At 41.9% G+C, this 128,112-nt stretch overlaps 2 protein-coding genes across 10 annotated transcripts; both read left to right on the top strand.

Moving 5' to 3' along the window:
• The first annotated feature begins 19,617 nt into the window (after positions 1–19,617).
• On the top strand, positions 19,618–75,405 carry ACSL3 (acyl-CoA synthetase long chain family member 3). Of its 9 annotated transcripts, XM_082319286.1 has the most exons (17): positions 20,275–20,396; positions 22,134–22,237; positions 35,116–35,219; positions 39,930–40,351; positions 46,723–46,900; positions 53,151–53,260; positions 54,576–54,714; positions 56,580–56,730; positions 57,337–57,460; positions 57,730–57,801; positions 58,314–58,453; positions 59,179–59,351; positions 60,454–60,528; positions 62,244–62,435; positions 63,686–63,800; positions 69,151–69,308; positions 71,203–75,405. In XM_082319286.1, exons 4-17 carry the CDS (start codon positions 40,001–40,003, stop codon positions 71,364–71,366), a joined length of 2,142 nt encoding a protein of 713 aa, XP_082175412.1. In that variant the 5' UTR covers positions 20,275–20,396; positions 22,134–22,237; positions 35,116–35,219; positions 39,930–40,000; the 3' UTR covers positions 71,367–75,405. The 9 variants fall into 9 exon arrangements, 7 of the variants coding, with proteins under 7 accessions (XP_082175411.1, XP_082175417.1, XP_082175416.1 ...); XR_014228945.1 differs by lacking the exons at positions 20,275–20,396; positions 22,134–22,237; positions 71,203–75,405 and adding exons at positions 19,618–19,754; positions 68,757–68,950 and having other exon boundaries at positions 69,151–69,270; XR_014228946.1 differs by lacking the exons at positions 20,275–20,396; positions 22,134–22,237; positions 71,203–75,405 and adding exons at positions 19,618–19,754; positions 68,739–68,950 and having other exon boundaries at positions 69,151–69,270.
• A 28,377-nt stretch (positions 75,406–103,782) lies between these two features.
• On the top strand, positions 103,783–105,628 carry KCNE4 (potassium voltage-gated channel subfamily E regulatory subunit 4). The gene is made up of 2 exons (XM_082319628.1): positions 103,783–103,809; positions 104,236–105,628. The coding sequence occupies exon 2, from the start codon at positions 104,262–104,264 to the stop codon at positions 104,751–104,753; it is 492 nt and encodes a 163-aa protein (XP_082175754.1). The 5' UTR covers positions 103,783–103,809; positions 104,236–104,261; the 3' UTR covers positions 104,754–105,628.
• Positions 105,629–128,112: the final 22,484 nt, after the last annotated feature.

Here is a 128,112-nt window from a genome sequence, read left to right as displayed (position 1 = left end):
CAGCTGTGAACCAGCAAGAGAAAAGGCTGTAATTTGACCATAAAATCTGCTGAGGTGGAAAATATTTACTTAACTGTCATATAATGCATGGGTGGAGGAAATGGGCATTATTACCGTAGCTCGGTTACCAATGGTGTCATATGAAATGCTGTAGTCCTGGCTACCACTTACAAATCAAGATAACTGGTATTATTTACCCCTCCAGAACAGGAAAAGCATTGTTGGAAATCCTGAAATATTACATGCCGGTAATTACTGGAATTACCTATCATCTGAACACATTGTATTTGCACTCTTTCGGGGAATACGCAGTCCCTATGTAAACACATGTTGATGGCATTTTACCCGAGTAATGATTGTAAATTAATCCAATTAGATTGGACTCAAGTTGTGAGAAGCTGAAGTTCCCAGGAAGCCCTCCACCTTTCCACCTTCTCCTGCCCATAGGGATGGCTGGCTGTTCAAACTGGATGGCTTTCTTTGGCCTATCGGTATTCATTTTGACAGAAACATGTATTGGGATTTTTAGTTTGATATGAAAATAGTGGCTAGTGGCTAGACTTCTGGCTCATGTCTTGACGTTAAGGATGTCTTTTGTCGGGCTGTTCTCTGAAACTTAGAAGTTTTTAATCTGAACATGCAGAAGTGGGGCAAGGGGTCAAAGTTGACAATTTTCTCTTGAAATTAGGGGTGCGATACCTTCTTTAAACCTGCCTGTTTGACATATCTAGCTTTTGCGTCCACCTCCTGCGTCCTGACAGCAACTGGGGAACAGCAGGAGAGGTTTCTGCTCCAGGTGCTGGTCAGCATTTGCTCACTTGAAGCAACTCTGCCGCTCTTGAAGAGAGCGGTTCCCTGCTGACGGGCCAGCCTCTTACATCAACTGCTCTCTGAAGAGTAGCTGACAGCGCTAATCTGCATTACATGGGATTAAACAGGCACAGTAATTAACTAGCATAAGCGCTTTAGCAACTTTTGGCCTTTGAATTGCCGTGTGTCCTGTATATTGAGGTGCAGAGCTTCTGTAAGGTGGGAAGCTGGGGAGAAGTTGGGGAGAAGAAAATGAAGCTGAAATTTCAGCTGCAAGCAACAGTGAGAGGGAGAGAGAAAATGCACACAGCCAAGCCCAAATAACTGTTGTCATTTTTGAGGAGTCAAGGTATGCTGAATACCTTATAGGTGTGTTGAAAAGGCAGTATGGGCACTGGTATCCACAGCTCTCACTGAATCCAAACAACTATGGAAGAAATGGCTCCATTTCCAACCCTATGTTAAGTCTTATTCCTGGCTGAGAAGTGAAGTCGTACATGGGAATTTACTCCTTCAGTTTTATAATGTTTACTCATCACAAATCATACCTTTAACTAATTCTTACCATTGTGCTTGGGAGATTCAGTTCAAATGTGCATCCCTAAGCTGAACTAAAATGCTAATGTAGACATGTCAACTAATTCCCCCAGCCGCTGTCCTCAGGTTCTGGACTCTGCTTAGTGACCAAGCGTCTTGTAGCCTTTAAGGCATCCATCCAGAGAAGCACTACAGAAATAAGTCCAAAGCAATGTGTCTTTTCACTGGTGTATGGCAACTCTTAAATATATGTGATGCGGCTAATTCAGATCTGCTTTGAATCAGTCAAACAGCAGGGAAGGCTGAAATGCATTTGACTGTAGCATTTTATCTTTCTTTGCAAACATATGGTGCCAGGGGAAAGGTCTTGAAGTCAGCAGGAAAACCTGAGAAGATTTCACTCCCCCAGCAGATAGCGTGTTATCCTGGGTCTTACATGTGAAGCTTGTTTGTTTTACATGAGGCAAAAGTTAGAAGTCACCAGCAGGTCATCTGAAATTTGTAGGGCTCAAGGAAAAAGGGCTGATCCAGTCTGCCTCGTAGACCATGTGAGTTTCTTGTTTGTTTGACTTTCAGACTCAGGGTCCTCTTGCAAGCCTCGCAGGAATGTGTTCTCAAGACCTTTTTGCCATTCAGGAAGTGTTGTCTTCGGAGACTGGACGTTTCAGAGCAAAGCACTTGAAGTTTTCTCATCGCCCAGATAGTCCCATACCACTCCAGATGTCTTAGGAACTGTTGAGAAAATGCTGAAGTAAACAGAAGCCTTAGGTATGATGGACTTCAGCACTATGCCACAAACCCTATGGGAATGAAGCACTTCAGAGAGTCCTAATTCAGCCTTAGAAACTCGTAGTAACCTTGGGAGAAGTTACTTGTGCCAATGGATGATCAGCTCAAGAGGATTCCACTTATAGGTACTGATGATGCAACAACTTCCCTCATGAGTTTAAAACCAAATTCAAATGGGAAAACTGATCTTCTGCTGGCTTCTCAGTCCTTTTAACCAGGTACAAGTGGGAACGTGGTCCAGAACTCAGGACAGTGGGCTGGCAAACAGGGAAACAGGTTCACAAAGGGCTGACCATTTTGTAATAAACAAATCAGAGTTGATTAATGGATTGCCTTGGGATTCGGACCAGGCCCTTGTCCTCTGTGCCTCGGTTTACCTCTTTGGCCACAGCATCATTACTGCTTCCCAGGCATCTACTGCTGCAAACTGCTAAAAGTGTAGCTAGATACTAAAGCCTGCTGGCACTCAGTGGCGGGTACGGCTGTGTCACAGGCTGCTCCCTGGGACCCCCACTTCTAATAACCAATCTGTACAAACACGGGTGAAAAAAGTAGAAGAGAATAAGGTATTTTAGTAGCCTGATCCTAGCGAATGCTAAATTTCCTTGTCCCTCAAAATCCAGTGCTGAAAACCTGACCTTCACTGCAAGGTGAGCAGCCCCACCGAGAGTATCTTGAGAAGCTCATCTCACTCTGAAGAGAACCACTCATGGGTGTGAAAAGCTCTGATTCTTATCTCAGTCTGGGCATGCTGTCAGTGGAGGTAAAACTAGTAAGTGATATTGTCACCATCTTGGGTCTTCTTTTTTAAGCATTGAAGTTTACCTTCATAGAAGAGACAGTTCCTAGATTCCTCCTTTAGACAGTAATTTTTGTTTTCAAAGCTGGTATAAGCTCCATGATTCATCTTTTCTATAAGAGATGGGAAAATGAAATGGGCACATTATTTATAGTGAAACCATTAGTAAAAAAGAAAGTACGTAAGAAAATGATCCACACTTGAAAGAACAAAACCAAAAGTATGAACGTAACAACATATAATGACTTTGAAGTTCGACTAATTGTTTTATGAACTGGAATCCTAAACCCCATGTCTTGTTTCTACAAGAATCTCTTCACCTGATTTTATATGATGATAGCCTGGCACTCTAAACCTTTGGGAAAAAGGTTACTGGTTTGGATACCTGCATGGAAATCCCCAGTTTTAAAAATATTTATTACACCATTTGTCTACAGTCCTTCATGGCGGCAGCTGGATATTAATATTGACATGCTTAATATTTATATGGCATTACTACCAATTTTTCTAACTTTGTATGTGATGTATCCTTTTCAGTATTGGAAGGATATTCTTCTAATATTGCTTGACTATATTGCTATGTTTGCTGTGTAGGCTTTCACAGTGCAAGATGGTAAGAGCTAGAAAAAACAGAGAAGGGCATGAAACTGGCACTTTCCATGTAAAATGGCTAATCACATGCCATTGCACTTTTTACACAGTTGCATCAAAAAAATCTGATTCTGCTTCCAATGAAGGTTCATATTGCAGGGCCCTTGTGACACCTTCTGCTATAAATGCAACTTCTTTGCTTAACGCGAAGTGGTATTTGTAAAAGGGCATAATTTCAGCTGTGTGCTGAGATTTTAAATGCTCTCAAAGGTGAGGCTGTTGGGTATGATGTTTTCAGCTTCATTCACAATTCCTGTTCAGCTTGATGTCACTCCTGACCCCATCTACGCACAGGAGGGCTGCTCTGCCCCGTGGTGGTTGAGAAGCAGCCGGGCACAGCCTCCCCAGCTTGGCCTATCTACGAAAGCATCTAGATTGCACTTGCCATGGTGGTGTCCCACTGGAGTCACCTGCTGCTCACAGTCAATGGGTGGAGTGAGAATGGGGCTGAACCAGGCACTGACATCGCTGGGCAGTGGTCTCGGTGGGTTATGGAGACTCATTGGCTTTACTTAATCTGTGAGAAGGCAAAACCAGCTGTCATTGGGGAGTGCAGATGGATAGCTGTGTTTTTAACCACTTGCATTAAAAAAAATATGAAAATGAATTGGAGTGTAACGTACAACCGTCCCCAGTAATGGTTCCTGGGCTCCACCATGACCAACCACCTGCTGGCCTGTTCCCTCTCCAGCCCTGACTGCAGAGAGGGATTTGATTCCTTCTCTGTTTTAGGCTGTAGCCTCGATTGCACCTGGAAACTGCATCCTTGGCCACTGTCCAGAGTTGCAACCCGGTTGCCAGAACTTATCAGAAAACCACCAGCCGACTCTCTGTATTGTTTAATCTTTTCTCTGATCACAAATGGTACAGAGGTACATTTTTAATGCACCAGGACTGATGTTCAATGTAATGCCAGTGCTGCTATGGTTTTTCATTATTACTTGGGATAACTTTCAGTTAAATTTTCAACAGAAAAATAGCTTTCCATTGTGTGTTCACTGACAATACATTTGAATTTATCAGGTATTGAAATAAATGGTATTGTTAAAACAGCAGTCTGAGCTTAGGTAAAACATGATTTCTCTACAGCACAGTTAGCTAGATCTCCTATTTTAATAATTTATAAACACTTGAAATAAAGAGAATTAGAACATCATGTCCAGGTCCTGTTAATGTTTGAAAAGGGCTTTGTAGCCACCTCTAAGTTTTGGTTAGGGGCTTGCAGCAAAGGAGCTACAATGGATGGGAGATGTAAAAAGTTAATTCATGAGTAAATAAGCCGTTCCATATACATATACATCTATCTATACATGTGTGTGCACGTATGTAATAAAATGATAGAACTTTCTGTAGCTAATTCCTAATAGCTTTTAGAAATTTTGAATGATGGCTTTTCTTTTCATGAGCTTTCTTAGTTCGCATGTGAAGCACCTGAAGCGAGCTCACTGGTGCATAATGCAATCTGAGGGTTGCCACTGCTCTGCTATACCCCAGATCAAACTGAGTAATACTGAAAGGAAGGGTTTTATGTTTTAAATGTGAATTAGTTCTAACAGCACTCTCATCATCAGTCCTAGGCTTGTTCCACCTTTTTATATGAAGTGCATACCTGGATTCTCAAAAGTATTGTGCTTAGTACAGTAATATTGATGAAATTAAGAGAAATCTTTCAAAATGTGTATATACACAAAATTCACCTGGATTTCTGTTCTGGTTGGATTCTTCAAAAGTTTCTCGATTCATCATCAATTTCAGACAAATCTTTGCAACTACAGAAATAGGCACAAAGAACTAGAGAGGAGTCTGGATGGGAGTTTTCTGGTTTTAAGTTTGAAGACTGCAAATCTGGAACCTGCCTTCACGGCCAAAGCCCATGTGTAGTTGAATGCGGTGACCCAATGCTGTGATTCAGCTGCTTTCAGATCATTCGCCTCCAATAAAAGCAAGTGAATGAGGACTGAACAAATTAATTCAGCGAGGCTAAATCACAGCCTTAATTATACGCAATGTAAGGTAATGACAGTCTTAGGCTGTGACGGCAGGTTGCTGGTATTGTCGCTGCTCACTTGTTGCTCGTGCCTCTCCCCCAGGGAGGAAGCTCCATTTTGTTTGTTTCCTAAACTGAATCATTTCAGAAATCTGACCGAGAAGACGGACGTACCCAGAGTGAGCTGGAGGAGTGGAGGGGGTTAACCGGGGCTGAGGGCACAGCAGCTGAGCAGGGGTCCCGGGTGAGCACCCCTGGCCGGAGGAGATGCTTGGTGGAGCCGCAGCCTTAGATGTGGGCCGGTAAAGCTGCAAGGAAGCTGAGGAGCAATATCATGGATGTCAGTAAGATATGAGTGTCACCCCTGGATCTGCACCCACCTGAACTCCAGAGGTATTTGGATCTAGAGTAATGTCTTCACCCAACTGGTTTCAATAGAAATGCTCTGACTTGTGGGGAAAGGGGATTTACACATGCTTTTTTTAATTCAGTGGTGAGAAAAGGAGGGCCTAGCTTCAGTCTTTGGAGCTGGCCATCACCATCCAGTGGTATCAGGTTGGACAGGGCTCGGAGCAACCTGATCGAGTTGAAGATGTCCCTGCTCATTGCAGAGGGTTGGACTAGATGGCCTTTAAAGGTCCTTTCCAACCCAAACCATTCTATGGTTCTATGCTCTCCAGTATAAATGTCTGTTGGGGGCCCTGGGTGGTGCCTAGCCGTTCAGCCCAGCAAGAGGTTTCCTGAGCTGGGCCTGGTGAAAATAAAGATGTTGGGATTTGGTTGTTAGCAAATACAGTATGTCTTTTTGTTTTGGTACATAAGTCTTCTTATTTAATGGGCAATAATACTGTATAGGTGACCTAGTGATGGTTTAAAAAAAAGCAACATAAAATAGCTTCATAGGAAAAAAACATGGAGGTGTTAAGAGCATTTTTGTTTTGTTTTGTTTTCCTTATTGCAAGCCTCTTCATGTTTCTAAGACTTTGTCTGAAATGGGCTTTTAGCCTCTGCTTGGATTATAGCAGTGTACCTGATGCAAATGGCTGGTGCAGATATGCTGCCACTAAATACACCATGGCTGGAGCAGCAAATACCCACTGAAAACACAGGGTATGGACAGCAAGGAGGGAAATGAGCATGCATGGGGCAGGCTGTGAAGTGTAAAGAGTCCAGTGATAGTTTTTGTTGGCGTGTTTGTTTATGTGTAGCTCAGGGGATGAGCTAGAGAGGAGGCAAATAACTACCACCAGCAAGCAAGGTGGTGCCAGGCAGGTGGTACGAGAAATGGTGCGGAGTCACCTACCCTCCTGCAGGCAAGGATGTCAGTAATTAGCGCACAGAGCAGTGTCTGAAACGAGGCTGCTGTGCCTCCGTGGCTGGTGTCCAGCTATGCAAACAGGCACACAGGGCACGTCACCCCGCAGGTATTTACCCACATACCTACGGCTAGGCTGTGAATTCTTCAGTTCAGCAGGAGCCAACACCCACAGAAGCCAACAGGAGTCTGGCTCAAGCGAGAGGGATGTAATTTTGCTTTTTAGTTACCAAGTGTTGCATCTAATTGAACCTGCTGCAGGGGAGAAAGGCTGATCTTAAGCTGATAATTCCTTGTTTAGATGTGACTTAAAATAACTGGCTTTGGGGAGCAGCAGTGCCTCCACTGATCCCAGTGAGAATTGTCCTCCTGCCAACACTGGCTGCAGGACCACTGAGAATGACATCAAAGGCCCACTGTCCCGTCTTTTCCATCACCTGTTGAAGGACTGAATGAAAATCAACAGCAAGAGCTGCTCTGAGCCACCAAGAGCAGGAGAACCGGGCTCGGTTTTAACTCCCCTCCCTGTCTCATTTCGGCACAAGCGGTCAGCCGTGCCAAGGGGCAGGGAATGCAGCCATTGAGAGGTGATCATTAAGAAGAGGGGCTATTACCACAATTAGTGACGACGAGATGGGGTATGGACACACGAGCTTCCCATGGCTTTTTAAATATATCCAGCTTTCTGTGGATAACCACTTGTTTGTCAGTTCAGGACATCCATAACCAGCTCTTATTGTACATTTTGAAATTTTAGCTCATGATGGAAAAATAAAAGCATGTAGGGGGAGGTGTCACTAAAAGCAAGTGATGAATCCTGGCACTGTCAGCATTTCGGATGGCGTGAACACATCTCCATGCACTCAAGAGCTAGTAATCTGTATCCTTGTTACTCATCATCATGTGTCTAACCATAACTGTGGTTTTAGTTACATGGCAGCAGAAGTATGCATGTTGTTTTTCAAGTATGAAAAGGCCTTTTCCTTGTGGTTGGAGTCTCCTATGCTAATTTGCCAGCCTCTAAACTTTGATCCTAGTCTAGTGCAACTGCTGTAAGACCAAGGGCTATGCTCCACGTACCACAACAAGCGATGAAGACAAAGAAAAAGGGCAAAGGTGATGGAGAGCAGAGGTTACAGCAGCTGAGTTTGAGTTATGTCCTGGGAACAGCCTGCTCCAGATAATGTTGTTCATGAGGACTACAGTTCTTGCAGGAGAGGAAAAATCAGAATTTTCAGGGGACCTCAAAAGTTTAGTTAAACAGGAGGACTACCTGTGTGTTGGCCTCCCCTTCCTTGGCACCAGTTTGTTGTTTAAAAGAGCTATTGTTGAAATATAGCACCTTCTTCTTGGAATGGCAGTGGCAGTTCTCCTGCCTGCATTTCCAGAAGGGCACAGCTGGGCTGCTCCGCAGCTGGCACTTCATACATGACTTCTTTGGGACTTACATTAGCCAATTCGCATGATATCATAGCATATATATATTTACTAAATCAAGGACTGGGTTCTGTAGGCAATAAGTGTCTCTCAAAAGCCACGCTGTAAACCTAAATTTAAAAAAAAATCTCTACTTGCACCACAGAAGATCTAAAAAGTGTTAATAGCAAATCTAAGATTGCATCCTTTGCATTCTGGATTCGGAGCCTGTCAAGATTTCAGGCTTTGTTTATACAAGCACTGACGTCTTATTTGCTGGGGGTTTTTTAGATGAAGACTAGTTTTTCTTTTGTACTTGACTCTGGTAAATGAAACGTAGGAAAACCACAGGTTCCCCCAAGACTGAGCCCCTGTGAGGGCTAGAAGCACTTTGGGAGCAGTGCTTTTCAGCAGATTGGGAGATCACTTGGTGCCTTAGAATTAAGAGCGTAGCTATTTAGTATTCCTCCAGGCAAAAGATATTACTAAATATAATATCAAACTATTAAATAAGGGTGATGGGGTGTAATCTGTTCCACACTGCATGATTCTTTGTATATTTGCAGAATAGTACTAATCAACTTCTAAAATCAAACTGCAAGCTGGATTTTTTTCTTGCTTAAAAAATAACTGCTCTTTTCATGGCGTAATGACTATGATGTTGATCATTACCTTCAATGCTGCCTACTGAGGAGGAGATAGATGGAGTAATAAAAAAGTACAAAGGGCTTCATGAATTGGTGTTGCAAACTGTTAGAGATAGAAATAAAGATGGATGAGTTAAGCATCTTTTTTTCCAGAAGTTTTGTTCTTTGAGATAGTCAGAGGAAACTTAATATTGCTATAAAATCTGGTATTCCTTGCACAAGAAAAATAAGGAGGTAATAAGGAGAGTTTAAAACATTTTAAAATAAGTTTCTTAACAAATATTAGCTCTCAATGGTTTGTATCATGCTTTCTTTACCTCAGCAGGAACAAATCAAATGACACGTAATGACAGTTCTTCTAGCTGATCATATCCTAAAGGCATCCAGATTTCACATATTGATTAGATATTCCACAATATACTTTCAGTAACTACACTCATTCTTCACTATTACATTTACATCACTGTTAATTACAGTATCACCAGTCTAGTTGTCTATTACAGACTTAAAATTTTGAAAAAATAGTGCTCTAATTTATTCTAAGACTACTGTATGCTAAACAAGCCCTATAGTTTGCAGATATTTCTAACACATCAGCGTACTACAAAACTCATTGCTCTTATTGCTTTAACTTAAGAGATGAAATAGAACTTTAAGTGTATAGTGACTTAATATTTATCAGATGCATGATTTTACATCTGTGCATATTTTCAATAGATTAACGAGACTTTTATTTGGGCCTCCAGAAAACATTGTTCATTTCTACTTGTTTACATAAGAAGCAATTATTGCCAAACCCTCCCATGGTAAACAGCAATACCTTGCTACAAGCAAAAAAATGCTGTAGCCTGTGTTAACATCCTATTCTGGAAGAAAAGGGAGCTGACTCAGTACGTGCAAGAACTGTCTGCCGGGAGCAAAACAGGTTATGTGAGAACATGACCTTGGTGAGCTGTGCTAATGACTATCATTTAAAATTCCAGGCTTTTGTCTCAACTAGAGAAACAGATGAGACAAAGTGCCTTTAAAAACAACCCAAATAACACTGAACAAAATGCAGATACAGTTTAAAAATTTTACAGTGAGTAACTAGGTAATCACTAGCTAAAGTATGTCCATTTTTTTTTCCCAAACTGGCATAAGCATGAAAGCTCAATATATTAAAACCACACATTCTTTTGTTTATGGAGGGTCTCTGAATACCTGCACTATCGTGTTGTTGGCTGACAGCTGGCCCCAGGAACGCCATGGTCCTTGTCCACACTGAGTACTGAGCGCATTGTGTCCTTCCTGTGCTTAACTGGCTAGCATAGACAAGCCCAAAATGTATTTTGTGAGTTATTTGTAGTTTGAGAGGATAAATTAATGTTTGTTGTCTTCTTGCCAAAGGTAATGGATATTTGGACTGGGGTTTGAACTTCTTGGCATGGGTTGTCTCCAGAAAGGTCCAGCCTTCCTGTATTCACGAGGAAATACTGCTCATGTTTAAACTGGATCACCCTTTTAGGACTTAAGATTTCTTTGAGTTATGATGTTCTCCTGCAAATGTAATAGATTTTTGGTCTCCTGAGGGAAAGGTTTAAGGGAACAATCCCTAAAAAATATTCACTGCACATACAAAGTATTTGTTGTTTCTAATTTTTAGAGCCATTTGCATATATTCTACTTTCGTTTCTTAGAAATGCTCATGTCTTAGAAATATCAGAGGAGAGAAGAGGTATGGAATGCCGCACTTTGAAGAACACGCACATAATCCATTAGCTGCTGAAGCAAACATTTTGCAGGGATGCAGATCATGGTACACAGATGTCCTCTTTATATGTGGTGTTAGGCAAGCGTGGTTGTAGTCTTCCTCACGCATGAACTGTCTTCCTTAATCTTAATCCTTCTAATCCTTAGACCTTTCCTGTCTCAGGTGATGATGAACGCTCCATGTGCTCCCATATATTACCGGCCTATTTCCCCTAAACCCAAACCACCCTGTATCTGAACTCAGAGTGTTGTATCACTTTAATCACCAAAGAGATCACACTGTCTTCAGTTATTTATGCCTTCCTAGATTTACTTTGGAATAATGCCAAGACGTAGGAGGATTATAAAATCATACTTTCACTACTGCACCTTCAGCTATGAATTCTTGAATGAGACCTTTCTCTTAAATTCTCCTGTCTTTATTCTCTGCACATTTTCTTTTTATTCTCTGTATATTTTCTGATGTTACTTGTTACTGTGAGTGCTCAGGTCTATATGCTTTCTAATGCTTTCTATATGCTTTTTATGCTTTCTATTATGTTTTCTAATATGCTTTTATAATACAGAATAGAATGTTAGTGTGTATTTAAGTATATTAGTATTTGATTTAGAATTTATTTTGCTTTGTTTTTAAACCACTGATCCCCTTCTCTGGTACTGCAGTGAGACAGCCTTAAAATGTATTGAATTTTGCATTTACTCTTTATTAGGCATATAAAATCTAGCTGCTAGCAAAGTTCTACTTCATTGCCTGCTGTTTCTGATGCCAGATTTTTGATATCTAAGTAATTGCTATGCAGCAAAGGAGTATGTCCATCAGTCAAAACTTAAATAAACCTCCTCTTATCATTACTGTGGAGTAACTTGAAGAGCGAAGGTTCCCTTAAGCAGTCGGTTGTATGGACTGTCTGATGTAATCCGTAAGGAACAATGTAAATGTATAATTGAGCAGATCTGACATTCTGCTCAGCATTGCCCAGAAGAACCCAAGGACATATAAGCCCCTGAATAATCCCTGTTTTTACACATGCACAAATGTCATAAATGAGCCTTTAAGGAAGTAGTTAACTTTTTTTCCCCTCCCATCCACTACCAGCATGTCCCAGGTCTACTACTCCACTGCTGCATAGCTGCAGCGTCTCCGAAGTGCCCTACAGAAGTGGGATGGACAAACTGCACTAAATACAACAAACCATCGCCTGGCAGGTGTCAGGCAGCAGATAGCCTGGCAGTGATCAGCACGGCCTGCAAGACTGGACACCTCTGCTATACCCTTAACTTTTTGAAGGATTCCCTATTTGGGCTTAGTGAAATCGGTGGGATGGCTTCCTTTCCACGTCTCTGGCAGGGGGAAAGGAGTTGCTCCTTCCTACAGAAAACACACAGAAAGCCATTTTCCTGAAGCTGCACAATTTTATTGAAGCATTGCTGTACTTCACTACAAAGAAAATCCAAGTGTGTTCTAATTTTTGCAGACTAAATTTCATGGGTATTAAAATGATTGATTTGTTATGCCAGAATGAAATCAGATGCAGGTGTTAGGATTCAAACAACCCCGGATTCAAAATCAATTTCATGTATGAATGCATAATGCAGCTCGAATACTCAGGCTCTGAGTGTATTGATCGACAGCACCTTGGTGTCTGTGAGTCACAAAGCACTTGATTTTTACACACCAGGCCTGGGACTTACTGCAATAGCTTTCTTTTTCAAAATGTATACTATACCTTTGGTTCTTACACATCACAAGATAGACAGCATAAATTCCTGTTTGTATACAGAATTCACCTTTGTTTTTCTAGGAATAACTTCTCTATATTAGATGTTCATCCTCTGATGAACCTGCAGTGTATACATCCATTGCTTGAACGATTTCACAGCTTTCTTCATAGTTTAGGCAGGACTCTCAATCCTTTCACTCCTACCTTTATAATTCTGTATTAATTTCCAGTATAACCAAGTTCAGTATAAATTAATTCAGTACTGTTACACTTAGTCACAACTTTGTGTCTGAAATTTGGTCTGCTCTGAAGCATCTTTGTTGTTTATCTCCACCTAATATGCCAGAGAAAGAAAACACATTAATTCACCCTCTTTCTGCTTCTCATCTTGGAACTCTTCCTGCTGGATACGATTCTCAGATTTAAATGTTGGAAGTAATGATGTTAAACAAATGTGATGGGGTAGTAGTGACTTATTTCATTAAATTGTTAAACAGCCTTAGACTCTCTCAAGACAAAAAAGCGCCCTGCAAATGTGAGGGAGAAGCTCCCCCATGGATGCAGTTTGCACAGGAGACAAGGTAAATGGGGGACCTTTTCCCATAACACGTCTCGGGTACATTCAGGCACCTCATTAAGTCATGGGGTTTCTCAGACTGCCAAATACTTGGTAGTTTACCTCAATTTTCTCAAATAACCCCAAACATCTGACTTGCACAAAAGCCCAAATTTAAGCTTCTGTTTTGGAAACCCTTGGCCACATTTGTTTCCTGGTTGAAGTCTTAGACTGTAAAATGGTTTTGGTTTATGAAAACATTGCACAGTAGTTGACTAAACAAAACCCATTAAATAAAAGCAAACTATCAATCAATCAGAAGCCTTTGCAGGGTTCACCTGCTACAGCAGAAAAGCGCTCTTGGGTTGTTCTAGCCACTCACTGTCGCATTACAGGGTTTATAACTACCGGCTCTATCTATCTGTAACACTACTTCTTTACCGTGTTTATTTATTCAGAATTGCAGAAGAAAGCAAGTCTGTCCTGGGAAGTAGCTTTTTTCCTTCTTCTTCTCAAATATCAGGCGGACACAGCGTAATCCAGGCAAATCTGGTGAGTCTTACTATGGTGGTCTAAAAAGCGGAAGGGCTCTATGGCCGGTGCTGCTTTAATGAAGAAGCACTCTTAAGTCTGTGCTGTGCCCAGGAGAGCCAAGGCTGGAAGGGGTGTCGGTGGACTGGGCTGCAGCATGCCCAAAGCGTGGTGTACAAGCAGTGTGGAGGGCTCAGACGTGGACTCCGACCTGGGCTTGGATGTTTTTATGGCCTATTTGATGATTAAATTGTATTGTAAGACACTGGTCGCTCAGGATATTGCTGTCCTTGGAGCCCATAGGGATCACCTCGAGCCACTGTTCATTGTTTGATGCTTTTGATTCCTCTTGGCTGCCTTTGATGCTGTCAGCTCCACTGTAACGTTTCACTGGCCTAGAAAACGACAGGCGGCTTTTGAGCAAGAAAGTTCAAGAGCAGAAATAAATTCTATTTTTAATCCTGCCTCTGATTTTCCGTGGGCGACACAATTTCTCATAGCGTGGCGGTTCCAGGGTGCGGCAGTGTTGCAGAATGTGCCTTGCAGCTTGTTTTGCAGATCCTAACCCATTTACATGCTTTCCCCTAGTTGGAAATTTCAGGTTTGGGGGTTATCATACTGTTAATACCTGAATGGCACTCTGATTTATTGCAGTAGGTTGGCAATGTATCTGTGGTATGAGAAAATACAAGTGAGGAATTTAAAGTACTCAAGCATTAACAAAGCTGAACTGTATCAAGTGGTGATAAATTTTACACTACACCCTTGATCACCTTATTATTAATGTCATCAATCTCTCTCTGTGAAAAGTGGCTCTGGGCATGCCCAAATTACCAAATGTTCTACTAAATAATTAATCATTTGGGGCATGTTGCCAGAGTTTGCTGCTTTCCAATTTAATCCCAGCAACTTACTCATTCATTCCTTTCTTTGGAAACAAAAAGCTTCACGGATAAAAATGAGTCAAATGTACTGATACATACGTGGAGGCTATTTAGCATTGAAACCTCATGCTGCTTGCTCTAGAAATGTTTTTCCGTCTTTTAAAACAACACCCCAAAATTAACAGTTCTGGGAATGATGACTTCAGGAACACAAGCTGTTTCTGCTGCCAGCACCCGCATCCCAGCTGGCTCTCCCTGCCCCTTCCATATTAGCTCAGCCCCCTCTACATTTTAAGAGGGCATTCAAAATGCCACACTACCAGGATATCTTTAGAAATAGAATATTGCAATGCCAGTTTGATTGTTTAATTAAAAATGTGCAGGGATATGAGTGCCTTTGTTGAACTGGTTATTGTTTGTAGCTAAAGCAAAGTACGTTCTAAGCAAACAGTCTAAAAATGTTATCTTCTTTTTAGTTATAATTCATTTAATTTATAGTAATACTGTATTAATTTGTAGTGTTCAATTATTTAATGAGTCATGGAGAAAGTTTACTAATTATAGAGTCATTTATTTTTCACAAGTTTGAAGGCTACAGTGAAATATATTCTGTCCAGACCACGAGCTTTGTCCTACCCAAGCCCTTCTTTAATTGTCTCTGATATTTCACATAAGAAGTCAATTTGGTTTTAGTTTAACCATATGCACCTTCTTGAAGCACTTAATTTTGTTTGTGTCCCTCCAGGGATTTTTAGCTAAAAGCTCTCACATCTGTTGTATCTGCGACACTGTTGGTTTTTTTCCCCCTCTAGCTTCTTGCCGAGTATCAGTAGGCAGCAGCCTGCTCATCAAAGATTAATGCCAACGTTCCACACATATTTACCCATTCACAGACTCTCCTCTTTCAGTGTGGCTCGTGGTTTTGTTTTTATTAATTCCCCCTGGATATTAGTTAGAATTGGCCAAATATAACATTGGCTTTCTGTTCTCTTTCCTGATGAGTCAGCTGACTGTACTTCCAAATCAGTATTTTCATAAGATCACTTGCAATCTTCCCTGCTATTTACTACTTGCTATTCATTCTCTGTTGCTGATCAAAACATATGGCAGTGGTTTTTTTCCCCTTGACTGGATGCCTGAAACTTTTTAAAAGGGAAAGTGAGAATAGTTAATGAGCTGTTCCTTCTGGAAATTAAAAAAAAAAAAACAACGAAGCATTTGTGAATACATGAATGTGGTTAGTAGGAGCCATCAATGTTTTCATAGATACTCCTTCCCTGCCTGAATGCTCTAGGGTGATACAAGAACTACTTTCCTGCCTTTAATTGTGCTATTGTGCCTTTTTATTTAAACTATAAATCAGCTACTATTTTAACTTGTCATTTCCTATCATTGTGCATGGCTTGTATAGGAAAGGTCACTGTCTCCCACAGTCACTAGCGTATGTCTTGTGCCGTTTAAATTTCCAATTATAAACATAGGTTATCAATCATTTTATAGGTGACTATTGTGCCTACTATAAATCCCCCAATTCTTTGGTTTCCTTAAGGGATACTCAGCATAGACTCATACAAGAAAAGTGTTATGGTGTAAATGACACATTACACCAGTTATCTTCCAAAACTGTGCTCTGTAAAAAACTACATTTAAGCAAAAAGATGTGGTAAAATCCCTGATATCGTGAAAAGCTTTGCCTATGCTACATGTAAACGTCAGGAATCTATAAAAGAAGCTCAAGAAAATACTGAAGACATGTAGGAATCTGTTTAAATCAGTATGTTGTTGTTTGTGTGTGTATATATATATATATTTTAAACCTGAGGTGTCTCTAAATTTGAAGTTGCTTAATCAGCGTGGGCTGCAGATATCTTTCACCTCTGATGCTGTGCTGAATTAGGAGGCACGGGGATTGCCAGGGACCAGGCTATCCAGCCTGGGGTACCGTCTCCAGCAGCTGCCAGCACCAAACAGTACAGGGGCAAATTTAATAAATGTCATTGTAGACTAACGGATTGGACACAGTTTAGTCTTTTTAATTGTAACTCCTTAGAAATTGGGTTAAGCACTAATGAATAAAAGCTTCAAAACCTGTTAGGATTTACTAGTTAGTTCTCAGTATTTTTGTTCTTATTTGAATAGCTTACTCCTATGTAAATTACCTTCAGATATGGAATGCACTGGACAGCTTTTTGGGACATAACAAATGCTCTGTGATTAATGTCTCACTTGCGGTCCAGCACACAGGAAGATCCTGGCGGGCTTGGATGGTTGGTATCTGCAGGGCAATGAAGTACTTCTGCTGCTTTGGTGTCTGTAACAAGCTTGCAAGCTCCCCCGTGACAGGCATGGAGTACTAGATGGGGTAACGTAGCTGGTATCTCACTCCAGTAAGACTGGGGGACATCAACACCAAAGGCCTTACAATTTTTCAAAAACCATCTTGCTGGGGTGGTATGGCATCATGAACTCCTCATTTACCCTGCATACTATTAGGGATACAGCCAATAGCTGTGTCTATTGGGAATAAATACAGGTAGTTACACAGTTACCTTTTGAATTTCAAACAAATCAAAAGTTCAGGCAAACGTAAAACATGCACATTGATGCACCCTGTAATAAAGGTAAGGCTGAATCAAAGTTTACAACAAATCCATATTTGGAGTTAAAGTTTCTGTGGAATATCCTGCTCATAAAACTTGGTAGTATTCAGATCTAGCAGCTTAATAAGGGTCACATTTAATTTCAAGTTGTGGATTCTATACATATCTCAAAGTGAGGCTTTTGCCAAGGTATTTTACTGCTCAGTCGTTGGTGATTACCTGGGAGCAAACAAGAGAACAGGGAGTTCCAACATGAGATCCGATGCTGAGCAGATGAGCTCTGCGCTGTCCAGTGCTTTATCTCCCGTCTTCCTTTATGTAAAATCACTTTTGTAGTTTTATCCTGAACCTTCCTTGCCTTGAATGAAGTGTGAAAGACTGCATGGCACAAATCTAGGACTCCTTTCCTTGTGCTAATATTCACATTGTATTTATTAAGTTTACTCTGTCTCTACCAAGGCAAGTGAATCCTTTGGCAGAAAGCCACCTGAATTCCCTCCTGTTGCAGAAATGCCCACATTTTCCATCTTTGAAAAATGAGTTTCTTCTCCTTCCAAGTCTGCTTATCCTTTTTCACTTTTTCCAGTTGAGTGTGAAACTGTGTTAAATATAACCTCTCCATACTCCTACCCATATTTCAGTTAGCATCCCTTTTGCTTGGGTAGCTCATGACCTTTATGGCCCAGATAACACCCGTTTTCCTGCTTTTCATAACTGTCTGTGGCCATCTCTTCTGTTCCAGTTCTAAACACTTGGAAGCGTTTTTTCCAGTAACTGAGGAGACTGACTTAGTTGTTCTTTGGATTAGAAGTACGTACCCTGTTGGTTTGCTTTTAATAAGAGTCAGTATATTCCCTGCCACTCGAGGACTCTGCAGATCACCACAGATGTAAACAGCGTTTCTTCCTCTGAAGTGTCGTTACCTCTGAGGGGAAAGGAGGAAGGACTATTTGTGGGACGTACGCCATGTGCCGTGGTCAGCTGCGTAGTTTATAAATAGTACAAAGTACTCACTGCCTGATGAGCTGTAGGTAAGGTTGTGTTCAGACTTGCATTGCAATCCTATTCTCCCCTTCCGTGTGCCGTGCAGTTCAGATCGCTGGGCTTTTCGGCCCTAAGGGCCGTGCGAGAGGAGCACTTAACCTGAGCGTACGGAGGAAAACAGACCTGGCCCTTCTGGCAATGGTGGCTGCCACCACTGCAGATACAACCACACAACCCGCCGTAACTGAATCTTCCTTCTGAGCTTTGAAACCTTCTTCCCATATGTTGTTTTTATTTTACTTATCTTTGGCAGGTGCTCATTTATTTTGTCTTTCAGTATTGCGTTATGCTGCTTAAATTAAAACCTTTAATTCTGTAGGAACATTTGCAGGGTCTGGATGAGTCAATACTGATAAAAGAGGTCCTCAGTAATTATTAAATAGGAACCTAGCCTCAAGCAGCACTAACCAAAACTCGCTCCAAGTGACGCCAGCTTTGATGACAGTCGATGTGAAATGAGCGGTCTTTATTCAGTTCTGCCAGCATGGTATCAGTAAAGATTAACTTAGCTCATTTTACCCTAACAGCACTATGGCATTGTGCTGTCACAGAACAAAAAAACCCCGAAGTGAACGTAGTCTGCTTTGTTAATGGCCCGTGAAGGACTGCTTGGTGTTGCCAAATTTGAGATCAGGACCACCAACTCAAAAACCACCCACTCAGGAAACCCGCCGACCCCAAAGGCTGAGGAAGGTCCCAAGAATCATAGCGAGTAGGCGTAGTAGGAATTTTAACTAAACACTTAAATATGTTAAAATCTTGTGTGGAAGTAACTGTCAGTTTACACCAAGGGTGTGCTGGTTTGTACCTTGCACCCGTACCTGCTCATTGACGTAATAAAGGAAAATGCCTCGACTCTGTGTAAGCTGGGACCCAGGTTTTTGGGACAAGCAGCAGAGCTCCACGTCACAAACCTCTGCAGCAACGGCCACTAATGACACCTTCATTTAAAATCTCAAACTCAGTAAAATCTTAACGGCAGCCTCAAACCCTGAGGTTCTTGCAGCATGTCAGAACCGCGACCCCGGCAGCCGGCCCGGCGGGGGACCGCTCTCCCGCAGGCAGGGGCAGGGACCCGCACCCAAGGCCGAGTCAGCTTTTTACATAATCCAGAGGTTTCTGCAGCTACCCGTCACCGTGGGAGCCCCTGCCAACGCAATGAAATTAATGGCGGACAAGAGGTAATTAACAGGCGTTCCAACAGAGATGCAGGACACCGATTCAGCCGGGGGAGGCCGGGCAATCCGCAATGGCGGCGCCCCGGCCGCCGCTCGCCTCGGGGCGGCGGGAGCGCGGGGCAGCGGCCGCGCAGGCGCAGGGCGGCGGCCGCGCGGGAGGCCGCCGCGGATGACGCGGCCCGGCACGGGGGGCGGGCCCGGCCCCGCCCCTCCCCTCCCCTCCCCTCCCCAACGGTCGGCCCGCACCCTCGCCCCGCCCACCGCCGCGGGTGACCTGTAGTAACCCCGGTGCGGCCCGGCCCCCCCCCCCCCCCCCGCCCCTCACCATTCCTCGGCAGCCCGGCCCCGCGCGCCACCCCGCTCCGGCCAACCAGGAGGCGCCGTGGCGCATAGGGAATGAGGGCGCCCGGCGGCGGCGGGCTGCCGAGCCGCCGCTGAGCCCGGCCGGGGGCGCGCACTCGGGCCGCGGCGGCGGGAGCGGCCGCGCCGGGGCGGGCGGAGGCGGCCGGCAGCGGGCGTCCTCTGGGCCGGGGCCCGGTGAGTGCGGGGCTGCGGGGAGGGCGGCGCGGGGGTGGCTGCGTGGCTCTGCCCCCGCTCTGCTGCGGGGCCGCCGGAACGGGCGGGCTGCGCCCCGCCGGGCCGCGAGCCGGGACGGGGCGGCCTCCCGCCGCCTCCGCGGGGGCGAGTGCGGGGGCGGCGGCCATCCGGGCCGCGGTGGTGCTGAAGCGGCCCGGCGGGGCGGGGGGGCGCGGCGAGGGTCGCCCTCGGCCCGGCTTGCGGTGAGGGGCGGCCCGGCTGCGCGGCGGCCGGTCGGCCTCGCTGCCGCCGTGAGGCGATTGCCGCCCTCGCGGGGCGCCGGGGCGCACGGGAGCGCTTGCCGGCTAATGACTGAAATAACAGGCGCTTTTTCCTTCTGCTGTTCTTTGTGTTTCGGCTCTTAACGTGCGAGGAGGTGGATAAGGCGCGGCGTGAGTCACCGAGCCGGCCGGGGCCGGGGGCGAGGGCTGCCCGCCCGGCAGGTAGCGCCCGCCGGTGCGGGGCGGGGGCGGCGTGTCCCAGCCGGGCTCTCCCGGGCCCTGGGGCTCGGTGCCCACAGCGCGTTTGCGCGGAGTCTTCGGGCTCGACGTGCAGCTTCTGGTCGGGCAGTGCACGGAATGTGAGGCAGCGCAGCTGGAGGAGGTACGGGTCAGAATTTCCAGTCGTATTTTGCTGTTTGCATTCTGATTTCTAGGGGTTTGACGCTAGATTGGGTGCTGAGGCACGCTCCCGTCGTGGACTGGCTCGGGAGAGATAGCAGAGGAACATTCTTCACTCGCAGCGTGTGGGAGAGGAGCAAGCGTTAAAAGATTGTTTCAGATAGTTTCATAAACAGCATGAGGTTCGGTTTGTGGGACCCATACAAAATCTTTGGGAAGTAAGCAAACAGTAACCTTCAAAACGATTAAGACTGTGACTTGAATAAAAACAGTTGTAGTTTATGAGTACTGCTAGATTTTTTTTTTTTGACTTGCTGAAGAAATAACCCCCTCCAAACCATGTAATAATTATGTGCAACAACTGGTGTATAATTTTTTTAAATGAGGAGTACTGTATTTTATTTAGAAGCACTAGATTCTAGAACGTGGCTTTTTTTGGCCTATGAAATGGATTTCATAACACCAAATGCGAAATTCTTGTATTTAAATAGACTCTTAACTTTAAAAGTGCTGTTATCAGTACAGAATTTGTGAAAAGGAGCAAAACCAATGATAAATGGTTTTAAGTACTTTTAAAAGTCTATTAAGGGTAAGGGCACTCATTTTTACTCAAAATATTTTAGAATATTATAGAAGTCTTAAGGAATATTTGAGTTGACATGAAGTTTTTTTTATTATATTGTTTTAAGCATCATGTAAAGAAAAAGCACAGAATGAAACCAAAAAGACTGAATGGGATTTTTGTCTGGTTATGGTCTGCTGTAGAAATAGTCTTTCTGCAGAGTGGACTTAGCATCTCATTATGCAAAAATTCACTGTGGCATGTGTCTTTTTTTTTTTTTTTTTTTCTTCTTCTTCTCCTGGGGGTAAAAAGTAAAAGTCAGAAATGGTAGATGCATTATCAGGTCTTAATTATGTCCTAAGAGAAAGATAATCATCTGGGTGCACTTACAAGACTTTATACTCATAACCATCTGCACCACTGAGAGAGTAAGCACATCTCATTGCATTTGCCTGTCCTGTGTGCTTTGAAAAATTGAGGAAAGACATTGTTAAGCGTGGTGATTCCTCCTTGTCCTGTGGATTTGTGCTTCAGGAATGATTGAAGCTAAACATTGTGACTGAAAGACTTAATTTTCTTTATAGTCGTTCAGCATGTTTGTTATTGTTAGTCCCTAGAAACAGGAGGTGGGTCCAAATTTCATGCTTTGTATGTTCAGTATTGATGGCTGGCTGATAAACTCGAGTGAATCTGATGGATCTTCTGATCTGTGTGGTCAAGACTTCTGAAACACAGAACACATTCAGCCTGTGGTATGGATCCAGTCCCTATTGGCTGGTCAGGAAAGCAAGCTTCTTACTAATGGAAACAGAATCCCTGGTAGAGAAGCAAACCTACCAAATTTATTCTAAAATAGCCTGTTTGATCCTCAATAAGCTGTCACTTGGTTCTGAAAGTTGTGCCATCTCCAAGTGTCCCATTCCACTCAAAGTAATCGTGAAGAGAATAAACTTCAGCCTCAGTATTATTCTGTATATTTTACAGTTGTGTATCTGTTGGTGCACAGTGACATTTTGAGAGAGGTCTAGCTTACAGCTGTGGACAAGGGTAGTCTGTCCATACCTGTGCATCTGGAGTGCTTTGGGGCTTTGACAAAAGCACTGTTAATGTCCCAAGGTGTCAGGACTGTGGTGTGTTGAATCTGGTTCCTCTTTTCAGAAGTGTTGATGGGTAGTTCCCGTCTTCCCCACTCCATCTCTCTTGCTTGGAGGATCCTGATTACCTAAGACCACTGAGTAGAGCATGTTGGGCTGAGTACGCTGGTATGTGTAACTTTTAAATTTATGACACTGTTATAAAACCGTAATTAATGCCTATGAGAAATAATTTCTCAAGTCAAGAGGTCTGGTTCAGCCTAAAGCCTAAGAAAATCAGAATGGTATTTATTGGAAAACTTGAAGAACTAGAGGCGATGTCTTCATGCCTGACTTAAAGCATGGTGTGCTTTTGCTGAACTGGTGAGCATTTAAGCTGTTGTTTCCCCCAGCCCACATTTAGTGCCAATGTAGGGCTTTTATTCCTCCTTTTTGTAGACCAGTGAATGGTTTGAGCCACGATCATACGAGAGACCAAATTTTTATCAGTGAATCGTCAAGACATCTGGAACAAAGCAGCACACATGGCTCAGGACAAAATGCGAGAGAACTATGGATAAAGCATTTTTGTTCAAGTTGATCCAGCCATGGAGTAAGTTTCCAGAAGACAGCAGAAAGAACTGAATCCTGAATTGCTTAGAAGTCTACATTTTCTTTAAAAATACATGTTCCAGTGGAAGAGTAACTAAACTAAAACCCGTCCTGACAAGCAAGCTGCTGCTTACTGCCACAGTGACAAAACCAAAGGAATAATGCAGTCTGATGCTGCAACCTTACCAGACCCTAAAGACTAAGTTTAGGTGGCCTGAATTCTACTCACACCCCGTTCCTCAGTCAGTGGAGAAATCTAGGTGGTTTTGGAGAGCAATTCACAGAATTTACATAAGATGCTGAATGGGGAGCTGCCTGAAAGCCAGCTAATAAGAAATAGGAGGCAGAAGGATTTATGTGGAATTTAGGCCATCTGAATATGGCCCTAAGATGCGACTTAGTACTACTAAGTAAGGTGTATTAACACTAAGAAGACTTGGCTTCAATTTCTATCCATTTCATCTGCTGCTGATTACTAAGCAAATTTACCATTTAAACAGCTGTTTAAGGGTGGGGGCTTCCTGGCTTTGTCTTCTGGCAGGAGTAGCCCCTTGCACCAGCACAGCCTGGGGCCAGCCGGGCTGGGGAACAGCTCTGCTGAGAAGGCCCTGGGGGTCGTGGTGGACAGCAAGCTGAGCACGAGGCAGCCGTGTGCCCTGTATTAGCAGGAGCAGAGCCAGTAGGTCAAGTGAAGTGATTATCCCCTTCCACTTGGCACTCCTTAGACCATATCCAGACTACAGCATCCAGTTGTACTGCTCCCCAGAAATGTAGATAAACTGGGGTGAGTTCAGTGGAGAGCTACCAAGATTGTCTTGAGGTGTGAGCTTTTGCCTTGTGAGAAGAGGCAGAGGAACTGTGCCTGTTTTTGAGCTTGGAGAAGAGAAGGCTTGGGGGGCCCTTCCAGCACCTATGGGGAGGTTTTCAAGAGAGTGAAGCCAGGTGGTTCGTAGTGGTGCGTGGTGGGAGGAGAAGAGACAGCAGGAGTGAATTGAAGTCAGAGGGGTCTGCGTCTATAAGGCATTTTTCACCGTGAGGTCAGTCAAGCAGTGGGACTTGCTGCCCAGAGAGGTGCAGTCTTCTTCCATGGAGGTTTTCAAAATCCAACTGGATAAAGGCCTGAGAAAGCAGGTATGATCTCATGGGTGACTCTGCCTTGAGCTGGAGGTTGAACCAGAGGTCCCCTGAGGTCCCTTCCCACCTGAATTATCCCATGGCTCTATTTAGTTTCTGCCCACGCTGCAATGACAGTGGAAGTTTCTGAGCCAGCTTACTTGGGACTGCATGCGGTCTGGCAGTGCAGGTTTGCTCATCATACTTGGAGGAATATAGCAAGCACTCAAGCCAATTTCAAGCAGCTCTCAAATGGCAGGACTTTATTTGTTTAATTATGCAGTTAGAGTTGGAAGAACTGCTCTTCATCCTGAGACCCTGATCTATATCAGCGTTTGCCATGTAGTAAGGCCTGAAGGGCTCTTGAAGGTTTCAGTACTCTGCTTAAAGATACAGTTTGGGATCTAACGATTTTGAGGATGGTGAAGGAAATCACCTGGACAAGGCCATATCCTAATCACACCTCCTGGATGGCTATTACTAAATCCAGGACTATGGGGGGGGGAGAAAAGTGCAGCTCTCTGAAGGAAGTGCGAATCTTATTCTGTATTACCTTCTAAATCAATTAGAGAAAAGTTGTTCAAAATTCAAAATCGTTTTAGAATCAGCCTGTTTCAAAACTTGCAACTGGAATTACTGTCACATGTGTCCTCTCGTTCCTTAAGTGAGCCTGCAGCTCGTGGGAAGTCAAGGTGCTGACTTAGTGTCTGTAATCCTGTAGGAGGAGGTGGCAGTGGTGGGAGTTTGTCGATACCTGTGCATTGGGAAGTCATGTTTCCCTCAGTGTTCATGAGTCTTGTTAATTACAAAGATGTGCTAGTTAATTACAATATCTGCAATGGGACAAGCTGGCTTCTCAGTTCTGTGAGTTTCCTGAAAGGCAGGGAAGATCGGATTATCGCAAGTTACTGACTTACGGATTTTCACTGTTGATAGTGGAAAACAGCAATAACAAACTGCAAGCCTTTTCCCATTTCACTTAAAAGTTGGAAACCTAGTGCTTTGTTTGTTTAGATACTGTGTAAATATCATCCTTACGCTGAATGCTTGTATCTACTAGATGAAACCAGTATGAGACCTGGAAGGGGAAAATTGGTAATAAAGATTAGAAGTGACTTGCTGAAGATTAAGCAGCAGAATAGCAGTAGTACTGCACTGCCAGATCCAGTTCCCCATCTATTTGCTGTGTTACATTACTGTCCGTGTAGAATATTCTCTCCTCCTGTGATAAACTCATAAGGACACTGTGAACTGAAAACTATATAAAAACAGTTTTTCTGCATCTTTAGAGGAAAGACTTTTCTGCCTTTCCCTTACTGCTGTCTAGGACTGGGTATGGAACGTGCCTCATTTTGTTCAGGTTGACTACTGAGACATGGAAGAAACCTCGACCATCCGCGGGAAGGGTTTGCTTGGATTCTTTGCTTCTTGACCGGAAGACTTCAGAGCAGTTAGTGCAGTGTGTACATCAGTGTGCACGATGACATAAGGTTTATTGGATCAGACATGCAGTATGATTTCTACCAACCAAAGTTTTAAGACAGTATCAGAATGTAGTCTGTGAAACAGTGGAACATGGTCTCCAGTTGTTTCACCAAACCATTTTTAAAATCAAAGTTTATGGGCTCATTCTGTGAAAACCTATGAAAAATGTGGAAAGTGGAGCATCTGTGGTTAGTTTTTAAAAGTTAGATGTGTGTGTAATTTGTGTTGGGTAAAGAGGATGTCTGTAGTCTGTTGTAAGTACGTGGGTATGGAGAAAGGCAGAAGGGAATGGGAGAAGCAGGAGGTGACAGCTTTGCAGGAGGATTTAAGTGGTTATGTAGAAAGATGCATCTGCTTTATTTGTCTGCAGATTTTGTAAGGATTTATGTGTTTGATGAGTGCTGAAGAGGAGAGAGGTAAGGCAAGAGGCATAGGAGGGAGACAGTGGTCCCAGTAACGCTTGGGCAGGGAGCTTGATTGTCTATGTGGCAAAATGTGGTTTCAGTCTGTTCCACAGCAGTTAAGTCCACAAACTACTTGGAAAGTTCTATCACCAAGGCTCGTCAGTCATTTATACCTGCAGTTTAATTGTTCTGATGAAGTATTGCTGCGCTGTATTGTTCTAGGGAAGCTGTGAATAGAGAAATGATTTTCCTAATGGACAGCTTTGAGATGCCTAGAAAATGTTTTCCAGTTCTGCAGTGCTGATAACTGCATAGATTTTATTTTTTTTCCACCCTTGGGGAGGAAGATGCTTATGGAGATTTTTATCTAGTTCTTTCACAATCTGCACAAATAGCTTAACCTGATAACATCCAGTACTTTCAAGAACAAAGTACAAACCTGCTTCCCAATTAAGCGTAGCAGGGCTGTGAGCTAGTGTGTGAGTGCCCCAGCCACAAAGCCAAGGGTGTTAGTGGGTGTTGGAAGGTGGTGTGAGGATTTCTGATCACGAGCACTACCTAAAATAGACATTCATAAAGAAACTAGTGACAATTTTTGTTTTCAAAAATCTGTCATTTACCAATAAAATAAGTTTTATTTAAAAAAAAAAATTCTGTCCACATCCTGTGTTATGCATTCACGTATGCAGTTGTGGCCAGGTCCAGGGTGTGAAGGAATGAAGAGATCTGCTACCCTGGCTTTTTTTTCCTGTGCATCTGTAGATGTGTATGCATCTAAGATAACATAAGAGTACAGTGGTTGAAACTGCATATATTTTAATTACATCATAAACTTAATCTTTCACGATTCTTTCGGGGATTTTTTTTTAAATGCAAGACATTAATTCTTTTGGGTTTTGAAATGCTAGTGGCTCATGAAACAGATGAAATATTTTATTTATATTCTTCTTCTAGAGATATTTAATAGTTTATTTTGGACTTTCAACTTGTATTAATCTAATCTGATCATCTGTATAACACAGGCAAAATAATTTTGCCTGAGAATACTCACCAAATTCCTGCAAATACCATTGGTTCTATGGCACCTTTCTTTTTTAAAAAGGTCAATGTTCCTGTTTTAAAAACTTAGCAGTGAAGGCTCTACCCAGCCAGGTACTTTAATGATTTGGTCATGTTTACATAATCACAGTCTAAGGCTGTGTTTGTTTTCCCTGAATAGAAAAACAGGATTCCCTTCTGCCAAAAACTCCATCTACCTACATAGTATTTGTATACTGATTCTGAACTACTGACTTGAATTATGTCCTGTGAGGACTTAGTTACCTCCTTACCTTCATCCCCTCCAATCCATATCTGTGGGCACTGGATGTTGTCCTCTGATTTTCAACACCTGTGTTTGTAAGTTTTATTTTTAAGGGTGACACATAAGGACTCGGAGCTGAGGACCACGCTTCTTTAATGCTTCTTCACATAGAATAAAATGGCCTCTAATTTAATGAGTCCTTGTTTTGCATTTGTTTCATGTTATGCAATTGTTGGGCATGTTCATAACTGATCCTGCCGGGCTCTGCTTACAAAAAAGAGATAATAATAAAAAGAGAGAAAAGGATATTCATTCCAATGTGATAGAGGAGAGAGCTTGTCCTGATACTCTGTTACTTCTAAGGTTAGAAAAATAGGATGATAACTCAAATGAACAGGGTAGGTATCGTTATGCTGTACTTAAATTCCAGTGCTGGATTTTGAACAAAGGAGTCATTTCCCCAAGCAGTATAGATATAAAAGCTAGATAAAGTAGCTCTTTAGGAAAACACTGAATGTGAAATATTTTCTTTTTCCTTTGCTATTTCTTTCTTTTGTAATATTGTATTCCCCACTGTCCCTAGAATTTCAGAGCAGCCAAGAGAAATAAAAACCTTATAAAGTGGTTTGCAGTAAAACAGCATGCTAGTCTTTCTGTAACTTAAGCTTTTGTGTGACTCCCCGTCGGTAACCCCCTGCTTTTTGAGTGCAAAGGAGGAGTGCAGACTGCCCATAAATACATGGGGGAATGAGGCTGAAGCAGTAACAGCTGAAACATGCTTCTGTGGTAGCCTTCCCTGGACTTCATAAAGTGCTTAGTGCAGGAACCGTTTTGGCTGGCTTTGATGTTGCAGAGAACAGGACTGCATCGGTGACAAAGGCAGAAAAGTTCCTAAGTAAGTGGCTTGCAGGTGACATTCCTTTTGGCAACTTGGCATTTATGGTGTCATGCTTAGATCCGTAGGAAACATATGTTTAAGTCCTATTTCTACCGATTGACTGTGTGTGCAGCATTCCTATAGTCTTATAAATCACAGTTTGGTTTAGTTTGAGCCTTTTTGAAATCTGGAGTTAAATAAGCCAAGTACTTTTTCAGCATTAGGTTCTGAAAAATACTAGGAGAAAGGTAGTTTCTGTGCATTGCAGTACAATTGGGGTATATGTTAAAATATAACTAATGTTAAACAAAGTATTTCTGTTAAAACAACTTAAGAGTAATTATCTGTAAACCTGTGTGTTTAAGAGGTGGGATTTTACAGGTACTAAAGTAAGCAGTCTAAGAAACAGAAGACTATGTTTTTGAGAATAGATTTGTAACTTGTAGCAGAGGTAAGATTACTAAAAGTGTTCTTGAAAATTGCATATTCACAGAAGTTTGAATGAGCAAATTTCATTTCTTCCTTTCTACTTGTGCTCAGGAAAAGCTCCATAAATTATTTTCTGCATTTATATAGTTGCTGGAGTGAAGTACTGCTTTTGAGATGTCTTGCTTAGTTGTTGCGGAGAGGTTCACTTCATGAGGTATGAAACGCCCGGTGAGTCTTGTGCAAGTGTTGAGGCAGCGCTTCCTGGGTCTGTGATTTTTCTAAATTCCGTTCCTGTTGCTTTTCTGCTGTGGGGCTTAGGGGGGATCTCTTCATTATATTGAGAGTGAATGTTACAGAACACAATCTGAAGCATGCACGTGGGCTTGGGAGCAGTAGTCTTTCCCTGAAAAGGTAGTCATCCCCTCTTGTGACTTCCATCGCTGGCCAGAGGAGAAGGAGTGCTCCTGTTATGGAGATGCAGTCGCCACAGCAGAAAGTGGTGGGGGAGAAAAACAGATGTTCCTGTGGGAACTTTTAATGAAATTTTTTTTGTAGTGAATCCCTGTAGATAACTGGACACAAATGATGTTTAAAAAGCCAAGAACAAACACACCAAAACCCAAGCAATTGGAACCTGAAAATGTGTTTATCCTTCAAAAGAGAAAGTGTATTGAAAATGTCAACAGCTCAGCCTTTCAAATTAAGTGGTGAAACATCCCACTCCATCACTTTGATAGCTTTGATCATGCTGTGCATGTCTTTATTCCTCTGAAATGTATTGTAAAATTCCTCTTGAAAGTATCGTTCATCTGGCTGATGTGTTTCTTGTGAGGAACTTCTCTAAAGACTTGGAATAAATCCTTTACTTTTTCTACTGAAGCCTATATCATCATTTTGTTCTCTCAGATTTGCTTTGTTGCTTGAGCGTATTCATCTGCTGCTTGTTCTTTAAAGAGGTTCTGGCTTAAGGTTATCCCTAACAAAACCCCATCAAATAAAGAAGAAATGATACAGAAAGAAGTCAAAGACAATATAAATATGTGGGCTTACCAGATTTTGGAGCTGGCCACCTGGTGTTTTTTAAAAAACGAATATAGGATAATGGGTAATAATTTTTACTGTCACACTACGTGAACTCTAATTAATCTAAAAGTAAATGAGAACATTTTTATGCATGTATAGCTTCTATTAGAGAAAAAAAAACAGAAGCACCTTTGCTGCTAAAAATCTCTGGTATCATTATGTTAGATTTTTGTTCTGATCTGACAAATACGTGATTAGAATACAGCACACCACCAGACTGAATATACAGCAACAGAACATATATTTCTGTTTTGGTTTTTAAGAAACAAACCAACCAGACCTGTTCACTTCTCAGCAGTTTTTCAGATTTCCCAGAAGTTAGACAACTGATCTAAGGCTGTATTTTGTAGTAGAAAATGGCATATCAAACCATTCTGGTCGTTTCTTTCCATTCAAATGGAAAGCAGAGTCTGCCTCCCAGTGGAAGTACTTAGGAGGATTGTCTTAAACAATTGGAAAATGATTGTAGGAATTTGGACAGTGATAAACTGGCAGCGATAACTGGGCTGTTACTCCACTTCTCCAGTAGCCAAAGGCTGGAGCTGATGATGAAGCTTCCGGTTTATTTTTATGCAGACTTTTTTCATGCTGTGTGTGCAGTGGTATTGGTGTTCTTGTTGAAGTGCTCTTCCTCGTTTAATTTGTATCTGTGGTTTAAAAATCTAACAGTATACTTGGGAAATTGGTGGTTTTGTCTCTCTTTGACAGTTAATTTGCAGATGCCAAAGTTACTCTGAGGTCTTCTCTAGTAGTAAGGTACTTTATTTTTGTTTCTCTGACACAAATGTGAAAACATTTAATTAAGTTTGGCATTAAATACATCTCTTAAATTATCTAATAACTGCTTATGAGAAGGAATGGAAGCAATGTATTGACAATATCTGATAAATCAAAGTACCTGAAACGAGTAAGACACTTGTTTGCCATGAAGCAGTATTACGTAGTGGGAAGAAAAGGAGACAAACATGCAGCAGCACTGGATTGTGTTTCTGGCATAGCTGTTATTTGTTGAATGACTTTGAATAAATGTTTTTATCAGACCGTTTTCTGCTCTGTATTAGTAGTAACAGTGATGTTAACTTCTTGGGAAGTGCTTTCAGGTTTGCTGACAACAATTGTTACCTCAGAGCTGTGTTTTATTACTCTTGTTAATAGAAGATGTATTCATCAGTCCATTAAATATTTAATCTGTCTTGTAGAAGTTAAACTTATTTAAGGAAAACGAAGTTTTAAAATGTTTTGAATAGGAAAACTTCTAAGATGCAGAATTGCAGTGGGGTTTGTGTTTTCAGCTGGTTTTAGTATCTTGGAAGGGTATTTGTGTCATAGGTAACGGTAGCTTTAGGAGTGCCTGTTTAAGTGTTGCTCCTGAATTTAGTGCTGAACCCATTTTGATTTAGTTTTACTTTTCACCTGTAACAAAGGTTTAAACTTCAGTTTGTAGCCCGTGCCGTCAGACTGTGCATTGAAAGTCCCATAGGTTTTGGGGAAAAATAAAGCTATTTGCCTACTTTGTGATTGTCACTTTAGCTTTCAGGTCCTCATAAATATTACTGTCTTTGTTTCGTTAGAAAGCAGAGGATAGATTTATGAACTTGAGCCTCTCACTCTCCTGCAACATGCTTTGATATTTCATGTGGGGCATGGAAGTAAGGAGAAGAGGCTGATGGCAAATGAACGTTTTTAACACCCATGTACCATTACCTTTTTAGAAATAACTGGATATACCAAGGGTCCATTTTAGAGAAAGCCAGGTCTTTGCCCTCAAGAAATGTCAGCTGCTTCTATCTAATTTAGTTCTGTGCTGTCACATTTGTCTCCCTGTTGTCTGCCACGACTAGGTGTGATTTTTTTTTTTGTTTGGTGTAAATGGGCCTACTAAGAGGAAAAGAAAATGTTAATGTTTTGAAAACTTTTTTAGATAATAAAACTATTATTTCCTTTGTCTCAAGATTTAGCTAATGTAGTAGAAAGTCTCTCCTTAGGGTAAAGGACTTCGGTTCGTTTAATTCTTACCCTTACAGTATCTTGTTGTCTAACAAGTACATAATAATGTATTTATTCTAATAACATGCCTTCTGGCTGCCTCCTAAGGAAATAGGAGTATCATCTTCCAAACATAGCAGTGAGATGGGAAGGACATAAATTAAACCCCTTTGTATTTATAGGAATGTTTAATAGCCTACATCCAAAGTTTAAAGGTATTTAGGCTGTAGCACTTGAAGCCACCAAGGGTGAGCTTTGGAGCTCTTTCTTGGGAAAAGGTAAGTGGTGAGATCATTAGTAGTGAGAGCAGAAGGTTAATCCTCTAGACCACAGCTCTTCTCTGATCCCACAGCATACCAGTGACGACCAAGTCACAAGGCATTTTGCATATCGGTCTGTGCTGATCTTGGTTCTCCTAGAGCCGACTGGAAGTTTGATTTACAACATGACTGTCGGGCTCCTTCCCTCTCCTCCCCCAGCTGTGTGTTCCCTCTTTGCCATGGCATTAATGCCTGTCTATTCATGGTTACCCAGTTTAAGATAGCAGGAAAAGAACTTCTTTTGTAGTGCTAATTTTCTGTTGATTTAGGTGCCTGCAATGACTTGCCCTAGGCTCAAGTAAGTACCAAAGCTGATACAAAGGAAAATCCACCCTTCTGCCCTGAGCAGGAGAGGGTTTAAACTGGATGAGCAAACTAATCTGACTCATTCCCAGCCACACAGGCACTCGTGCATTGGTACAATGGAGGGAAAGAGCTGGATTACGTTTTGGAGATGAACAGTCTGTTTTTATTAGCAGCCCAGTGTTAAATCTGCTTGAGCCAAACTGAAACTATACCCTCAGGCCATGCACTTCATGCGCAACCTTGGCTGCCTCAGCGGCCTGTTAAACAATTACCTTGGAAACCAGTTTGTCCCAGGCCATGATGTGTCTTTCCTAATGGTCTGTGTGTGCCTTCGTGTACTTTTCAGAAACATACTGGTGCACAGAAGCACCTGAGTTGCTGTCAGGTCTGGAGTTCAGTTGTGGGTTTGTTTATGCTGAAGCCTCCCAGGGGGGCACATTGTGTGGGCAGGAGCGGGGGGTGCTTTGGGTGGCTCCGGGAATCTGCCTGTGCGTGTTTGTGATCCCCAGCAGAGCAGCTGGAAGCATTTAAAGAGCCCCAGTATTCACCCAGGGTTGTGCTAGAGGTGGATCACAGCTGGAGGCTCCAGGGCCATCTGAGCAAGGTAGTTCCAGATTACCCTAGATGTGCATACAGAGTGTAGTTGTTCTCCCCCCCATCCAGAAAATCTGCGTCCTTTTGAGAGAAAAGCAGTAATCGGTAGTAATTTTGGTCTCCCACTATACTTCTTTCTGTGCAAGCTAATAGCAGTTCACAACATGTGTAGCAGTGAGGAGGGCAAAGTCCAGGAGAGACAGATATCTCTTGTTCAGGACTTGGAGTGAGAAATCAAGGACTGGAGATGATGCGGGAATTAAGTTCATTCTGTGTCTGCCTGCTTGAAAAAGTTTCATGAAAACCTTTAGCCAAGTGTAAGTCAGACTTACAGCCATGCAATCCTGTTCCCCTAGATCTTTCTTCAGCAAAGGCTTTTTAATAACCATAACAAGGCCTGCATGGTCAGGTAGAGCTGTTGAGGAAGGTACCGCTGCTAGGTTTGCTTCCAGTGGGTGGTGATAAATGAAGCGTTGGTGCTCAGAGCATTTTTTTCCCTCCCTGTTGCAAGCAGATGTCCTTTGGACAAAGCTGTGGGTCTGTTCCCAACTTGACGCAATAGAGGTAGTCCATTTTGGAACAGGGTTTCAGGTCTGCGTGGTAAAGGGCTTTGTGGATGTTTGAGAGGCGCATGGAAGGTCTCTCTTGCTCTAGAAGTGATGCTGAAACCCAGGCATCTGGGAAAGGGTGGCATGGAGGGGTGGAGAGGCTGCAAAATAAGCAAGCAGGGGACAAGGACAGCATTTGCGCTTGCCTGGAAACCACTGGGCTTGTGGAGAGGGGACCGCCAGGATGGCTTGGAGGGAGCTGGGCCCCGGGGAGTGACGCAGGTCCCGCGAGCAGTCCTGGGGCAGCGGCTCTCTGGGGATGCGGGAGGCGGTGGGGAGCAGAGGCTTGCTGCGGAGAGCAGCAGGGAGGGGGAGTTGGGGAGCTGAGGTGGGTCCTTGCGCTCACGCTGCAGTCACTTCAAATTCGGGAAAATGTGCTGAGCACCAACTCTTCTCTGGGGACCAAAGCATCATTTCCACCGTTCTTTAGGGCTTGTTGGGATTTCCGTCCTCTCTGTTTCAAGAAATGAGTGAAAACACTTTTGCTGTAGCTGTCAGGAACATCTGTTTTCAAATGTAACTATGTCTTAAATCCATATTGCAAAACAGATCTTCTGCTTAAATGGCTATACATTCAGGATTTTCTCCTCAGCACTGTTCATTCCCTCAGGCTCTACCTCGCTTCATAGTGAAGGGAGTTTCCTTGTGAAGCATAGGCTGTTGCTTCGTGTACATTTGGTTTTCTTCTCTACTTTTATATAGATGAGTGCATGAGTATTTATAAATGGATAATAGTAATTTGGGTTTTTTAGATCTCTTTGTAAAAGAAAAGCTCACTTGCTGAATGCTAACGAAGAAACGTTTTCACTGGCAGCTCTAATAGCGAATTCCAGATGTAGTAAAAGAACTCCTTCCTTAGGGTTGTTAATATTGCCTTTTAAGTCTAGATGTAAACTAGTAGAGACTAATTTCTGATAGGGTTAAAATTCTGTATTATGGGCTTTGTTATATTGTCTTGAGTACTCAGATTGTTAGTTTTTAAAATTAAGATATCAGGCAATAGATGAAGATACTCAGTTATTTTGTCCAATAAAGCCCAACTCTGTAAATAACCTTTTTATCCTTTCTGTGAGTGTTAACAAATCAGTTTCTTTTTGCAAGATTCACTGATAAGAGAAATCCAGTGTGTTCACGTGACTAAAAATTGTTGATGGAAATGGTTTTTTGCAAGGGTATCTTGGAATCTCTGAGTTTGAGTCTGGTTTTGCTTAATTAGTATGTGTGAAATCATGGAAGTCAAGAAATGGGGCAGTGAGCACCCTTACCTCAAGCAGCAAATAGTCAATCCACTGAAACTGTTTTCTGGGAAAGATTATCTGCATAAGAACTGAATAGGTGTGTAAATAATAACGTTTGCAGACAGGTAATAGGTACGAAATGTTTACATTTGCTGCATGTTTTAAACATGAATTGCTGGCACAGGTTTTTAAGTAAGACTTCTTTCTGCAAAGAACAATAAATAAAACCTTAATGTATAGTAGAGCAAAGTCAATAAATATATGTCAATAATGATTACTATTTTATGTAGTCTTTTTATAAAGTGTACAGGAATATTTATTACTCAGGCTGAAATGCATTCTCTGCATAGATAGCTTTACAAAGATAGGTACATTTTTTCCACCCCAAATGGTAGAACCAGTGTTACACTGACAGATGCTGGGGAGTTGGGGTTTGTCAGGGAGGCAAGTAGCATGAGCTACTGAATTCAACTAATGCTCTTCCAGCCACCTTGATTATACTGGACTTGAATACGAACTATGCCTAACTATGTTGTGTGTTACAGTTGGCTTTATTTTAATTTAGATGTAGTGGGCCTAGACTCTCCGAGGTGATACAGTGCAGTATTAGATGAGCAAAAGGTTTTATTTATTTATTATAAAATACAAGTGAAAGAACAGAGGATGTGTTTTATAATTGCCATATTTAATGGGGATTTTCCATTTTTAGATTTCATGCAGTTGCCTGTGACAGCTCCTGTTGAGTAAACTGAGACGGGAACATCTTGTATTGGCTGTTGTACCTGTACCTGCCACGATGAGAAGTTGCATAAGGTTTCTTGTTAATTCATGCTTTTATTGTAGTGTAATTATTATAAGCAGGTCAATTAGTAAACACATTCCTTTAAGGATTTTTTTTTCTCATTTAACAAAAGTTTTCTTCTAAAACTAAAGGGTGTAACAGTATTAGTATAAGTAGTATATCAGACCAAATCACTGATTATGTATTAAGCAGGATCAGTCCTGAAAACTGCTAGTTTACTTAAGACTCATGAATGAGTGTGCTGGTTGCTTCTTCTCTTTGCTGTCGAAAAAAGTGTGTAACTTTTTATTTGTGATCTTACCCTTTCCCATTTGGTGACTACTTCATGAAACAGAATTACATATGAACTGAATAGCTATTATGTGTGTGCAGAAACATTCGCTTGCACAGTTTTTCTGTAAGTTGTATTCTTGCATAAATTAGCAGCTCTTTCCTCCAGGATTTAATCTGCCAACCTTTCCTGCATTGCTAGTCAGGGTTTGAACACTGATTCCTCAAAAACCCCAGCAGGATTATGTGAAACCAGAATGGATGCATGTTCTGTAAGAACCTGAGTGTTTACAGCTAATCTGCAGACTGAACCATTAAGTTAAAGATACTTTCACGTGTCATGTATTTTTCTTTGTCAGTGATTAAGCAGGAGTTACCTAAGAACAAAATTCCAGTATTATAAAGGCAGTGGACTTTCTCGCAGTGTCATAGTCTAACGAATGCTTACTAAAACTGCTTAGGGTCCTGTTGTCCTCTGTTTTCCATTCCCTGCCCCAAGATGTTGAGTTCACTTATGCTGTTTTTATGGTCAAAAGCAGTCATATACTTCCAAAATTAATGAGGTGACCACAAATTGTATTTCAATGAAATTTTAAAGCCCCAGTGTAGTATTCCACTAAGTCTTTCAGAGAGTTTTCGTTTGGGTTTTTTGGTGCCTTTTAAAGGCAGAATATTAAACAGCAAACAGTGCATCCATTTCAAGCCTTTCAAATCTTATGTAACCTTGAAAATTTCCCTAAAACATTTCATTTTCAGATTAGTTCTGCAAATTGATTATTAATTTTGTATTTTCATCTTGAGTTTTTAAAATACCATACATTAAAGGTTCAAAATAGGAATTGTTACAGGGAAAAATGAATGTACAAACATTGTATCTTAGTGAAAGCAACCTTTTTCTTTTACAATGTCTTTAAAACTGCATTTTTGGGGGGAGGTTAAATGACCTTTTATTAAAAAAACAAAACCCCTCAAAAAAACAACCAAACAAAAAAAAACCCTAAAACCGACAAAATTACTGTCACGTTCAGCTGCATTGGTTTTACTTGCAGTAAAAGAAAAAGATAATTGTCTTACTGCTAGCGCTCCAGTCTCAAGTTAGGGTTAAGTGTTGCTTCTACATTGTCATCAAAATGTTTTTGGTTTTGTTTTTTATATTGGATGCTTAGTGATCCATTTAGCTGACTTTGTTATACTGAGAATGGCAATGATAAATCTGTTGGATGAAGGTATTTTAAACTGAAACAGTGCATCTCCTTTGCTTCCTTGAATTTTTCTCTTCAGCAACATAGCAAACAAATATGCATCTTGTGTTCTTTGGTTATACGGGGAAAGAGGTGGAGCCTTTACATTGCCACCAAGAAACTTTGTGTCGTGGCTCAGCTCTCTTTAGAACCATCACCCTACAAAGATATTGGAACTTACCCTTCTAATGAGAATACTAGAATATATTCTTCTTGTTTGTTCAGAAAGGGACTGCACTTTTCCCACTCCCAGTTACAGTGGTAATTACAATTGTAATTATGATTACAATTAGTTACAAGCATAGGTGCTCTGTAAATATCACAGTCTGAAATCAATTGCCAGATTGTTAGAGACTGGCACAGGAGCACTCTCTCTTGCTAAAGTTTGTTATCTCCTAAGATTTTAAAGAAAGAAAAATGAAGTCTTATTTGGCCATTAAGGCAAGAAACTGCATTTGCAAAAGATACTTTTTTTTTATCCTTAAAAATTGCATTTTAAGTGAAAAAAATATTTTTATAAGTGTTAAGTTTAAAGGAAACTTTGAAATAGGTGACTTGTAACAGCCTCACTTTACTGAAGGAGAAACTGAAATAATTAGCAATTTACTCAGGGTAACAGATGTACATCAGAATAGAGTTCTAGAGCTGGATGCTTACTTTTCTGAACCGGGGTGACATTCTGAAATATTTCCCCTTAGTCTGTCCTGTTGCAGTGTTCCTTAGACCCTTTCTTGCAATGGAGCCTTTATGAAGTGGTGGGCATACCACAACTTATGATTTGCAATTCAAAGCAAACATTTCCAGGTTTGGGGGTTATGTGCAAGTCTTGAGATAAGCCAGAAGAGAGAGCTTGACATGAGACATGGTTATTTTAGAAATGGTGGAAAAGGTTCCTCTCCTTCTGAGGCAGGAATAAAGCTGTTGGGATAACTGCAAAGTCAAATGGGAAGCTGCTATTCTAGAAGGGCTCAGTGCCTCTCTAACCAGGGAAAGTCATGAAACCCAGAGGGAATATTTTTGGACAGGCTCAATTGTTTGTCAGACAGGGAATTTACTTGGAGAACAATTTTCCAAAAGGTATTAAATCAGTTGCCTTCATTTTTGCTTGTAACAGTGTTTGGTTAAATTCTGTTTTTTCTACTTTGTAGGCACAGAGAAGTTCTCCAGCTTTATAAGGAGGAAAAAAATGTGTCCTCCCCGCAGATTGGGCCAGACAAAGTTATAGTACAATGTATACCTTTTTGAAAAATGGGTAAACTTTTGCTGTGTGAGCTCTGGATTCAGCTTTAAAACATCATGTTCTATGCTGCTATCAACAACAGCATAATTTTTCTGGACTGCAGTAGCTTATTGGCTGGCACATGATTATTTCCATTAAGTATCCTTGAGTGACAGCCTAAGAACATAAGTCTCTTCAAACGATTACTGAATTTGCCCTTTAGTCTATTTAAGTTTTTTTTTTTTTAATTTGTCATTGCTTTTTGCCTTTGATTGGAAAATTAAAATATATACAGTTCAATTTTTTTTTTAGGTTTTAAATCCCTGTCGCCCTCTGCTGCTTGATTCATTAAGTGCCTATTGTAAGAACTCCTATGCTTTATTTGAATATGCGTCTCTGGGTGCTTTGCAGAATAGACCTTGAAGTTGCTTGATTTCTTCGAACTGCCTGTAACAATGCAGTGTTAATGATGAGGTTACAGCAGCTTGTTAAGGAAGAAGTTGATGGTGAAATAGTTTTGCTTCGAGTTTTGAGAAATTGTATGGTTTAGAGAAAGATGGCATTAATCTCCTCCTACAAATGAGGGATATTGGATTGATCTGTTCCCAAAAGGACCTACAAATCTAAGATTTCCTGAAGCAAGGTTTCTTTCCATTAATACTGAAGGATCTTACACAATTTAAACATTACTTTCACAACTAAAATTTCTTTTCATTAGGGTTTTCAAAGAGTCATTCAACGTAAGACATCAGCAAAGAATAATATCGTATTGGCACTGTATCTTAGGAATGATAATTCTTTCTAAATGAAGTAAATTTTCAAAGTTGTGCATCTTATGTACACATCATTATTAGTTGCTTGATTTATGGTGTTGCTTTTAATACAGTTGTACCAATACATTTGAAAAGTTAACTGAGTGAAGTGTATTTATAGGTCATTTTGCTTTTATGCGCAAAACACTGATTTTTATAACTGGTAGCTCATTCACCATTGCAGAAATTAATCTTCAGCCATTACCACAAATGTCCCTGTTTTCCATAACGACTTTAATTATTTTGTTGATTTTTTTTTTTTGAATCTTTTAGATAGATGGCATAATTTCTTGCCTCCACAGTAGAATGCATTAGAAAGTTGCACCATTGTGTTCTTTAGATATGATAAATGATGCTTTAAAAAAAGTCAGAGTGAATATCCTGGCATCATTACGGACTCTGGAAAAAGTTACACATCTCTTCATAGTGCTGTTGCTAGGATTTTGGGGATGTTTCTAAGCCATTTTCCAGTATTTATCAAATACTAGTTAACTTATTGTCATAGTTATATAACGAGTGTGCCCATTGTGTACTGGTACTGAGGCTGAATTGTAGGACTGATGGAAAGTCCCTAGGAATAAAAGAACCAGCAGTTCTGTTGCATACGGGGCCTTCACGGAGGAAGGGTGCAGTTTCCTTCTCTTACACAGGTGTCCCAGTCTGTATAACGTTTGGAAAGCATTTCAACAAATTCAGTGATTGGGGTTCCCACGTACAGAGCGGTGGCATTACTTGTGTTCTTAGGGCTTGTATGGAGGTTGATGATTTACAGTCAAAGATCATAAAGACTGCTAGTAAAGATATACGTCAGTATTCTAATGTGGTTGGAGAGGTTCTTTTAAATTGTATAATCACGTAACATTTTCAGATAAATACATGCCATTCACATGTCATTTAATTATAAACCGAGGTCCTGAATTCCTTAGGTTCTGTGTTAGTGTTGTGTAGCATCCAAAGAAATAAAAATATTAGTAAGTACTGCAGTCTGTTAAATGGGAGTGGAAGAGTTTTTTCTCATGTATCAGTGTCTTGTTTCATTTGTGTTAGGGGTTAAGACTTTTAGCCTGATTTCTGCATAAAAAGACCTACTTCGATATGGATTGCAATAATATGTTTGAAAATAACCCCCTTGCCAACAGCTATAGAGTTTACCGCTAATATTTTCTTTTCTCTTTTCAGGTCTTTTTGTATGCCTGTCTGATTGATCCATGTTTCCAAACTCTTCCTTGTAACCTTCTCAAGCAGCCAAAATGAAGTTGAAGCATAACATCAACCCTGTTCTTCTACAGTTTATAAACTTTATAATCTTGGTGTACTCCTTTGTAACCTACATTCCGTGGTACATATTTTCAGGATCAAGGCAGGCTATAGCAAAAGCCAAGCAGGTTAAAGCCAAACCTGTGAATAATAAGCCTGGGGGTGCGTACAGATCTGTTAACAGTCTACATTGCTTAGCTTCAGTTTTATATCCTGGGTGTGATACACTCGACAAAGTTTTTAAATATGCTAAAACTAAATTTAAGGACAAAAAACTCTTGGGAACACGTGAAATCCTAAAAGAGGAAGATGAAATCCAGCCATCAGGAAAAGTTTTTAAAAAGGTAAGTCTTTTTGCAGTCTGCCTTCAAGAATTTTTTCAAAATGTGTTTACTTTCTTTTGCAACACTTCTAGTCCAGTAACGCAAATCGAGGGGAAAAAGTAAGTTTCTCTACTTAGATTAAATAGTCATGAAAAGAGTTAAATTACCTAGTTCCCAGCCTTTCATTACTCAGCATTTAAAACAAATCTGAACAACCTTTTTGCATTCTTGAATAGATATCCTTTTTTATGGTTTCAGCCAAAGGAAAAATGCAAATGTTTTTAATAGTTAGCTGATAATGTAACTGGCTTTAGAGTTTTCCTTTTAGGTGAATTAAAAAAAAAACTCCCTTTGTGTTATTCTGAACTAGAATCAGATAAATATAGAAAAATTACTAGATACCTATACTCAGATGTGCCTTTCCAGTAAACTTAACTGTAACTTAAGAATTTACTGTTTTGCCCTGTGAATTCAGGGCTTAAATGAAATTTTTGTTTGGAAAAGGATTGCACAGACTTTAATTGGAAGAGTCTTCCCCCCCCCCCCCCCCCCCCCCAATCTCCTTTAAGGTGAACTACTTCTCATCTGTAATCATGGTCTGTGTGGGAAGTGTAATTTCAATATAACACTCTGTTGTTTCAAGGCACTGACTTTTTATAGTGTTTTTTTAAGTTCAGGCCTGTATTATCAGTTGCTGCTTTGTATTTGTTTAGAGGCATTTAAAAACGTAGTTTTGCCTGAAGAAGCAAGTAAAGGTACCATTAACAGATATGTGTATATGTGCGGATATGTGTTAAAGGTCTGCACTTCTGTATTAGAAGTTGTTAACTACACGCTATAAAGACAATTTTTAGTTAAGATTAGTTTTCCTGCAGAAGAAAAATTTCTCTCTACATATAATAAAGGGTTCCTTAAATACTGCTAGTTTTAATTCTGATCTAGGAGTATAATGTTTAAAGTGGAATTTGATTAATATCACAATACATGGCAAAGTTTAGTTCTGTTAAAGTCTTATAGAAGCTTTAATTGTTAGTGAAACTTCCAGCTATGGAGTTAATTTTTCAGTATGAAGGAAATGCTGGGAGAAAGGGGTACATATAATCTTTCTTGATGCACGTTTTGCTGCCTTATTGCCCTATAAAGAAACAGAAAGTTCATCTGGTACAAAGCGGGCTTCTGAGCACACGTCAGAATTTTGGCTGCCCATGATCTGTGCTCTGTTTTTTAAGCATAATTAGTAATGCAAGGCTTAAGAACTTACGAGTTTTAGCCTTTTCCATTATGTAAGCAAAGTGTTCTGAATATAGGAAAGCTGAAGAATGTTGGTGTTGACCTACTTAAATTACTTGTTTCTAAGTATTTAGACTTAGAAATTACCTAACTTAGGTAATTTTGTCTAAGCTTGACACAACAGTTCATTATGGTCAATTGCCATACTTGCCCTCGTGGTATTTTGTTCCAAGTTGTGGCATTATCACATAAGTCTACTTTTATTTTTTTTTTTCCATTAAGGAATACAGTGTTTCTTAATAGCTAATGACATATTTTGGCAAGTGAGGAAAATGGTGAAATTTCACAAGATACTTTGTTGATCCTAAATGTCAGGGTTCTTTTCCTTTCATTTTTGTCTTTCATAACATGCATCTTTTTATTGCCTGGTTCCCTTTAGTAAAGGCAACTTGTTGAGGTTTATTTGGTGCAACTTTTCGAAAAGGTACATGACAATTTTATTTCTTAGATATAATGCATATAATTTCTATGCCTTACAGGAGTTGCAAAGCTTGTTAATTATTTTTTCCCTTTCAGAAATTGAACGCAGTGGTGGGAATGATTGATGCATTTTTCTGAGGTCATCTGCAAGTCAGGGGCAGATCTGAATGTAGATCATGGGTCTGTGTGCTGAATTGCATTACCTATTAGAAGATGTCTCTCTGTGCAAATTGCAGTGGGCTAGATTAGCCTAATTAATGATTCATTAATGGGGTAAATACATATCTCAAAATAATTAAGCATCTGATTCTTAGGAGAACTAAGTGAACTCATACTTCTAGCTAAAATTATTTAAAGCTAGATATTTAGCATTTTTAAGATCAGATACTACATTAATTTATTCTGAGAACAATGATGTCCCAGATAATCTGTAATTTCTTGAATTTTTATGATATGACATTGTTCAAAAGATTTATTTATTCCTGTGTAGTTGCCAAAGTAGCAGAAATTAATGGATGTTAATAAAATACAAATACTTCCTTCTGCTCACTTTGTTGTATTTGGTAGTATTTCATATGTAGTTAGCTTTTCTGTTCCCTTCTGTAGTGTCCTTTAATACATGGATTGGAGAGCATACCTAATATTAATTTCATCAAATACATATTTAAGTCAGGATAAAATAATGTTGAAAATACTTCAGAGATTAAGATGTAATTAATTGGAAAAATTAATTAATTTAAGCAGAGCTTAAATTTTATGATGCCCAAAAGATGAACTTTATTCTGCTGGTTGACTATATTATGTTGTCTTAGTTATAGGTTATATTGTCATGTTCTTGCTTTTATATATGTTGGTATGCGGATTTTGCTTTGTTTGTGTGTGTTCTTTTGTTGGTTTTGGGCATGTGTGTGTGTTTGTTTTATTCTGTTTTAAAAAGGGTTTGTAGCCAAGATCAGAATTAATGGAAACATAATAAATAAGACATAGTGGGGAAAAGTAAACGTGATTTTGGTAGGGGAAAGTAATGTATCTAAAGCCTGTGAGACTTAGGTGAAACAATAAGCACATGGGCAAGCACTTGGGAATTCAGAATGTTACTCCTTACAGCTGATAGGAAACTTACTGTGAAGTTGCAGGAAGATTCTTGCCATGCCAAGTCATTGAGCAGTAAAAGAGTAGCTTATGATGTTGAAAAACGTGCGGGGCTATGTAAATAATATTTTAGGGTGGGGTTTTTCAGAAGTGTTCAGCTGCAATCCATGTTTTCATGTGAAAAAGGCCAAAAATGGACATTTCAAATAACCTTCTTTGTATTATTTTTAATATGCTTTCTATAAGGAAATGTATTTAATTCATGGTCAGTGTTTTGCAAATTGTAGTCAAGGTTCTTCAAGCCTTATAAGCTACTTTTAGGAAGACCTTGAAAGGTAACCGAGATCAGGTAGTTTAATGACTCTACGTGTGCCTGCAGCTTTTTTTGAGAACGTTTTATGGCACCTTCACCTAAAAATTTGAATGTGGTTGCCCTAAAATCCAGATTAAAGAAATGTTCACTGTGCAGCAAGTATTTCATCTTTATGCTTTTCTGGATTTCCAAATATTAATACAGTACTGATATTTAATAATATTTTCCAATGCAGTAAATAGATAAATATTTTTTTATAACTTGCAGTTTAAGTGTGTTTAAAAGCTGATGCACTAGAGGGCAGCATTTTTCCATTTAATGTAGTATGTCGACATAAACATTCAGAGGTGCTGTCTCTTCTGATTTAGTGTTTGGTTTTGTGCCTGTTTGATCAATTCTCAATAATCTTGACTTCTTGGGCACTTCTCTTGCAAACTCTTGGGCAGTTACTTTCTTGACGTATGTAAGTAGTTATCTAGCAGTAATAAGTTCTGAAAGTTGTAAAATTAAATGTGTGTGAACATTTAAAAGATCATGGCACTTAACATCAGTCTTAACAATTGTTTACGGTAGAAGCTGTACATTAGAAAATATTAGTGAAAGCTACTGAGGGAAAGGCCAAGAAGGGAGATGGATTTGGAGACTCAAACATAAGGAAGGATGAGAGAAACCATAACCTGCTCTGTGTCCTGCAAAAGAAGCATATAGGGAAATGCAGAAGAAAGGGACATATGGACAGAGGCAGTATATTAATATGTCATAGGGAGGGAAGAGAGAAGAAATGCTGGGCATGGGGAGGAAGGCGACAGGAATATAAATGTATGGAAGGAAGTAGGAACAGTAAAACTCAAAGTAGCTGCATTGAAAAACGTCTTCTCATCTGTTTTCACACATCAGTGTTCTTCGGAAATATATTTCTATATATAGAAAAATAACTATAACAGTGCTATACTTACTTTCTGTGGGTTTTCTAACCTCTTAAGAAAGGAAAGCACCAATAAGGCCTTCTTTCACTAATTTGTATCAAACTTGTTTAAACAATCAGGATAAATTATTTAAGAGAATAAAAAAGGGAAAAAAATCAGAATCACAAGTGTTATTCAGAAAGATCCATTTTTGACCCTTTAATGATTTATTATTTCAACTTAGTGAGTTACACAGTGAATGGTGGGAATTACCAAAACCTGTTCATTTACAGATTGGCAAACTTACCAGAAACAGTAACAAGAATCTGGTTGTATTTCTTGGTCTAATTATTTGAGAGCAGCATCCCTGAGGCCATGCTGTAGGTAGAGTGTCATGGTGGAAAGGGTGTCACCCAGTTAATTTCTGTGAATTGTTTTCAACTGATGAGCTTCTCAAGAATTTCCAAGTCTGCTAAAAATACTGTGTTTGGGGGAAAAATGTCCCAAATTGGAATTAAAATTCCAAATTACTGGAATTTGGAGGGACAGGAAGAGGTGCAATATTTTCTTTGGCAGCAGTAAAAGTTTTCCGCACTAGGAATATCTTGGTGTGTTGAAATGGAAAGGAACTCCCAGGTCCTCCTCTTTGTGGGGCCGTACCTCTGAGCGCGGGTAGCGTGTGAGCCCTCTGCCCCACGGTGCTGTGGATGTGGTCAGGCAGCAGTTCTGCTGTGATTCTCTCACCAGTTAGAGCAGGGAAATTCAATCTGATTTTTCTTCTCCAGTAAGGTTTTTCGGCTCCATTTGCCTATTTGCCAATGAAGCTGAGTTTCTGTAAATACAACGGGAAAACCTGAGCAGATATCTGTGTGAGAAATGTTTATTTTCTGGTGAAATTGCTAACTATTGCTATTGTTGGCAAGTAGTGTTTTTTCGGTTTTGTTGAATGATATTTTTCCATGAAAACATTTGTGAATTTTCCAAGCAGCTGCACATATACCTGTCCTGAGTTAAGAAAGGTTTGTCCTATTAAACAAGCAGGTTAATGAGTAATGTGCAGCAAGGCTGTAGTAGGTGCAGCTCAGTTACCCATTAGTAAACTTCAGCAGTTTGAAAAAGTGTATTGATAGAAGAAATCAATTAGATTTTATTTTTCTATTAGAGTTTGAGAGAGATTTTCAAATTCATTTTATTAAGGAAGTGGATGTGCAAATACAGACTCATTAGAAATGTACTTACATGCCAAAAAGTTGTTAGGTTTTACAGCCCACAAGTTTGAAATTTAGTTAAAGTTGATAAATGAAATCTGGAAAACAGAATGGAGGGAGGAGGGAGAAATTTGCTTTTCTAGCTTTTTTTTTTTTAAATAGTTTGCTTGCATTTATTACTAATGCTATGTAGTCAAAAGAAATGTCCGAAATACTTGGCTAATAAAAATTAGTTTTCAAAATTGTCAAGGTGCTTGTATAACTAGACAGGTAAGGTGTAATAATTTGAGTCTGTTTTTTTTCAGTGCAAAACATCTTCTTTGTAGTGTATCTGTATATGAAAATTTCTAGGATGTCATCAAAGAAATAACCCATCACTCAGTGAGAAAACAGTACTGTAAGGTGCAAGTGCACACATAGAAATCTGTAACAGTGAACTGTAAATTCAAATCCAATTTTACTGTCCACCAGCTTTCCCATATAGAAGAAAAGTGAGATTGCTTAACTTTTTCCACATGACTTTTCAGTACTGAGAGTTGCCAGTAATTTCCAGTCTAGTCTTCTGTCCCACTTTTGTTTAGCAGTAGACAAGGGCAAAAAGATTGCTCCTCTTCCCCCTGACATTTGTTTCAGAACAAAGGGAGGGGGATTTCACAACTTCTGACTGAAGACCTGTTGGTATACTGCTTTCTGGATTCCAGTTTCCCTGTTTTTTTTTTGTATTTTTATAAGAGTAAACACCTAGGTATCCTATTTATATAGGAGGATCATAGCCCAAATATCTAAGAAAGCAAATATAGAGTATGTATTGTACTAGCTAGTGTTCATCACCCTTTATTTAAAACAAACCTTTGTAAAAAAACTAAAGGCATATGGGTCAGATAACTACAGCTTTAGTTATCTGGTGGGGATCGTGTGCTCTCCTAATGTGAAAACAGAAACTGAGGTGATAACATGCATGGAGTTATTGCAGTATTTGTTCTGGAACTTCCACAGCCCCTGTAGTTATTGACAAGAATATTATTCGTTATCTCGAATACACTGCTTTTAGAATTTAAGCAACTTTTACTTCAAACATCTGTGGTTTCTCCACATGGATAAAGACATAGTAGGACATGTGTTAAGGATTTTTGTTTTCTAAGTTGAATTTATTTTTCTTATTAGGTCATCCTTGGCAAGTACACCTGGCTTTCATATGAAGATGTATACATTAAAGCTGTTAATTTTGGAAACGGCTTAGCAGTATTGGGTCAGCAACCAAAGACTAACATTGCTATCTTTTGTGAGACTAGAGCTGAGTGGATGATTGCAGCACAGGCCTGCTTTATGTGCAATTACCAGCGTAAGTATGCGTCTTTCCTAAAATATTTTTGTCTTTTGATCTTGTACCACAATCTGAGAACAAACCTTTTTCTTACTTCACTTTACACACTGAGAAAACTTTAAATAAAGTTCATACGGAGCATTTAAAACTACAAATAAAAAATACTGCATAAGGTAGAGACTGTGCACTTTGCAGTGTTTTGCCTTACTGAATGGAGAAATGTGTATCTGTTCGCAGCTGGAGTAAGGTTTCAGTAAGTATATCTTGCTCAATGAGTTTGTGAGAGGTTTATTTTCTTTTAATCTCAAATCAGTACAGATTTCCAAATTTCTAAAACCAAACAAAAATCACACATGAATTCATTGACTAGGTTTCAGGAGTTGACATCAAACTGTCATCTGTGCCTGTAAGTTTTGTTTTAACTGGGTATTTTGTCAACTCTTCAATTTTGGTTTTGGTTAGAGTCCATTGTATTGCTATATCTAAAAAATGAAAAGGAATGAGTAAGTCCTGAAGTTACTTTGCAGCTCTTTCAAATTAAAAAGCTGCTTAGTAACTCCTTTACCAAACTGTAAGTCATTCCTTAACTCAAACCTTAGGCTGATTCTGATACAATTTTTTATATTTTTATATTTTTCTTTCTTCTGTCTACCTCTTGACTTCATCATAGTCCATTGCACGTCATTTAATACATCTTAATTTAACCTGAATGCTGATTTTAGACTATGCTCAAGGACAAGCTTGAGTCCTAGTTATTACTTCAAAAAACGTAAGACTGTGTTTAGTTTTGGTGAGCTGTTTAAAGTCAGTCTCACTCTCATTCATAGTATCTGGTTTAGTCATACAGTAACTGGATCCTTAACCCTGGCAGTGGGTTGAGACTGGGTTCTCTGACCTGGACGATACTCCTCTTTCTCGCATGGTGTGACCGTAAGAGAAGTGTCTTTTGGGCTCTTCTGTCTGATGACAGCCTTAGTCCCATTCTGTAACTTCTAGTTACTTATCCTTTAGTCCTGTGCAGTTTTATTGTGGAGACCGCTAACTGTGTTGGGGTAGAGCTGGATCTGCTCAAGGAGGAGGAGGTGCTTCCTTGGCAGGATGTGTATGCCGGGCAGTTGTAGGCTGTGTTGGAGGTGCCTTTGAGGAGTGGCAGAATAGGACAGACTGGCTGGAGGTGTCCTTGCACAGCTTCACTGCACAGCTTCACTTCACAGCACAGGGCAGAGACAAATGCAAAGCCAAGTCTGCTCCCCTTTCACTCAAGTCATGTAGAGGACCACAACTGTGTTGAGGTACACCTCTGCCACGGTGGAAAGCCTGCTGTATACTGTAACCTAGTCTGAGTCTAGGTACAAGGATATGCATAGGAGCTCTCGGCCTATTTTTCTTGCTGAGAAACCTATCAAGTGCTGATCTCAACTTGGTATAGGAATTGTTTTCAAATGTCTATTTCATCATAACTCCTTAGTATGTCATTCTGTCTAACCTTAAGCCCAGCCTGGCTGAGTTCTGTGATGTTCTCAGGGGGGACATTTCTCATTTTCCCATAGGGCACTCTAGAAGCTGCTGTTCCTCACAGGTTTGGCCTCTTTTCTCCCATGCCACATTTACCCTCCTTCAGTAAGAGATGGGCTGTAAAAGCCAGATGTGCAGAAATTCCTACCTACCTACACTAAAGATGTATATCAATTAGACTTTTTTCAGATTTTGGCAGCAAGCCTAACAAGAAAATTGTATCTTAAATGGTCCCTATCTGCTCTAAGCATGAGTCTGTTTCAGTTTGAGAAGCTGTACATTCATGAGTATATAGCAGTTTTCATTTAAATGAGTCTTTACTGCGGGTCTGTGTGGTTATTTTGTGTATACCCTTACGCTGTATTATTCCCTAGTTTTAAGGGTGGAGTTGGTTAGAAGGTGTACTGCCCTAGCCCATACTGTTTTGAAATCAGCCTGCTTGCCTTGTGTGATGACTGGCTCTGCAGAGAAGGAGAGTGGATGTTGTATGCCGTGACTTTAGCAAGGCCTTTGACATGGTCTCCTGTCGTATCTGTACATCCAAACTATTTTGATAGAGACTGGGTAAGTAGCTGGTAAGATGGATGGAAAATTCATTGGTCCATTGGCTGAAAGGATTGTGATCAGCAGGACAAAGTTAGCTACCAGCCATTGGGGATTGATACAGAGTCCAATACTGTTTAGTGTCTTTATTGAACATCTGGATGATGGGACAGAGTGTAAACACAGCAGCTCACAGCCCGTAGCAAGTTGGTGGGAGCAGCCACTAATCTGGAGGTCAGGGCTGATGCTCAGAGGGGCGTGTCAGCTGAACGAGCGGGCGGTCGGGATCCTCATGGAGTTCAAGAAAGGCAGTTACAAATTCCTATATGTGTGCTGGAATAACGTCATGCACCAGTATAGGCTGGAGGACAACTGGATACAGAGCAGCTTTGCAGAAAAGGACCTGGGGGTCCTGGTTGATAGTGAGTCAACCATGAGTACACAGTGCCTTCTTGCAGTGAAGGCCAACAGCATCCTGGGTGGTAGTAGCACGAGTGTAGCAGGCAGGTCCAGGGAGGTGGTCTTTCTCCTGCATTTGGACGCTGGTGAGACCACGTCCACAGTACTGTGCCCAGTTTTGGGCTTCCCAGTAGAAAAAGACCTTGACGTACTAGAATGAGTCCAGTGGAGGGCTGCCAAGATGCTGAAGGGGTTGAAGAACGTGACATATGAGAAGAGGCTGATAGAGCGGGGTCTGTTCAGCGTTAAGATAAGTGAGTTGAGATCTTATTCCTGTCTAAAACTATCTAATGGGAGTGTACAGGGAGGATGAAGCCAGACTCTGCGCAAAGGTGTGTTTTGGTAAGACTGGAGGCAACAGGCACAAGTTGAAACACAGGAAAATTTGATTAGGTATTACGACAAACGTCTTCATTGTGAGGGTGGTTAAATACCAGAACAGGAGCCTACAATGGTTGCGAAATCTCCATCCTTGGAGATACTTAAAACCGGACTGGCCGTGGCCCTGACCACTTTGCTCTAATGACATATGAGAATGTGCAACTGATCTTCCCAGGTGCCTTGCAGCCTAAATTCAGTGATATTTTTGGTCCTTTCTTCAGTGAGTGACTGCTGCTAACTTGCCTGGCAGAGCAGAGATCTGCACAGGCTGTTCTCGGATGAGATGCCTGTGTTGCTTTTAAACTGTGTGTCTCATAATACGCTGTGTCAGTTCCCTTTTATCACATTTGGGATCTGTTAGATTCCTAGTGACTATCCGGGGAATAAAGGTCAAAGGCTTGTATCAATTTTCTTTGGAAGTGAAGTACACTTAGAAATCCTAGGAAGATTTTGTAATTGGGGGGGGGGGGGGGGGGCGCGGAAAATCTGCGATAGCGGATGCATGTCATGTGTAGAATAGTATGCATGTGGTTTTGGTTTTGTTGGATTAATGTTTTAAATTTCCTTATTGAGACGTGCTTCGGCACACTGTCTGACGTGGTATTTGGCATCTAAGCTGTATGTCATCTTATGTGAACTTGGCTGACTTGTGTGTTGGCAGATGATATTATTATGCAGTATTCACATAGTTGGTTTGCTGAATGAATTATAACATTCAGATGATGTTGAAGAAGTAGTGTGGCAAGATATTGCTAAATGACTTACATTAGCATTTTTCAGTTTACAAGTTTCACAACAGTTAACTGCTGTGGTAGTGTTGTGACATTCTTTCTGAATGTGAAGTGTATTAAATCTGATGGTACGTGCCCAGAACGGATGCCAAGAGAGCAGGTTCATCTGCTTCATACCTAGTGTTGGAGAGAATGCCTTTTGTCCTACAGAATTAAAATGGGGAAAGTAATTTTTGTTATGGATTACTTGCACAAACAAGTGGTTTTATGATTAGACATACTTGCTTGATTGTAAATTTTACATTGTTTGAACCTATCTAAGCCTTGTATTGGCAGTAGGTAGAGTGGGATTGCTAGTTCAAAAAATGGGGGGATGGGGAGAAGTACCAACATGAAAACAGATTTTCTTCCAAAGTATCTCCTCTTCATCTGTGTGAAGAGCTCTTCACCAGTGTGGGCAGATAAAACATCTGAGTGTATAACCAAATGATGAAATAAATAGGAAAGGTTATGTTTCATTTTTCAATCCTGCCTTCCTGAAGCTTGAGCAGAAGTGGCTGTGTCAGAATTGATTTGGCTGAAGCCTTTTAAGGTATACTTTGCTTTTTATTTTTTATGTATGATGGATGCTGAAAAACTCAGTTTAACATTTTAGTTACATTGAAATAAATGGCAAAAGTTCTATTTGTTTCTTTAGGGCAAGGCTTTGTTCTTGTATATTAGCTGGCAAATTTAGTGGTGTTGAGATCTTTCTTTTTGTCAGACTTTGAGAGCAGTATTCCTAGCAGAAGGCCAGATATCAAAGACTCACTTGTACTATTGCATGTGTAAAGATGAACACAAAAGGCAGTCTCTGCTAGGTATGTCTTCAAGAGAAAAAGGAGAGGAAAAACTACCTAAACTTTCAGATTTGCCTGAAAAAGTTTTAGGTGCCAATGTGGAGAAGTGAGAATTTCACAGATAGAGTAATTGCTCAGTGTTTTTTTTTTTTTTTTTCCTCCATGATGTCAGTACACCATCATATAAATGGTGTACATCTATTTCTCTTGGGGTCTGTCATATAGCTCTAAGTTGTCCTTGGTGTACTTCTTTGCAGATGAGTAATTAACTACATAAATCGTTATTTTGGAGATTATACTTCTCTTTCCAGGCTGTGTGTCATCTCGGTTGTGCCTGTTGGCTTGGGGAAACTGAATTTCTGCTAGATGTTTATATAACAGGGGTCACTGCAGTAAGTAGAGAGAGCTCGTGGGAACTAGTAGAGGCACTCTTCTGGACTTTGCTCCCACCAAATTAAAGAAAACACAGTGCATGTGCATTTGCCCTGCAACAGTTCTGAACTATGATGGACTGTTTTAACAAGGGAAAAATAAGTAGAGGTCAACTATTTACTTTTCTCTGTAACAAAACTGCTTTTGAGTTCCTTCTTAGTATGCTGCACTGGGTTAGTAGCACCCTGGATTTCAAATCTTAGAATACAATAGAGTTTGTTTTTATTTTATTTTTATTTTTTTCTGCAGTGAACATAGTATAGTTACAGCCCTAACATACAATGGGGTGTCTTGTTTTAATAGTTACGTTGTTTAAGTATTCATCTAAATCCAGACTAAAATACAAAAGAAATTCAGATACCTGATGTGACCAAAACTTCCAGCACTGATGTTGTAATTATCGATTGTGTTGATCTTACCACTTTTTTGGGATGCCCCTGTGTAGCATTCTGCTTGGAAAATAAGAAATTATTATTTTTTTTGAGAGCACTACCTCTCTACCTTTTTGAGCTGCCTTTTTCTTCGCCAGTCTCTTCCTGTCTTTTCCCATGCAGTTCCCGTAAAAATGGCAAGAAATTAAATAAGATTTAAAAATTGTTAATATGAAATGATTGTGGTTTAACACTATCACTAGTGAGGTGTCCTTAAATACAGGAAACAGTGTTTCTAATAGTCAATTTCCTAAATATTTTCTTTCCCTGCTGTTCTGTATTTTCATGATGTCAGTTCAATGTCTAATGATTGTGATGATTAAACCTTTAAGAAATGTTGTTTTAAATAGGTGGGAGAATATGATAGTCACAAATTTATTACCGAGTGTGAGACTTAATCTGTTGATGATGTGTTACAATGTTACAATAATTTATTAGCAGTCAATTGTAAAAGGCTAGTAACAGAGCATGTGAATTCTGAAAACAGAAGTCACGCAAATGAAAGCTGTTTCTTTCCTGTGTACAAGAGGACTGTTAAACAGTGTATTAAACTGAGAACAGATGCCTACTTCTAAAATGGTAGAAGCCATGAAGGTACAAGAGTAGATCTAGAAGAGAATTACATAGGGTAATGTGGTTTTGGTATCTCTAGTTAGACCTTGAAAAATGGTCTGAAAAATTTGAAAAATAGTAAACAGTCACATAGACGATGGTAGTTCTTTATTCCTTCTGGGAGTAACTGAAAATTATGCTGTATTTAAGTCCATGTAATATGTATTTTTTTAAAGCACAGAACTATACCACCTTTATATTCGTTGACAAATATTTTTACTCTTTTGCCTAACTTGGAATAGGCTAATCTCATCCCTTTATTGTAAGCTATACTTGAAAGTGTAAAATAGAGATTGACCATTCCCCCCCCCATTTTCTGTTTCAGTTGTTACTCTGTATGCTACTCTGGGAGGCCCAGCAATAGTACATGGGCTAAATGAAACGGAGGTGACCACCATCATTACTAGTAAAGAATTGATGCAAACAAAGTTGAAGGTCAGAAAACTGTTCTTTGTCTATCTCTTTCCAGTGTATCTATTCATTATTGTTAAAAGGCCTGGTTCCATTGTACAGAACAATGATGTATTGCCTTTCTATAGGGCAGACACTTTTTTTAGAATAAGATTTATGTATCTGTCTTCATGTACAGAAAAAAACATAGTTAGCCTTCAGTGGGATTTAGGCTCCTCAATGACTTTGGAGAACAGGATGAGCACTTTGCGCTATTGAAGAACTGCAGTGGTGCCTGGAACAACACCTTTACAAGAAACTGCTATGGTTTCTGGGTGGTTTTAGTGCCTATAAATTTAACAGTTGAAGCAAATGGGAAGAACAGAAAAACGTATGAACTGTGTATGAATAGCTAAATGTGATCATCCTCCTGATTTATCATTGGATGTTTTCCCAGCAGAGAATGGCTCTTAAATCTAAAGATGGGTGCTTGAAGAGTTAGAGCTGTTTTCCAGTGTGGGGGAAAGCTTATTAAACATTGAGAACAGTCAAAAAACTTTTTTGACTTGCTGACCCAGATGGAATACACAAGTGAAACAACGAATCTGCATGAGTTTCATCATGATGTGTTTTGGGGGAACTAGACTTTTCACATAAGGCAACTGTTTTAAATAAAAACTGTGCGCTATTGCTGAATTTTGAATGAGAATTTCCCAAACTTTTTTTTTTTTAACTAGACTGACAGTATATATATAATTCACACTTACTTCAGCTTGCACTAAGAGGATGAATTTCTTCTGCTAGGGATGATAACGATTTCTTCCTCTTCCACTGAAACACTGATAATTGTTTTAGAACTCACATTTTGTTTAAAATGCTTAACTAGTGCTTAACTAATAATTTTCTGTATTTTTGCTAGCTGTTGCTTATTTTAAATAGCATAGTAATCAAGGAGCAACCTAAGAATTATTGTGAGTTTGGTGTTGCCAGCTGCCCAGGACCTTTTTCTTCTCAGTGTTCTATGAGAGTGGAAGGTCAATTATCTCTACAAATCTTTGCAGTCTTTTTTGTGGACTTTTCTTGAAATAAGACCCAGATCAGTAAATGGTTGGAAAAGTTTTTGGACTATAAGTGAAAAGTTCAATTAGTCCTGCGAATCTAAATGTGGAAAGTTTCAAGCTTTGCAGCTGTTTAAGCTAGACAAGTTTATCCTCTGATATTTTAAATCCTCAGGTATTTTATGTCAATGCCTTTTTTTTTTTTTTTTTTAATGTATACAGTAGATAGATTTCTTTTTTTTTTCCCTTCTTGTTGGCACAAACCTCATGTTTGATTTCTGAACACATGTTCATTTCCACAGGAAATTGTTTCTCAAGTTCCACTGCTGCGACATATTATTACGGTGGATGGCAAACCAACAACATGGTCAGAGTTTCCCAAGGGTGTCATTGTTCACACTATGGCTTCTGTGCAAGCTATGGGGGCCAAGGCAGATACTGGTAGGTTATCTCTTCTTTCTGTTTGGGTCATCTCATTTGTTGTCCTTCTTTGACTCTGTTGAGTAAACTTGGGGAAATTGCAGAGCTCAAGAAAATATGCAGCGATTAACCTTTTATCATCTGCTTTTCTTTCAATACAATCTGTGCGTTTTTTTTTTTTTATTTGATTGTGGTTGGATTTTGGGGTGTGGGTTTTTTTTGTTTTGTTTTTCAGTAGAGTAAAATGCTTTTAATAAAAACTGTCTTCTCCACAACAAGTGTCGCATGTTGAAGAATAATTTTTAGGATAAGTATTTAGGCCAGGATAGAAACTTAGAAAGCATTCTTATGATCAGACATATTAAAACCAGGTTATTCAGAGCACACAGAGAAAACTATTGTGCATTTTATAGCAAAAGACATCAGTAATTTGCTACCATTAAGTTTTGTTAAATTCACAAATAACAGAATGTAAAATAGCCTTTTAAATCTGATAGAACCTGTCACTTTTATTCCATTTCTGAAAGTATCAATCTACTATGTAAATTTCTTGAAATCTATTTCCAATCTACGTAACACTTTTAGAATTAGAACTCAGAATTTCAGAAGGTGTTTTAACTATTATCATAACAAAATTTTATTCTTGGCTCTGAAGACCTGCTAAACGTAGTGTCTTAAGATTTCATTATATTCAGTAGTTGCTTTCTTCTGTTTTTATCCTTTGTGTTTTCAGAATCTTTTAACCACTGAAGGCACATGAATGTTGGATTTAATTTTTGTTTAGGAGTAGGTGGGTGGTTAATCCATTGATGTTCAAGGGAATGGCAGGTTTGCTCCCAACATCGTGACCTCTCAATTTCTTTAGAAGATGGTTTTCCCTTTTTGATGTACTAGTTCTATGTACTATTAAAACTGTTTCAGACAACACCAACAGAAAAAATCATGGCTATAATTCATTAGCTCTTTGAGATTTGTTAATCTATGTGCTACATAAAAAGGTGTCTAATCCTTCTTTCTTCAGTCTTTAAATATCACATACTATACACTGTAATAAAGGAACATTGTCAAGTTAACCATTCATAAATTGTGGAATACTACAATGAATTGTTTATGGTTGAGCATGTTCAATTAATATTATATTAAGTACATGAGCTGCTGCTTATGTTTTTTCCTCTGTTGCTCATCGTGCAGGATGGACAGGATTCAGTGAGTGGGAAATTATTAAATGTGCTTTCACTCTTCTCATTCAACATGTATGTTGTGCCGCATGTGTTGCACGTTATGCAGTTTTTCCTCTGAATAAACACAGTTGTTTTCATATTTTCTTGCTCTCTGTGCAAGTATTTAAAAAACACTTTAATCCTATTAAAGCTATTGAATTTACTTTAAATATTTATAGAAATTGGACCTCATGTGGCTCAGCAGTGCCTTGCTGCAGGTGTTGCAAATGAAGCACTGTGGTGTTCCACTGCCGGGGAGCGTATGAGAAAGTAGCTTTGCAAATGGGGATTGACCCTGCGGCAGCATGGAACTGGTGCAGCATACCTTCCCAAGGATGTGAAGATCTGTGGCGTTTTGGAGAAGCCAAAGCTCTGCCCATTTTTCTCTCCTCTGCAGGAATATGGGAAACATAATAGAAAAAGTGTTGCTGTGGTAGACTAGGACAATCACTCAAAGTATTGCTCAGCTAATACAAAGAAGTTCTTGCTCTTTGTGAAGGCACTTAATCTTGACCACAATATTTTTAATCGAAAGCAAAATGTAATAGCAATAGTCATGTAGTGTTATATTGGAATGACTGCCAAAATATCTTAGTATATCAGATCTCCCAGTCTGATAGGCTCTCCACACATTTTACGTTCTCTTTTTTTTAACACAAATTACAGGAAACAAACAGCAGGCCAGGCCTGTGCCCTCGGATATCGCGGTGATCATGTACACAAGTGGATCCACAGGAGTTCCCAAAGGAGTTATGATCTCCCACTGCAACATAATCGCTGGGATAACTGGAATGGCTGAGAGGATTCCAAATCTGGGGTAGGTACCAACAGTTACTTACCAGCAAATAAAGAAGTCATGTAGTTGTATATAACTTTAGATTAATTATTGTGTAAAATATTAACTGTTTTATATTGCTTTGTCTGTGACACATCATACTATGCACTGATGTCTGAGCATCTTCCAGTACTGCATTAAATGACATGACTACTTCATGTGCTGTTTGTTCTCTCGTCTTCTGTATGTGGGCAAGACCGGGACACAAAAGCCTGTGAGGCCGCCTTGCACTAGAGTGGTTGAAAACTTCCCTAAGCAGTACTTCCTTTGGTTAGTGTTAAATTCTGTGGTTTCTTTCTGTTTGATGCAGTTTTTAATCTTGTCCACAGAGTTGCCTTTGCAACAATAGTACACGGTTAATTGTCTTAGGATGAGTAAACATCACACTTTGTTCATGCCTTAAACCTACAGTATGTAGTATGCAACTTTTGAAACAAAACCCATATTATTTGAAATATGTACTCAAGCTCAAAGGCATTTTTCCACTTTCTCTAGTTCTGCAGTAAGCTCTGTGTAAATTTAGCTTAATGACTCATCTGAGGACTCTAATGGTACAACATAAACGTATCTTTCAAAAATTCTTTACAGGGAAAAAGACATTTATATTGGCTATTTGCCTCTTGCCCATGTTCTGGAGCTGAGTGCTGAGCTCGTGTGTCTGTCTCATGGATGCCGCATTGGTTACTCTTCACCCCAGACTTTAGCTGACCAGGTATGTTGTAGATGTAAGCCCTTATGGTAAAAAAAAAAAAAAAAAAAATCAGATCTTTGTAATATTTCTTAAAAAATATTACAACAAATATTCTTTTCTACAATTCGTGAAACAGGGTATTGGTGGTTATGACTGGTACTCTGGAGTAGTTTTAATTGTTAAAATATAATTTAAATTAAAACAATTGTTTGAAACATGTGCTATGTCATTTTGTTTCTCATGTTAAAAATCTTGAATGTGTCTGCTAGTAAACTTGTTCTTCGCTTTAGTCCTCTAAAATAAAGAAGGGAAGCAAAGGTGATGTTACTACACTTAAGCCAACCCTAATGGCAGCTGTCCCGGTAAGTAACTGAAGGATAAATAATTTTAAAATTATTTTAAAAATATAATGCATAATTCAAATTTTTAACAACAAAATGAATGCATTGATCATGTAAATAAAAAAGGTAGAACCTTTGATGTTAAGCTAGCTTAAAATAATATTTTTGGTATTTATTTATATGTTGGGGATAAGCATTCATCATAATGAGTGTCAACATTTTTCAAAGTTTAAATAGTTATGGGAATTAGATTGCCATTTTAATTAGTCATTTATTGTTCATCATAGTAAACGAATGGAATAAAGATAGTTGGGAGCAGGCAGCTTGGGGTTAACGAGTGCTCCTGCTCAGATGTTTGCCCTCCTTATTTCTGTGAACATCTTGCCATCTCTTAGCAATGGGTGAGGAAGCAACCTGGGAGTGGGTTGTCACCTGAAACGTACTAGAATTTCTAGGTCATGTTTCCTTTTTGTTGTACTGAATTTGGGATTTCTGTTTCTTTTGAGTTAAAGTTAATCTTTTTATGTAACTAGGAAATTATGGATCGGATCTACAAAAATGTCATGAATAAAGTGAATGAAATGACTACTTTCCAGCGCAATCTATTTATATTGGCTTACAACTACAAAATGGAACAGATTTCCAAAGGTTACACTACCCCACTCTGTGATAGGTAATTTTAATTTTATTTTTAATGGCATCAAAAAATGTTTATGAAAATCTTACCACATGAGCAGTATCTGATTTTTTTTGTGCTTTTCTTTGTTTTAATGTTGACACTTTGAACATGAACAAGTCTGTAATTAAGTGTAAATTGAAACAACAAATCAGTAGTTTGTGTGATGGCTTTAAATATTTACTGATATCATTTAAGTGAATGTTATTTAACTTGAAACTGATGGGAGATTTATATTAATTGCATTATTTTCATCAGGACTTTAACAATGGATTTACAGAATTCTTGGGTGAGATGGGAAGTCTATTCTAACTGTAGACTTCACATTTTCACAGAAGTGAATCACAGAATATCTCAAGTTGGACAGAACCCATAAGGATCATAGAGTCCAACTCCCAACTTTAGTGAGACTAAAGGATAATATAATTGCAAAATTTATACAGCTTATTTAAATTATTTTAGGAGAAAATCAGAGAACTTTACTGTCTTACTAAGTCTGTGTTCTCAAAACATTTAGCCCATCTTCAAATTAGAATGTGGAAACAAGCTTAGAAATCTGTGCCTGTGTTTTTGGAAACTTAAATGTGATCCTTCAGAATTTTCTTTGAATGCCATAAAAATTGATTCGAAGATGGTGGAAACTTTCAGGTCAGATACAGAATTAGGTAGTCTCTCATTTTGTTTTTAAGCAACAAATATATACTCTTATCTTTGCATTTTAGCCTTATTTTCCGGAAAGTACGAATGCTGCTAGGTGGAAAAATTCGCATCCTGCTTTGTGGAGGAGCTCCACTCTCTGCAGCAACTCAGCGGTTTATGAACATTTGTTTCTGTTGCCCTGTAGGACAGGGGTATGGACTAACTGAATCAGCTGGAGCTGGAACAATCACAGAAGGTTGGTGTTGGTGCATCCCACTGAGTGCTGTGATCTGTGCCGAGTGCTCTGCGTGTATCATCTTTGACAGTCTATTCATTTGGTGTATGCCACCAAACGTATTTGGGGAATCCTGGGAATTACTTGTAATCATAAATGTATAAAAGAGTAGGACTGCTAATTTTGACACATTGTGCTAAAGGTGGTGACCTACCTATAAAACGAATGTTCTCATTCGTGATAGAGGAACCTGTAATAGTGTGAATGGGATCTTGGCATTATTTCACTTACCAGTTGAACTGAATAAATTGTTTCTGGTTTTGGTGAGTATATTGAGAGGTTAGGAAAATAAAAATTGGAATGAAAAAGCCTGCATCAGATTTTAATTTCATATAATAGAACTTAAAGGTTTCAGTTGCCTTTTAGTCCTAAAATTTCAGTCATATTCAATGGTGGCAGAAACAGTCAGAACTGCTATTTTTTGTCAATAGTGTGATCTACCTAGGAATCATATGAGGAGTATCTAAGGTTCATTGCTAGATTACGCTGGATTGTAGAACGTGTGTTATGTTCCTTGGTGATCCACCAGCTGCTGTGACATGTTTTTTATTCCAAGAGGTCTTTGGAAATGGCTTCTTCAGTAGCTTGGAAAAACAAATAGTGGAACTGTAATACAAGTGATGTAGTCTCCGGTGATGCACTTTTGGGAAGGTGCCCAGAAGCAGAAGTGTTGGGGATTGAGACTTCAGGAAAGTGAATCAAAATATAGAATCCCTGAATTGTTACGAAATATTGCTACTTATTTCAGAGTCCAGCAAACACTATTTAAAGTTGTTGTGCTGCTTCTGAAGTGTGATCCCACATGGACAGCTTGCTATCAAAGCTGTGTTGATATGACTGGAGATATCTGTAAATACAGCCGTCTATTCTCTTTGCAGGATAAGGATTTTATCTGCATGACTTTGACAGATCCATTGGTTTTCTTGGAAGTTCTGTTCTATGAATTAAAGTTCAGGAAAAAATAGAAGTTAATTTTCACTAAATAAGATGCATGACAACAAAGATTTTTCTAATCAGTTTTGATATTTTTTTTTCTGAAAAATGCTCTTTTTTTAAATTCTAGTTTGGGACTACACTACAGGGAGAGTGGGAGCACCTTTGGTCTGTTGTGAAATCAAGTTAATGAACTGGGAAGAAGGTGAGAATTCCTGTATGTGATTAAATTATAGTGTGTTTGTAAGAACTTTATTTTTATTTTTTATTATTTTATTATTTATATTTTATATTTATTTATATTTTTTCTATTGGGATTTGCTCAGTAGTAGTAATTAGAAGACTATTTCTTGGCTTTTTAAATTTTAAATGCTACTTTTTCCTATAAAAGTTTGATCTTGGGGGGAGAAAAAAGGTAAAATAAATTCCTCGGTTTTTAAACTTAAAAATATCTAGAGAGGAGCTATCAATGCAAGTGGCATTTTGACTAGGTTGTATTATGACTCTCTTTGGCTATACTGTTTCTTTCATTCCAGTCACTCTAATTGTATATGCATTTTGTGTAAATGTATACAGCATTGTACGTCTTTCTGATTTAGATCAGTATTCTTGCAGGACAGGGTGCAGGTCTTGTATGTTGTGTCTTAGAGGTGCTGGATTCGGGAGACTTCAACTGAAGTGCATGCATGATACCTTCTGTTGCCATTAAGAAATTATTTGAAAAGAGTCTTCATAATATTATTATTAATAAAATCATTAAAAAATTGGCATATGGAATAGAATCACAGAATGCTTTGGGATGGAAGGGACCTTTAAAGGTCATCTAGTCCAATCCCCCTGCAATAAGCAGGGACATCTTCAACTAGATCAGGTTGCTCCGAGCCCCATCCAGCCTGGCCTTGAACATTTCCAAGGATGGGGCACCTACCACCTCTCTGGGCAACCCGTTCCAGTGTTTCACCACTTAATCGTGAAAAACTTTTTCCTTGTCTTTAGTCTAAATCTACCCTCCTTTAGTTTAAAACCATTACCCCTTGTCCTATCGCAGCAGGCCTTGCTAAAAAGTCTGTCCCCATCTTTCTTGTAGGCCCCCTTGAAGTATTGAAAGGCTGCTATAAGGTCTCCCCGCAGCCTTCTCTTCTCCAGGCTGAACAACCCCAGCTCTTTCAGCCTTTCCTCATAGCAGAGGTGCTCCATCCCTCTGATCATTTTTGTGGCCCTCCTCTGGACCTGCTGCAACAGGTCCATGTCCTTCCTGTGTTGAAGGCTCTAGAGCTGGACACAGTACTGCAGGTGGGGTCTCACAAGAGCGGAGCAGAGGGGCAGAATCGCCTCCCTTGACCTGCTGGCCACGCTGCTTTTGATGTAGCCCAGGATACGGTTGGCCTTCTGGGCTGCGAGAGCACATTGCCAGCTCATGTCCAGCTTTTCATCTACCAGTACCTGCAAGTCCTAAATATATTTAATGACATTTGGAATGTATTTAGGTGATTTCCTTTCATTGTAGGTTTTTATGTATTGTAGAGTAGAACTATGTAATACTTAAGGGTGTTTTGGGCTAATGTGAAACCTTATAGTTTTTTTCTTTCCTAAAATATGAGGTGAATTTTTTTTTTTTTTTTTATTCGAGCCTGTGTGAAACGAATAGAGCATGCTAGTCCTGGCAGAAGGATAGCATAGAGGTGGCATTTGCCCTCTGCCTCTGTGTGAATTTCACTGTTTGTGAACACGCATGTTAAATAGCTGTTTATATGCTAAAAAGAATTGGAACCATCTCTTACTGACCCGTTTAGGCAAGTGGTAACTTTGGCTAAGGACACTAAAGTGTTTAGTTCTATATTTAAATAGTAAAAATAATAGGAATTCTTGCTTTGGAATATATCTTAATTCTTGTTAACTTAATAAAAACCATACTTTTAGGTGGATATTACAACACTGATAAACCATATCCTAGAGGTGAGGTTCTTATTGGAGGGCAAAATGTGACTGTGGGCTACTACAAAAATGAAGTACGAACCAAAAAAGATTTCAGTGTTGATGAGAATGGGCAGAGGTGGCTCCATACTGGAGATATTGGAGAGTTTCATCAAGATGGATGTCTAAAAATTATTGGTAAGTTGTTAAATTCAGGTGAACATGTATATACATTTTTCAGGGCTGCTAAATACTGTAATTAACAACAAAAAAAAAAATCTCCATATCTTGGCATGCAGGCTAAAGCCCTACTGCGTATCCCAGGGAAATTCTGGTATGTTAACATAAACTGGATTGTGTGTTTTAAAAGCTGATTTTTAAAACAATTATTTCCTTTTAAAACAGTCTTAACATTGACTCCACTCTGTTAGTGAGACTGGGTAGTAATTATAGAGTTAAATATAGGATAATTGAGCTAGATGCCTCTGATTTTGTAAGTGAGGAATCTGATTCAGTGAAAGGACTCTTTTAGTAATATGTTCTCAGGAATTAAATAAGCCTGTTTCTAATCTTGCCATTCTTTATAATGAGAATATACCTTTATCATAAAGGAACTAGGGGAAAAATAGACTAAGGTAAAGGTGTTCTACATAAGCCTGTGATAGGCTCGTAATTCGTTGACACCTGTAGGCACAAAAATAGGTGCCCTATAAACTACCAGCTGTCTCTCTTGAAGTCAGTGAGTGATTCAGGGTGCTCTTTAATCCTGAAAACTAAGCTTATTTGGTTTATTATGAGAAAAATCTTAGGTCCCATTGTGGCTGCCTTGCACTGGTCAAACAGGTCAGATAGCTACAAAACTACCTTGCCTGGTTGCACAAAGCAGCATGAAGGTATATGGCAAAGGAGAGCTCCTGGCTGCCATCACAGCTAGGTGGGCAAGGCCCTGTAGTCACCTTTGCCTTCTTGGGGCTACGTACAATAAGCTCAAGTAATTTGGGCTTAATTTTTCGTTCCTATTGTGTTTTGAATAACAGGTGGTCTTTAAATATGGATTTAGCCTGGGAATAAATAACAAAATGTCACCAAATGGTGCATCTCCTGCCTTAAGCGTCTGGACCAGACAGCACAAAATGTGTACTTCTAGCCAAACACTGGCTTTTGCATAATGCTAGTTGTCTTCCATTCACATGACAGTGCTGTCATATAGGAAGTGCTGTTCTAAAGGCAGAAAATGCATGGAATTGAAATGTGTCTCATTTTTATGTGAGGGACAGATTGATAAAACACAAAGTCTGGAAACCTGATATTAAATGTTACTGGTATGTTCACCAAACATGAGTCGGCTTACCTTTTAGCATTTATGCATGCATTTCAGAAAAGTATAAAATCAATGTCCGAAGTTTTGTGTTCTGAAATTAACATTTAATTCCTTTTTTCCTCAATAGATCGTAAAAAAGATCTTGTAAAACTCCAGGCAGGAGAATATGTTTCTCTTGGCAAAGTAGAAGCAGCTCTAAAGAATCTTCCGCTGGTAGATAATATTTGTGTATATGCAAGCAGGTAAGAGGCAGCTGATAACTTTGTTATTGCTGTATTCTGTGTCTGTCCTACTGAAGCCATAAGCAAAATTTTTTGCCACTCAATGTGTGGAATTTTTAAAACCAGTTGAAAAAGGATTTTACTTTTAATACAATGGAATAACTTTTCTCTATCAAAACTAAAACATCTGAAATGTATGTTTTAATTTTTTTTTTGCCATTTCTTTCATCTTTTGTTGGAAAATGCCAAGAATGAGTCTTTCATTACCTTTTCCCCACTCAGAAAAGCAGCTAAGCTCTTACTGCATTCATACCAGACACCACTCAAGCACTTTAGAGATTATTACCTATAGAAGCCCTAGGACACCTTGTTCCTTGCTGTATTTAGCTGTGATCTGTTCTTCAGAGGAAGTACTGTTGTACTTCAGAGGAAGGCAGGGGAAAAAAACACCAACAGCCCAGAAGCTGGCTTGCGCATTAAAAATACTCTTCTTTAACCCCTGCAGTACACCACCAGAAGCCTTGAAGCTTCAGAAAAAACGCTCTGTAAATACTATGCAAACACACAATTAATAAATGATGATCAAATGTCCTTTCTATTTGCTTTCTACATGTACTACTGAATTAGGCATATAAGGGCTTAAACATGTCTTAGGTTTCTATTTCTGGAATTTCCTACCTGTGCGTAATATAGACTTACACGTATAAATATACTTCAGGTGGTCTTTGTTTCCTGTTGTCATTTTGATGTTTGGAAAGTAATTTTGGAGCTTCTGAACGATCAGAAATACTCTGATTTCCAGTATGGCCAAAAAAGCACCACTTGATAACTTTGATTGAAAGAGGCCAGGACAAGCATACTAGAGAATTGCTCAGTGGTAATAGAAAATTAACTTTTGGTTTGTTCACCTGGTTCTCTGTGGTACTTTTTTTTTTTTTTATGTTAACTGATGGTAGTCATCCTGTAACTTCAGTTTTGACAGTTCTGGATCAATAGGCTAACGTGCATTGAGCACGCCATTGCTGAGAAAACTTCCATTATATTAAGCTTTATTTGTGGTTTTGACCTATTGGGTGAGTCTCATGTTTGCTTGCTTTGACTGCCTGAGGTTATGTGCCTGTTCTGAATACCCTCTGTAGTCTATGCAGAAAGAGGTTCCTACAGATGGTGATTTCTGCTGTTCCAGGATTGAAGTACACTGTTGGAATTGTACTATGAAATTTTGTGTTAATTTTGCCAGGTCAACATAACATTGGAGGCAAAAATGCACTTGTCAGACAGGCACTTGATTCTGATAGTCTGCGTCTTGTCTATTAATTAAAAATAGGAAAACCTATGAGCAATTTTTAAAAGTAACTTACAAACAGAGTCCAAGTACATTCCAGATTGTTTTTTCTGCTGCTGCTGTATTTCTTTTTAATACTTTCATGTGTGTAATTTGGCATAAGTAGCCATGTAATACAGATTCTCTGAATGATTGTCCATATGCACATTTCATTGTGGGTATAGACTCACCTCAGCAGTGTGAGCTCAGAGACTTTTTGTTAGCAGTGCCTATGACCTCTCTTATGTCCTGTCTCTCCTTATACTTTGCCTAGGTGATTTAGTATGCAAGAGGAGTCCTTCATTTGTAGCTGTTCTTTCTCCCACATGCAAAAGGACAAGGAGGGCAGACTCTTACAAATGGGTTAAATCTGTGATTTGACCTTCAGTCTTGGGGTGCAAAGCTCCTCTGAACATGGTAGTAGGGAATCAAAAGTGTTTGCACGATATCGCTGCTTCAAAAGCTATACTAATTCACCACTTCAGACAAAATACTCTGAGATAAGGAATAAAATATTTTCTGAAAGGAATCATGATTACAACTCCTTCAGAGGATACTCCTACTGCTTTATCAGCACCTCACCCATCCAAGATGCATTCACTGGGTCTCAAGCATCATGTCAGGAAAATGAGTAGTTCAGTGACCTGAGGAATGAGCAAACACGGCAAAAACCCCAAGGGAGTTCTCGGCAGGAAGCTCAAGGAGAGCTGTTAAGGACCAGACTTTACAGAATAGAAATGGTGGTATCGACATGTAGTGCCACTGTGTATGTCTCTTACCATAGGTCTGAGGGCTCTACTCAGGTAGGATCACAGCAAGGGAATGAGGATACGTAGTATAGGAGAAATGTTTTGGCAAAATCTCTTAGCATGGAGATGATGACTAAGGAGGTCCTGAGGACCAAATTCTGAAAATTTCTTCATTCATGCTGTTGCTATGACGTCCAAGACTGAAGAAGCTAGCAAATTCAAAAGATCTGCAGAAGGAACAGTAGTGGAGAGGGAAGTAGCTGCTCCACAGAGATGATGTAGTCTTCAGGATACTTCTGAAGATAAACAATGCTTTAGCATTTGAACTGCAACAAGTGAAGATTTAACTTAGTGGTGCAGAATGAAAAGCTACGCGTTCCAGGAGCTGTGAGCTCTGAGGTGCTCTTTCCAGGAAAAAGCATAGTTGGATGAGCCTGTTTGTCCAGAGGAAGTATGCTTCTACCCAAGAGGCTGAATTTTAGGTGAACCGAAAGTTTGAGGCTTACCCAGCCAACTGATTACTTCTATATGCTGTTTATCCCTGGAGACACTGGTGCTATTGGTGGACATGACCTTAAGCATGTCAAAAGACTACAGGAACCGGGATGAAAGTGCCAGAGTCCTTTGTGTTCTGGATGCCTTCATACATAATAGGGAAGCCTGCCATATGAGGATAGGCTGAGAGAACTGGGCTTGTTCAGCCTTGAGAAAAGAAGGCTTAGAGGTGATCTCATCACCATGTACCAGTACTTAAAGGGGAGCTACAAAGAAGATGGAGACTCCCTTTTTACAAGGAGTCGCATGGTGAGGACAAGGGGTAATGGGTACAAGTTACTCCCAGGGAGATTCCGATTGGACACGAGAGGTAAATTTTTCACAATGAGAACAGTCAACCATTGGAATAATCTCCCCAGGGAAGGGTTGACTCCACTACGCTGAACACGTTTAAGACTCAGCTGGACAGGGTGCTGGGCCATCTCGTCTAGGCTGTGCTCTTGCCTAGAAAGGTTGGACCAGATGATCCTTGAGGTCCCTTCCAACCTGGTGTTCTATGATAATATGTATACATTACATACAAAATTGCAATGTACAGTAACCAAAAGGGTATTTAGAGTTAGTATGTTAAAATTATGTTGGAGACCTTAAAAGATAAGCTAAAGTAATCTCCATACCGGGGTTAAGGTTCTGTATTTTGCATTAATGATCTGTCTGGTGAAAGAGACAGTTTAAAAGATTTAATAGATCTGTAGGTGGTTAAGGTGGGACAGGACCAAAGGTACAGTGGAGGACAGGATTAGAATTCAGAGCAAGCTTGACTAGATGGAGATTTGCTTGAAAACAGCAGTCAGTTTAAAGAGGGGAAATGTAAATTATACTGACACCTACATAAACTGCAAAAATACAGGATGAGGACCACCAGCTGGTAGCAGTTCTATAGGAGCTGACGTGAGTCAACAAGTGCCATGCTGTTATAAGAAGGTAAATAATATGGCTGTTGTGGTTTAACCCTGCAGGCAGCTAAACACCACACAGCTGTTTGCTCACTCCCCTCCTCCCCAGTGGGATGGGGGAGAGAATCAGAGGGGGGGAAGTAAAATTTGTGGGTTGAGATAAAGACAGTTTAATAGGACAGAGAAGGAAGGGAAAATAATAATAATAATAATGATAAAAGCATATACAAAATAAGTGATGCACAAAGTAATTGCTCACCACCTGCTGACTGATGCCCAGTCAGTTCCTGAGCAGTGGTTTCCCCCCAGCCAGCTCCCCTGGTTTATATACTGAGCATGACATCATGTGGTGTGGAATATCCCTTTTGGCCAGTCTGGGTCAGCTGTCCTGGCTGTGTCCCCTCCCAGTTTCTCACTGGCAGGGCATGAGAAGCTGAAAAGTCCTTGACTAGTGTAAGCACTACTTAGCAACAACTAAAACATCAGTGTGTTATCAACATTATTCTCATACTAAATCCAAAACACAGTACTATACCAGCTACTAGAAGGAGAAAAAAAGAAAAATTAACTCTATCCCAGCCGAAACCAGGACAATGGCATAATCAGATGTATAGCCTGCAAAGACGCACAAGGATCTTTTTGCTCTACCAAGCATTAAAGGGTCTGAGTTCCACATGCAACGCTTCAGAAAAGGTGGACCTCTTGAAGAGCCCAGGAGAAAAATGGGAATGTCTGGGCAGATCTGTGATGCATGACTTAAGAGGAAAGGGCATTGCTTAAATTCCTAAAGAGACTTAAGAAAGGAAGGAAGACTAGAAAGGTGAGAAGGAAAAAAAAAAATACTAACAGTCTGGGAACAAATAAATGGCTTCTGTGAAAAGGAGAGGAACATCTGACTATTGGCTGTATGAAAATAGAACTGATGTAAACTGCAGAGAGGAAGAGTCAGGAATAGCCATCAGGAGCAGCTTAGCAATGCTAAGAATAACAAAGCATTGCCTGATGTTTAAGAATGGGTTGGACAAACATCTGTTAGATGTAGCTGACCTTGCTTCAAGGCAGGTGAATGAATTAGATGATCTTCTGAGGTCCCTTTCAGCACTCTGATTCAGTGATCTGCTTTGTTAGAATGTGTAGAGTTGCTATGTGAGGTTCTGGTCACATTTTCCCCTAAACTTCACACCATTTGAAAAATCTTGAATACCTGTTTCAAGGTGAGCTGTGCTTCAGTGTTTTCCAAAGACTTTGAGATCACAGCTTCATATGTTCTAGGCATATCAGGAGCAGACAAAGATTGCCAACAGTAGAGTGAGCGTATGGACAATCTCTTGAAGGAGAAAGAGAAGTCACTTCCCTTACAGAAGCAGGTGTTCTTTGAGATGTGTTGTGCATATGCTCATTCCACAACCTGCTCTCCAACCCCTCTTCACTGCAGTCCTCTACTCCTCTACAGTAACTGGATTCTGCAGTTGAGAGGAAACTGAGGTAGGGAAGCCGCACACCAGTCTTCATACCGGGATGCAAAACATGAGGAGAGGCAGGGCGCATTGACATCGTATGGGTACTGCTTCCCCAAAGCTTTGAGCATGAGACACAGTGGAATATGCATATGGACAGCACACCTTGAAGCAAACCAGTTGCTGTAAGGTAAGTAGCTTCTCTTTCTACTTATTTTTAAGCAGGCAAAGGCAATTTGTGTACTATTTCAGAAGGATTATCAGGTGAACAAAAGCCAACTGTTAAGAGCAATATCTCTGTATGAAGTGCAAACCCCCCAACTTGAAATGTTATTTTTGAAGACTTGTTAACTTTACGGAATTCATACTAAAGTACATTATACTTCTCAGTTTCCATTCTTATGTCATTGGATTTGTTGTGCCAAATCAAAAGGAGCTCGCAGAACTAGCTCGAAAGAAAGGATTTAAAGGAACCTGGGAAGAGATCTGTAACAGTCCTGAGATGGAAAAAGAGGTACTAAAGGTGCTAGCTGAGGCTGCCATGGCAGGTGAGTAGCTGGGTAGATAGTATTAACCTTGTGGACTGTAATGTCTGTGAACCAGATAAGCATAGGCCCTAAAAATATTTCCTTGAGTGTGTGTATGTCATAGAACTTATATGAAGTGAAATTTTCATACAAAAAAACACAACGACAAAACATGGGTTGGGTCAGTCCTTTTGATTCATGTAACTTTTTTTTTTTTTTTACCATGGCCAATAGCTGAGGAAAGAATATAAAAACAGGGGAAACTTAACAAGCTCAGTTCAATTCCAGAGAGAGAACGGGAGAGAGGTGTCTGGCGCTTTTTAAGATGTCCTGTAGTATCTTTTTGGCCTTAGCTGCTGGTCCAAAAGAATGTGGGTCACCTGTAGATCCATCATGTGTGTGCTGAGTATCATGCAGTCTCACGTGTTACGTACCTATGCAAAGTTGAAATAAGCCCATGGTGAGAGGGGCTCTCCTATCTTCCAGTGACTTGCATCTGAGGGATTTCCTAAACTGAAAGCAGTCTCTGTAGTTAGTAATTTTCAGTAGACTTTTCTTCCACTAACTCTTCTAGTTGTGTTTTAAAGTTACATAAGTATTCTGTATCGGTATCCGTACAATATTGTGGCGGAGTTGCACAGCTCAGCTATGTTCATGTGAAGAAATGCCTCTTGTTTGTTGTAACCCTGCCATCTGCGAGTTCAACTTGGTTCTGCCGAGCTCTTGTATGGGAAGAGGCAGTGAACAGTCACAATGGCAGTCGTGATTTTTTTCAGTGTCTATTATACTTCCCCCTCAGCTGTATCTTTTTCATGCTAATTGGCTGTAGTTTATTTAGCTATTCTGGTGCAGAATTAAAAAGTGGCACAGTGATATCTTGTTTTTTCTTTCATCATAATTTCTGCCTTGTTTCTGCTTTTGACCATTACTAAGCACTGAGCTTTTTTTCATAAAGCTGTCTGTTATGACCACAGAATGTTTTTAAAATGGTCATTGTGGGTGTTAAATTTGTTTTTCAAATGCATTCCTTTTACACTTTTCTGCAATGAATGTTTTCTGCTGTCTGTTTGCAGTCACTCAGTATCATGATGTCCTTCTGCGCCTCTTTGCAATTTGTCCTCATTTTTTCTACCCTGGATAGCTATGCTTCCAACAATTTTTGCCTTGTTAATCTTCGTCTCTTCTCCATATTACTTGTGAATATATTAAACTCTATGATTAGTATATTTGCAGCCTTCTGTTACAGGACCATACTCTTACGATGAGTGCAGTCTCAGTACGGCAGCAGACATTTTTTTTCCTTGCCCCATGTCTCTAGTCCATTTTTCTGCACTGCGTGGAGCATATGGGCAAAGTCATTCTAAGAAGCTCCTGCAATGGAGAGCACGTACAAAGTCGATTTCCTTTTCTTTTTTGTGCAGCACTAACTATTCTGAAGAGAATTAAATATGTTAAAATTGATGAAACCGAATATTTGATTTCATCCTGAGGCATTTTTACACATTTTCATGTTATTTTATATTTGTTCTTGTTTTTCGCTTTGGTATCATAGGCTTTACTTTTAAAATAATATTATGATTTTTAGTGCTAAATTGCAAAAAAAACCCCAAATGCAGTGATTTAATGTCAAGGGGAGCAAAAGGTGCAAGAAAATCTAAAAATGGCAGGTTGCACAGGATAATTATACGTTTTGGATTTTTTTTTTTATTTAAGCCGAAAATAGATATTTTTTTTAATATTGCCCATCTGTTGATTACTTTTCTTAGTTATTTGGTTTTCTAACCATGGGGGGTTTGAGGAGCACTTCATTTATGTCATGTGCTTTTCTGTGTGAGAATACGGTTCTGCCTTTTGTGCTTACTTGTAAAAAAATGGTTACATTTACATTTTGTATTAAAAATGTTTATTTTTACAGCTAATCTGGAGAAGTTTGAAATACCAGTAAAAATTCGTTTGAGCCCTGACCCTTGGACCCCTGAGACTGGTCTAGTGACAGATGCGTTCAAACTAAAACGCAAAGAGCTTACGGCATACTATCAAATGGACATTGATCGAATGTATGGAAAAAATGTAAAATAATTCTTTTCTGCACCACTTTGCTACAATGAGCTTGGATCAAATAGGAAATACTTGAATTGCCTGTCTCAACACTTGAGATCAACACACAAACCCACCATTCCTCATTTGTAGCTTAAACTGTTATTTCTGATAACATCACCATGATGACTGGCAAGTTTAGTAAAATGTTATGGCAGCAAACTTGTGTCTGTCTCCTTTTTTCCAGTTTTCTCTGCTACCTTGTCAGTCTGTGGATTTTCCCGAGTCTTTTTGGGAAACCGTGATTCTGAAGCCTCAAGTTTTTAAACATTTATAAATCCTGTATAATGTTTTATTTGTATCTTTAAAATTTGGATGTATATAGCGAGAACTTGGCTATATAAGAGATGGTTATACTGGGGGCCTTTTTTTTACCTAATTATTTAAAGATAAGAAGGTATTGATGTTGTGACATTATGTACATTGAAAATGCTTGTAACAAGATCATTGTTGAACAGAGGACCAGGTTATTTGCTGCTGTGCTATTTTTCTGTGTAAATCTGAGGGAGAAAATGTTTGACATTCCAGCTCGTGTAATACACCTTCGATATGTGCCTAATGGTTACTTTTATTTTTATCTGAAAATGAAAACATGGTCATGGCACAGCTCTGCATAAGGGCAGGTACTCTTGCAGGTGTTAGTTAAAGCTTGTTTAATACAAAAGATGCTATTAACACAGCAGAAGTTAAACCTACGAATAATCTCTCAAATACAGAAACTCCTTTTTTAAATAGCTCATGACCATTTCATCCAGTAGTTGCATTGTGTAAAGCTAATAAGAACGCTCAGCATTAATTTCACTTAACACTTCGTCAGTTTGATAGTGTCCTTTTAACAGAGGGACTGTAACAAGTTTTTGTCTTTTCTTGTTAGCTTTGGACATTATGCTGGGTTTGCTCTTTCGTTGTTTGTGAAAGTCTGGCAAGACCCCTGTTCTGCCCTAGCTGCAACCCAAATCTTACTGGGGGGATTTTTAAAGTCATAATGACAGTTATGTTCTTAGCTCACACAGTGCCTAGCTGCCCTTTGTGCCATTAAAAATCTCCCGTTGATTCTTTGTTCTTTTGTTTAGCATTTTTTGCTTTAAAAATGGATATTTGAAGTATTTGTCAGCCAGAGTTATTTATGTTGCTTGGTTTGTTACACCCAATTCTTACTTCGGGAAGGAGTCTCAATTTCTGTTTAGATATGTGAATATTGTTTGAAGACCTATGGGGGATCTTTTCTTCTTCAGTGAGAGCGTTTAGATTTGTTTCAGATGTGAATTTTATTTTCAAAATATTTCTAGAAAGAATATTTTAATCATGGTTACATGAGAATGTGAAAAGGCATACATCAGTCAACTTTGTGATGGAGCAAATATTAAAATGGCTTTAATTTGGAGATTATTCTCTCGTGTGTCATTTACTTGTAGTACTAAAATTCAAGGCCTTGATGCTCACTTAGTACCGTACTATGGTAGCATATAGCAATTCTGAATGGCAGAAGCTTTGTTTGGGGGAGGGAGTTCCCTCTGTGGTAGCATTTGTGACATGGGAGTTTTGGGAGGTGTTTGATATACAAATTCTCATTAAAAAAAAAATCTAAAATATTATTTAAATTAACACTGTCCATTGATTATAGAAAGCAGTTTCATAGGAGTCAAAAGTTATCAAGTAGGTTCCCTGTACTTTAGTTTTGATGAAACGATGAGAAGGTTTGTGCGGTATTTTATGTTACATTACCATTTCTCCCGCTATTCGTGGATTTCCCCTGCTGCTGTCTATGAAAAACTGTTACAATTTGGTGAATTTTGGTGTAACTAGTCAAATGGAAATACAAGCAACAGAAAAAAATCAGAACCACATTTATGTGATTAATGCCTTCAGATATCTAGATCATAAATTAAAACCTTTTGGCAAATAGAGATAAGACTAATGTTGGAAAATGGCTGAAGAATCTGAATGTGGAAATTGCCAAGTCTGTAGGGAAGTGTTACACCATATATTAGACGTTACCAATACTTAAGTACGTATCTGTGCTCCATCAACAGGTTGTTAAATAGTTTGCACTCAGCACAGGATCTACATTGTTCAAATATTTTTTTGTGATTTTTAGTGAAAATTTAATAAATTGCTGAAGTACTATGTGTATCACTTGATTCATTGTGCAGCAGATTTAAGAAAATAAATCTGCTTTTGGTTAATACAGAAGAAATCTGAAGTTAGTATTTTATTCTGCTAAGGGTTTAAATCCACTTTTGGATAAATTGCGTAAGTGAAACTTCTAAAATGGTTTGGAAATAGTAGTTTTAGTTTTTCTTATAATCCAGTCACAAGATTGGGTTGCAGTCTAACTGTGCGTTTGATTTTACAGGTCAGGTTTTTTATATTTAAAATGGATGTCGATATAGAGTTCCTCCTTCTTAGACATCAGATTCATTGTGGACATTTATTTCTTCTACAGAATGTGAAAATAAAGCAGTTCATTAATTTTAGCCTCAGCATTGAAGATAGACTTCTAAAATATTTGTATGGGCTTAAAATATTTGTGATGAGTATGTTTTTTCTCTCGATTTATAACAAAAGACAGACTTTAATACTGCTAGATTCTGAGTACTCCCATGTCCCGCTGAGGCCACCTGCCCCGTGGGTGCCCACACTTCTCATTAATGGACCAGGGCTGTAATGGGACGGTAAGTCGCGGTTGCTGGTCAGATGCAGGGCTTCCTTGCTCCGGCAGTCTTGGTCCTGTAGACTGCAACGCCTGTCAGGTACTTTTGGCTGCCACCATGTTCTCACCCTGTGCTCTTGCATTGCTGAGCAGAAAGACGACTTTAGGGGAGTTTGTTGAAACCCTGCATAGGTGCACGGCATGCCAGCCAGGAATTTACCTGGTCTCTCTACTTTTTTGTTGTTGTTGTTTGTTTGTTTGTTTGTTTGTTTGTTTGTTTGGGGTTTTTTGTCTGCCCATGCCCAGCGTAACAAGAACAACAGACATACCTGCTGGAATGTATTGCACGTGTCCCAAAGGCTGCGGACAGCTGTAGAGTAAATTAGGAACAGTGCATGTTGGAAGTAATGGTCTCTGTCACGTGGGGAATTTTGTAGAATGGAAAGAGCCGTAACTTTGGGACAGCCTTTCTGAGTTCAAACTAAGAACAAGGGGCATATACCCCACCTAAGGGGCCCCAAAAAGGGGGGGATTTTTAACAAAGCTTTTGTAAATATAAACTTTTCAGGACTCTGAGTCATTGGCAATTGTAACTACTTCTTCTGTTGTGAAAATTTACATATTTCCTTATAAAAAATGACTGAGCAAGAAATTCCAAGGATGCTGTAAATCTCCTTTAAATTCCTACAACTATTTAAAAACATTTCAGGACTTTAGGATAAACTCAATCTAGATGTCATAAGTGTTCTTTGCAGAGAATAGTGTTTCTGGAGTAGATTAGGAAATTAAAAAATTACATGTCGGAAAAGACCTTGCGAGTTTACTGATGCTGCTGCGACTGCAGTTTACACACAAGCAGGACCATACCTCAGTGGGAAGCTGCATCTTAGCAGTAAAACATCTTGCCGAAATGAAAGTGAAAAACAATGTGCAACTGAAACTAAGCACATAATGCATACCTACATCCTACCGGTTTTATAGGTAGGATGCAGAGAAGGGTATGGAATTGAAACCATACATTAAAAACATCCTGTAAAGCTTGTAAGTTTATGCAAAAATTGCTATAGGACATAAGACTCCTTTGCAATAACCTTTATCCTGCTAAAATTCACAAGCTTTTATTCTGTACTAAAACTACATTTAGGTGATGCAGCATTTTTAATTTTTGTTAATGTGATGTATTAACTACTTTGGACTCGGTATAAAATTGTGTACATCTGTTTCTTTACTGGCAAGAGGAACAATCTTCAACTTGCATACACCTTGGACCAGGCTGAAACGTTAATTGAATGACCAGTTGTATATTATTGTAATTGGTTATTTAATGTAAACTCATTTTCAATGTGATCTTGGTTGTTACTATGAACTGCCTGAACATTGTATATCCTAATTGAGTTCTATTGTATGAATTATTTATTTGTAATTGGATATCATGTTTCAAAAATAAAATTAATTTCACAAATCAGGCCCCACATGTCCAGTTTTTTAAGTGGCATTTCATTTTTATCTGTCTGAGCCTAGATAATTTACAGTTGTAAATTAGCGAATTTAAATCACGTTAGTCGAGTCCGTGGCTGTTTAAGAAGCGTAGTGGGTTAGGATAGTTCAAGATGTTGCATTGCCAGGAAAACCTGTTTGCTGGTGGGCCCGTCCTTTTGCTGCCTGCCTCGCGTTGCTGGTAGCCTTCTGCCGAGGGCTCCGTCCCTGCGGGGTGTGTGTTTGGTATCTTGGCGGGTTTCTACAGTAATAGCCATGTGCCTGTGCTTTGCAGGTAGCGAATACTCTGCTTGACTTATCGGCCGTTTGTGCTATACCGGTATTGCTGATGTATTTTTCTGTATGTTAATATTGTTGGTAGTGAGTTCATGTGCCTGGACTGGGTAGTAATCACCCTTCTGTGCAAGGCTTGCTAATTCAGGAGCAGAAATGATACCTGATAAAGTGGGAATTTAGCCAACTTATGTCTTTTGAAACTATAATTACAAATCTTGTCAAATATTCAAAACAAATGTGGCGGTTTCAAGCTTAATGCAGGAACACTAGTTATCAGGTTAACCTGGTTTTCCACTACAGGAAAGTTACCATTCTCCTTTGTTGATTTTATGTGCATATGATCTGCCATTTACCCTTTTGTAAGAGCACCCGCCATGGTAATACCTTATGTAAAGCTGTAAGCTTCTGACTTTTATTTTACTCTCCAGGTATACTAGGACTTACATTTGGTGTTTAATTTTTCCTTCAGTTTGTGGGCTGAAGGGTCAGATCCCAAAGAGATGTTAAATGCTTGGAGTTGGACTTCTTAAGAGATCTTGAGCACTTAAATGGAAGGTTTTGATGACCAGCTCACGGACAGTTGCTGGGTAACCATCGAACCTGCAGGCATCTCAGCTTAACAGATGCTGCTTTTTCTTTTCCTTTCTTTCTTTATTTGCATCTTTATTTACAGGTTCCCCAGATGCCTAGGGTCGTAGTGCTGGCTAAATGTCAAGCCTTCCCTGCTGCATAGCTGATCTTTATTCCTTTAATCAACCATGAGAAGGCTCCAGCTTCCTTCTGATTTCCAGTTATATTCAAAGCAGTCGTTTGTTTTCTTTTCTTCAAAAATCCTGGTTTGTGTTTTTTTTAAGAATGAAAACTTTTTATTTCAAATTCATTTAGGAGAATATGACACACTTTAATTGATTATCCTCCACCTCCCCACCCCCTGGCATCCACAGCTGCTAAAATGCCTTTAGAGGGCTCTTTAATAAAATAAAGAGAAGTAAACAAGTTCTGAACTATTGTAGTAGGTAATTTATTATAGCAATAATTTCAGAAAGGATAAACATGTAACCATTTTAGGAGCCTTAGTTCTCAGAAAATACTATGTTAAGTAAGCCATTAGAGAGGCATAACATCCAAAATAATAGTTACAATAAAATTACAAATGAAAACACTTAAGTCCTGAGTTTCTATTGTTTATATCAGAAAAATGCAGGGGAGACAGCAAGGAAAGGGAGTACCCAAATAGTTGAAAGTGAGTGATTTGTAAAAAAAAAATAATAGGATTTTAATACTTAGGAATAATATTTTTTAAAATCTTTTAATATTTCCGTGTATATACAATTCCTGTCTTGGCAGTAGACATTAAGCGAAGGACAGTGCCTGTGCTGCCCTTCCACAGCTGTAGCTGTTCGTAGGTGCCACCACATGGTCACAGGTCAGGAGTGGCCTTGCTCCTTGCGGAGCCGGGGGCTGCAGCTGGGCCGGGCCAGCTGTGACCAGGTGGAGGGAGCCTGCCTGCCCTCCGGTTATAAAAGTTGTCTTGCAGGTGAGACCCGATGAAAGGTGAATGGTGTGGATAATTGCCACTGCTTTTCCCTAGAAACCATACGAATAAAGTGGATTTGTCTGCACTTGGCAGGCTAGGGGAACAGATGATAAATACGCCTTTTCTTTGTGCTGGGGGAGCTGGTGGTAGAAATATTTCTTTTTCGGGATGAAAGAGTTGAGTAGTTTTCACCTGCCTTCTGAGGTGCCAGTGAAAACCAGGAAAGTACTAAATGTTCCCAGGAGGGATAGCTTTTGCACATGGGTAACTGAAGCTGGACTTGGGGGCCAGAGCTGGTGTCGGTGGGCGTGTGTGTGCCCGTGCCTGTCCGGGTGGGATCCAGCTGCTGTGGCTGGAGGGGACAGCGGGTGCAGGTAGCTCAGATTTTAGAGAAAATTTCTAAATGTTTTCTCTGCTGAAGCTACTAAGTATTAAAACAGCCACCTGTAACTTTCAGCAAGTAGCTGTCTAAGATTTCAATCACGAAATTTCATTATACCTTTGTTTAAACCAAGGAAGTCAGGCAGAAATGCCAGGAGACCTGCAAGGATGAACAGGGAGCTCCTGGACAAACTCAGGCTCAAAAAGGAAGGCTGCAGAGGGCGGAAGCAAGGACAGGTAGCCTGGGAGGAATACAGAGAAATTGTCCTGGCAGCCAGGGATCAGGTTAGGAAAGCTAAAGCCCTGATAGAATTAAATCTGGCCAGGGATGTCAAGGGCAACAAGCAAAGCTTCTATAGGTATGTTGGTGATAAAAGGAAGACTGGGGAAAATGTGGGTCCTCTCCGGAAGGGAACGGGAGACCCGGTTACCTGGGATATGGAGAAGGCTGAGGTACTCAATGACTTTTTTGCCTCAGTCTTCACCAGCAAGTGCTCTAGCCACACCTCCCAAGTCGCAGAATGTAAAGGCAGGGACTGGGAGAATGAAGAACCGCCCGCTATAGGAGATGATCAGGTTCGAGACCATCTAAGGAGCCTGAAGGTACACAAGTCCATGGGACCTGATGAGATGCATCCGCAGGTCCTGAGGGAACCGATGGATAAAGTTGCTAAGCCACTATCCATCATATTTGAGAAGTTGTGGCAGTCTGGTGAAGTTCCCGCTGACTGGAAAAGGTGAAACAAACCCCCCATTTTTAAAAAGGGAAAAAAGGAGGACATGGGGAACTACAGGCCCATCAGCCTCATCTCTGTGCCCAGCAAGATCATGGAGCAGATCCTCCTGGAAACTATACTAAGGCACATGGAAAATAAGGAGGTGATTGGTGACAGCCAGCATGGCTTCACTAAGGGCAAATCATGCCTGACAAATTTGGTGGCCTTCTATGACGGGGTTACAGCATTGGTGGATAACGGAAGAGGAACAGATGTCATCTACCTGGACTTGTGCAAAGCATTTGACACACTCTCTCAAGACATCCTTGTCTCTAAATTGGAGAGACGTGGATTTGATGGATGGACCACTCAGTGGATAAGGAATTGGCTGGCTGGTTGCACTCAAAGAGTTGTGGCTCAATGTCCAAGTGGAGATCAGTGACGAGTGGTGCTCCTCAGGGGTCGGTATTGGGACCGGTGTTGTTTAACATCTTTGTTGGTGACATGGACAGTGGGATTGAGTGCACCCTCAGCAAGTTTGCCGATGACACTAAGCTGTGTGGTGTGGTTGATGTGCTGGAGTGAGGGGATGCCATGGAGGAGAGGCTGACAGAGTTGGGGTTGTTTAGCCTAGACAAGGCTCCAGGGAGACCTTATAGCCCCTTGAAGGGGGGCTACAAGAAAGCTGGAGATGGACTTTTTACAAGGGTACATAGTGATAGGACAAGGGGTAATGGCTTTAAACTGAAAGAGGATAGATTTAGATTAGATATAAAGAAGAAATTCTTCACTATGAGGGTGGTGAGACACTGGCACAGGTTGCCCAGAGAAGCTGTGGCTGCCCCATCCCTGGCAGTGTTCAAGGCCAGGTTGGATGGGGCTTTGAGCAACCTGGTGTAGTGGAAGGTGTCCCTGCCCATGGCAGGGGGGTTGCAACCAGATGATCCTTAAGGTCCCTTCCAACCCAAACCATTCTATGATTCTATGATTTCAGCATTTCATTCCTGCTTTATGCAGAAAACACTGCTTAGCTTTAACTGCCCATCTCCCTAACGTAAAGACCTTGCAGCCTTTGCACGTGGCTGAGCGTTGGACTACTTGCATCTGCATGTGGTCCCAGATGGGCATCCCCAAACTGCTGCCTGGTCCCCCGTATGAGATGGCAAAAGCAAACATGGTTTTCCTGTCAGGTTAGGTGAGTTATGTTGGCTGTGAACACACCGATGTGAAAGACTGGCACAGCTGTCTATAATGGAATATTCCATGCACATGATGTCAAAAAGATGCTGTATTGCAGACTTCAGGGTTATGCAGCACTGCCAAATGCAAGAGCAGGAAAAAGTCACATTTTAGTCCCTAGCCCCTGAATATCCATGTATTCTGATACATCCTTTCCCATCTTATTACAAGTGTGTGTGTAGTTGTGGTCTTTTGTTTTTTGTTGTTTTGTGTTTTGGTTTTTTTTTTTTTCCTCTAAAACTGTAATGCTTTCTATTAGTGGCAGGGTTGATTTTTTTTTTTTTTTAATTATTTCCAGGTAATTGAGAGACAACTTTATAATGTAAATGGTTTTAATGGAAAAGTTCATGTGGCTTTCCATTGATATGCAATCACAGTAACTGTGTTTGGCAACAGGCCTGGTGGATAATGTCCTTTAATCCCTCTGAAATGGCAAGATCTTGATATAGATCCTTACGTTTCCATATAGTTTCTGCTACTTAAGGCTCCTAGAGAGGGTGAGGGAGAAAGTAGCATCATTCTGAAATATGAAAATATTAATAGCAAAGGAGAGTGTCTATTGTATCAAATGCCCGTAAAATTCACTGTATCCCAACCTGGCTGAATGGTTAGCTAATTAATACAGACTTTGATTTAGAGATTTACCTTAATGACCCTGATCAGATGCAGTTCAGTTTTTTTCTAAATAAGATTTACACCAAAGATCTTGCTGCAAACTTGCTACTTTTGATACTATTCCTAGTACCATATGTATCTATAGTTGCTTTTAAAGCTTAAGTGTATAATTTATAAGATTTAAGAATGACTCGGAAAGCATAGTTTCCATTATTTGATGTAGTTGGAAGGTAGGTTGTGGATGCTTAACAAGCTGTAAGGAAACTAGTTGCTAAAATTCATTAAGAATTTTATGTCTCATCAGTTTGTTTCTCTGCATATGACGCGTGTTTACTGGGTATTAGTGCCACGCTTCTTGGAAATGAAAGTTTTGCTTAATTTTGTTGCAATTCATGACTCGGTCTGTTCCAGCTAAAGTAGTGTAACAAAAGTATCGGGAAAACTGAGAATGCCAATGAGCAATCTGGCCTATTCAGCATCGCATCCTCTTTCCTCCCCCTTCTTGCCAAAGTTGCATAAATAACAAGGGGGGGGGGGCGGGGGAAGTCGATTTTCAAGAATAGTTTCTGTATCAAAATGGGCTGATAAATTTGTGATTTTAGTGCGACTCCACTAGGATATTTGCACGTGTGTATGCACTCACGCTTGCTGATATGCCCAAGCAAATGCTGTGTGGGTGACTTGGAGCAGGGCAGGAAGGTAGAACAGAGCCCGGATTTGGGGCCAGTGTTTCTGAGAGGCAGGCTGTGGTCAGCCTGGCCGCTCGGACAGCGGTGGTTTCTGCCTAGCTGCCTTACGTCTCACCAAGGACGTTATGACCAAAATGTACTAATGCTTCTTTCAGAAACCTGTTTTTATTTGTTTGAAGTCTTGACAAACTCGAAAAATATTTCTTTGAAAACACCTCCCATGTAGTTATTCCACCATGTGTCTAATAATGGGTTATGGGATGTTTTCCCGGAATGGCGGGTGATGGGTCTCTTGTGTTGCCAATGGGCTGTGCTTCCCCAGGGCTGCCTGCCTTTAGATCGTAAACCCAAGGAGCCGCTGTGGACTCTGGAGAGCCTAACTTTAGTTTGCTCAAATGTAGTTGTCCTTCCAGTTGCAATTATGGTGTTTCCACTGAGCATGCAGAAAAGTTTCTGTGCCCTTACATGCTCCCCAGTACCAGTATCTGCTGATTTTGTATTTCCTTCTGTTTATATTCATTGATGGGCCATTGATAATGTGTTTTGCAGTAATTTTCCTAATGTTTTCATAAATAAACGAGATGCGGGAATCTCTCCAGAATTTTTCCCAGTGGTACGAAGGGATGCTTGCTTTTAAATAATTTTTCCATTTACTTCTATCAGCTTTATTTTCTGCCAGTAACTTTTCATTATACCACACACTGACTGGATCTTTCTGGCATGGTCTCTTCCATAACTGATGTTTTATCCTTGTTAATAATTTTACAAAACTTGGATTATTTTAGATGTAGATACACTGGGTTGGTTGCAAAGGACGCATGATGCTCTAAATCTTGACTGGCCAAGATTTCTGGGTAAGTTTTGCTAAACTCCTGGCACGGTGAGCCTGTGGCCGGGGCCTGGAGCAGACCGTGCTCCGGGCGGCGTGCAGGTGGGTACCCCGGCCTGCCTTTGCTGGCCCTTGTGGAAGGGTGGGCCCGCCGCTCATTTCGGTGGAGAGAAAGGACCCCGCTTGAGAAGTGCCTGCAGTGGAAGCAAAGGCGCAGTGTCCCCAGCCTCTGCTTGGGGGAGCCGGGAATGGCCAGTGCTGCTGGGCTGCAGCAGCCCCCGGGGCACTGGGAAATGGAAAGCCTGATTTTAAAAAAAAAAAAAAAAAAAAAAAAAATTATCCTGGCACCTTTCTTTTTGCATTAGTCTAAATATTCCATAGTTAAATTAAACAAGGGAATGAATGAGATGTCTTAGGGTTTAGCTGGCCAGAAGGCGCGCTCCTGGTGCAAGAAGCCGCCCCCTTCCCTGGTACCCCTTGTGCTGCCTGGGGCACCGCTTGCCCCTCTCCTCTGCTGGCGGCAGCAGCAGCAGCAGCCTTCACAGGTTGGATAAGCCACTGCGCTTGCCCATTGCCCTTCCATACAACGGTAAACACTCGGTTAACCACCTCCAGAACCGCTCAGGAGCTGTTCGCTGCCGGGGCGCACGGGGATGGTGCAGCCGGGGCCCCGCCGGCTTTGCCGGCTCATGGCCTTCTCCTGCCCTGTACTTCCCCCCCCCCCGCCCTTCCCTAGAGACCGTCCCTGCTCCCAGCGCTGCCGCAGGTCTTTGCCTCCTCCTGCCCGGCCGGGCCGGGCGCCCTCGGCCCGCCCTGCCCCGCGCTCCGCCGCCGCCGCTCCCCCGCCGGGCCGGGGCGCTCGGCGGCGGCGGGCGGCAGCCGGGGGGGCCGGGGCTGCGCGGAGCGGGGCCGCGCCGGGCGCTGGGGGAAAGCCCCGTCGCCTCCCGCACGGCGGCGGGCAGCGAGGAGGGCTGGGGCGTCCCGCTGTGAGCGGCCGGGCCGCTCCCCGTGAGGATCTGCTTGCCTTCCTCTGGCGGGAAGCGGTGCCCGGGGCAGCTGCCGTGCTCTGAACCGCCGGGCCCGCCGCCACGGGCGGTGCAGTTCATTGAAATGGCTACAACGCGACGGGCTCTCGCCCAGGAGCGGTGTGGGCAAAGTGGAAAATGTCAGGTAGGCAAAAAATGTGAAATTACTGAGTTGTAATAAGGAGCCAGGATGTGGTGGTAAACCAGACACACACACACACACACACACCCCCACCCACCCCGCTGCAATCCTTCAGAGCTTCCCTGTGTTTTCCACAATGGAAAATATGCCTAAATAAACCTTTCAATATTTATAATTAGATCAGCTACAGATTTTTTTTCTTTTTTTTTTTTTTTTTTTTTTTTAAAGAAAGTGGAGAGTGAGCAGAAGATACAGTTATCCAGTCTTAAGCAGCTTGGAAATTACCCACCCTGACAGAACTCTAGGAAGGGTTGGCCAAGTGCAAGAAAAAAGGTATTTTACATCAACTCTCTTTTCCTTAGGGAAGAAGAAGCTGAGATACTTGGAATAGTAGGGAAATCTGTCTAATCCCGCCTGCCGGGCATGGGCTTTGGGACCCCCGCTGCGCCCCTGCCCCGGCCCAGGGACTTGTGCGGCGGCTGGGCCGCGGCCTGGGGCAGGGCTGCCCGCAGCAGCGCGGGGATGCCCCGGGGGGATGCTGAGCCCGGCCGAGCTTCGCGGGGGGCTCATGGACACCGCAGGGCTCCCCAAAGCTCCGGCCGCGGGGAGCTGCGGGGCTGGTGGCACTGGCCGGCTCCTGGGGGGCTGAGGTCCCGGAGCAGAAGAGCTGTGGTCATTTGGTGCTGCCTACGGGTTTTTATCATGAAACAAAAAACCCCGCCCCAACACTGATCACCAGCAAGCCCTTAGCTGTCAGGCATGTGTCCAATTTTCTCTGTTTTTAAGAGTCACTTGCCACCTGACAACAGCTGTGACTTTGTGGAAATGCCACGCAAAACTGCTCGTGTCTCAGGTGGCTTCTGGAACTGGTGTCATTAGCGACCGCAGCAACAGCGATGGGCACCCTGGAGGTAACTGGTTTGGGTGAGAAATCTGCAATGCAGGGGTTTTTTTTCGTGCATATGGGAAGAAGTTTCATGGTGTTTTTTTTTTTTTTTTTTTTTAACTTTTATTATTAGCTGTTTATTTTTAATTTTTATTTTTTTAAGTAAGAATTCCCTATTTGATGCAGCTGAAGAAAATGTAGGTAGAGAACTTCTCGGTCCTGCTCCAGGGGTGACCAGCAGGCAGCGGGAGGAGATGGGCTTTGGGCTGCCCCCAGCCAGGGGGCATTTGCCAGAAGTTCTCCTGCGGTACCCGGCGCAGCCGCCCGAGTTTGGCTCACCCCCATGAGCGTCCCACTCCGTGGTCTCGGCCCTCCTGTGAGGCGGGGGGTGCCGGGGGTCCCGGGCTGCGCCACACGGACTCACGGCACGGAGCGCTCCTCTGCAGCCCGTGGGTGCCGGCATCGGTGCCCGTGCAGAAGCCCCACCTGCATGCCTGGTGGGTCTTGCTGCTGGTACCAGCTGTGGGCCAGAGGCCCCGCTGGCACTTGAGAGCCCAGGAGCCTCCCACTTGCTCATGGCAGGAGGGAATTTTTTTCCCCCTTTTGTAGCTTTAGCTGTTTGGATGGTGTTTTATGGCCCAGGCCAATCTGGGATAATTGAAAGCTGCACTCCAACAATCTCAAGCATTCGGATTATAATAATTTCCATCTGTCTGTCTGTGTTTATTTACTTTTTCAAGAAAGCTCCAGTAGTACTTAGAACAGCTTTATTGTGCTAGAAATTTCTAGCCCACTGCAATTTGCAGATTCCTGTGCTGATTCAGTGCAGCAAAGCCTTAGAAAGTCTATTTGAGACCACAGGCTGACACCATTTGACGTTTCCTTTCCCACTTTGGGCTGAGACTACAGTGTATTCCCCTGCCTCTTTCAATGTTTGTTTAATTAAGACTTATTTTTAAAAGTGTTTGGTTGTTTCTCTTCCATGCTCTTATTTTTCTCTTTGCATCTGGCTGTACCTCCAGGTTTCCTATGGTATTCCCCTTGCCTTCCAGGTCGACCGGAGCCAGCCGTTGTTGGCAACGTCACGGGGAACGCTGGCAGTGGATGGACTCCCGATCCTCTCTTTTCAAGGAGTCTGCCCATGCGTTTGCCCTCCATCGCCGCCGAGAGCAGCTGCGTGTGGTGACGCCGGCTTTCTGGCAGGGAGAGCGGAGCCGTGGCGTGCTTTCCCATCCAAAGCGCCGCGGTCTGTGTCACCACGTGCAGCCAGCTGCTGAGTCAGGACTTGCGCCAAAGCCCAGCAAGGCAAAGGGAGCTTTTCCTCCTGACATCAGGAGCCTTTGGATTAAGGGCTCCTGACTCATAAACAGTGACTTTATACAGTGAAGGACACTGGTGTGGTAACCTTTAGCAGAGGCCTCAGAAAATTATACCCAGCTTCCACTGTTAAATAGTCCAGCTTTGGTTTTCATCCCAGCTCCACTTAAGAAACCCATTAGTATCTTGGTTGACCTATTTTTTTCTTACTAAGATTTTTTTATTTTGTTGCCAAGACCTTTCGCATAGTTTTTGGAGACAAATAGCTTTAAAGATTGATACATCTCAAACACTTGTAGCATCTCCACATCTAGTATCTTACCCATAATTTATAAATCTTTTGAAATTAGGAAGGATGTGTGGACTGCAGCAAAAGACTTTGTGTTAACCGAGTAGACAGAACTCTTGGCAATGTTTTTTCATAAGTATAGCGAAACTTTAATTCTCTTCATTACCCCCTTTCTTCATCTGCTGGCCCGTTTTATTCTGGAGCTGATACCTCAAACTGTCTCTGGGACTTTGGTGACATGATGGGGCATCACTGCAGGAGGTGTGGGCTGGAGCCTTACTCGTCAGGGTCCCCAACCAGCGTGTGATGCTGGAGAGATCAGCAAATAAGTGTCACGGAGCCCCTTGTCGCTGCAGCTCCTCCGGGAGTGGATGATCCTGTGGCACCGGAGGGAATCAATGACTCAGCCCATCTGAGGTTGGGATAATTAACTTGATTTTTTTTTTTTTTTTTTAAATTATTATTATTTTATTTCCCAAGCTAATAAACTGAAGTGTTGGTAGTTTCAAAGCAAAAATCTCTACTGATTTTTCTCTGCTGGTCCGTGTGATGATCTTAAATGAATATCTTGGGGCACAATCTGAGTATGTTCATACCCTCATGGCTGACAATAGGTATGAAGGATGGCAATAGATATTTATACTATTTAAGTACAATTTAAGTGATATTAAAATGTTACTTGGGAAGTAATTTTCAGGCTGCTTTCTTCACAGCTTTGTCTTGATTTTAGCCTCGGCTGTGTGAGTGGAGGTGTGCGTGCAGTGGGCTGTAGCAGTGTCCCCGTGCTGGGGGCTGGCAGCCCCGGGGAGCCGCTCGCTGCGGCGCCTGGAAAGCAGTGACTGGCTTCGCCCCGCTCCCACGCATAGCATAACGCTCAGTGTTTATCTCCCACTTTGTTTGTTCTGGTTTGTTTTACAGCTGAGGATGGTGTCTGTCCTGCCTTCACCTCGCAGTGCTGCCCGGCTGCGGGGCCGTCCCGGGGAGCGTGGCGGCTGCGCGGCAGAGCAGGGTCCGTGCCCTGGCCCCAGCCTGTGCCGCAGCCGCAGCCCTGCTGCAGGCCCTGCCACCCCCCGGACCCTTGCGGGCAGGAGCCCTGCCGCGTCCCACCCGCCTCTGTGGAGCCCTGCTGCTGAGCACAAAGATTCCGACTTTCGTTGTTGCCCTATTCAAACAATATTTGCTTTTCTTCTGGGTAAGATCTCAGTTTCTTTGCTAATGCCACTTTGGGGTAGGATCTTTGTAAATTACCTATTTATTTATTAATATGTCGACACACACACACAGTTTAGCATCCTAAACAACTTACTCTGTGTTTCAAGGTTGAGGGGGGCTTATGCATACATAAATAAGAATAAGCTGTCTTTGTATTCAACTGTAGCTTAAAACGCCTGTAAACTAAGTACTCCAGTAGTTGCAAGTTGCCCATGAGACAGAGCCCTCAGGACTCGGCGGTCATCCCCGGGGCACCTCCGGGCAGACCTGGGTGTGGAGCATAACCAGCACTTCTGCAGGTGAGACTTCTGCCGGAGGAAGGGAGCCTGGGTGGCACGGGCTTTGAGAAGGGCACGTTTGCCTGGGGGCAAAGGCAAACGCTTGCGTTGGCCACAGCGAGTGCTCAAGGAACTGGCTACTGGGGTTGTATAAATTGGGATGTGGAGTTATTTCTAACCAGCGATGCCCGAGAGTGCAGGAGAATCCATGTGGGAGGATGAATCATAACCGTGATGGGGAAGGGAAAGGGTGGGCAAGGCTGGTGAGCTGATGATCCCCAGGCCTAAAAAACACTCCCAAGTGCCTAACCCCTTCAAACCCGCCATCTTCCCGCAGTCCCACTAAGTGTGCTCTTGGGAGTGGAGGAATGTATCTAAATACTAAATGTACATCAACATCCAAAACCAATAAAATATCTTGACAAGTTCTGGATGATTCTGAGTCTCACAGAGAGATGGCTGCTAACTACGCAGGAAACAACTTAATCGCTTCTAGAAAAATCAGCTTTAAGAATTGCCATCAAAGCAAGCAGAATGTATCAAGGGAGAAAGGAGATTTGCATCCGCGGAGTGTGATTCTCTCTCCGCCGCTGGTGGAAGCAGGCGGTGAGGCTGTCCCAGCACTGGGAGCCTGTCATAAGAAAGGGGAGACTCGAGCACGACCAGCATGGATCTTCTCATTTAGACCTGGCAGGTCCCGCTTACGTGGGTCTGCTTGGGAGAGCAGCCGAATGAGTGACTTTCCTGCAGAGGAAGGATGCTTTATCCTGCTGCAGCCCCATCTGTAAAGCCTAATCCTTGCCTTAGGTGAGCAGAGAGACGTAAAGCAAACTCCGCTGGCTGCGCGGATGGATGCAGGCAGCTCCGTTCTCTCTCCAGCCAAATTTGCGTGCTGCATCGCCGGTGCGAAGCTGCACCCAGTCAGTGCCCGCAGCCCGACCGGCAAAGGGATCATGGTCCTCGGCGCCTGCCTTTGCAGAGCCGTAGACCTGCTTTCTCAGGACAAATAAGAAAACCCCACAAAGGCCTAAGTCTCATCCCATTCACTAGTGTTTGAAGGGTAGATTTTTGTGCCAGAGCTGACTCTGTTATTTTCTTTTCAGCCACTAGAGAAAAAAGCCAAACTTTACAGGACTAATACATTGTGGCAAATGTTTGTAATTTGTCAATGACTCAGTTATAATCACACTTGTGTGCAACAAATGACTTGGCGAACAGCAGTGACACTCATTTTCCTGTGAATTTGAGAAGCTCATAGAAGAGCAAAGACCCGTGGGTCTGACCCGATTCCCTTGCACTTTGGATCTAGAAAAAAGCGATACCTCTAAGTACTGTAAAGAATTATCTCCCCAGTCCTACTTTATTTATTTTGAAAATATTTTCAATGTCTTCACAATAGCAAAACAAAGTAAAAAAATCTTTCTCTCTTTTTAATCCGTCCTTTGTAGTTTTCCTGCTGTAGAAAGGAACTCCTGACCTCCCTGGAGGCCATCTCCCTCCCGGGCCGTGGCCAAGTCGCGCTCTGCCTCTCAGTCCTGGAGCGAGTGACTTGCCCAGCGACAGAACGAAGGGCGCAAATCAGAAATCTCCACTTCTCAAACCCAGGTATCTTCACGCCAACTTCAGAACAAAATGTCTTGGCTTGGGGTTCTCATACCTCTTTCATTTGTCTGCAATTGTTTTCACAGAGGTAAGGATTTTTTTTTAAACTGTTTTGAAGGCTAATATCAAGTTAAGCTGAAAGAAGATCTGAAACAAATCTCTACCTGAAGGTAAGGATAGTCTTGTTGCTACAGTAGAGGTTGGGCAGTTGGACATTTATTGCATCTTTGGCTTCCTGCTAGCCTTGCTGTTAATCTCTCTCTGCCACCATTACCTTCCTTGCTGAGTGGTAAACACACGTATCGAGTGTTACACCAATGCAAAGCCTAGAATATACAGCCCTATAAACATCGTGATTACTAAATGCGTTTAGCTTTTGCTCAGGCTCTGAGATCTATGGGACTGATTTCCCCACTGTGGATTTACTGTTGCAGATGCAGTAGCCTTTCAGAAGTGCTTTGATTGCATCCTCGAAGGAGAGCAGGGTCAAAGACAACAGCGACTCTCTTTCAGGCAAAGCAAGATAATGGGATGAGATCAGGCTGGCTGGGATTTTTCAGCATCTCTGACCTTGTACATGCCAACTCCGCCATCTGCGCACGGCAGCGGCACCGGCTGGCCTCTGCAGCAGGGCTTCCCCCAGCCCTGGCACTGGGATGCGGCTCCCCGAAGCTTTGCCCAAGGTCAGCAATTTCTGCGCCCTTGTCTGAACCTCTGCTTAAATCATCTATGTTTTGAACAACATGGGAAAGCGGCTGGGAAATGTAAGGGCTGTGTTGTGGGCTTCCAGGGAAGCAGGAGGGGCCCAGCTGTGGGTGTAAGCAGAGAGAAAGCTTGCTTAACACTTGAGGGAGAAGAGGGTGGAAACAGGGGAACTTGTGGTCATGTCTGCTTTTTTAAAAAGTTTTACTGCTCTTGCTAACTCCAAGCAAGTTATTATTCAAAAATCACAACTCAGATCTCTGAATGATTAGACTTAAGAAAGTAACAGATTTGGGGTTTTATTTTCTGGTTTCCTGGTTATCTGAGGCATGCAAAAGCTATGGGCTATACTTCTTTTGTGTGCAAGAACAAGCAGCTTTTCTCTCTTGCCTTGTTCTTTTCTCATAGCAGCCTTGAATCCTTCTGGAACTCTTTGAAAACCAGCCAGCAGAAGATTATTAGCTGATGCTAATGGGGAATCAGAAGTGTGAACGGTGTCTTGGCAACAACTGAATAGCATGAGATGAGTATCCCAGTACCGCAGGGCACCTAGTAAAACGGAGGGAGTTGATAACATGGGTCCTGCTTAAGGGTGCTTGTGGATCACACGGGCTGAGTCCTGTACGCCCCCAGTCACAGACAAGTTTCTAGTATTAAAAATCCTGGTACAGAGGGGTTTGCTTCTTGCTTGGTTTCTCTTGCACTGTAATTGACTCCTGGGAAGCCTTTACATCTTTAGAAAGGCAGTAATATATAGTTAATATAGATGTAAGGGATCCTCATTTGGGTTTTACTTATGTTTAGTGCATATTAATTGCTTCTAATTTATTGTTCTAACAATAGAAATCCAATATATTTTGTCTATAATGTGTTTTGTTAAGATCTTGCATTTTTGCCATTTGTTTTTAAAGCGAGATTAAAACCTAAGTTTAATTCAACAGAAACGCTACTGAAGTTCTGCATTACCTGCCTCTTAAGTGGCTACATTATATTCCTTTACTAATTAAACTGATGACATCCAGTATTCGGAGTGTGTAACCTGCCCAGCGTAGCCTCCCGCTTGCCTTGGTGTCATGGCAATATCTCATCTCCCTGGCAGCATTGGTTTCTGAGCATCTCCTGGTAGCCATGGCAATGTGGGGTGCCAGGGAAGTCCGAGCTGGCCCACATTAGGGATGTGGCAGCTCACTCCTGCTGTAGTTATTATTTTTAAGGGTGCTAGTGCAGTCTATGCCACTAGTCTAGCGCATGGGTTTTTCCATGTGATAATGAACTCACTTGGTTGCAACTTGACTGGTTCTGAAATGAAGGGTTGAGGAAAACAAGAGAAATGAAATGAAACTGCTAATAAATCAGGGGGCAAAGCCTAGGCTCACTTTACTCATAAGACTTCTAAAATCTTTAATTTAGGAAATTGGCTGCTTTCCTGAGCTAAATTACAGAGAGGAGCTGGGCAATTTATTTGAAGTGTCTGAGCACTGGATACCTCAATCAATGTCTGGATCTTTTATTCCTTTTTGAGATTTATCAGATCCTGAAACCAGTCATGAGGGGGAAGGGGAAAAAAAAAACAAACACCAAAAAACCTAAAAGGAGAACTCAGTATTTTGGTGATGACCTAGGCTTCCCCCCACTGAGCTTTCCAATGATGCCATAGGACCTTTTACAACTTTCCTCTGTACAAAGCATTGAAGGCTGTTGTGGTTTGCTGGGTACCAAAGAGTGGGTCCGGATGCGTTGTGTTTGAGAGGGAGGTGATGGCAGGGTTGTACCGGAGACCGGCAAACGCTAAACTGTGAGACCTGGAGGTGCTACAGCGACATCTGCAAAGGAGACAGATTTGTAGTAACGCAAATATGGTGTTTTGGGGCACTATGAAGAGGTGACCACCCCTCATTACTATTGACGTCGATAGGATACGAGGTTATGAGGCTGGCAACTTCCAGAGCTGAGTTAGTGGGAATCTTATCTAGAAAAGGATTTAGATATTAAGCCAAAGGGCAGAATGTGATTCACCTTCTAGAAAAACAAACAAAACCAGCAACTTCAGTGAGAAACGACCCCTGTGAGGATTTGCTGTGTCTAACAGAAACGAGCAGTTCACAGGCCGAGCCTAACTGTTGACTGGCTCTAACAGAACAGATATTTTCTTTCCTTGAAATCAAGCGTAGTGGGAGTCTGTGAGAGAGCACAGGGACTGTCGGCTTCCTTCCAGGAGCTTTCAGGATCCAGTAAGGGCCCTCAGCCCGGCCCTGCCTCCAGAGAGAGCCGCGGGAGCTGGCGCGGGCTGCAGCAGGGGCAGGGCAGGGCCCCGCCAGTGCCGGAGGTAATCGGCCTCTGCACTGACCATTAAATCCGCCGCTTCTCTAGCGACTGAGCTCCTGACTGAGTAGCGTGCTCTTCAAGTTCAACGGACAGCAACAACAAAAGCCTGACTCCTGCAGAACTTCTAGAAACCGTGATTCAAAAAAAGTGGTGTAGCATCCTCAGGGGTTTCCGATCTATGCCCTGTTCTGAATGATTTTGCAGCCGCTTTTTATCCTTCTCATAACTGGCAGAGATTAATTTTGTTTTATTCGCTCCCACATCACACAGGAGACCAGAACAAGGTGGTTCTGCCCTCACTGCCTCAAACTTGCAGCCTGGCACAGCTCATCACCCAGTTTCATGGTGATTTTGTGCTGCCTACTCTTTAGTTATCTTCTGCTGTAGTCTTCAGAGTCAGCTTGATATTTAAAAAAAAGCTTTATAATAGACCAAAACATTGATGGGAATTTGTTTTGGTTTATCTCGTTAGTTCTTGGGTTTAGGAAAAAAATAATGACGTATTTTAGACGTGTTGGTTGGTTCAGCAGCAAATCATGAAGCTTAATCGTCAAGACTCCTTAATCCCAGATAACTGTTTTTGGGGTTTTGGTTTTTTGTTTTGCTTATGCTGCGAGCTAATCCTAATGCGGAGATTATTATACCCACAGAAATTAAATCTTCATGCAGTTTTTCATTTTAATATGTTATTTGCAAACACAAGTGATTTCGGATGAACATTTTCTAGGTCTGGGCTCTAATCCAAGTAAGATATACCAGGCAACGAGGACTTGGGCAGGGAACCTTCCAGAATAGATGCACTCGTCTCTGCTCAGGAATGAGCAACTATTTAAAAAAAAACAAACCAAAACAAAAAACCAACCCCTTAAGTCTGGCTAAACCATGGCTGAACGTTTAGGAAAAGGAGGGGAGTTAGAAGCACAGGGCGCGCTGGCTGGAAGCATTCCTGGAACGCGCGTCGCACCAGCCCCAGCGCCTCCGGCGGCGGGGGGCAAGGGAGCTGCACCCCCAGGGAGATGCGGCAAAGAGAGTTTATCTTTTGGGAGAAGGAAGGAACTGTTTCTGGCAGCTTTTTCTTGGAGGGAGATATTGGGAAACCACTCGGAGCTTTGCAGAGCTGTCCCAGCTGAGCGTGCTTCACAAATGTATGGGGTGTGATTGCTATTTCAGGGCTCAGAAAAATGCGAGATATCTCGCTAAAGACACAGTCCTGCCCCAGCAAAAACACAGCAATGTGGTTTGATATGACATGGTAAGTATGTTTATAAACAGAAATGTCAGAAAAAAGCTATAGGGGACATGGACAAGTAATATGGATGTGTGGTGCTGAGTAACATGTGCATGTGGGTATTTTTCATTGTCTTTTAGACTTTCCTTGAAATCTCTTTCCTATCTCCGTTCCCCCCACCCCTATATCCAAGCAGGTGGATTTTAGAGGCATTTGAAGGGGATGCTGTGGCAACCTGGTTTGTGAAGGACATCGTTGGTGAAAATGAGATAACATAGGAGAAATCAAAGGAGAGGAGTAAGAGTCACGGTTGGAGAAGATGGCAGGAGCTTTACCTCAGGAGGAGGTAAACGCTGAAATGTAGGTAAGGACTACAGGAGTTCCAGCTTTCAAGCAACAGCTTCCAGTTTGCGTTTTCAGTTCACCGTTGAAAGTCTATATGAGAGTAGCCTGTGTCCTCTTGCCTGTGTGATACACAGAGCATGGAGCTGAGCCCGTGGGGCAGAGGGAGCCAGCAAAATTATGTGGAGGTAGCAAAGCTCTCCTGGATTTTGGCTGAGCTGGACTCAAACGGCTTGGCGGGGTGGAGGTCAAGACCATGCGGAGGAAGAGTCAGAGGGATGGGGATGTGTCTGGATCACATGGAAGAGAAGCGTGGCAGGGAAAGGGAGCAGGCAGTTGGAAAACAGGCTGAGCAAATCGTTTGTGTGCGTCCCCTGCCATGGCAGGTGTAGGCAGGGTGCGCCGGGGTCGAGTGAGCAAGTGATGGTTAAGACAACCAACACAAACTTGCCACCCGCTGCGTTCATCTGAAAATGGGTAGCAGTGTGTTAAACAGTCATTGTTCTTCAGGGTCCTTGCCTGCAGTGCAACAGCAAGGGGAACACAGACCCTGCTGTGCTGAGCCCTTTCATCTGCCGGAGCACTACTTCTCTTCCCTAAGTGGATGATTGTGAGCAACCGCCGCACACCATGACCTGTATTTACAAATAATACAGCAGTTGCGTTGCTTTCAGGAACTCCTTTAACACTTCAGTCTAAGAATTGATTAGTAGTCCATTGACGCATGAACATTCAAATGCTCGTGAGAGAGTCGGGCAAATTTTGTGAATATGTCTACATCAAAATTCTTTAGTTATGTGACTTGAAGGAGTATTAATTCATCCTATGTGTCCAGATGTATTTTTTTTTTTTTTTTGTATTTCCCATCTGGAACAGCAATATTTCTTCCCCGAACACGCTGCATTTCCAGAGCTTGTTAGGAAAGCACCGGATCTCCTGTATCTGCGCAGAATTCCCCACTTCCTGTCGCTTCCTAGATTCGAGTGAAATACCAGCCTCGCATGAAGAGCAAAAAGACCACACAAGACCACATGTTGTTTACTTTGGGCTGATTATTCATATGTTATGAGCAGCCAAGAGAGGAGACTGTTTTCCCCTAAGTTCTAAAAGCATCATTCCATCAAACCCATGGTTGTCCTTGCTTTAACAAAATACGTTCAAGAAGGGATGATGTCTCCCCACTGAGACATAAATGCCTGCGCTTGAAAAATACACCCCCCTGCTTTCATTTATCATTTGCAAGTAAGCTGCCCCTGCTTAAAGTAGGCATTTATGTGTTACTAAGTTTCTTTTCTTTGGTATCACTTTTTAAAAAATTAATTTGGGAAGTTAGTTTTGATCCTTTGATCAGCCTTGTTGTTGCGCTGTTGGAGCGTGCTCTCTCCCCTCTTTCTGTTCAGCACACAGCACAGGGAGAGTTTTCCGTGGGACGGCCTGGCTGCGCACCCCGCGGGGAACACGGCAGCGGATCCCAGAGGGCTGCACGCTTTCTGTCTGTTCAGTTTGATGCCATGTGCACCCACGGGGTGCAAGTAATCTGCAGGGTGCGAACTCGCTGCGCTGATAAGGGAAATGTCAGGAAGGCTTCTCCCATCGGGCTTCTCCCTGGGCTTTTCCAGGTGTCTCTGAGCTCTTCTGAAATTTCTTTCATGCGGGCAGTATGGGAGGGTGTGGGGGGCTGTTACATCAACCAGTAATGGAAGATTACATCATTTGAGCTCCACCAGTTGTCCACACAAGGCTGGATTACGAGTGCCTGTGTTGTTAACTGAAAGAAATGAAGCTTTTCTATCAGTTGAGAAGGAAGAAATCCTGTTCTGTTAAAGCTGGCATGACCCTACATTGTGTACAACCCATTCTCTGAATTATGCATTTAGGGACTCATCCTCTGCATACTCACATCTGTGGCTCCATGGACTAATACCGAAACACAGAAATACAGGAACAGATCTCAGCTCCTTTTTAGGAATCATCTTAACTTCTTGTATCCAGGCATTAAAGGGGAAATCCGGACCTTACAGGAACCAAAGGCAAACTGCAGATGGGTTCATCGTTTGAGACTGGTTGTTCGGCCTCGGGTCTCAGAAATCACAGCTTCATGCTTTCCCTCCTTTGCCATGCAGAATCCTTCCCTTTAGAGACGGTGCATGTGCTGTTGCTGCCTCTTTTGTATACTTTCTGTCCTCTTTGCTGTACACCTGGGGTTCATCCAATTGATGCTATTTACACCTCAGATTGCTATTTTGTGCCTTGTGTTGTGTTTTGTGAAGCAGGCTTTTGGAATAAGAATGCAAATAGCTGTTCTGGGTGTTTTATGCTCTAAAAGTGAGTACAGTCAACAGATGCCAAGATGTAATAAATCAAACCTGTGTGTTTGATTTAAGTGCTGTCTTAGTTGCTTCAGCTTGAAAGGGGACTGCTGTAGAAAAAGGCAGTGATGAAATCTAAACTGCATTTGCAATCCTGTGAAGATTCAGGTCAACAGGGTTGAGAGCAGAAATTAATGGAGTGTGATGTTTGCTGCAACAGCTACAGTAAATGTGGAGGTTTCACAACAAAAACTCGAAGGGTATTACAAACACACATGATGCTGAGTCCCTCATGTTGTACAAAAGCCGGAGGGCCCTGAACATCAGAGGGAGAGAGGGCTCAACATCTGGTATCCATGTGAAAGTGAAAAATCCCGTATGCGCTGAAGGTCACAGTGACCCGGGATGCTACACTGACATGGCTGTGAAACAGCATGGGCTGCTTTTTACTTTGCAAAAAAATTTTCCAGGATTGGAAAAAATAATAACGAAGAGAAACGTGGCTTGTTCCTCTAAGGCCTTGCAAGTGCTTTCACTTCAGCTGGACTGGATGTGTGCCACTGAGAAAGCACTATCCATCCCTTTCATCTCTGCTGTACACCGATTTCTGGGAGAGGAGGGTGAACTTACCTCTGCATGTCTCTTCTCTCCTTGGGAGAGATGGAAGATCACTGTGACGCTTGTGTTGTATTCTTTATTGTATGCTGTCGCGAGTTCCTAAAGGGGTAGAATTGCTTTTGTAGTAAATGTCATGATGGTCTCCCTCCCTTTTTTCAATCTCTTTTGAACACTCTGTATTCAATCATGTCCTCAAGAGCAGTGTTAGTAGAAGTTAATATGAAATGCCCATTATATACTGGCAGGTACTTTAATCTCAAGGCAGAAAACTCGACACAGTCCATGCAGGCAGCCAGACTGGTACCTTGCTCTGTATTAGTGGTTATATTCTTCACACTCACCAAAAATCCCTCTGGATTCAGTGGGAGTTCTGGGCACGCATCTGAGGCAGAACTCACCTAAATGTTGGGGTCTTTACCATTTCTTGATGTATGAAAATTAAAACTGCGATGCTGCAGTTTATTAAGACTAAGCAACAGCTGCCTCCTTGACTTCAGAGTCTGTGGTTTCCCAGTGGTTAAGTTTTTGTCTGTTTTTGTTCTGAAATTCTTCCAAGCGTGGTGGACTTTGAGAACTCTTACACCTCTGTGCCAGCGCAGGGGGAGTCAGTGGGTGTGTGAACCCTGCCCTGTTCATTTCATGGGACAGCATCCTGCTCCCCTGTTCTTCTTGGTTTCCAAATATTATTTTCAAAAAAGGCCAAAGCAAAATGATGGAACTGTGCTGGGCTTCCACATAGCCAGCAGAACTGAGAAACAAAAAGAGAGTAACCAGAGCGTGAACTTGAACTTGCGTGAGTGACAGCAGGTAGTGGGTAGCTGCTCCTTGTGAAGAAGGCAGCAGGGTCCGAACGAAAGTGAGTGCAACCTAACAAAATGTTTCCTGGTGGGAGGGAACGAATGCATGCTTTCGTGTTTGAACTTCAGTTACGTTTAACTGGATAGCCAGACATTTATCAATGTCTCTATAAGCCTTCTGCCTTAACGTTGTGCAAGCATTTCTTAACTTTTCCCAAAGATCTTTAATTTCTGGTCTGTGGTCAGGTGAGGGTTCAAGTCAAGCACTTGAATGTTTTCAGTGGTTTTGTCGCCTCTGTTTCTTACGCTTCTCAATTACTGGCATATGCTGAATTTCTCAGATCATGAAAAAATCTTAAAATGAACAAAAAAGAAAACTGAGATCTTCATGCTGTGTGCAGAAGAATTTTTCAAAACCGCTCTAAATATTCATTCATATCCCTTCACCTACAATTTGTTTGTTAGAAGCCTTCTCTAATGTAATCTGAATCTGAATTCTCTCCGTGCCAGGAGGCACACAAGGCGCGAACATCGTTCTTCCACTTCAGTCGGTCTGCGGCTGCGTGCTCTGGAGTCCCAAGGGCCACAGCGTAGTCTTCTGTTGGTTTTTTCCTCAAGACGTGACCGATCCAGTTCCATCTCCTCCTCCTCACTTCATTACTGATTTTCTCCATCTCCGAGTTGATGCTCGTCATTTCTGCAACTTTTTTATTTTTTTCCCCGGGAGGAGGTAGTTGGCCTCCTGCCCAACCCCCATGACTTGGAGGGCCAGTGGTTTTTCTGTCAGGGTGGCCTTCCCTTAGGCTGCGTTGGTTCGCGGCACCTTCTTCAATTTTATCCCGTGCACCCTCCAGAGAGGGATCCCCTATCCACCACCCAGGGGACACCCCTTCTAGCCGTGCAGCCCCAGCCAAAGGTCTCTAACGTAAACCAAAGTGCTAATTCTGAGCTGATTAGAGTCAGAATCAGTTCAGAAAGAAGATTAATGGTCCTTCATAAGGCACCTTTCCAAAGTTGGAACAGTAAGCACTGTCTGTTTACTGAAGAAACAGAAATGTGTGTTTGGATTTGTCAGTGAATTTCCTCTAAATACTGCTAATCACATTTAAAGAGTTTTGATTTATTTTTTAATGGCATCCAAAATTTGGTATGTGGCTAACTTTTAAATCCCAAAGAGAAATAAATACATCTGACACTGTTGATCACATACAGTGCAACTGAATCTAGCATTTGACACTAAAAGCAAAGAAAGCTTTTAATTTATTTTGTTTTTAAAGGTAATGCATCCAACAGATAATTCTGTTTGGAACAAAAAAAAAAGGGGAAAAAAAGAGAAAAATCATTTTCAAATCAAATATACCTACGTCCTCCATGCTGCATCAAAGAAAAAAGGTAAGGTAATATGAAGCATAAGTTTCATTTTATTGTATAGAAATATATATTAATAAAATAACTTTGTAACATGTCTCAGCTACAGGAAAGAGAATTGAGGATGTGATGACTTTGCACTCAGATTCTCATATCAGCCACTGAAAAATCTTTATTTTTTAAATGTTATTTCTTGGTATTGCTATCATGAGAGTTACCTGTTTCCACTCTATTTGTTTCCAGTCACTCATAGCTTTATGAAATTCAGTTTAGGGGTTAAAAGAAATGCCTATCCCAAAACTCCAAGACTCCCACAACACATGCCTTACAGTAAATGCTAAATTTAGGGTAAACTGTTATTACAGATATCATTGAGATTTTCTGTTGCTTGTCTTCTCTCAGGATCAGAAACCAATTTGCCTTACAGATCTTTATTTTGTGCTTGGAAGGCAATTGCAATACTCCGGACGTGACTTCTGGAAAATCTCTTGCCACTGCTAGAGCTGAGAGCGCTAGGGCACCACGGCTGTGAGGTGCTTCTGAACCCCGTATTTGCTACTATTGATAAAGATAGAGAGTTTTTGCTGCTCTGGGTGCAGGGAACACCTGAGAAACTTGAAGTTTCATGATATGGGGATCTGCTACGAAGGTTAAATAAAATTTGCATTAAAGCAAATTAAATACTGACATTGGAAAGAAGGCTGATGCATGCATCTTCTAGACTTATCTTTGCATGTTTTCACTAGTGAAGATTGTAAGGCAGAGCTGAGCATTTTAGTAAGTTTTTCACAATTAATAACTAGGCAGAGTGTTACTTCCATTTGGTATCCAGATGGTAACATGGTGTATTGTGGATGACACTGAGAAAATTGCCACCTTCCTCTAGAAATTGCTTGCGTGAAGTATATTAAAAATGTCATCTATTTCTGCAGTATGAAAAATAAGGAAGAGTGATTGGAAAATGACACCGAACCTAGAGCTGTTTGAGAATTGCTCAGATGCCAGCCCAGGCATGTGTAATGCTGTTGCGCTTACGAACACAACAGTTATTACCTTTTCAGGTAGTGATCTGCAAGTGCATTACCATGCTGTACCCCTACAGCATGTGTAAATTGTAGGTATTATTAGATTCATTTTACAAGTGAGTGAACTGAGGCATAGAGGCATTAAGAGCGTATAGTAAAGCTCATAAATTTCATACTGTAAGTAGGCTTGTTACCGAGGAGGCATGTGGCTTGTGTCGGGCTGCTACTCATTCCCTACTTTGGGAATGAGTGCATGACTTGCTTGCTGCCTTTGAGCTAGCTCTTGTATTCCAACGCACTCGCAAGCTTCACTGAAAATTGACTCTGAGTTGCACAGAACTTGAAAGGAGCTGGTGCCGTTCCTGGTCTGACGCTCGCTTTAGGTGAGGCACTGCCATTAACTTTAAGGGGCTTTGACTTCAAGGAGCTTTGGATCAGGTCCTCTGTGAGGCTTGTGTTTTGCAGCGGGACCAAAAGTCAGTACGTACATCTCAGCGTGGCAGGTGTTTAAACGCAAGACCAAATCAAGGGCACAAATTTCCCTTTTCATTGTGTCTTCCTTTATGATGTCAAACGCAGCTCTTGATCTCTAATTTTACTTCAGTTGAAATCATATATGTGAGTGAAAAATATTGATCACCTTTGCTGTCCTTTCCCAGCTGCAGTGCCTGGAAGATCTAAGTCATCACTAAGTCAATATGTGCACAGCAAAGCTCTCCCCCCTTTTCTCCCTAGTGGTAAATTCCCAACCGTTACTTCCATTAAAGGTCCACATGCAGGAAGAAAAAAAACCCAACCCCTCTGTCCTTCCCATTTCTCTTTTCTTTCATTTTTTTTCAGATTTTCAGATGATTACTTCCAAAAATGCACATGCTCAGATACTCTTCAAAGTCATGCTGTCAGCATACACTTACCAAACAGGCTCCGCTTCCTGTAGGAGCTACCCCTTTAACAGTTGTATCTTTTGTCTTTAGTCTTATTAATTCATGAAGTGGAAAAAGAAAGATAAATGCAGCATCAGACCATAGATTATGCCCGTAATGAAGGGTTAGGCATATATTTTTCATGGCAGGCTGCGGAGACTCATCTGAGTCTCTAAGGACGTTTCATGTTGTCTTCATAATGGATTGTGTCTTTGTTCAGTTTTCTGACTGTCCTCAAATTTTTGTTTGGAGAAAGGGTTCACATTATACTATCCCTTAAGCCATGTTGTGAAGAATTCCTGCCCCATGGGATGCCTCAAGCCTCAACTTTTGCGTCCTTTGGTGACGGAGGTTGCTGCCACAAAAGGCTCTCTAGGAGACAGGGACCTTGAGAAAAGAAATCTGGCATCAGCAGCTATGTTGTGGCCTTTTCATCGTTGGAGTGCCTGGCTGTTGCTCTGCTTTATTAATCTGAATGTTTTCCAAAGGGGGAATCTAGAAGGATGGGAGCAACAGCATGAGGATTATTCTTAAATGTTACAGCCGAGGTTGGGAGTGATGCAAAGGCGAAGAGGAACAGGTGAGAGGCAATTGCTGAAAGCGTAAAAGACCTGTGAGTGAATTTTCAGGGGAAATTTTGTGAAGTCTGGGGAAAAAAAGAATTGATCTGAAAGAAAGACAGAAACCTCAAACAAGATATAGCTAGTGACCTTAACTCCAAAAAATAAATTACTTCAAATTAAGCAAGTGTTTTTGCCATGATTTTGCCAATGGTTTTACATTATGCAATGCGTAATATAATTTGAAACAAAAGTAATTTTGAAACACAAAATTAAAAGGCTCCAATTTTCAATTTTCTAGGTTTTGTTTTTAGACAAAAATACAGATTCTACAGGGTACAGCTTGAGAAAGCTGACTTATGGCACCAGTACACAAGTGGCATATGTTTTTCAGGTGGCTATTCCCCAGTGTCTTCCTATCCCTCCTCTCATGTTTATAGAAGGCTCAGGGATTCCTTCCAGGCCTTTTTAAAACTAAACTGTTTTTCAGAATCATGGGCTAACAGATGGAGAAGAGTTGTCATCAGCTAGCCAAAGTAAATATAGTTGCAAAGAGTTTCTAGCAATAACTACGCATAAGTATGCAATTCAGTCATCTTTCAGTTGAACTTTGGGGGATTGCATAAATCTATGGATGTACCTGACCAGTTTTCCTGTGCTCTTGTTGGGTGCTGCAGTTCCTCTTGGTAACTTTGTAGAGAGCTTCACCTACATGGAAAATATGAGGCTTTGGAGCAAATAAGAGACCCTATCGTCTCCTGTGGGCACCTGCAGAAGAGCCAGTCTGCCTCTGCTCTGCTGGCTCACTGGTGGGACCTGTGGGGAGTTGCTGCCTCTGGATGCCTGAAAGTGCTCTTTGTGTTGAGGTGGGTGATGACCTGCATATAGCACTGACAACAGGAGGCAGCAGGACAGGCTTTAGGTCGTCTTGTTCCCAGGATCAAGCAGCTTCAGAGCTGGTTTCCTAGGGTGTCATGGGCACAGAGAAAGGATTTCTCCTTGTACTGAACCAGTTTTCATTGACCCAACAATGCTGGGTATTTCCTCACCATTCTGTGAGAGTCCTGCATAAAAGGGCGTTGGTAAAACCTGACACCCTGTCTTTAATTTTTCAAATTCCAAATTTCTGGAGCTGAATGGGGGAGAAAATATCACATGGAGCTGAGAAAGATGTGAAATGAAAATTCCCCAAAGTTAGCTAGAAAATCCAGAGGCTTGCTCTGGGTTATGCTTTAGCCTACCAGTTAATATGTTCTTGCTGCCTGCTCAGTAATTTGTCAGGAACAGGGAAGAAGAATCCAGACTTGGCAAGCTGGTGCTGCAGACAGATTTGGTCAGACGAAATCCCAGTAGACGTTAGTCCAACATCAACAGCTCCTGAGCTATCACATGGGAATGCGCAAGGAGATAAAACGAACGTCCTAAAGGGTGGATCCTCTGTTTTAAGGGGCAGAGAAGGGAATCTGGCTAATGTAATATTTTTTTTTTTCCTTTTCTTTGTGGAGTCGTTCAGAGAAATGATGGAAAATGCTGGTTCCAAACACAGATACAATTCTGTCTTTTCTTGAATTCTTCACTTCATTTAAAGTTGCTTAACTCCTCTCTCTTGCTTTTTCCTACATGTGAAGAGAGGTTAATCCTATCTGCCTTTACCTCAGAGGGATTATGAGGGCAGAGTTTGGAAAAGAATTTGCCATCTATGCAAAGAATCCACAAGTGACTGCAGGGGAAAAAAACCCCAGACCTACCGTTGGGAAACTCCAGCACCAATCGACTACTTTCTGGAAGTGGACTGTCCTGTTACATAAACATCCTTGAAGCTTTGCAGAAGGGGAGGCATTCACATCACATATGTGGGGCCTGACTAATTGGGCTTTGTGTGTGAAGAACAGGGATGGAGAGGATAAGGAAGTGAAATCCCCAAGGTGCAGGCTGGGCCTCCTTCTTCCCATGGCCTGTACTGTTGCTTACGTGTTGAAAAGTGGTCTCAGAGTCTCCTGTACCAGTGAGCTGATGACTGGGAACTCTGCGGGCCCCGCAGCCCAGCCTGCCTCCTAACTCTGCCCTCCCCAGCAGTCTGGGCGGCGTCCTGCTCAGCCCAGCAGCCAGCTGCAACAGCCTCCAGCAGTCGCTCAGAGAGCATCCCTCTGCCCAGAAGTTGTTAACGTCCCTTCATACTAAAATCTGCATTAACTCAGTGGTCCTGGTCTATGTATAAACAGCATGCAGACCATGTAACTCTTGGCTGCTTCTACAAACAGTGGCAGAGGGGGCTGCTAACTTCAGGAGCTCCAAGTTGCCCCGTGGAGGAGTTTGTACCTTTCCACCGATCATGTGGGGAACCAAAATCCCACAGTTGCTGTTTTGATGGCCGAAGTTAGGTGGCACCAGCACCCCTCCATCCAAAACTCACTTGAGACCCAGAGCCCGGTTCTCCACAGCCCCACACCTTGTGGCAAAGTGGAGCTGCAGCATGAGTTGAAAGTCACCACTTTGTTTGGCACACACTTTGTAAAGCTTTGTCACTAGTCCCCGGCAAAGAAAACAACTTGTTTCTTCCCCCATCTCTTCAGGGAAAACCATGTATAGCAGGCATGTAAATAACTTGATAGTGTCTACTATAAAATTTGCATGTATGCTTTCCCATATTTTACGACAGACAGAGAATAATGGTTGCAGGGTTTCCATCCTGTACGGCAGCTCTCAGGGTAACAGGTCAGATTTAGCAATTGGGGTGGCAGTGAAAGGAACAGATTCACAAGCTGAGAGAGCCAGTGCTGAACTGGTTAGGAAAGAGTAAAATCTGAATTCCCAACTCTCTTTCTTTTCACAGCTGTTAAGAGTTCAGTGGGTTGAACTGCAATCCTTCAAGTTCATCTGTTGACTCCAACACAAAACTATTATAAACTGTGCCTCTAAAACACGTGATGAAACATTTCTTGAGAGCTATTTATTCCAACTGCAGCAGAGGAAAGTTTACAGAACACCCGGCATTTGGTAGAGGAAAGGTCTCTTGAGCTTTGCAAAAGGAGGAATTATACCAACGTAAGTTGCTTTTCGATTTTTTTTTCCCCTGCACCATTGAATAAAATAATACTGCTAACTTTTTTTACCCTCTATGGAAACATGATCAAGTAGCACAAAACTATGTTTAAGTGCCTAGCAGAGTATTTCTATATAGTTTTCTTTCTTTAATCGTGTGGATTGGGGTTTTATAATTCAGCATAGAACTCAACCTGATTTAATATATGTATTTCTTTCCTCTAATGTTTTCTGTATCTGAATAACAGTTCATTCAGTTACAATATTAATGCAGAAGTATGATAGACTGCAAGCTTCAATCAAGTGTGTCCTGCAAGCTTACAGATTACAAGTAGCAAGGAATAGTTTGGGGGTATTTTTTTTCAGATGTTTCTTTTACATCTTTGAGCTGAAGTTTGATCTTACGTATACATACACATTCTCCTCCAGGCTTTAGCTGTGGTAAAACACTTTCTATGCTGAAAATGGACCATGCAAACATGACCCAAGCCATGCTTGATGCTGAAACCCGCAACACGGAGAAGAACAACAGCAACGAGTATTTTTACATTCTGATCGTCATGTCTTTCTATGGGATCTTCCTGATAGGGATAATGCTGGGCTACATGAAATCCAAAAGAAAAGAGAAGAAGTCAAATTTGCTTCTGCTCTACAAAGATGAGGAGAGAGAATGGGGGGAAGCTGTGAAGCCTCTACCAACCATATCGGGGCTGAAATCTGTCCAGATCCCCATGATGCTGAACATGCTGCAGGAGAGCATGGTGCCGTCCCTGTCCTGTGCCATCTGCTCGATGGAAGGCAGCAGCGTAAGCTCCGAATCCTCCTCCCCAGACGTGCACTTCACCATCCAGGAGGAAGTGCTGGATGCTGAACTGGTGGAAGTGTCAGAAACGCTCCTCAACGAGAGCAGCGAGGGATCTGCGGAAAACATCCACAAGAATTCCTAGCACTTGCAGGGCTCCCTTGATCAGCTGCCAAAGTGTGAGTGGAGCTCCCGCTAAGAACTTGTGGTTCTACTTTCCTGCTCTCCAATGAACTCTCAACAGGTATCTGTGCCCCTGGGCCTGAGGTGTTCCTGAGAGCTGGGAGGACAAGGAAGCAGTGGTACCCAGCACCAAAGTGTAACTTGCACATAATTGGGATGCTTAATTTTAATTTTTTCATTATTATTTCTTACCATAAGAGCTAAGAACAAGGATAATATATATATATATTTTTAACGAGGTAACTATTACTGGCATGTCTCTGCATATTTCAGAATTCTGCAAATATCTGGGAAATGTTTAGGGAAGTTACCCTAACGCAAGTGCCTGGTTGTTAAAGACAATGGGTAATGCTCATTCACACAAAACTGTGATAGACTAGAAGTACTTTTACTGTGTTTCTCTTATGACAAACCACAGCCAACAGCAGATTTGCTCAATGAGGCCTCAAAAGCTGAAAATTTGTCGATGCTGTAGTTGAAGGGAGATTGCAGCATGGCCGGAGACTGACTTTACACACAGAAAGAATGAAAGAAAAAGAAATTCAGGGACACTTTTCTTTTCTAGGAGGTTTGCAAAGCCTAGTTTCAGATCCATGCCACTATATCTGTCTTTAAGTTGTACCTGTACTGGCTGGGTCAGGTTCACCAACTTCTGCTGCAATCCAGCCTTTGACTGAGTTACTAGTAGGAAAAGTGGTTTTGTTTTTTGCTTTTGTATTTTTTAAAGACATGTACATTTGATCACTAAAGGCAAAGATCTGTAAGTTAAAAAAAGACATTAAAAGATCTTTGTTACAAGGTGTAAGACGTAGAAAGGCTTGAACAAATGCTGCTCTGTTACGCCCCCTTGAAAAATAGGTGGAATTCAGAATAGAATTTAACCTAGCAAGGGTGACATCCTGGCCCCCCTGAAGTCATCAGCTGAGTTCTCCTGACTTCAGGGGACGTGCACAAGATTTTGTGCTTCTCTATTGGAGTTGAATTCTCCATTTGAGGTCAGTAAAACTGTACTCATTTACATCATTAAAGAATACGGCCTTTCTGCTCTATTTAAGCCAGTGTAGATAAACATTTCATTACATCCTTTTTTTTTTTTTTTTTATCAGCTTGCATGTGACACATGCATTTCTATAAAGTCATTTGTAACTAGTTTTTAAAACCAGCACAAACTTCCCCTCCTAATTTAATGGTACTGTGATTTTTTTTTTTTTCAAACGCTCATGAAATTAGTTACTAAATTATTGCACTGTTAAAAGAAGTAATGTTAATATTGTAGCAATGTATGATTATTTCAATCATACCTGATATTTTATAATAACTTATTACAATGTTTGGGTTAGTTCTGAACCATGAGGGCTAAAGAGCCTGAGTCTAAAGCATTGCACAGCAAAATGTTTGCAAAATGTCTCCACATATTTCCTGCGCTAAAATAGCTCTGTGATTTATCCACTGGCATTAGAGCTTGAGAGACAGCTTGAAAAATATGAATGCTGAACAGCAGAAATGAACTGAGGCAAGAGTCTGTTGTACTTCTGTCCTTTAGAAGGGAGCACTCTGGTTTGGGCTTGGAGGGTTAAAACGAAGTGATGTAGCCTGCAGAGGTATCACTGTCCCGCTCTAAACACAGCAGAACAAAGGCTCCATTGTGCTCAGAAGGGGCCTGATTCCGTTCAGACTGAAGGCAGTGGGAGTTTTTCCATCGACTTCAGTGAACTTTGGATCAGACCATATAAAGCTTTTTGGTAGATTTACTCCAAAAGGGGCTGTTTTAAGTTTGAAAGAAGCCAAATTAAGTTTGGCACTTTGCCTGGAATCACTTGAATCGTGAAACTTTCCAAATGAGACTGACATGCGCGAGTTGTCACATTTTCCATTGCTTTCTCCTTCGTCCTTTTACTTTTGGTATAAATGTATTTGTATCTGTAAAAAACTGATGTATATAATTCCTAACATATTGGGTTGTATATAATTGTCTCATGTATTTAAAGTTTATTGTTTCTACTGGCACTAATTTTTATTTAAATAAAGAAACACGTTTCCTGGAAAAGTTTCCATGTCTGTTCACTGCGTCAAATAGATTTCCAGTAATGGGACCATGCAAAATTTCTACAGGATTCTTTTCTTAGCCTCTTTTTGAAATGATTTCTTATGTTTGACAGTACTGCAGCACTGCAGGCTGACCGCAGGGCTGAGCCAGGCACTCCAGATCTGCCTTGGGTCCGTACGGGCTCTTTGGGGCACTGGGCAACTTCCTTGCGCTCAGCTCCTGCCCATGTGCAGGCAGAGCTGCAGGGGTACCCAGAGTCCTCCTGCAAAGAGCTGGGGGTGCTGGCGAGCCATTGAGCACGCTGGAAAAACTGACAAGCTCCTATGAAAGCTTTTTTGTCACTTATAGAGCTTCTTCAAAAGTCTGCATTTGGAGTTTTGGTTTTAAATTTGCATCGTAGCAAACTGGGTGGGCTAGGTTTGAGGTTACAGGCAAGTAGCTGACCCAGGTGTCTGTTCCCACTGGGTTTCCAGTACTTGGCCGTGGTACGTAGCTGGCTTTGTCACAGGCTTTGACTCCGGGTCTCATTGCTGCCCTATCATTTCCAGCATTAGGAATAGAGGGAGTTTTGGGATTCTGGCTCCCCATGCAGGGCGGAAGTGTTTAGAGGCAACTTTGCACTTCCGTATCTCCTTCCAGCTGTGACAGTATGTGCAGGGTCACAGGCACTGTCTGAGACCTACTTGCATGGGGTAATTTGAAGTTATTTTAAAAATCAGGTTGTTATAACGTTATATCTGCTCGCTTTCCCACAAAACCTGTTCCCCTGTGCTCTACTCTCTTCACTCACTCCGTATTAAATAATTCTGGGGCCTGTTCACAAGCTTATGTGGACCTAAAGCTACCCATCAGCAAGACTGCATTTCCCTCCAGCAATGTAATCTCCCGGGACACCCACAGTGTCCTGGAATAGCGGGTCATCTTCCACATTTACCCATGCTGCTCTTTCAGTGTTTCCATTGCCACAATAATGAATCAAGAGACTTCTGACAGCGCTGGTGATAAGAGGAAGAACAGAACAAAATGTAAATTGCAATTCTGCTTTATGGATCAAAAAGCTAGCTTATTCCAGCACTTTCTTGCATTAAATTGAGCTGCTATAAAGGGAAACACTGTGTGCTTTGGGGTCTATTTACACTGAAGTGAGCTAGAAAGCACGAAAATGTGGCCACCTTCTTGCAGACTGTGATGGAGCTATCCTTGGCCCATGGGGTTGGAGAAAGCATGTGTGATAGTTTGATATGTATTTGTCTTTGTCCTAGGGCATTTGTCTTTGTCCAAATTAGTATTTTGATGGCACCAGGGAAAAAAAAAAGAAGCAAAAATATATTTTATCTGTAAAAGTTAATTGGATGTGCAACTGTATGCAATGATGCCTTGAAGACAGCCCAGTGACCCAGGACTACCAGGTAGCTATTATTCCAAAATAAAAGAAGCGTTGTTAATCTCGAAAAGCTACAGATGAAAGGAATAAAACTGCCCCCATTAATCTTGTTTCAAAATCCTTTTGACTACTAAGGAGTAAAAGGTAATAATGTATTTTTTTTCCAAAAATGACATACATTTCCAGTGTGTTTCAGTAACCGAGTTGAATCAGATTCAGAGCTAACAGACCTTGGCTTGACGGCAATGATAATTGACTGTAATTTGACTGAATGGAGATGATTTTATTTTTACAAATGCATTCTTTCTTAAAAGAACACAGAAACGAGGCTCCCAGTTCTTGGCAGTGCTATACCTCATACGTTTGCTGGAATAGTTAACGCGTATCACCTTTGATAGAAGAGGAAATGATGGCCACATGTGGCATGTGTCCATGGTCTGAGTCCAGGACCTACTGTAAATATATAAGTGCCAGTTCTCAAGATTACCACACTGGGATCTGTGATAGCAGCTGGCTGATTTACAGTCCTAAATCCTACCAGTGGATTGCATACGGATGCACCTGTGAGGTTACTCATTCAACAGACTGAACCTGCTGAATAATTGAAGTGGAAATGCAGAACCCGTCTCTTCCTCAGGCACAGAATCTCCCAGGCTCTCCAAGGACTGCCGTCCTCTGGACCAGGGAAAGAGTTAACCAGGGAGGGAAGGTTAACGAATAGGAGAGAATACACTTTCCCAGGGCTGGAGCGCAGGTCACAGATCATGGTAAGTAAGGCCAGGAGCCTCATGTGTTACAACTCATTGCAAAACTTCTCTCCCTAGCTTGGCCCTCTCACAGTGGCTTCCCCTGGATCTGTCCCTTTCTCAGACATGCGCCCACACCTACCCAAATAATCAAATCAGTTCTCACAGGGCTGGAAAGGAAGGCAATGGATAAACTGTAACAGTCATTTCTGTTTCTCAGTGCATGATGTTGGACAAGGATAGGTGTACTGCTCAAGGACAAGGAGCATACAGGTCCCCGATGCACACTGCACTTTTATCACAGCCATTTCAACCAAGAGAAGATTAAACCACCTGCTTTTAATTTTCATCTCAAAATTTCAAGACCCTGCAAAGACAGAAGGAGTCCCCGCCACATGATAGATAGATAAGCATTCTCAGAGATGCTCGAAGTGGGGTGCTGGACAGTATAGTTGGTTGTGCCAGATGCAGTTGTGCCAAAGCTGGACCACACTCGCCTGTGGTTGTCAGCCTACCATGCTCACGTTATAATCTTTTTGGACCTTGATGTTCTAGTGGGAAGATTATTTCTCCCTGAGTTCACAGTCGCATTTTAGATTTAAAATACAAGGTTTGGATCTGAGAGGCATAAAACTTAATAAAATTGTTTAGGCTATTGTTTTTTAAGCACTGATCATATTTGCCTCTGTGTATTTGGTTTATTTGCTTTCATATTCTTTCCATTTTCGCACACCTCTGCAGTTCCTACTGCATACAGCCAAAAATAGCTGTGAGGTGAGGTGCCGCCTTAGTATATTGACACTTCTGTATCCATCTCAACTAGGGAAGAAAATGGAAAATAATACAAAATCAATGAGCACCAGAGTTTTTCAAAGCTTAATTTTGTTTCAGTTTGGATTTGGGTAGAGTTCCAGTTTATGTTAGACCAGGTTAGACTGAGACTTTTGCCATCCAAATAACTGACTAAAAGAAGGATAATAAAGGCTATTGAATGGTGCATTACAGGCTATGTTCCCATCTCTCTCCCCGGGTAATCTGTTTAATTGTCCTGTGCTTCACTCGATTATCAGATGATGCTACTTATATTCCTGTCTGTGAGAATACGATATGTTCTTGACAGACATGAAATGCTTGTGATTCTCAGATGAAAGATACGGTATAAATACAAAGCATTTGCCCACCTAGGAACAACAAACTTTTTCCCCCCCTTAATACTATTAGATGCTAGAGTAGCCACTGGCAACAAATGACAATTGCTAGCATCTATGACTACCTGGAAGAGTGCAGCTCATCCCATTGGACCTCCTCAGGCTGGCAGAAGCCATGTAACAGGGCCTTTTTGCTTGGTTGGTATGAGAGAGGATGTGCTGGTGAGCGAGGCAGTAGCCCTGGGATATGGGAGACTAAATTCAGTTCCCTCTTCTGCTCCAGGTTCACTGTGGTACTCTGGAAAATGGACTTGCTTTGGCTAAGAGTCTCATTTACAAACTATAAAGAAGAGCACAGCTTCGCTGCCTAAAGCTGATGTGAGAATAACTATGCTGAGAATCTCAGGGTACTGAGCTCTGATGGCAAGTGAGAAAAGACAGATGATTTGTTACTCTTTGTACTCAGAGAAGGAACCACAAAATTAAAGAACTTCCTCTGGTGTGAACTCCAGCTGTTTAGCCGGGGCCAGCATGTGATGCCTCCATCCCTGCAGCTTACCTAGGAATGCTGGGCCTGGAGTCAGCCTGCTGTGGTGCCGGTCCCCAGCCTAGCCCTCCCTGGGACAGCTGTGTCTCATCCCAGCAATGAAAATGCTAGCTGAACAGTGCAGGCAAGAGGATGTGGGACGCACAATGTTCGCAAGAGATTTTGAATTCTGTCCTAGAGAATACACAAAAGACGAGACTTTCCCTCTCTTCAGGAGAAAATGTAAACCATGCTCCTCTAAGGATGTATATCCCCCTTCTTTCTCTTCAGAACACGATAAACTGATCAAGCAAGGTCTTCTGTAAGAGGGAAGAGAAGAAGAGAGGAAGAGAAAAAGAGTGTTGCTGCTACTATTTTTTAATAATAGGTTTGGAGCTATGTAATAGCAGACAGACTACCCTTGAAGGTTACACAGACAAGCCCCAGTGGTGCCTCTTTCAAGGCCTTAATGGAGCACCAGCTCATCATTTTCCTCACAAATTCCTGATGTTACAAAACAACCTGTTGCTATTGCTGATCTTGTCAGCAGCATCAGGCTAATGAGTGTCATTAATTGTTTTTCAGCATGCTAGCACTGTGCTTCTGCCACACTGGGAAGCAGGGAACACACTTGACGCTTGTAGAAGCATGGAGAGGTGCTGGGACTGCTGAAAGCCCAAACACCACTGGGACATTTCTCCAGATGTGACTTTCCACACACAGCACTTTATGAGAGCACTGTGGAAAGTCTGGGGCTGTGCACGCATCCTGTGCATATGTGTTAATTTTGATTAGTTGCAGAGGATTTCACACCAAAGGATGCTGTTGGCTTTGGTGAGAAAGGTGAGTGTTATCTAAGAAAGGACAGTGAGGCACATGGGTGATGTGATGGTAGTACCTACCCATATTTACCAAGGAACTGCTTGTTGTGCCTTCACCAAATGAAACAGCAGCAACAGCCCTGTCACATTCTGTTGCTCGGGGTCTAGCTGTTCAGTGTTAAACATAATTAACTTCAGTCACATCTAATTAGCTGCTCTTTGGCCAGGATGTGTATCTCAGACAGATTCTCACTGTAAATTTTTTTTCTCCTATATTCATCAAGAATGAAACACCAGCTGAAAAGGATTGTGCAGCTTTCCTCTGTGGGGAGCCATCATTAGGGAGGTGCAAATGGCTGCTGACAGAGCTAACCGTTGTCGGTGGTCATCATGCTGCAGTTGATGCATGCTAAGAAAAATGTTGCCTTAGGCCTGGCTGCTCAAGGTTTTTACCGCTTCAGGTGAGCTATAGATACTGTACTTACTGTTTGGGTGGCTATTTACATACTTAGTTATGCATTACTATTATAGTAAAACTCATGAAGGACATTCAAAATATCACAGGATTCCTTTTGTCAGTAAAAAGAATTTTTTTCCACAGCTTCTCTTCCATGACCTTTAGTTTGTCTTGTGAAGTACTATCTTCAGGAAGGATGAGAACATTGTATTCATATGGAAAAAAGAGAACATAACATTCATATGGAATAGGCAGAGCTTTGGGATTAAACGTGTCCTGTATAGGAATATTTGTGAGATACATGTGTGCCAGGGAACGATCACAGACCCAGGAGTTTAGAGTAAAAGTACTAGACTCTTTGAGTCCTTCTATTTATGATGTCTAGACAGACAGTGAATTTTCCCTCATTTTTCTGTTGAGAGCTGTGGCAGTTTGAACTGGGAGAGTCAATAAATGGACTTCTATCTGTATGTATGTTCCTGATGTGCCTATTTTTTTCCCCCTCACTACCATTTTTCTGTGGGACTGTAGCCCAGGGAATTTATTTTTTCAGGCCTCTCCTTATCTTCTTTTTCTTTTCTGCATAAAAGACATAGCTTGGGGCACTTAATTCAGATCGAACATGATTTTTTCTGTTTCTTGGCACTTTCTAATGCTGACTGCTGCCATCTCTTTTGAGCAGCGCAGTACGTGCTTTCCTAACAGCTATACACAATTCACACACTGACATATGGTTAACATCAAATTTATAGGGGCCTGGAAGTGCAAGGGATTGTGTTAATTTTTCCTGTTATAAAGTGGGGCACAGAATTTGTTACTTCTACTGTGGGTCACCAGTTCAAATGCAAACCCAGGACAGGACTAGCCAAGCTTGGCAGGGGGATTCGATGGCTTTTGCGACACTGGCTCTGTGAGACTGGTACCCTCAGCACATCGAAAAGAAGTAGTTTGAAGACAAAGAGGAGACATTTTATGCTTCAGTCTGCAAAAGCAGCAGCAAGCCTGTAAATTGGGGGATGTGAGTTAGCCAGTGAAACCACTGGCTGGTGGGGAAGCAGTGGAGTCCCCTCCCCACTGACCTCCAAGCCGGGTCTGGTGTGCTGGGGGGAGCAGTGATGAGCACTGACCCTCCCCAGGTGCTATCTGCCCACCAAAGCACAGTCCCTGATGGTACTGCTCACAAAAGGCTCCTGGGCCATCAGGGTGGAAGGTACATGGGGGGACTAGCCCCTTTCTTACACTGACCCTGATTTTAGACCCTGTGTTCAGTTTTGGGCCCCTCACTACAAGAAGGACACCGAGGTGCTGCAGCGTGTCCAGAGGAGGGCAACGAAGCTGGTGAAGGGTCTAGAGCACAAGTCTTAGGAGGAGCGGCTGAGGGAACTGGGGTTGTTTAGCCTGGAGAAAAGGAGGCTGAGGGGAGACCTTATTGCTCTCTACAGCTACCTGAAAGGAGGCTGTAGCGAGGTGGGGGTCGGTCTCTTCTCCCTAGTAACAAGCGATAGGACGAGAGGAAACGGCCTCAAGCTGCGCCAGGGGAGGTGTAGGTTAGACATTCGGAAAAACTTCTTCACCGAAAGGGTGGTCAAGCATTGGACCAGGCTGCCCAGGGAAGTGTTTGAGTCTCCATCCCTGGAGGTATTTAAAGAACGGATAGATGTGGTGCTTGAGGACATGGTATAGATGGACTTGGCAGTGATAGGTTAACGTTTGGAGTCGATGATCTTAAGGGTCTTTTCCAACCTTGACGATTCTATGATTCTATGATTTAGAGGGCTGGACCTTCTTCTCACAAACATTACAGGCAAAGTAGCATCAGGGTTTGGGGAGGGGAGGGGCAGGCTCCAGGTAGGATTTGGGGAGATAACCCTGCATGACCCCCCAAGCCAGGAAGTTGTCCTTCAAAAAGAATGTCACTCCCTTTCACTTTTTTTTCTTTTTGTTCCCTCTGGGCTCTAAAAACATGCACTTTATTGCTACACAGCAACTTCCCTGAACTCTATCTGGGAGATTAATGGTTTATTGAAGAACAGGCAGGATTTAGATTGTCATCAAGAGACCCATAAAAGTAAGCATGTAAAAAGTGTTATGGAAACAGAGCGTGGCCCCTTGGAGTTTTCAAGGGTGGAAGCTGGGCTATACACATGCCCTGCATCCCCCTCCTGCACCCCTTTGCTGGGGGCACACGTGGAAAGGCAGTAGGAGCCATTATTTGTCCTGGAAATTAATGAGTCCCTTGTGATGTAATTTGCTTTAAGTGCACCTTTGCACACAAGCTAATTTTTTTTTTTCCAGGCTAGCTGCTGCTTTGTGCGTGTGTGTGTGTGCGCGAATCTTGTACGTCACTGGGAACACATTAATGGCTGTCAGGAACATTTCTTTTGGAATCCTCACAGATATCCCTAGTGATCCAATTTGAAGCATTGCCTGGAAAATGATTAACTCCTCTCTTTGGTCTATAAGGGACAGGATTACACAAATCTGCTCCGCTGCTTCGGGCCACAGCCAGCTCATTCCTGTAGACATCCACATGTTCCTCTCCAGGGACCTGCGCTTTCAGGGAGTCCTGCACGTAAGCTATTGTTGCATCTTAAGGCCAAACTGTTCCATTTAAGCACGGGTCCATAAAAGTGGCTGTACTACAAAGCTCTAGGGAAAGACTAGGTTGCAAACAGCCAGCTGAGACGTGACACAGTGAAAACAGCACCCTGCTCTAACGTCAGCTACCCCCCTCGGCCTTTTTGTCCTTGCTCTCCCGATCTTTTTCACAAGATTCGTTATTGGCGATATTTTTTGTGTGTGGAAATAACAACTTCATATACATCCCAAGTGTTGTCAGGTTAGCTATGCAGTTAACATGCACAGTTGCTGTCATTGTTCCCCTAATTATTGAAAATTGGCTGAAGTTCACTATTTCCCCATGCAGTCATGGGACCTGCATGTTAAAGCACAGACAGAGCTGAAAAATGAATGCTAGAGTTGTAATCCCACAGCTTGCTTGTTTAGGAATGGGTTTCTTTGGTTAAGGGTTTAAAATAGAAGCTCTGAAGATTTGTTAGGACAGATCATCCTCACACACATAAGCGTTCGCTCCGCTACCTTCAATCCGGCACTTCCCCCCAGTACTCCAGTTTCCATGGGCTCCCCTGTCCTCCCCAGCACCATGGGTCTCTTTCTGTATATAACAGTAGAAGTAAAAGTAAAGTAGTAAAATAAAACCTGTTTCTTTAGCTTTGTATACTTCTTGTCAACTTGAAAAAGGAGCAGGTTTGCTCTTGTCTCATCTCACTGGAGGGGGCTCCCCTATGAACGGCCCCTAAAAAGCCCCAAGTGCCCCTGGACCCCCCCAGTATTTCAGGCATGCCAGTGGGGTCTCCTCACACTGAACCTGGTTTTTTTTTTGTCCAATTCACACCAGTTTCCTTGCCTTCAGTCACAGATGTCCCTGAGGGTGGGCTAAGCTGCAGCCTGCCTTTAACTTGCCTTTCACAGACACTTTTTTTTGCACTTTTCTCCCCACTCTGCACTGGCTCAGCAGGACAGGGATCAGGCCGTCCTGACACCAGAGCCCTGCCCAACGTGGGGTGGGCTGGGGGGCCTGGGGGGCCCCAACACCCCCTTCCACCCGCCATGGGGGATGAATCTGTTGGGGATGAAGAAGACCATTACAGAGACGGGGCAGACACGTGTCACGGCCACGCAGTTGCCTTCGCACAGCGTTTCTGTGCAGCCCGCCGGCTGTTTCGTTTATGTGCATGGAGTGACTGGCAGTTATTGAACAACTCTTAATTACTCCGATAGACTCTCAAAAGAAACTGTCAGGTGATAAAAGCCATAAAATGAGAAGTACTGCCTCCGAGCAAGGGTAGTGAGCAGTGTGCAGCTCAACGAGGGGCTGCGAGTGCCACAGAGGGCTCACAGCCCCCCATGGGGTATCTCTGAGAGTTTTTTTGGGAGGGGGAGCCTGTGCCAGTGGTTTTTCGGTCCCGTGGCAGTCCCAATGTCTTCACCCAAGGCTGTTTGCGCCAGGGGAGCCTGGGTACGGTGGTGGGCCGGGGGCCATGGCGAGGGGCGGCAGCGGAGGCCTCCCCATGGGGTTGAGGGAAGGTCCCGCTGGGCCAGGCTGGGGTGGAGGGCACCATGCGGGCCCGCCAGCTGCCAGGCTCACAAGAAGAATAACAAACCCTATGATTTCCTCCATAATTGCACCTCTCAGGTGCCATTGCTCACAGCTTTATGCTTTTTCATACCCCCTGAGGCACGTTATTACTCCCCAGCAGCCACGGCACAGTACATTTTATTGCTTAATTACATATCCTCGGTCTGAGTAACATCTCCAGTTGCTAGGCTTGTCAAGCCCTATTAACCAATAGCATTTGCCTTCCAGCTCTGAAAAGCCTGGTGAAAGATGTGCCGGGTATTTATCCAATGGGTATTTTATCATTGCTATGTCTTTAATACAAATAGCTCTGACGCCTACTCCTCCTTTACAAAGCTCCTTTTTGAAGGATAAAAACTAGTGTGGAGAAACTTGGTGAATGCCTCCCACTTATGGGGTTTTTATTGCCTGGTGGCCGTGCCCATGGAGGTGAAGGAGGGACATGGCCAGTCTGTGGTCGTGGTGGCGATCACAGCCGTGGTCTCAAGCCCAGGGTAATCAAAAGCAATTCCTTCCCACACACTGCGGTCTGCTTCAATTTTGCCTTGTTGATATTTTTGAAACCTCTAATTAGGTGCCCTTTCATTTCGCTTTGTGTCTGAGGATGATACCGTGTCGTCCTCTGTTTTCAGGAGTTTTAATATTTCCAGTGACTTATGAAAAGGGCAATGTTGTCAAGCATTTTGTGACCTTTAATTTGGGAGAATGTCGTTCTTGAGGATGACTCTGGTCATTTTGTCTGCTGTGTTCCTTGCAATGATAATTTTGTGATGATGGCCACTCTAGAAAACCAGACTACAGCTTTCTAAGCGTGGACTAAGGAAGCCCATAGTGAGTTCCTTTCTATCCAAGCTGTATAAAAAGAAAACCTTACCTTACCTGTTGCTCAATGCCTATAGTGAGGTACCCCAGGAGAGCCAACTGGCCTGCAAAATCAGAAGAAAAAATTCTGATGAATAGTAAGTTTGTTGGGAAAATAATGTTTAGGTCATCCTGAAACTATTTGTGAATTCAGGTCAAATTCTCTAACTAGTTACTCCTGGGATTTTATTTTTTTTCTGGAAGTGGATTCTTCTTGGTAGTCATTTTTCCCTTTTACTTAACTCAGGGGTTAATGCATTTGCCCAGAAACTGGGAATCCCTCAGCCAGTTCCAGTCTGTGCCTGGGTGGAGCTATCCCACTGAATTACCAGTGCTTTTGAGTATCTTAGGACGAAAGGGCAGTACACTCACAATTTCTCCCATTGGGCCTGTGTCCCCACAGTATAAAATATGTATTTCCTGAGCCAGAGAAAAAGAAATGACAAGTACTCCCCAGCCCAGTGGTTAGCAAATACACACAGGCAAGAATATATTGGATTTCAGTTCCTGCTCTGGTGACTGAAACTTGTATAAAATTGTACGATAACATCATGACACTGTAAGATTTGGCTATCCTGTAGCCTGGCAGCCATAGTGCTCTCATATGAGATGTGGATTCCCTCAGGGCTCAGGTAGAAATCAGCCTGCATCCATTGCTTCTTGGATTTAATCAGGGAATTAAATACCCTATCCTCCCTTTTCTTTTGCTGTTATGGGAAGCAAAGGTTTTGTTGAAACAATTGCGTTTCAAGTCAAAGCAATGTTGGTTTTGCTTACTTCGGTGAGGAAACATCAACTTATTTAAATTTGTAAATCATCTTTTTGACTAAAAGCAGTTACTCTCATGAATCTGTCAAGGTGGAGCCTCATTTTCTAGCCGCTAAAGGAAGGGATAAAAAAAGCAGCTCTTAACTCACAGAGCTTGCAGTCTAGGAGAGGAGATGCGGTAAACAGAGAGATGAGACAAAGTAATCTAGTATGCAGTGACATGGGTCATGTAAGCAATGGACCATAGGCAAGTATTAGTCATTTGGCAACAGTGTCAATATTTAAAAACAACCTGAAGACAATAATTGGATCTCACTGACTGCTTCCATGTGTTTGTTAAAGGTGCTGCCAGCTACTGCAAACTTTTCTAGTGCAAGCATAAGGGAAATATTCAGCTCATGAGACAGAAAGAACCATTTGACCTCTTTTCGTCTCAGTCTGTCCCATGTATAGAAGAAAAGGTGGGGCTAGGCTGACATTTATTTTTCTGAGAAGAAAGCAGCCTGTCTTTAAATTGTTCTTTGGGTTTTTCCATCTGATTTTATAAATGACATGTTATTTTACTGCACCCTTAACTGGAAACAGACCTAAGAGTTTTGATGAGAATATATTGTGTCTTTTTCTTAGTAGCTGCTAGTACTGGGGAAGGTGCAGTGGATAGAGTGTCAGGGGAAAAATCCTATGAAACATCAACTGTTAAACTAAGGCTTTTAGACAAGTTTAGGAAAGAGAGATTGCTCACAATGGTCTCTGCAATTTTGCACATTTCCTTATAGATCTGTTTTTATCGGGAAAAATAAAATTACTTTCAGAGTCAGGAAGGATGAAAATACGGGGTGTAACCTATAAGAAGGCTTGAATTTCAGATGCACCTCTACAGGTGTTTCTAGCTAGCTAATGGGGCCAGCTAACAGTGCTGCCGTAACATCTCAAAGTGTTAGTACCTTTCTCCCCTATCCAGTCTGATCCATGCAGCAAAGAGCTCAAAAGTTGCCCCATGACAGGTATAGTAGAGACTGAATGGAAACTTCACAAGCAGATTTTAAGAGGACTGTTGCATCCCTGCAGGGTCTGCCTGCACACTATCATACTGGGAAGAAGAGGCAGAATGGCCCAGAGCATGGTGGCAAAGCAAACAGGACACTATATGGTGGGTTATATACTCTGCATCCCTGTATGAAGGACAAAGACACTCAATATCACCATGGGATAGAAAGGAAGACACTGGTCTGAGCTGCCAGATCTGGAAAGAAGATTGGGCAGCTGCGACCTGTGAGGAGGTGGACCCCATGGCTGTGAATTGCCAGCGGGGCATAACACAAAAGCAGAAGTGTGAGAGAAGTAGGTAGGAAATCTGCTCTCATTTTACAACATGCTGCTTCATTTTGAGGTCTCCTGTATGAGTGCTGACACTTTCTAGCTTCATGAAGCTGTAGTGATCAGGACAAAAAGAAGTCTTCTCGGTTTGGACATCTTGGGTTAAGACTTTGAAACATCTCAGTCATTCATCAGAGTCAAGTCTGATCACTAGAGAAACCAGGAAGTTGAACCAGAGCTGACAGTAGACTTTAGTTTAAACAAACAGCCCCTGCTATGTCCTTGATAGTCAACAAGAAACAGAAGTCATCTATACATGTCAGGAGCAGAACCATCTTATCGCCACAGTGTACAGTAAGAGGTCTGTATCTGACATAAAGAGTTCGTTCAGATACTAAGATGGTCCAGGGCTCATTAGTTTGGATATTTTGCATATGAATGTCTTCAAGGAAACTATTACGCAGTTTTAGCCTTAGTGGAAGTAGCAAGTGCCTAATCATTCCCCACGTGCACACGGGTGTCTGCCTGAATTTTGCATAGTAATTGATATCTACTATTTGCTACCTCAGATTTGTTGCAGGTTAATGCCCAGCCATTGAACTCTAATTCCTGTGTAAATTAGGATGTGCTGATGTTTGAAGAGAAACGTGTAATATTCTGGGTTTGCATCTGCAAATGAATGGGCAACTTGCTTTAGTTGCTGGTTGACAGAGAGAATGCAGGAGCCAGAACAATCAGCTGAAATAATAATTTCTCTCTAAACAAATATAGGCAAGAGAAAAGCAGCAGCTTCCACTGGAGATATTCTCATAAATTCAGTGAGTAAAATGCACAGGATTTGCCATATGAGCTGCCAGACCACTAACAGTACCCGATCCTATGGCACTGCAGAAGTGTCAAAGTTCACTAAATGCATTTACCTGCTAGCACTGTGTAGCTAATAGTCCTGTCTGATTAGAAGTACAAACCCCGTTGGCCAAGTCATTTACATATGCATTGCAAAGACTGCACAGGATTTTTTTTTTATTTTATTTTTTAAATTAAAGACAAGCCTATAATAACAAGCCAGTCAAAGGGCAATTTTAACAGGATCTATCTCAACAGGAAAGTTTAACTAAGACACATGGTCAGAGTCAATATCAACAGATTAGATCCTTTCCTTTTTGTCTTCCAGAGGCCACAGCTGCTTTTCTCCTTCCAGGGCCCCAGAGCACTAATCACCTTTAATCTCCCCAGCCAGCCTCCCTGGGGGCCTTCCCCCCCACCCCTGTCCAGGACCCCCCAGTGCAGCCCCAGCTGGGACCACCAGTCCCTGCAGAGCTCTGGGCCAGGCTGCTGGTGCTGGGCTCAGGGCCTGGGGCAGCCTGAGCCAGCTGTGGGGGCTTGGCCCTGTGGTGGGCTCAGGGACTGATGGCCCCAGCCAGGGCTTCAAGGGAGCTCCTGGGCCATGGACACAGGTGTGGGTGAGGCCCCAGGTGAGGCTGGTCAGGGTAATTAAGGCTTATTAGCCCTCATGGGTTTGAGATCTCCCACAGCTCTCCTGTTTGCCTCTCAGAAGATGGAAGGGAGGAAGGTGTTACTTTAAGTACTGCTTCTGTGGCTGGAAGGTATGGTTTTGGTTCTTTCTTGTATCTTACATTTGCAAATTTTTTTTATGTGGACTGGAATATCCTGTTGCAGTAAGAAAGTGGTCAGGTTCTTCTTTCTGGTGGAGGAATTTGTAAGTGTGGTGAGATATGTTGTGGTGTCTTAGCAGGTAATAAACCATCTCTGTGGGACAAGAGCTTTGCAGATTCCCAGTCCTGCTTAACTCTAGGGATGTTTGTCTGTAGATGGCTGTGACACATCAGGAAAACGTGCCTTCCATCTCGTGGGCTGCTCAGAGTGAGTGGAAGGGGTCATCCTGCCAGCTTGTTTAGGATGAGGCAAGCCTAGAAGATCATGGAACTTGAATTCTCCTGCTGGTTTGTCTGGGGGAGCTGGGAAGTTTCTAGTGTTTTGCATGGCAATGTGTTCTTTGTGCTGTGAACCCATGGTTTGAAAACTGTGATATGACTCACCACATTCAAATGTTGTGTTCAGTCGTTTGTCCCACATATTTGCTGCGTGACCTACGGACCAGCGTGTGGGCGTGTTATGTGGTGTGTATCCCCAGCTGTGCCCAGTTCACAGAGGATGCGTGCATATGGGATGCATTTGCTTGAGAGCCTGGTGTTTTAGCAGGAAGAGCTCGTGCTTTTGAGCTTTGTGGGTCCCTGCTTCAATCCTTGATTTGGCCAAAATGTCCCATGGTGGTGTACTCAAAGCACTGAGGTTTGCTTCAGTTGAGTAGTGAAGTGCAGGGAAAGAAGGAGCAGGAGGCAGACTTGCAGATACCACAACACAGGCACAACAACCCCTGTTGCCACAACTGCACTAGGTTAAGTCCAGTTTCCAGAAATATAAGATAAACCTTAGTTGGTTTTTTTTATTTTTGTTTGTTTGTGCTTTTTTTTTTTTCCCCCCCTCAGGAAAGCTGTAAAGACATGCAAACTCACTGATAGGCGTTCCCTTTCACTAAGACTCCCTGCTATCATCACTAAACCTGGACAGGGGCTTTGTGGATAAATATTTCACTAGTCTTTAAAAGGACATTAAATGTTCTAAGCAGAAAAGGCAAGGAAAGTTGTTACAGTCTTTCAGATTCTTCAGTAAATTTGGCTTATATGTGTCTGTATGTGCACATGTGTGCACGTGTCTATATATATGTATGGTCATATGGTGCAAGAATAAAACCTCTGTTTGATAGTAGGGAAGGTAGCATCAAAAAGCTGAAGGGTGATCTGAGAACCAAGGTGGCAATTTAAGTACACTGCTTTGTTCTGATATTTCATATAGAATATCAGTGTCTGGGAGAATGGTAGCTCTGTGGCAGAGTGCAATTTTTTGAGTCTCTAGTACATACTGCCTTTGGGAGGTGTTGGAAGTAAAAGCACAATGAGCAGAGGCACTGAGACATGGCAAACTGAAGGTGGAAAGAATGCATAGCTTTATTTTTCAAGGTTCTGTCCTTTGGAAGCTACAGGGCATATCAATGGGTCCTTCCTGTCTTTTTGCTTCCCAGGCTTTTGCATTGCTTGCTGTCTCAGGGCAGCAGCTGCGACCTGGAACTGGAGGGAGAAACTGCAAAGAACAGTTATCATCAATGGATTGGCATTTGGGTACTGTTTTTATAAAAGATATATGAATTACGCTTTTTTCCAGGCAACTTTTATTACCTGGGGATCTGCCCGTGAAAAGCAATGCGTAGGCAGAGACCAAGCCTCAGGATCTATTGAATTACTGGCAAAAGAGGCTCAAGGAAATGTGGAAATTCACTAAAAATTTCCCAAAGCTATTTTTCATCAGAAGTTAGGAAAATGGCAAATTCTGCTCAAAGTTCATATTGTCTTGCTTTTTATTTGTTGTTCATGTTGCCATAGCACTGGAGCAGTATGTGGAGGTAAAAGGAGTACGCTGTACTGCCCTTGCCGATGTGAGCGAGCACAGTGCCACCACATTCCCCCTGGGTCCTGGCAGACAGGAGAGCTGCTGCTTCATGCAGGCATAATCTGGCATCAAGGTGTGCTAGAGACGATTAAGTAAAATTGGCGGCTGCTGCTGTAACCTCCCTGTTCTCTGTCCCTCTCACTGTGTAATGGCAGCACAGGCCTGGCTGGCATTTTGTCCCTGTCTGAAGTAGGAGATGCCACTAAGACTTTGCAGTCTGGGAAGCTACTGCTTCTCACAGAGGCCAGCTGCTGTGCAGGTCCTGGTGCTGCTCCTGACTTCTGTTCATAGCTTTCCTCTCATTTTCAGGCACTGCATAGTTTTTTGGGAACCATAATCACAGCTGAAATCCCACTTTGCTAGGGGTGCGTTCCCTGTTTTTATTCTTGTAATCAGATTTTTATTAAGGTTTGAAGTTATTAAACTGACCACTGTGGTCTCTGGCCGAGAAAGGCGCTAAGCAACAAATAGCAGGATGCTGAGGCACTATTCTGGGCAAGCATTATTCTGTGCTTCCCTTGCTTTTATTCTCTTCTTTTATACATCCATTATAGGGTATGCTTGGAGATACTGTGCTAGATGGCTCTTCTGGTCTATCAAGTAATAGGTGTTTTAATCTTCCAAAGCTTTACAGATGTACCTTATCTAGGGGAAAAACCCTATGTACACAGAAAAAGCTAATTAAAATATTTACAATAATGGACCAAGATATTGTGCTACTGATGATGTAAGCTGCCAAAATTTCTTCGATAATCACATTATAGTATTACACTTGGACTTTAAAGGAATTGTTCTCCACTAGTACAGTTTGCATCCTTCTATTCTGCAAAAGTGGAAGGAAACATTTGTTCTTCGTGTTGTACTGCTAAGCTGAGCAGAACTTGGTGGCTGAAATTCTTGAGCTGATATGCATGGAAACACAGAATGACAGCCTTTTGAGTCACTCTCAAAAAGGCTGAAGGTTCAGCCCGTGTGAGGCAGTAAAATTGTATCTCCATGAGAAGAAAGTAGCTGGTGTGAGCACTGCTGTGCATGAGCCAGAGACGTGCAAGCTGTTAGTGGCTTTGCAAATGAATGCTTATGTGAGTAAGCAATGGCTTTCAAACAGTTTGACCTTTTGCAGGTATACAGAAATGCAAATGCAACAAAAACAGGTCATGGGGAGAAAAAAAGCTAGTCACACTTGTAGTGAAAGCAAGTAGTCTATGACACTGCTAGAGTTTAGCCCACTGGTAGGCCTGCGAGTAAAGGTTTTTTAAATAAAGAGCTTTAGAGGTGGGAAGAGTACTGTCTGAATTAAGAACTGATGTTTAGCTTGTCTATATTATGAAGATTGCCTAAATTGTTAAGTTCCTTTTTAGTCACCTATTTCCAAAAAGGGATGTGGTTCCTTATGATGTGCCACCTTCAAAAACAGGTCAGTTCCTAGAGATGCAAGTCGTAAGCAGTAGCTGAAGCTTATTGCCCTCAGCATGACTGAAATAATTGTTTAAAATTGAAGAAGAAGGATTGTTTGGGTTTGTGTATCACATGTGCGTGTAAATAAAGGACCTAGATATCTGTCTTTGTAGCGATATAAACCACTTTTATAGCAGTCAAAACCTTCAGGTCTGCTTAAGGATAGAAGTTAAGAAGCTCTGCCTCCACAAAGGCTCTGAAATTGCTGGTCAGGTCATTTTTAGAAGATCTTGTCTTGCTCAGACTACTGTGGCAATGAGTACTGCTAAAATCTGCTCTCTGTCACAACGTTCATGTTGACTGTTTGCCAAGTGCTTGGTGTGTCCTGGCACCACTGAAAACCACGGTGTGCTGAGAGAGGTTCTGTGTGGTCCTCTGGAAAGGCTCTCAGGTGAGAAAAGGGGCTGAATTTAGGGGGGCATGACCTCTCCAAGCTCTGGACAAGTCCAACAGTTTATTGTTCTGTGGGTATAAGCAGTGCCAAACAAGCAGGATGCACTGACTGCACTGTGTAAGCACAAGGCAGAATTGGGGAAGGGCTACTCAAAGTGGTATTCACTAATAGTAACTTAAGGCTTATGCTATAGGGCCCTGGTGTGCTGGTTTAGTACTTCTAAAATTGCCCCAAAGCCAGTGTTTGTGAAATTGCTCTGCTCGTGTGCAGCAGTCCTGAAGAATTCAATTTGCTAGGCCTGATGAGAGTGGCTCTGATTGTTACATGCATCTGACAAAGACCAAGTTTCCTTGTTCTTGTGGGATGGGGTCACTGTGCGAGTAGCAAAGCAGGCTCTTCAGACATTCAGTGGTCATGGGGGACCATCAGGCTCACTGTACACACAGTGAAAAGGACCTTTCTGACTTGTCGGGTATGTGACTGTGGATGCCAGGGCCCCGTGCCCTCCTAAGATGTCTCTAGTATTCTCTATAAATAAGTAGTATTGAGAGCCCGGATCTATGAAACGTAAGGATGATGTTGAAAGAGCGCCTCTTTTTTTTTCTTTCCTGGTGCTCTGCTTTCTCCAATGATAGGGAACACTAACGTGCATTTTCTGCAGTCCTATCAAGTCTTTAAAATGTAGTTCTAATCTTAAAAGTCTGGTTTGATCCCAAAGCACTCTAAATTTGAATTCCAGTCTGTTAAAGCTCCTTACACTTCTATAACTTCTTCTTTGACTACGTAAAATCCTTCAGTTCATTTTATTCTTAATAATGACCCGCATAGCCTAATGGTGCAGTCACATAGTAGACTATATAGACTTCATACCCTGCTAACCTGTGTGATGTGATTTGTAAGTCCTGAGACAAAGCTGCACTTCTAGTGTATTTTATGGCTATAACTTAAAGATTCTTGCAATTTATGCCTATCTGAGTTTTTCTAAGCTGAGCAGAAAGTCTGAGCAAAAATAACTAAAAAACCCCAGTAGCTTTATCTTTCAGGTTGGAAGAGTGTGTTAATAGGTGCAGAGACACTGCTGCCTTATTCCATTGGCATGGATGCTGCTTTTATTATTCTTAGTTCCTGCTGCCTTTTAAAACGGAACTGTCTCTGCAAATATGGTTTTTCTTTCTTTATTCTATTGTATTATAACTCAGAGACTTGATTAAATGTCTAAAGAAAACCTATAGATCCCCTAGATGCCATCCAGAGGGACCTCAACAAGCTGGAGAAATGGGCCTGTGTGAACCTCATGAGCTTCAACAAGGACAAGAGCAAGGTCCTGCACCTGGGGTGGGGCAATCCCTGGTATCAGTACAGGCTGGGGGATGAAGGGATTGAGAGCAGCCCTGAGAAGAAGGACTTGGGGGTACTGGTAGATGAAAAGCTGGACATGAGCCAGCAATGTGCTCTCGCAGCCCAGAAGGCCAACCGTATCCTGGGCTGCATCAAAAGCAGCATGGCCAGCAGGTCAAGGGAGGCGATTCTGCCCCTCTGCTCCACTCTTGTGAGACCCCACCTGCAGTACTGTGTCCAGCTCTAGAGCCTTCAACACAGGAAGGACATGGACCTGTTGCAGCAGGTCCAGAGGAGGGCCACAAAAATGATCAGAGGGATGGAGCACCTCTGCTATGAGGAAAGGCTGAAAGAGCTGAGGTTGTTCAGCCTGGAGAAGAGAAGGCTGCGGGGAGACCTTATAGCAGCCTTTCAATACTTAAAGGGGGCCTACAAGAAAGATGGGGACAGACTTTTTAGCAAGGCCTGCTGCGATAGGACAAGGGGTAATGGTTTTAAACTAAAGGAGGGTAGATTTAGACTAAAGACAAGGAAAAAGTTTTTCACGATGAGGGTGGTGAAACACTGGAATGGGTTGCCCAGAGAGGTGGTAGGTGCCCCATCCTTGGAAATGTTCAAGGCCAGGCTGGATGGGGCTCGGAGCAACCTGATCTAGTTGAAGATGTCCCTGCTTATTGCAGGGGGATTGGACTAGATGACCTTTAAAGGTCCCTTCCATCCCGAAGCATTCTATGACTCTATGTCAGTCAAGACTGGGTTGTAGGTATTTAGATGCCTAACCTATAAAGAATTCAAAAGGAATTAGGCACACTAATGTATTTGAAGGTCTTAGTGCTAATGAAAGGAGCTGGATGATGCTTTCTTTTATCTCCAGGTTGGAATACAAAGGTATTTTGAGTTTTCCCTTGCTTGCTCAGTTCCTGGCCTGACTGCTGATTTCCCAAGTGAGGGATAGAGGAGTGTGTTGTGCATGTCATGGGAATGCACATGGCTGAAACAACGACCCGATCACCTGTTTGCTGCCAGCTAGTCCCTGTAGAGCTGCAAGATGGCAATTCTTCACGTTGTCGTAATGCTCGTAGAGTCAAATTCGAGTCTTCTGCTCACCAGACCTGGTACATGAGCGTAACGAGAAAGAATAAGTCCGGTTAGTTTGTTGCACTCTGTAGTCCCTTGCTGTTGTCTTTTACAGCCCCTGTGATAGAGGAGATGGATTCTGTTTGGGGGTGGGATGTTGGTTAGTGTTGAGTTGCTGTAGCTTTAGTTCTGGGTTTTGTGAACCCTTATATGAAGCAATTTATCTGGGGCTATAGGTTTTAGAAACCTACCAGGGAAGACAATGAGAGTGTATGAACTAGGGGAGGAGATGGTGCTCTTTAAGCAGCAGCAATTTAGAAGAAGCTACATCAGGCTGAGGATGGTAAATACCTTTAGCATATGTACATGCCTGATAGGATGGGATATTCAGTGATATTCATGTTTAAAAGATACTTTTTCTTCTCATGAACTGTCTGGCTCCCTTTCCCTTGGAGCTCTTGGTGTTCACTGTCTGAATTGATGATGTGGGTAACATCAAATTCAACCTGACACAATAAGTCGGAGGATGTGAAATCCTCCCTTTTCACAGCCTCCCCTGTGGGCAAACAAATGTCACTTCACCTTAGTGAAAAGTTATTTTGCTAAGGACTGAGACTTTTAGATTTAGTGAAATTGTGCAGTTTTCTGCATGTGGAGACAGTTTTGGGGTTTGTTTGGGGGTGGGGGGTGTGTGTTTGTTTTGTTTTTCTTGCATGGATCTACTTGTGATCCTTAAGGTGATACATGAAGAAGGAAATATTCAGTGCTGGCAACTCATTTTTTCCTGCCCTTCCTGGCAGTCACCTCCCTCTGAAGACTAGGCATCACTGGCCATGGGATCAGGCAGAGTGGCAGTGCTTGAAAGTGGTTTTCCTTCGGGCAGGGATACTATGACATTTGGAGAACAAATATGTAGATTAAGGGATAAACCCCACTGCCATTTTTGCTTCTAGATACGTAACTATTACCTGTTAGCTAGGTTGTCCTCAGTTTTCTTTTTTTTTGTCTTAGTCTCATACAAAGATCTAAGGGCCATGTCTGTTGATGAGAAGCATGATAGCTACCACAGTAAATAAAACATCAGTTTTAGTAATTGACTAAAACATCAGTGAAACAGCAGAAACAACAGTAAACTGGGGTGTTAAACTGGAGGATCTGTTGGGAAAACAGGGGCTCTAACAGGAACTGTTCCATTAACTAAAACTCTGCAATAAGCATAGTCGTTGCTCTGGTTGTGCTGGTTCTTTCTGTCCGAACCCCATGACTAAGCAAAAGAAACAATCTTGAGATCT

This window comes from Platalea leucorodia (assembly GCF_965183815.1).
Source record: "Platalea leucorodia genome assembly, chromosome: 8".
In the NCBI taxonomy this organism is placed as follows: Eukaryota; Metazoa; Chordata; class Aves; order Pelecaniformes; family Threskiornithidae; genus Platalea; species Platalea leucorodia.
The sequence above is the reverse complement of the archived record's forward strand: the minus strand, read 5'-3'. Positions and strand labels throughout refer to the sequence as shown.

Coding starts and splice junctions, on each gene's coding strand:
- KCNE4 (XM_082319628.1), top strand. CDS start 104,262: ATGCTGAAAATGGACCATGCAAACATGACCCAAGCCATGCTTGATGCT.
- ACSL3 (XM_082319285.1), top strand. CDS start 40,001: ATGAAGTTGAAGCATAACATCAACCCTGTTCTTCTACAGTTTATAAAC. Junction 57,461..57,729: donor CCCAGACTTTAGCTGACCAG/GTATGTTGTAGA, acceptor TCTTCGCTTTAG/TCCTCTAAAATAAAGAAGGG. Junction 58,454..59,178: donor ACTACCCCACTCTGTGATAG/GTAATTTTAATT, acceptor TTTGCATTTTAG/CCTTATTTTCCGGAAAGTAC.